The following is a 144,179-nucleotide window of genomic DNA, read 5'->3' on the forward strand; positions in this document are numbered from 1 at the left end:
AGGTCACATTTTTCCCTTAACTTCAATAGAAAATGCTCCAGACTATACAATCTCTATGTAAAGAATTAGTGAGGTCATTTATCAAACTAGTGTCAAGTAGAACTGGCTTAGTTGCCCATAGCAACCAATGAGATTCCACCTTTCATTTTTGACAGCTTCTTTGGAAAATGAAAGGTAGAAACTGGTTGCTATGGGCAACAAAGCCAGTTCTACTTTACACCGGTTTGATAAATTTTCCCCTAGATTTTACAAGCAGCATTGTAATAGGTGTATGGAAACACTTCTAAGATTTCCTCACTTCCTTAAAGGGAACCTATCACATTAAACATTCAATCTGCAGGGACTATCTTATTGAGCAGGAGGAGCTGAGAAGACATGGTCCATCTTCCATTTTTTACTCCCTGCCTTCCCGGAGCCATAACCATTTTTTATTTTTTCATTCACATAGTCATAGAAGGGATTTTTATTTTATATGACAAGTTGTATTTTATTACAGCCATTTAATATTGCATACAATGTAATGGGAAGCTGGAAAAAATGTATGGGTTTTGTTTTTACGGCGTTCAATATGCATTAAAACTGTCCTTCATTCTGTGGGTCAATATGATTTCAATGATCCCATGCATATAATTTTTCTTGCATTTTAATAGATAACAAAAATAAAAATGTTGGCAATAACTCTTATATTTACGTCTTACCAAGCTGTGTGCATGGCAGTCTATGAGAAATATTAAACAAAGGATAAACATTTCTTTACCACGGAGGTGTATTTTTTGTGTCAATGGAGTTTTATGAGTACGGTGAATGTTTGCACATTAATATAAACACTAGTTAATATCCCAAGTAACTGCAGTGTGCTGCTAGAATGTCTGGGAGTGACTCAATAAGGTCCTGGTAAGTTGTCAAAGGTATCTGGAGCCATACTGACTGCAGCTACTGGAGGGTGCATCCATAGAGCAAACGCTATGATCGAGGTGGTCCCATAGATGCTTAGTTGCATTCAAGTCTGGGGAATTAGGGGGCCAGGTTGGTAATTGCAAGTCTTGGTCATGGTCTTCCGTCCAACGTTGGACATTTGTAGATGTGTGACATCTCATTCTCTTGCTGGAGTATCCCATCCACCCCAGTGAAGGCATTGATTCATACCCAAATCGGTTGAAAGTGCCTTCCACATGGACGAGTGGGAAAAGAGAATGCCACTAAAACATTCCCCAGACCGTAACGCTGCCACCACAATCTTGTGTTCATCCAGCAGTAGTTGCACAGTGTTCTCTGATGTTTTTCATCTGACACACCGATATCCATCTGTTCACTGAAGCAGAAAACATGACTCCTCGGAGAAGGCAACCCTTTGCCAGCATATGTCCAATTCCGATATTGCAGCGGAAATATAAGCCTTTTCTGCCAATGCAAGTGACCATCCATCTTCTTCGGAGCCCTATATGCAGTAAGGTTTGCTTAACTGTTTTAGACACATGAAAGTGGTCATAATAATGTGACTCGATTATGTATTATACAAGGTTTTAAATAGGTAAATGGGAGCCACATGCTACATGGGAGCCATACATAGGTGAGTGTGGGGAACCTGTCACAGCTTCCACAGTATCCAGTCACTTGTATTCTCATGGGTTGGGCGTAGAGTGTACGTTATCTGTTTGGTTAGGCCATTCTCCCCCTACTGTGCTACAGAGGAAGTGACATTTCATGGGGCCGCTACTTTCCTATAAAAAAAAAAGGCAAGGCATATAAAAATAAATAGTGTTAAAACCCTAAATTTTGGGGGGGGGGGGGGGGGGGACAACAACAACACAAAACTGCTGCGCAAGTCAGGCTTTGGGATGTACCTTAAAATTGTATTTTTTCCCCTTATAGATCTCAGATCATGAAAAATCTAAATTTAAAAGGGAACCCGTCACGTTGAACATGGTGTCCGAGTTGTAGGAAGCATGTTATGGAGCAGGAGTAGCCGAGCAGATAGATCTGTAGTTTTATGGGAAAAAGAGTCAGTAAAACTTGCATTTTATTCATTTAAAGAAGCTCATTCTTTGACATCAAGGAAGTGGTCCTATCATTGACAGATTTCCCTGTATGATAGCCATCTCTGTATACACAGTCAGTCACTGATAGGACCTCCTCCTTGAATTTAAAATTAACGAAATACAAGTTATACCAAATATTTTCCTATAAAACTATGTAACATAGTACATAAGGCCGAAAAAAAGACATTTGTCCATCCAGTTCAGCCTGTTATCCTGCAAATTGATCCAGAGGTCAACCAGTCGTCTTTTTTCTAAAGTGAATAGCCCTAATTTTGATAATCTTTCAGGGTACTGTAGTTGCCCTCCTCTGGACCCTCTCCAGCTCTGCCTTGTTTACAGGAGCCCAGAACTGTACACCGTACTCCATGTGTGGTCTGTACGGGTGACTTGCATTATTCCTTCCCATGTGTATAACTTTACATTTGTCAGTGTTAAACCTCACCTGCCACTTATCTGCCCAATGTATATGTATCAATCTTTTCAGCTCCTCCTGCTCTATAACAAGCTGCCTGCAACTTACAAGGCATCCTTATGTTGACAGGTTCCCTTTAATAAAAAAAAAAGTATGTAAACACTAAGTGTGAACAGAAAAGATGAAGGGAATCCTGTAAAATGGTCTGTAATATCAAGAAGTTGAAGAGAAAGCAGAAATGTGGAATGAAGGAGAGAAGAATGATGTGTATTGCAATGCAGGGCTGGAACCAGTTGAGAAAGGAATTGCTAAAAATCAATGAGAATGTTAAGACCCCAAATACAAGAAATATTGGACCTTGTGTAGATCCTTCTATCATGTAGGTTTTCAATCTGAGTGTAATTAGTTCTCCTTTTTTACATACCGTATATTCCGGCGTATAAGACGACCCCCAACTTTTCCAGTTGAAATATAGGGTTTGGGCTATACTCGCCATATAAGACTACCCCTCCAACAACATTTACTTTGGCATCAAGATCTGCAGGTAATTGTTGTTCAATTTTCGTCTTTTGCCTCAGTACCATACTATGCCTTTCCAAGAATCTAGTACACCAGGATGCAGTGGCCTTAAATCTGTTGCTGTGATCTGGGTTAGATTTGGCCACAAAGTGAAGTGCAAACAAACGTATTTTATTTTGTGTCACTACATAACCGTTTTGGCGATGCTCATTCACCATGTCTGCTACATGTTTTTTCGAGTTCTGGCCTCTCCTTAATGCACACTTACCCCTTGGCATACTCTTTAATGCTTTTAATTTGCCTTCCAGTCGCAAACCATCTTTTCTGTTACTCCATATTGTCTTGCAGCAGCGCAGTTATTATGTTCCATGGCAAAGTTTACAACTTTAAGTTTGAAACTGGCTTCATATTTCTTTCTTCTTGCTGGTAGAGCCATGATGGGGTCTTGACTGTTAGCCATTTGTATACTGTACTGCATGTACTGGCGCTATACTGTATGAACCGATGCAGATACTGGTGCTGTACTGTATGTACAGGTACAGATACTGGTACTGTATGTACAGGTACAGATACTGGTGCTGTACTGTATGTACAGATACTGGTGCTGTACTGTATGTACAGGTACAGATACTGGTGCTGTACTGTGTTCACCACCACATGTATCTGCTCCCCAGATATCTGTGGTGAAAAAACAGTCTAAGATGCACACCAAACTTCATTAGAGATCCGCCAACATTAGAATTGGCTGAAGTGCAGATGCTCCTGCTCCCCCCCTGCCTTCCCTCAGAATCGCCAATCCAACCCAGTATACAACAACCAGCCAATCACAGCAAGCGATGTACCGGTATTTTCTGTGCACACTGCATACAAAGCCTGCTTGGATTGGGTGGGTCAGCTCTCCCTGTCTTCAAGACAATCTGAGCGGTAGTACGCAATGTGATACTGCCGGCATGAGAAAACCACTGAGAGCAGGAAGAGGGGTCTGCTTCAGGAGCGGCTGGCCGGGATGCAGCACACGGTGGCTCAGCTAGAGGGCGCCTGTCCCTGAAGCTGGAGAAGGACAGCTTCTCCAGTCTCGCTAGGAAGTAAGTTTAAGCACGCTGTATACCGGCATATGAGACGACACCCGGCGAATAAGACGACCCCCGACTTTTGAGAAGATTTTCATGTGTTAAAAAGTAGTCTTGTACGCAGGAATATACAGTACTTATTAGACTCAAGAACTGGATACTATAAGTAATATTATATGTAAGGAAATACAAAATATGAAAAGTAATGCAAAGACCAACAGGAAAAATAAACTTGGGGCTAGATGTTTAAATGAAAATTATTCTTAACAACCCTAAGGCATAAGGGTTTTAAATGTCATTTTATAGCCACGTCTGCAGCAGGGGCATCAGCTCTTTCTGCCTCTACCACAACAGGAAATACCAGCAGAGTTTAATGGACCAACTAGCAAATAAATTACATCAAGCTGAGAAGAAAAACTGAGCAGAGGGAACATGTTAATCATACTGCATATAGCTGTGGGCCAGAATTATTAATATGTATGAACCTCAATTTCGTGTTTTTTTTTTTTGTTTTTTTTAAAGTGAAATTTTTTGCAAGTAGATATCTCCAATTTCTTTCAGACTCGCCTTAAAAAGGCGAGGTTTACGCTGGGTTCAGACCTGAGCGGTCTGAAAGGAGCGCTCTGTATGCGTGATTGTACCGGTGTTTGCAATCGCTCATACAGAGACAAGCGAACGCCCATTGTCGCGCGTTCCCGAAAGTCTATGTACGGGAACGCGCGACAAGACGCCCCAAAGAAGCTCATGTACTTCTTGGGGCATCGGGCGTTTTATAGCGCGATCGTACGCGCTGTAAAACGCCCAGGTGAGAACCATGCCGATAGGGAAGCATTGGTATCTCCTTGTTGAGCGTTTTACAGCGCGTAGGAACGCGCTGTAAAACGCTCAGGTGTGAACCCAGCCTTCGTGAGAAGGGTTTCACTAATGATGCACCAACAATCTGAGCCAGTGCTAAATCTGGCACATTTTAAAACTGTCTGGTCCAAGTTTACCCTAACAGGCCACTATGCTTTTACTGTAACATTTTATTACAGCCCCTAAAAGCCTTTTTATTAAGTTATAGCTCGTTAAACCTTTGCCTAGCCATATGCTACTTACATTTTTTTTATATTGTTAAAATAACCAAAACACTGCATTATGGAAAACAAACAAACAAAAAAAAACTCTATACAGACTGCACAAACACATAGTACATGAATGTTTAGATTTTATTTTGCAGTTTTCTTTTTTCATGGTATAAAATAAAATATGCCTTTTTTATACACTCACTAATTAGAGATATATATATATATATATATATATATATATATCACAATTTCAAATTTGCTGCAAGTTAGATATTCTGCTACAATAATGTTCACAACATTTTCTTTATCTTTCAATAATATGCACTCAACAGCCCATATGTGCGTACACATATACAAATCTTAACATTTAGTTGTGAGCAGGATTCCCCTGAAAACACTATGCAGAATTTGTGCTGGTTCATGATCAGTGCAAGCTGCTTTATGGCACAATTTAACATACACTTTTATTTTATTTTTTTAAAACAGACTGACTGTTACAAGACAATGCACAAAAGGACAAAAGTGATATAGGCAAACTAAGTCAGTGTGCTCATTATTCAACAGCTAGCATCCAGTGACAAGGCTTAAAATATATGGGGCTTTGGATTTGTGTTTGTATGCTTAACAAACCTCAACATATAAAAGAAAACTCTAATATAAAATGCAATGTGCAGAGCCACAGCATTCTTTGTAGAAACTGAAATGGACAGACAACTGTGGCCCTCCAGCTGTTGTAAAACTACAACTCCCACAATGCCCTGCTGTAGCCTGATACCTGTAGGCTGTTCAGGCATGCAACAGCTGGAGGGCTGCAGTTTGAGGATGCCTGCTATAAACAGACCTACCCGATTACATATATTGTGATGCAACAACCTTAAAGTGTAGACATCAGAAGTAGAGCTGAGCGAATTTCCGCTTATGAAATTCGTTCACACTTTGCTTATTGGTTAAAGGTGAATTGGGTTATGGATTCCGTTACCACAGACCATAACGCAATTCTATGACGGAATGCCTTTAGAGGCATTCTGTCATAATAGAAGTCTATGGGCTGCAAAACAGATCCGTCCAGTTTCCATTATGCAGTGGGGGTCCGTGGTAACATAATCCGTAACGCAATTCAACTTTAACCAGCAAACGAAGTGTGAACAAATTTCATAAGCGGACATTCACTCATCTCTAATCAGAATGAAAATGCAGACATTTTAAAATGGTAAAGATGGCAACATAATAAGTACCACGGACAGGCTATGATTAAAAACAAAACAGCAGCATTTAAACATTAATATCATGCTGAAGATAAGCCTAAAATGGAAGACAGACCAGAAATGACAAAAATGGCAGTACTGATAAAACTTGCTCAAACTGAACATTTAAAGAGCTGTCTGTTAAGGCAACCTGCACACTGGTGCAGGTTTACGAACAAAAAAATCTGCATGAATTTCTGTGCATTTCAAGAACCAAAACTGCACCAAAAATTGCATATTTTAGGCTACTTTCACACTAGCGTTTTTTGCGAATCCGTCATGGATCTGCAAAAACGCTTCCATTACAATAATACAACCGCATGCATCCGTCATGAACGGATCCGGTTGTATTATTTCTTATTTAGCCATGACGGATCAGTCATGAACACCATTGAAAGGCAATGGGGGACGGATCAGTTTTCTTTTGTTTCAGAGAAAACGGATCCGTCCCCATTGACGTGCAGCGTTATTCTGTCTGCAGTGGGAGCGCAACAAAATGGAATGCATTTTGGTGCATTCCGTTTAGCTTTATCCCCATTGACAATGAATGGGGACAAAATTGAAGCGGTTTCATCCGCTATTGACATCCTATGAGGGATCTCAATAGTGGAATTGAAAATGCCAGTGTGAAAGTAGCCTTACTTGTGGCTTTTGGTGCAGATTTGTCACAGATATCACCCTTCCATTGAAAAGGGTGCTATTACGGTAGCAAAAAAATAAAATAAAAATGTAAAAAGAAGAGAAAATATAATTGACATGCTGCAGATTTCTACATCCACATGGCAGGTCAATTTCTGCACAGAACAAAATAAAAATAAAATACAAGCGTAATCCCCAACATGTGTAGGGTAGCCTAAGTGCTACATAGCATTTTTAAGAACCGTATCCCAACCACCCTCCCCTTAAAATGCTTTAAGCAATGTAGAACTATAGAAAATGATTTAATAAAAAATGGGAAGAGTGCCGCATGTATAAAATTGTCAGGGATGCAACCTTGGAAAGTGAACAACTGATATGTAACACATCACGACACATTGCTTTTGTAGCAATTACAACAAGTTTATTATTTTGTCACGCTTAGCAGAGCAACTAAAATATCAGAGCATCAAGCCCACTTCTAGACAAATCTCTCCTCCAACCATGGTGGAATGCTAAAAAGGAGGAAAAACAGAACATGGAAAGGCTAAACGCTTCAGTGTTACGATTAGCTTTCAGTCTAATAGGAAAATACCAAATCTTGTTCTACATACAAAACCGAGCTGCAATCATTTTTATACCATTGCAGTATATACTTTAAGTTGGGTTTTTCCAGGACTAACATATTGATGACCTATCCATAGGAGAGCAAATAGTGTGTAGAGCAGCACTTCTGTAGAACACCGGATCCACGGTGCTCCATAGGTAAATTTTCAAATAGAAGTTGATGGCAGCATTTTCGTCCAAAGATCCTTTATTAGTAGTTAGTCCATGAAAACATGTACAAAAAGATGCATAAAAAGCTGCAATGTTTCGACTACCACCTAGTCTTTATCATTCATAGTATGAAATGCTATCCCAAAACATTTATAGGGCATGCAATACCACCCACAATATAAACAGACCAATGATATCAAGTAGATTTCCATTACCCAACCTAGGCTTGAAAAGCCACCAATACATAAACACCACGGTGTATTTCTAGACCCAATTAACATATCGCTCATCATAATATGGAGAGCATTCAGCGATGGACCCCTCACCTCATGCATCTTCATCCAGCTTGGCGTCTCAGTGTTAAATGTGCATGCGTAAGAGAAATAAGCGATGTAACCCCATCGTCAGTTACTCAAATCATGTGATCGAAACCCGATCACATGATTATTCAACCACTCCTCCATCGGTCCGTCCAGCGCATTATTTTGCTAAACACTATGTCTCCACCCATTCATGATGTCATCTACAGCTGCAATGGCAGACCTGTGACGCCAAGCTGGATGAAGATGCATGAGGTGAGGGGTCTATCGCTGAATGCTCTCCATATTATGATGGAAATCCACTTGATATCATTGGTTTATTTATATTGTGGGTGGTATTGGATGCCCTATAAATGTTTTGGGATAGGATTTCATACTATGGTTAGTAGACTAGGTGGTAGTCGAAACATTGCAGCTTTTTATGCATCTTTTTGTACATGTTTTCATGGACTAACTGCTAATCAAGGATCTTTGGATGGAAATGCTGCCATCAACTTCTATTTGAAAATCTATCCATAGGAGAGGTCATCAATATGAGATTCATGGGAGTCCAACACCCAGAACCCCTAGCAATAAGGAGTTTGTGGCAGCTGCAGGTTCTAGAAGCAAACTGTGCGCTGTTCTCGGGTACTGCAGCTTGGCTCCCATTCACCTGAATAACAGCATCAGCTGTAGTACCCAAGAAAAGCTCTACACAGATATGTGCCCTGGCTCTATAACCTTACTCCCTCACCTGTGCCTCCTGTTAACAGCTGACCAGTAGGAGTGCTGGGTTTTCCAAACCTGCAATTTCCGCTAACAGCTGATCGGTAGGGGGTTGATGTTTTTCTTAGAAGCAAAATATGCGCCAAGGCCGGATGTTACATGTTGGCCAACAGGAAATTATTGAATGCTCTGCAGACAATAGGGGGGAATTTATCATTCTTCCCACACCACTTTTCCTCCCCACTTTCCCAAGAAGGTGCCATGGCGAGGGCGGGGCCAGATGGCCAGCATGTTTAACTTTTTTTCCTATTTATTTATTTATTTTTTTCAAATTTCAACATGCCCTGGGTGTTTTTTTTTTGTCATTTTCCCAATTTACTTCTCTATAGCAATAAAAAAAAATAAAAAATATATCAAAAACTAAAGTGTGGAAGCACCATAAAGCGTTCCATTATAAGTGGTTTCATATCCATTTAAATATATTTTAAGTTAAAATATTTAACTTTAAAATGTTATGAGCATCAGTAAATTACTGGGAAAACAAGTGCTTATGGTTATTAACGAATAACTGCACTTTCATATGTGCGTTAGCAGTTTAGGTATTACTGTATGCTTCAGAACCCATATCCAATGACCACCAGTTTTTAAACCATGGGCACCTATGGGTAACAAATGCCACTTGGTGGGGTCTCAGCAGTTACCCTTATTACTCTAGTATATTATATTAAATATTATAAACATACGTCCGTTTCCATCAGGAAATGGTCCTAATGACGATGTGATGAAGACACAAGGTGAAAAGCTCCTGGAATTTTTTGAAGGAAGTTTCGAGGTAGACTTTTCTGCAGGTTTTCCAGCCAAAGACAGATGCATTTGAAAAGGAATCTGAACTATAAAAAGGACTTCTACTTCTCCTTCCTGCCGAATCCACTTCTGGCTCCACTTTTGAGGCAAACATGCAGGAAAATTTGCCTCAAAACCCCCTCCAAAAAACTCTCTGTGAACCTACCCTTAGGGGCTGTTCACACAGCATTTTTTTTTTCTGACTAATTTTGACGTGTGAACGGCCCCTTATTCCGATATGTCAGAGACATGAAACAGCCCTTCGGCTACCTTGGAGAGGCGGGGTTAGCCAACAATTGGCTCATAGAAGGCCCTCTTCAGCTAAGGCTACTTTCACACATGTTTTAGATGGATCAGTCATGAACGCCATTGAAAAGTCAATGGGAGACTGATCTGTTTTCTATTGTGCCAGAGAAAACGGATCAGTCCCCATTGACTTGCATTGTGTGCCAGGATGGATCCGTTTGGCTCAGTGTTTTGGTGTCCACCTCCAGAGCAGAATGGAGACTGATCGGAGCCAAACGGATGCATTCTGAGCGGATCCTTATCCATTCAGAATGCATTAGGACAAAACTGATCCGTTTTGGACCGCTTGTGAGAGCCCTGAACGGATCTCACAAATGGAAAGCCAAAACACCAGTGTGAATGTAGCCTAACTCTGTCTCCAAGGGGATCATCGCCAAAAAGACACTGCACTTGCCTGCCCCTTCATTTTAGCACTTTGGGGGGGGGGGGGGGGGGGGGGGGGGGGGTCTCAGCAGTTACTTTTTAAAGTACATTTCAGCTGGAACCAAAGCTGAAGTTTTGCATAGCTGTGGTACTGATAATACAATAAAACAAGCACAAGTGCATCAACTACATCCGTGTTTCACAACTCCAATAAAGTCATATACTGAGAATTTCCTTAAAGGAAACCTGTAGATATTGATGATGACCTATTCTGAAGATAGATCATCAATATCAGATTGGTGGAGGTGAGACACCCCTGAAGATCCGATACTGATGACCTATTTTGAGGTAACCAATAACTACAGGCTTGAAACCCCATTTAAAGTAATACTAGAAGTAGAAATTGATAAAAGTAAATCATAAGAAAAACTTGCTTACATCATTTTGACTGATTATCTTATTGCAGGATGTTACAGAAGGTCTTATAGAAATCTACATAGGGGATCATTTCCTTTTGTTTTATCCCTTTTTTTGACTGATATATGGTTAAAGGAGAGGGGGCTAAGCCAAGGTGGTTAATATTCCTTTTATACTGCCAAAAGAATTTTAAGGAAAATTGTAGTCATCACAAAACAAGTGGCACAGACTAGTTTTTCCAGAGGGAGGATAGAGGTTTGCAAAAGGCTCAAAGGTTTGCAGAGGGATAAAATCCTATTAATAATGTCAGAATTGGGCATAGGACAAGTTATCTAGATCAGATAACCCCTTTAAGATGTATACATATCTCATCTCGTTTATGACTGGTTATTTGCCTCTACTTCTAGTTTTACCGCTGTGGGAGAAGCTTAGTCGTGTGTACCTGCCAACAGATATCAGTGTATGTAGGGGTAATTAACAAAAATTACGTCCATACCTTGCCTGGAAAAATCTAGTGCTGCCGAAGTTCTAGTTGTGTGATGCTACATACGCAGTATCCGAAAAATAACAGGGAAAACAAAGGGGGTCATTTATTAATCAGAAATAGGATTAGGCGCATTTCTGGCACATATTGCGGCGCAATAAAATAGTGGGAGTGGCACGGGTGGGACGTGGCCGGCGGACAAGTCTCATTTACTATTTTCTATGGCCGTTTTAGGCCTCATGCACACGACCGCTGTTTCATTCCATGTACGTTGTTCCGTTTTTCTGCAGACCCATTGACTTTCAATAGGTCCGTTGAAAACTCAGCTAATGCACCGTTCGTGTGCATGAGGCCTTAGGCGTAGAAAATGGTCTAACTGTAAAACAGCTCGGAAACTGTCTTACATTGAGCAGTGGCGGTGGATCTGGCAAAGTTATGAAGAGGCCGGTGCTTCTACTTAACTGCGGTGGCTCCACCACCAATGCAGGGCCTTATTAAAACCGGCATCTTAAAACGCCAGTCTTAATAAATGTGCCCCAAAGTCTTCACAACGTACCGAGGAGGTACACTATATCATAGCAATCTCTTTATTTTTGACTTGAATGTTCCTTTAACGAGTGACATGGCATCAGTTATTGTCACAGATGTCCTGTTAAAGGAAGATAATAGAAGCTGACTTATGCAGGGATTTCAAGTACTGGAGCCGAGAAACAAAATTCATTATGAAAATGGAAAGATGCGTTACTAGTGAACTGCAGCAGTTACATACATTAATGCTGTTCCGCACTTACTCAGCTTCATTACAGCATACGATTCTGAAGGCTTGGACAAGAAGCCGGTTGCTGAAGCACTGACACAAAAATGTGACTTGACTCGTACTCTCGAACCCTACCTTCTTTGGTACTCTACTACACAAGTGGAAGGGCAAGGTGCTAATAAAAATATGCTAATGTATTTACAAATGCAAAATTATAATACATATAAATCTGCTTAGTGGGTGTGACCTTTTCCCCATAAAGAATTATGCACATCTTGTGTGTACTTATTCCAGTCCTCTTCATACTCCATCATAACCCTACTTCTCTTCACAAAATGTATAATTGACTCACCCGGTACCTCGCTTAGCACTTACAGTATATATACCATGTAGATGTGGGCATCTTTGATAATTCATACTATTTCTTTTAATATTAAAAAAGCAACCTCACAAAAATAATACATTATGTACAGCTTTTATCTAGATATAAAAGGCTATGCAATTACTCCCATCCCAAATTATAATGCTCTGGTAGTGTAACCTACTATACGCATATATATATATATTTATTTAAATATAAGTAATGAGCCACATCTCACCATATCACCATTTTGACATACATTATATACAGCAACATTATTACATCAAGATGATGATGCATTTAGAAGTACAAGGGCTTGCTATTTTCCACATTTTGGTGAAGCGAGCGGCTTGTAATATTGCTGTAGCTTTGTGTGGTTTCCAGTAGAGGATATTTAAATAGGATTTTTGCCTTAGTAGTCAGATCAAACATAGGGTAGGATGCCGTACTGAAGGATGGCCATCACTCCTGCACTGAAGAGGCCAGCTACAGGTACTGTCACAAACCAAGCCAAGAAGATGTTCCTAAACAAACGCCAGTCCACTGCTTTCCGGGAGCGGATCCAGCCCACTGACACCACCGATCCAACCTTACATTTTCATAAGATGCGAAGAAAGAAGAAAAAAAGATAAAATCAGAAAGACAACATATGCAACAGATTAACTCTAGGTAAGTAGTACAATGATATTTTATTTTCTATGAATAGCTAACCGTTAGGCTCTACAGCTTTAATACCAATGGGTATGCAAATGAAAATCAAATTCTGAAATAAGGTGATGTTCAGAGTCTATTAGGCTACTGATTTCATGGGATGTTGAGAGCAGTGGTACTAACTAAACATGTGTCCTACAAGAAACATTTCAGATTAATACTAAGCAGATATTGTTAGATGTTAATCATGGAAAAGAGAAGGAGCGGTTACGGAATTTATTAGTGAGCAGTCTGAAGCATCAATAAAGCGATCTGAGGAGAACTAAACATCTGATCATGTTGACTTCAGTAATTTACATGACATGTAACGAGCATGCTCAGGAATTCAGATCTGGATCTGGATCCTGCTTGGAGGTAAAGTCGCACAACCACGGCAGCTGTGAGGCTAGCAAAGAGAAACTGGAAAATATATAATCCAGGGAAACTGTTAAGAGGACCTGTTGGAAAACCCCAGTATATGGCTAAAAATGCCGAGTTTATAAGCTGTTATTTCTGCAGGGTGACAGATTACTTGGCTGCATTGATGATGTGACGTATGCAACATAAGCCTGATGGGGAAGCACAAAACTGCAGTCCTTCAGAGAAGAGTATGGGGGTCATTTGCCAAACTGGTGTAAAGTAGAACTGGCTTAGTTGCCCATAGCAACCAGATTCCTCCTTTCATTTAGGAAAGCTCATTTGGAAAATGAAAGTTAGATTCTGATTGGTTGGCAACTAAGCCAGTTCTACTTTACACCAGTTTGACAAATGCGCCCCTATGTGACCATTTTGTTATTCTTTAGCATACACATGTCGAATAACACTTTGACAAAAGGACCCCCCCCCCCCCCCCCGCCCCCCAAATCAGCGCTTGTGACCATGATAAACTGATTACAGCTCTGGGTGGGGGCTGGGGACAGCAGCAAATACATAGAGCTTTTACCATCAGTAGTAGTGTGAATATGAACTTTTATTCTGCCAGGTGCTTCACTTGTTCTCTACATTGAGCTGCTTCACCATCCCCTCCCCTCCGAGTGACAGTTTTAGTACCCAATCAGAATACCATTACAGCTGTAAGAGAGGGGCTGTGAAGGAGCTCAATGTAGAGAACACGTTACAGTTAAATGGTTATTTGACATTATATACTTAAAGAATACCTGTTTCAGACAACCTTTAATCTGCAGTTATCCCTTTTATAGGCTCCATATCTAATAGTCAGTATTCCCTAAGCTAATTAGTGACTAGCTGCAATAATATCTCCAATACAAAGAGGAGGCGATGCGGCTCCCCTTTTTCTCTGTAGTACCCCCTTAGAAACAGCAGCAACCTAAGTATTAAGCAGCGTAGCTGTGAATCCAGGACTGGGGCGAGATAGAAAACTTACTATAGCCTTCAGAAGCCTCTATGTCTGTTTCTCTGTCTCTACAGCAGCTTCTCCCTTGTCTTCTACTTTCCATAGACGTCTATAGGCTGCAGCTGTAACGTGATCTCTCAGTGAGCTGCTAACATCTCTTCATGGAAGAAGGATTTTAGCAGTGAATTAAGAGTGAATGATCAGTGCAGGGGAATGGTGATGCAGGAAAGCAGCCTGATAATTGGAGAAAATGCATTTTCTGCAGCAAGATAGAAATTACAAAGATTCTCATCTTTGCACAAACTTTTGATTTATGAAATGGCAGCTACTCTGAGTAATGTAATGTGGGCGATACATTTATATCAATATAATTAAAGTAACAAAACTGAAGTCAAACACGATTAGCCTATTGCATGAAATTCTGATTATGACACAGAGAATTTTCTATTTTACCACTGCAAACCCAATACCTTGCAATGAGTGGAGCTTATGGGTATACCAACATTAGAGGCTATCAGTACAGTTAGCCCACACATTACTTCAATGCAAAATCCACTGTGGGGAAAAAAACAACAAGACAGTTTGATGGGTGAAAGATATTTGCTTGAAACCACATGCCGTGCGCAGAGGAGAGTGGATGGCAGATGACGGGATAGGATGAGGCTCTGCTGAGTAACCTGCTTTAGATCAATTTTTAGTGGCACAAGTGGAACTAACACAAGTAGGAAGGATGCAAGTATTATTTAAACCAGTTATTACAGGGCAAGAAAGCCATATTTTATCAACTTTAATGTCAAACAGGGTGGCCCGGAGTAATAAAATAGTGGTTCATAGGATTTCAGAATATGGATGTGTAGGATGCTCTCTGTGCCAGTAAATATTGATCTGAACCAAAAGGTAAAGTAAATGGATAGCCTTGACTACCCCGGCTGCAGTCACATGCAAAGGGCATACCTTGCAGTGTGTGGTGCTGACAGGGAGTCCAATATTGGAAGCTACCACAACTGTGAACGCTGAAGCCAACTCAATAGTGAATCCACTGTGGGAAGCATAAGAAAACACTTGATTGATAGTCACATTTTGTTTGCAATAATGTCACCCATTGGAGAAGGGCAACAAAAGAAAAAATCTTACCGGAATAGCCTTTAATGTCCGCTTCAGTGAACATAGAACAGCAGACAACATGCAATCAACACTTCATGAAATATAACAGTGAGAAACATCTATGCTTTTCAACAACACACACGCACAACAAAAAAAATAAAGATGACAAATAAAACAGGAGATATGAAACCACAGCCAAGGTAAATCATTAGGGCTCAACAATATATCGAAAAACCTATGTGCAGTATATGATGTCAGAAATACACTTTACTATTGGGGGCGTCTTATGGAGTAAATACTAATGAGCACTTTCACTATGTTGGTACATTAGTACAGTAGGACTGGCGAGCAGTAAATACATGGCTCCATGTGCGGGCACTGAACTCACTGCTTCCAGGTCTTCTCCTGCAGGGCTCCGCATGCTGTGCTGTGATCTGAGCACAGTGGGAGGATATAGGTGCGCTCTGTGACGTCAGATAACAGCACAGCGTGGCAGGAAAAGTAAGAGGAGCGGTGTTTGAAACAGGAGAGGAGAGGTCATTTATTTAGTCTGATCTGAGGTCTGATCTGAAGTCTTATAAACATTGGGGGTCTGAGCAGAGTTCTGATTAACCTTGGAGGTCTGGTTGGGGTTCAAAACTGAGGTTTGATCAACATTAGGGGGGGTCTGAGAGGAGGTCAAATAAAAAATATTTTATCTTATTTTCCTCCTCTAAAACTCATCTTATAGTGCGTCTTATAGGGCGGAAAATATGGTATACATCTTAATATAGACTTGTGCATCCTGGGCTTCTCATGCTTCATTCCTCCACTTTCCCTTAGGCTGGGTTCACACCAGAGCGTTTTACAGCGTGTTCCTACGCGCTGTAAAACGCTCAACAAGGAGAAACCAATGCTTCCCTAAGGGAATGGTTCTCACCTGGGCGTTTTACAGCGCGTACGATCGCGCTGTAAAACGCCCGACGCCCCAAGAAGTACATGAGCTTCTTTGGGGCGTCTTGTCGCGCGTTCCCGTACATAGACTTTCGGGAACGCGCGACAATGGGCGTTCGCTTGTCTCTGTATGCGCGATTGCAAACGCCGGTACAATCGCACATACAGAGCGCTCCTTTCAGATTGCTCAGGTGCGAACCCAGCGTTAAGGCTGGGTTCAGACCTGAGCGTTTTACAGCGCGTTCCTACGTGCTGTAAATCGCTCAACAGGCAAGAACCAATGATTCTCTATGGGAATGGTTCTCACCTGAGCGTTTTACAGTGCGTACGATCGCGCTGTAAAATGCCCGACGCCCCAAGAAGTACAGGAGCTTCTTTGGGGGCGTCTTGTCGCGCGTTCCCGTACATAGACTTCAGCGGGAACGCGCGACAAGGGGGCGTTCGCTTGTCTCTGTATGCGCGATTGCAAACGCCCGTACAATCGCGCATACAGAGCGTACGTTCAGTACGCTCAGGTCTGAACCCAGCGTAACTCAACTTCTTATTTCTATTAGCCCCCCTCTCTGTCTCCAGCCTCACACACAAAAGTCTATGGACAGGGGCCCCTGATTTATTACCCAACTACAGCCTTATCGTACTAGATATAGTAGAGTCAAAAGTGCTAAGCGTAGCAGAGCTAGTAAACTGCAGTTTGTGTCTTTTGACCAGCAGGCTCCTCTCCCCCTATTAGAAAAGAGCAAAGCAGCCAGATAAAAACATTTTTTCTTTAACATGACATATTACTATTCATTTATGGAAAGTTATGCTTTAAATATTGCTCATGTACTCTCAGGATTGGTCATTAAAAATCAGGTCCGCAGGGATCCGACTCCCAGAACCCTCTTCAATCATTTGTTGGAAGTGGCTGCACCCAGTCATATGGCCTTTCTGCAGCTCAGTCTCATTCAAGTAAATGGGACTGAGCTGCAATACCAAGCACAGCATCTATACAATATAATAATAATAATAATAAAATGTACAATGCTGTGCTTGGTATTATATGAAGAAGGTGCAGCGCTTGTACGAGTGCCATGTCCGTTCAGAACAGTTGACTGTGGGGGTGGCGGATAGGTCATCAACATTTGAGTTCTGGACAAATCCTTTAAGTAGGGTAAATGATTTGGAATAACTCAGTCTCTAAGGTTTTCCATAAAGGACAATGATCGCTTGTCCCCATAGAGAATCATTCCTCGGCAGCAGCAGATGGCTGTTTTTTTTGTTTTTTTTTTACCAGGAATATTGGGGAGTAAAAACCCAGACCATTCTGGTCTAGGGCAACTGTCTTGAGTCTATATTGTCCACTTCCCTTAGGCCGAGTTCACACGGGCGATTATTCCGCGCGGGTGCAATGCGGGAGGTGAGCACATTGCACCCGCACTGAATCTGTACCCATTCATTTCTTTGGGGCTGTGCACATGAGCGGCGATTTTCACGCATCACTTAGGCGTTGCGCGAAAATCGCAGCATGCTCTATATCGCGCATTTATCCACGCAGGCCCCATAGAAGGGACTGGGGCTGTGTGAAAATCGCAAGCATCCGCAAGCAAGTGCGGATGCGGGGCGATTTTCACGCACGGTTGCTAGGAGACGATAGGGATGGAGACCCGAATATTATTATTTTCCCTTATAACATGATTATAAGGGAAAATAATAGCATTCTTAATACAGAATGCATAGTACAATAGGGCTGGAGGGGTTAAAAAAAATAAAAATAAACTCGCCTTAATCCACTTGCTTGCGCAGCCCGGCATCTCTTCTGTCTTCTTTTTTGCTGTGTGCAGGAAAAGGACCTGTGGTGATGTCACTCCGGTCATCACATGGTCCGTCACATGATCAATCACCATGGTAAAAGATCATGTGACGGACCATGTGATGACCGGAGTGACATCACCACAGGTCCTTTTCCTGCACACAGCAAAAAAGACAGACAGAAGAGATGCCGGCTGCGCGAGCAAGTGGATTAAGGAAAGTTTAATTATTTATTTATTTTTTAACCCCTCCAGCCCTATTGTACTATGAATTCTGTATTCAGAATGCTATTATTTTCCCTTATAACCATGTTATAAGGGAAAATAATACAATCTACCCAGCACCTAACACAAACCCGAACTTTTGTGAAGTTGGGGTTTGAGTACCAAACATGCTGATTTTTCTCACGCGAGTGCAAAACGCATTACAGCGTTTTGCACTCGCGCGGAAAAATCACGAATGTTGCCGCACCTTTTCCCGCAATGCCCGTGTGAACTCAGCCATACTCAGGTTACACTGGAAGAGATATCCCAGGAAGAGGAGTGACTCCCTTGCCCACAAGGATACTGTGCAGCCTGATCCTTGGCATGAATCCACAGTCAGATGGATAACAAATGGTGTATCTTGGTAAATATAAACATTTTAAGAACTAGACATTTTATTACATTTTCTCATTCCTTCCATTTTTACTATAAATTTCATGTGATTAAGGATTTTTTTTTTGTGACGTATCTTGTAACGGTACCACTTAAGTTGACTATATCTGGCATTAAAAAGGAAAAAATTATTTGTTGAGTGAAAGTTAGGGAAAAAAAAATATAAAAAAATTCTTCCATTGTGCACTAAAAATTACAAGATAAACTTATTCTGTGGGTTAGTAAGATTACAGCGATAAAACAAACATTTCACCCATAATAGTTTTATATGTCAACCTACAGAGCTGTGCAAGGACTTATTTTTTGTGGGACAGGCAGTAGTTTTTACTGGGATATTTTTGGGGTACATATGACTGATCACTTTTTATTCAAATACTTTAGCTGGAGGCCAGGTGCCCAAAATGGCAAATAGTCATTTTTTTCTGTTTACAATATAGTTATGTTTTCTGTTCTGTTACAGTATTCATTGCAAATGAAATATTTTTATATCTTAATACTCTGGACATTTTCAGAGGTGGCAGTAGGAAATACTGGGAAAAGGGGTTATCCGAATGGCTCAGTACCATCAATAAACATTTAAGAATACTTAACAAGTACATTACCTAGATGGAGTAATTGGGGTTAGGTCTTTTCCCATCGTCTGGATTACTCGACGACCCCATACCCAAAGGCCAGCGCAGATACCGACTCCACCATACAAAAGCAACCACACTGGGGTTGCAGCTTCTTGCATGACTCCTCCTTGCTGGTAAATTAACCACAGAGCAACTAGGGGTCCAATGGCATTGCTGTGTGAGGGATAGACATCATTTTAGAACACTGTGGATTAACACTTTAGATACAAACATTGCAAAGCAGATAAGACCCATTAAAAGCATTTACCAGTAATGCTGGTCCCAGTTTTGTAGACCACAATGTGCAGAGAATATACATCTTATTGCTTGCGGTGTGTGGTCAGGTCCATCTGCTCTTCAGTAACTGACAGATTTCTCCACATTGCTTTGCATGGAGAGTCAATCAGTGGCTTGAATACAGCAGACTCTTCCCTGGCAGCACTGGCCATGAGCAGAGAAGACTGGCATGCCAGTTCTTTAAAACTAACCTTATCACACATAAGTCACAGACCTCTGAAATCAGAGTCAGTCACTACTTTGTTCATGGTGAAACACTTGATTCATATTGATATAACCTGACAGAGAGTCCGGGACCCAGCTACCCCACCTATCAAGAAAAACAGCTGGACATTTGGAAAAATGTGTTATTTTGTACATTTGAATTTCTCTGTGTTTAAGGCATAGGGGACGGATCAGTTTTCTGACAATAGAAAACTGACGGATCCGTCTTGGCCATGTTAAAGATAATACAACTTAATCCGTTCATAACGGATGCAGGCGGTTGTATTATCATTAATGGGGGCGTTTTTGCCGAGCCCTGCTGGATCCAGCAAAAAGTAGCCTTAAAAACACTGATGTGAAAGTAGCCTTATCCCGATATTTAAGTGCCATGGGCTGTGGTGCTTAGGAGTCATGTGGGCGGTCCTACTCAGCGGCGCACAGGTACAGCTGTATACACACTAATACAGGGAAGGAAGCAAATCACTGATAAAAGCCCACAGAGATTTAACTGTATGAATACTGTTTTTTTTTTTTACTATATAAATTTGCTTAGCTACTACTCCTCTGTAACCTGCTGCCTGCATGTTCTGCTCTCAGGTCATGTTAACCCCCAGGCCATAACCATCAGCACCACAAAAATGTTGTATCTGATGCGTCTTTTCCCCCAACTGTGAAAAATACATTGATGATGGGTGTATCACACTATAAAGTCATTAACCATGAGTGTATGTAAGAGTATGGCATTTTCCAATGTTTGTGCTGCCTATGGCCGAGCATAGGCATCTCCCATGGATACTTGAATATAATGTTGCTTAGTTACATCCCCAGAATGAAGACATGGTACAGCTTTGGAACACAATGTACATTTCTTATTACCATTATTTATATGTAGTAACAATTATTTGCTAACCTTGCAACCCATGTAAGTTACTTCAAGTATTTATTATGTACGCATCAAGTATTTATTATGTCTGGACCCAAAGAATCATGTACTGCAGCCTTAAAAGGAGGTTCCATCTGGATATTTATGGCATATTGATAGGATATGCCATAAAAGGTAAGATAGCAGCAGGTCCCAGAGATGAGAACCACATCTATCTCAAGAATGGGACTCCCATGAAATGGAGAGCAAGCAATGCACGATTTCTCCATTCACCAATATGGCGCTTGCACGGCTGTTTTTTGAAGTCCCACAAAGAGGGTGCCAGGCATGTGCAGCGTGCTCTCCATTATTAGCAAGGCCCCGTTCTTCAGAAGGTGCAGGTCCCAGATGTAGGACCCTGCACTTATAGGACATTTATGGCATATCCTATTAATATGCCACAGATGTCCAGACAGGACAACCCCTTTAATATTAAAAGGGTTTTTCAACACTAACTGATGACTTATCCTCTGGATAGATCATCAGTATCTGATTGTGGGCATCTGACACCCGGGACCCCCGCCAATCAGCTGTTTGAGCAGGCTGCACAGTGGCCTTCTCGCAGCTTACCCTAGGCCAGTGACATCACATTAATCGGTCACATAGCCTAGGTGCAGCTCAGTCCCATTGAAGTGAATAGGACTGAGCAGTGATACCAAGCACAGTCGATATACGATGTACAGAGCTGGTAACCTGCAAAAAAGGCTGCAATGCTCACAGGGGAGCCAATGCTTTCTCAAACAACTTATTGGCAGGGGTCCTAGGTGTCGGACCCCCACCTATAAGATACTGATGACCTATCCTCTGGATAGGTCATCAGTTAGAAAGAGTTGGAAAACCCCTTTAAGATATTACAAAAACAGAACACTTTTATAAAGACTGGTGACATTAACTTTAGCACAAGCTCAATATGTAGAAGATTCTACTTGACAAAAGGAGTGCCCTTTACCTGACATCATTTCCTCCATGAGCAAACGATCCAAAACAGGCAGTCAAAATCTGGAGGAAGTGGAAGAGTAAGTGGACATCTGACTTGTCTTTATCTTCTTTGTCCTCTTCTAAAGAATCATCCTGAGGAGGAATTGGATCGGCGAGTTCTGTGGCAAGCTTCATCTCTACGCCACCTTCCTCTGCCTCAATTTCAGCTTCTGCTACAGCATTGCAATAACTGGAGTAGCTATCATACCGTATACGTTTTTTTGAGTAAGACACAGAATCCCCAACTAACTTTTCGCTGTCCTCTGGAGTTGCAGTGTCAGATGCTTTGAACGTTGAGTGTACAGGCATGCCACAAATAGCAGCCGTATAGCACGTGTAGCTGTTGTTGCGCCTTAGCACCCTGTAATTGTTTTCATGAGAAGGACGATCATCGGTCACTCTATCTAGATGTATTTTGTGTAATAAGTCCTTGTACAGCCCTGAGTCCTTATGTACTGTATGATACACGTGAACATCACTTTTTATATTGTGGCCTTCAAAACTAAATGTGCCATTAGAAATTGGAGATCGTATGGAGCCATTTGTCATTGAAGCAGCTCTTCCTATAAGAGATAATGCACAACAATATAAACTGTGCACTGAAAAATACCTTTCAATCATATCAAGCATTAACAATGAAACATTGGAGCACGTTGGTGTATGATCAATTATACTTCTGGATTGCGTACAATGTGACTCATGACATCAGTTGAAGTGAATGAGAACAGCACAATAGTGTCTATTGTAAATGAGTACACAATGGATGAGGCTGTGCACTTCTGGTACCAGAGCGACAAGGTAACAGCTGATCAGAGGCGATGTGAGGTGCAAAACTGATAGTGGCAGCCTATCCCCAGGATAGCTCATCAATATAAAATACATTTTTAAGCTTATATAAAAAGAGTCAAAAAGTACCTATGTGTGTCTGAATGATCACTAGATAATGCCACCAACATTCAGAAGCAATTATTTAACATTTTCCATATCTTGCCCAGGTCTGTGATGAACCTTTGTTTTGATGCTGCTAGGGCTTGCTGTGAATGGCATTACAATGAAGGATGTTGCCATTTCTGTAAAGAATAAATCAAGGCAACTGGACTTACTGTAGATTTTTTTGAAAACATTTCACTCGTTCTTCCAACGAGCTTTCTCAATTCTGAGTGACTGTAAAAGAATTCTCTGGGAATAAATAAATTATTCCATCATCAAAAAATTAAAAAATCTACAGCAAGTCCAGTTGCCTTGATTTATTCTTTACAGATATACCATGACCTGGATAAATGAGAAACTTCACAGACGATGTTGCTATTATTTATAAGATGCCTGCATCTATTACAGTTTGTAAGGTAGTGCTGTAATAACTCCGTCTGCTGTGCTATTCTTCTGTTTACTGACTACATAATCTGCTGCCCAGCGTGTGAAACACAATCCCTCCAGAGACATTAAGGTGGGCAGGGAGCAGTGGAGATTAGAGGCATGTGACCTTGACAAAACAGAGGGGAGTGGGAGAAAACCATGTGTTAAGAGTACAGAAGGTCACAAGTACCAGGAGTATGGCATTCCTAATGCTTGAGAGACTGGCTTACAGAGGCATCTCAGCAGCATACAGAACACTAGTGAGTGACTCACCGTACTGCATTAAACCATTTGCACACAATTATTTAGGACCAGAAAACCCCCCTTTATATGGAGGAAAGGCACAAAGGGGACTGAATATTAAAGAGGACCTTTCATGGATTTTTTTTTTCGTTAAATGAAATACCTTTCCTTGCTGGCTGACGCTGTCACCCTGTCTGTTTTTTTTTTGTTTTTTTTATAATTGCTTGCTTGTTTTCCCACCCAGTATGTTAATACTGAGCATCGGTACAGGGAGGAGGAGACGGCAGGGCTTCTCAATGGGTGTCTCCTTCTCCCTGGCTGTGCCACTGTACAATCACAGCAGAGAGCATCACAGCAAGGGAGAAGGAGACACCCATTGAGAACCCCTGGCGTCTCCTTCTCCCTGTACCGATGCTCAGTATTAACATACTGGGCGGGAAAACAGCACGGGGCACAGCGGGGTGTGCGAGCAATTAAAATAAAAAAATAAATAAAAAAATGAATAAAAATGAATGCACGGTGGCAGCATCAGCAGGGGGTACCCGGCAAGGAAAGGCATTTCATTAAAATAAAATTCCATGAAAGCTCCTCTTTAAATGGAGCGTGGATACTTATTTAAATACAGCTTAATCATTTCAGGCAAATTAACATTCAAGATCGATTTCCTGCCATTTCAAAGGGAACCAGTCACAATGAACATGGTGTCAGAGCTGCTGCAGCAGCATGTTATAGAGGAGGAGAAACTGACAAGACTGATATATAGTTCTAAAGAAAAAGATTCAGTAAAACTTGTACTTCATTCATTTATATTCCTGCTCATTTCGGGCTTTGAAGTCCAGGAGGCGGCCCTATCAGCGATTGACAGCTCTCTCTGTATACACAGTCATAGAGAAGGCTGATAATCACTGATAGGACCGTCTCCTGGACTTCAAAGCCCAGAATAAGCAGGAATTTAAATGAATAAGTTACAAGTTTTTACTATATATGAATCTGCTCAGCTCCTCCTGCTCTATAACATGCTGCCTGCAGATTACCCTGCATGTTCATGGTGACAAGTTCCCTCTAAAGAGGTCTGCCTGTTGACAGTGAATGGAATCCTTTTTGTTTATAATCAGAGGCTGGTCTGACTGATCCTGGTCTCAGCAGTAGGTTTGCTACAATGCATCAGTTTAAGCAATCCTCAGAGCTTGAACACATCAGCACAAATCACTTCCCTGTGCCATGTCTAAACTTATTGGTCTTGCATACATTGCCAGAAAAACAAACCGACAGCTGAAATTGTACCCTCTAAATGCAAAAAGAAAATTTTAAAATCATTCACTGACATCAAGCACAGATCTTCATCCAAAGAAATGACATTTTTTTTTAAAAGACCTTCAGTTTTATTTTGTGGAGGCACTAATGAGGAAGCCTGCTTCCAAGCAACTGTGCTAGTATCTGAAGGTTAGAAAAAGGAATGGCATATCAGCAAGCTGATGAAAATTTAACTGTATACAAAAAACCGCCACTCTTCACTGTGTAGTACAAAGCTAAAGCTACAAAGTATAACGGCATACCATATGGTACCCTCGTGCTTCCATTGGCTACAGGCTCTGATCCAATCGCTGCTTCAGTAGTAGCACTAGTTAGAGGCACCACGCTTTCATCATTCCCCTTTGCACCAGGCAGCTCTTTAAAGACAGCATTCTCTTCATCTTGAATTTTATCAAGACTTTCTTCCGATATGTGCGACATTGCTTCTTTCTTTAATCGACCTACATAAACATCAAATACAAAATCCTTAATCTCACAGGAAATTTCACTCACAGCAATGTCTCTAGTCTTTAAGGTCGCTCATTTAGAAGTAGAAAAAAAAAGGCTACATTCACACGACCGTATGTATTTTGCAGTCCGCAAAAAATACAGACGACGTCTATGTGACAACCGCGTTGCATTATTTTTTTTTTGCGGATCCATTGTAACAATGCCTATCCTTGTCCACAAAATGGACAGGGATAGAACATGTTCTATATATGTCGTGGGGCTACAGAGTGGACATACAGATCCAGACAGCACACGGAAAGTTAACGGAGAGACAATAAGTTTGTGTGAATGTAGCCTTATTGTCCTGTATATATATTTAGCATTCTGCAACATGACGCAACACGTACATCACATGAACCAGCTTTATGCCTAAGAAAGTTGCCCACAAAAGGCTTATTAGACTCTTGCAAATTGGATGCAACAATGATAATTAAAGGGGTTCTGCAGTTTGTTTTAACTGATGATCTATCCTCTGGCCTCTGACCGGCGGGGATCCGACACCCGGGACCCCCACCGATCAGCTGTTTGAGAAGGCAGCGGCGCATCAGCAGCGCCGCAGCCTTCTCACTTGTTTACCGCTGGCCCAGTGACGTCATGACTAGTATCAACTGGCCTGGGCGGGGCTAAACATTCACTGGAGCTTAGCCCTGCCTAGGCCATTTATTACAAGTCGTGACATCACTGGGCCAGCGGTAAACAGTGAGAAGGCCGCGGCGCTCCAGCAGCACCACTGCCTTCTCAAACAGCTGATCGGCGGGGGTCGCGGGTGTCGGACCCTCGCTGGTCAGATGCTGATGATCTATCCAGAGGATAGATCATCAGTTAAAACAGACTGTAGAACCCCTTTAAGAATTTTAGGAGCAAGAAGCTACTTTTAAATACGACCTGTACTCAATGAGTTCAAATAAAATCCCCTTATCAGGAATGGTGCCAGTGAAGGCACATCTACGGCAATGAAACTAGCCTGACGGATTTAGCTGGATCTGGCATTGCTGGATTCTACAGTTCAATGCCAGATCCCATTTTACTATGATGGGGTCCGACGGTTATCCGGACGCTTTTGGGCATAAATGCTAGTTTTCGGCTAAACAAAAAAGATGCATGCATTTGTGCCAGATCAGGCATTCGGCAGATGCGAATGTACCCTAATGTGCACCATATTTGATGCACTTATTGAAGCCAAATTAGGAGTATAAAGAGGTATAATAGAGAGAGTGGGCTCAGCATGCACGTAGAACCTGCATTCCCTAAACTTAATGCTGCTGGTCAGTGGCACCCTTGGATGTAGCATTTAGTGTTGGTTCCTGTCCTAAAGAGATCACCTTGACGCTGGCGTACAGGCACACATAATTTTGTACAAAATATATTTACCAAGAATTTCACATTTATAACGTAGCATTAGCACTAGTAAAAAAAATGTTATGATGGCAATTGTGGCATTAGTGTATTTACTTTATTATGTGTTTGCAGAGTGCTGTTGCATTGTTTCTTTTTGCTTTTGTGGATTTAGATAAACAGGTAATATAGTATCTGTCATTTCTATTTTCTCTCCTCATATGATCCACACCTGATCTGGCTTCAAAAACTGCATTTGCTTGTTCACACACACGAGTATTATTTTTATTTATTGTTTTACTAACTGTGGGTCAGTAAAAATAAAAATCATGGAGACATGCACTACTTTAGTCTGTGATGTGGATTAAACACGCTCATTGAAGTCTTACGGGTCCTTAAAGGGAACCTGTCACCGGGATTTTGTGTATAGAGCTGAGGACATGGGTTGCTAGATGACCACTAGCACATCCTCAATACCCAGTCCCCATAGCTCTGGGTGCTTTTATTGTGTAAAAAAAACGATTTGATACATATGCAAATTAACCTGAAATGAGTCCTGTCCCTGACTCATCTCACCTACAGGACTCATCTCAGGTTAATTTGCATATGTATCAAATCGTTTTTTTTTTACACAATAGAAGCACACAGAGCTATGGGGACTGGGTATTGCGGATGTGCTAGCGGCCATCTAGCAACCCATGTCCTCAGCTCTATACACAAAATCCCGGTGACAGGTCCCCTTTAAAAGTCATGGACACAACAAGGATGACATCTGCGTTTGGTCTGTTTTTCAATGGCAACTGATGGGAGATGCTCTGGAAATTAATTTTTATCTGAGCGGTGGGTGTCTCAGGATAACACCAAGAGGGAAAAAATAAATAAAATGGACAAACTAAGCAAACAAGGATTGTTCACGAACATATTTTTTATGGACGTCAATTGGACATAAAAATGTGAATGAGGCCTTAGATGGTTTCTAAGGTAAAAGTGCTCCCCGAAGTCATAGTGGACTTAAGAAGTTATTTATGAGGATAAATGGGTGCGTTATATGACATAGGATGAAACCCACCCTACCCATGCTGACAATGAATACCGAGGAATTCAGGAATTTAAGGTGTAGACAATTTCATACATAAATAATATCTGGAATATTTATTGTACAAACATAACCAAGAAAAAAAAAAAATAAACATACTTGCTATTTTCCTTCTCATCCATGGGCAAACAAAAAACCATACTACCAGACCAAATAAAACGGCAACGCCTATTGATATTAACACTGTAGCCCACACAGGAAAAGAATCAAGTCCTAGAACTGAAGATAAAAAAGAAGAGAGTAAAATCAGACAGACTGATATAATAACACAGCTTGATTCATGCAAACATTTACACATTAGAGGTCAGAACAAGAAATTACACATTATCAGAATCTCACAAAGTGAATAAAAAATAAAATAAAACTATCATGTAATAATAGTCTATAGTTTAGAAGTTCTTATTGGAATCTATCCTCTCAAGGCCAGGTCTTGTGAAATTTATTGACACAAGAGCAAAATAGATTAAGTGACACCATAAACAAGTACGGTATATAGAAAATCATAAAAAAAAAATATATATTTACAAGGAAGGGACTAAACGTGCGTAAAGATGACTTGCCAGAATTCCTGATGGTATAAATAATATGTTAACCTTAGCGCTGAAGCACAAACGTATTTTTTGTCCGCATCTGATCTGCAAAAGATGCGGACAGCACACCGTGTGCTGTACGCATTCGTATGTCCGTTCCGTGGCAGCCACAAAAATATAGAACATGTCCTATTCTTGTCTGCATTACAGACAATGATAGGACTGTTCTATAGAGGGCAGGATGTTCCGTTCCGCAATTTGCAGACACAAAATGGCCGTGTGCATGAGCCCTTATTCTCTGGGTCATTAAAATAAATTTATATAAATTCTTTATTTTACACTACTTTTGCCTAACAAAAAAAAAAATATAACATTATATTGAAAATGACTTATTAGGTATTGCAGTACGAGAGACATAAAAGGGGTTTGGCACACAGTATTTTATGGGGGGGGTGCATCTATTGATATGACTGTTGTGCCATTTCTTTATTATTCCCACTAGAAGTTTACCAATAAGTTGCCAGCAATCTGCAGTAAAGATACTCCTGGGTGTTACCAGTAGAGGGTCTGACTCTGTCCAATCAGTGCTGCTGGTGTCAGACTGTGCAGGGACACATCTCCAACTGTTAACACCTATCTGTACCCTTACTGCAGACTGCTAACAATTCATTCATAACGTTTAGTAGAAATAATACAGGAATGGAACAACACAGAGCCATAAGAATAGATGCTCCAGAATTGTTATTACATAGGGAATGCATGAAGTTCCCACAACAGACATATCAGAAGAAGTGACAGGTCCTCTTTAACCCTAAGTTCAAACGCGCTGTAAAACGCTCAACACATGAAAAGCAATGCTTCCCTATGGGAATGGTTCTCACCTGGGCGTTTTACAGCGCGTACGATCGCGCTGTAAAACGCCCGACGCTCAAACAAGTACTTGAGCTTCTTTGGGGCGTTTTGACGCGCGTTTGTGGCCATCGGACACTGCAGTCAATGACACAAACGCGCGTCAAACGCGCGTTTACTATTACAAAAACGCGCGTCTGACGCGCGTTTGGGAAACGCTCAGGTGTGAAAGTAGGGTAATAGAAACAGCAGTTCTGTAAACACCAAAAGTATTAATTATAAAAACTAAACAAAAGCAAAAAAAAAACATTTTAAATGAAATCATTGTTGAAAGCATTTTACAAAAGGGTGAAAAAGTTTAGATTTTTTTTTTCAATATTCTTTACTGAACTTTTTTTTTTTTTTTTTCAGTCCCACTAGGAGACTTCAACTAGCAATGTGCAGAGTAATCAAAGCACAAAAATGTTCCTGATCCTCAGTTCGCATGGCAAGTCAATGACCACTCAGAATCAAAGTTTGGGGTGGCGCCTCCCACTGTTAAATGATTTAGATGCCACGCCAATGGAGAACACAGGATCTAAGAGGACAAAATAAATCAGGATCGGAGTCCTCTCAGATTCTGGCTGCCAACACCAACTGCTACATCTCCTGTACCATTACTGTGCTGTGATGGTGATATGCAGGAAGAACCCCATTTAGACTTAGAGGACCTTTCATTGTTTTTAACTAATTGAGATAAATACTTTTACTTGCAGGGAACCCCCCTATCCCCTGATGCTGCAACCCTGCCTAATTTTTTAAAATATTGCTCCTATGCCCCGCTCAGTATGCTAATACTGAGCATAGGTACAGGGAGGAGACGCCAGGGTTCCTCAATGGTCGTCTCCTTCTCCCTGGCTGTGCCGCGATCCAATCACAGCGGAGAGAGTCACAGCCATGGAGAATGTGAGCTTTTTTTTTCTCCCTGGCTGTGACGTTCTCGGCTGAGACTGGATCGCGGCACAGCCAGGGAGAAGGAGACGACCATTGAGAACCCCTGGCGTCTCCTCCTCTCTGTATCGATGCTCAGTATTAGCATACTGAGCGGGAAAACTACAGGGGGGCACAGGAGCGATATTTTAAAAAAATCAGGCAGGGTCGCAGCATCAGCAGGGGGTACCCCGCAAGTAAAAGTATTTATCTCATTAATTAAAAACCATGAGAGGTCCTCTTTAATTAGCCATTGCTATGTATGGATTAAATCTACAGCAGTTACTTACCTGGGGCACCAGTGTACAATATAGAAAATACATTAATAGCTATTGTAGCAGCATAAAATATTGGGAGTGCCCGTAGTCCACTGGGAACTGGATCCTCCTGAAAGACCCAAAAAAAAGACATTTCTTAGTGTAAATGAAATATTTTTATTTTTTTTTTTTATTTTTTTATCAAGGACAGGTAATGCAAATATCAGGTACAACTACATGATCAGCTTTTTTTCAGGTTTTCGGATGCAGTTTTGAAGCTATAACCAGTAGGGGATTGTACTGGGAGAGAAAGTATAATAGAGGACAGATACCACTACTTTTTTTTTTTTTTATTCCTCCTGATTAAAACCTGAACGTGTACAGTCAGCCGTAGGCTTAGTTCACACTTCAGTAAAGCAGGAGTGCAGGTCAAAAACACAGAACAGAAGACATCTTTCCAGTCTACCTTATGTCTGTGTAGGCTCAGTTCGGGTTTTGGCTCACAATTAAGGATGAGCGAAATTGTCTTTCAAGTTTGGCGTAAAAGGTTCGGGTTATCTAATAAGTTATCCTCTGTGGTAGCAGGATCCATAACAGAATTTTTAGATAACCCGAATCGTGTACGCCGAACTTGAAAGACAATTTCACTCATTGCTACTCGCAATCACTGATGGACATTACTGACCAAAACACTGATGTGTGACATAGAAACATAGAATGTGCCGGCAGGTAAGAACCATTTGGCCCATCTAGTCTGCCCAATATACTGAATACTATGGATAGCCCCTGGCCCTATCTTATATAAAGGATGGCCTTATGCCTATCCCATGCATGCCTAAACTCCTTCACTTTATTTGCAGCTACCACTTCTGCAGGAAGGCTATTCCATACTTCCTGACATTACTTTTAAACCTTTGCCCCTCTAATTTATGTCCTCTTGTAGCAGTTTTTCTTCTTTTAAATATTCTCTCCTCTTTTACCTTGTTGATTCCCTTTATGTAATTAAAAGTTTCTATCATATCCCCTCTGTCTCGTCTTTCTTCCAAGCTATACATATTAAGTTCCTTTAATCTTTCCTGGTAAGTTTTACCCTGCAATCCATGTACCAGTTTAGTAGCTCTTCTCTGAACTCTCTCCAAAGTATCAATATCCTCCTGGAGATATGGTCTCCAGTACTGAGCACAATACTCCAAATGAGGTCTTACTAGTGCTCTGTAGAGCGGCATGAGCACCTCCCTCTTTCTACTGGTAATTAATTTTATCCTTGTCCCTATTTGGGGCATCACATGTATATACAGCTACACCTACCACATATGAGCCTGCCAGTAAATACGTAGAGACCTGTCAAAGCGGAGATGGGCAGAGGAAAGCCGCCAGCAAACTCTTCTCCCTATGCCCAACTGTGTTGATTGTAATATCTGCCTGTGGTTCAGGCAGTCATGAAACAAAAGCCAGGCTCTCCACAGGACCAGACTTATCTGCATCTAGGCTTGGCTGTCTAAATCAGGCTCATGTTACACCATAAGACGCCATTATATGCACAGGAAGGATAAAAAGGCATCCAGTTGCCCCACAAGATTGAGGGGCACTTTTAGAGAGTCGGGCAAGAACAATTTCTAAAGCCTACTTCCAGCAGAGGTAATTTTCTCTATCTGCACCTTGTCCCTCTCGTTTTGGACCCACTTCTTGTTACGGACAAGGATAGGACTGTTCTATTAGGAGCCAGCTGTTCCATTCCGCAAAATATGGAATGCATACGGACGCCATCCGTATTTTTTTGCGGATCAGTGTTTTTGAAGACTGCAAAATACATATGGTCGTGTGCATGAGCCCTAAGGGGTATTCCTGCTGTTACAAGTTATCCCCTTTCCACAGGAGAGGGGATAACTATTAGATCCTACTACTGGGACCCCCACCGATCATAAGAACAAGAAACACATAAACCTCGGAGCCCATAAAAAGGAAAGGAGTGGCAGGTGCAGCGTGCACACTGCCCCTCTATTCATCTTTATGGGAGTTCAGGTCAGTACAGCACTCTATTTCCAAAACTACCATACAGATGAATGGAGTGGCAGTTTGCATACCAAACCTGCTGCCCCATTCATTTCAGGGGGCTCTGAGGGCTACGGGGTCCCGCTCTCGTGATCAGGAGTCCCAGAGGTAGGACCCCAACCAATCTAAGGCTACTTTCACACTTGCGTTTTGGTTTCCGTTTGCGAGATCCGTTAAGGGCTCTCACAAACGGTCCAAAACGGATCAGTTTTGCCCTAATGCATTCTGAATGGATAAGGATCCGCTCAGAATGCATCAGTTTGCCTCCGTTCCATCTCCATTCCGCTTTGGAAAACGGATCCATCCTCCATTGACTTTCAATGGTGTTCAATACGGATCTGTCTTGGATACGTTACAGATAATACAAATGGATCCGCTCTGAATGGATGCAGACGGTTGTATTATCTGAACGGATCCGTCTGTGCAGATCCATGACGGATACGCAGCAAACGAGAGTGTGAAAGTAGCCTAATAGTTATTCCCCTACCCTGTGGATAGCATATAACTTGTAACAACTGGAACACCCCTTTAACAGGTAAAATGCAAGGTAAAAAACATAACGTGTGGCATATAGCAGTGAGTTTTTTCCAGCTTTATTCATAGAGCAAAACTGATCTAATTATGATATGATTTACCTTATTCAAGATGAAAAACTTAATCAACATAAAAAGACCACCAGACATCAGACCGGAGAGCAGCGGAGAAATGAACCAAGAGGCAACTGCAATGAAGAATTGAAAGCAACCAGTTTAGAGGAGTGTCGCCAAGTTCCACGCGCTACACAAGGCGTCTTGTAGAAAAGAAAAAAAAAGAAAATAATAAAAAAAAAAATCAGTAAGACGAACCACAAGGAAAAAAACACTGGGGCATTCACAAGTGGGCGATCATAAGGTTAGTTAGATGGACACAAGCAGTATACAGGACATTCATATGCTGCTCACACTGCAGCGGATGAAATACTAATAATAATACCGTACGTCTGTATATAAAAGGATCACAATGATACAACTGTAAAAGAAAATCGCATTAATAGAAACAGTGTGATATCATACAAGCACATCTGCACATACATGATATGTAACACAGGTAACTCTAAAGAGGGGTTGCATGTGGTTACTCTACGACATTCTCAAAATCGCAGGTTAAGTTACAATGTTTCCGTTACTAGAGATTAAAGTGAATGACAGGATCCTGGAATAAAAACTGCTCAGAGTATAAATGGTGGGATAAAACCACAACCAAACAGCTCGTGCGCAAAGACATTTCAAATAACCCTCTTCTAATGCACTAAAAAACAAACAAGTGAATCAAAATGGAACAGAACATTATTAAAGGGGAATGTATAACTGCTATGATCAGACCTATCGTCAAATGCCCCGTAACTTGCTACATTAGCCACCCTACAAACGAGACATACAACCTAACATACAGGAAAAAGAGGAACAAGCACATGCGGAACACAGAAGTGACGTCAATCTGCAGAACACAAAGCAGAAATTACTTCTTTAACGACAAACCCTTTAATACTAATTATTTCTATATTTAAAGGGGTTTTCAGACACTTAAATATTGATGGTCTATCCTCTGGATAGGTCATAAGTATCTGGTGGGGGTCAGACACCCGCCAATTAGCTGTTTGAGAAGGCAGTGGCACTGGTAGTAGGCATGTGACACGGTCATTGGTTACGTAGCCTAAGCACAGCTCAGCCCCATGTAAGTGAATAGGGCTGAGTGCAATACCAAGCACAGACACTATACAATGTACGGCACTGTGCTTGGTGAGCACGGAGAAGGCTGAAACACCTGTGCCTTCTCAAACAGCTGATTGACAGGGGTCACGGGTGTCGGACCCCCACTGATCCGATACTCAGGATAGGATACGTCATTACCCTTTTATAAGACACCTGTCCACAGGTTTACATACCCTTTCTGTGCCCCGCTGGGTTGCTGTTATGAATAGGACTTTTCTGGATCTAAACCATCATCCATAAACACTGCTACTATTCCAGCCAAATAGGAAACGAACATTGTAGAAGCAGATTTGAATAAACAAAATTACTGGGACACAAGGGCAAACGAGCAGCAGGAATAGGACCTGTCATTTATAATACGTACCATACTCTAAATAGTCTTAAAGGGAATGTGTCACCAGCGACCTCCCTATCAAACTGTTTGCATAGTCACATAGCTGTGGTTCACCTGATTAAAGTTATTTTTTTTTTCTTTTGTGGATCCCAGGCTTTGTTCCCAAGTTGTACTTTTTCTTAAAGGGGTCTTCTGAGATATTGTTATCTAATTGATGGGGGTTCGACACCCAGGATCCCACCAATTAGCTGTTTGAGAAGGCACCAGTGCTCACAATAGGGCTGCTGCCTCCTTGCAAATTCAGCTCAGCCCCATTGAAGTGAAAGAGGCCGAGCTCTGATACCAAGCACAGCCGCTATACAGTGTACGGCGCTGTGCTTGGTGAACACCGGTGCCTTCTCAAACAGCCGATTGGCAGGGGTCCGGGTGTTGGACCCCCACGATCAGATACTGAGGACGTATCCTGAGGATAGGTCATCAGTTAAAATATCCCGGAAAACCTATAATATGCTAATTAGGCATTGGTGCAATGAGGCGTCACCATTGCTCTAGCTGCATCTAAGCTCTACTCCTTTCTGTGGTCAGCCCCTCCTTCGCTGCTTTGCCACTGCCTGGCCCAGTCAGGCCCCCTTCACACAACCGACTTTTTGCCTGGCCTCTGAATGGGGCTGCAAAAAAATGCGAACAGCACACCATGTTTTGTCCGCATCTGTATTTTCTTTAGGCCGCTCTACAAATAAATAAAAAAAATAGAACATGTCCTATTCTTGTCCATTTTGCAAAAACAAATTTTTTTTATAATAATATTATATATATATATATATATATATATATATATACACACACACACACACACACATACATACATACACATACATACACACTTTAGCAACACGGACATAACATATTTGTCTCGGATCCGCGTTCTGCAGACTGTTGTGTGAATGGGGCCTCAATCAAAGCAGTGAGGGAGGGGCTGGCCACAGACATGAGTGGTGCTTGGGTGCAAAAAGAGCAAGGTGATACCCCCATTGCACCAAGGGTCTAATTTGCATGTCAAAAAAACGTATAACTCAGGAACGGAGCCTCGGATCAACAAAAAAAAAAATGTTTTAAATCAGATGAACCACAGCTATGTGTCTATGCAAACAATTGGAGAGGAGGTCGCTGGTGACAGATTAGTACATAGTATATGGGCAAAAGAGGAAGCAAAAAGAATACAAACACGTATCCTGTAGTGTACTGCTTACCTGCAATGTGAGAAAAGGTACGTAGGTGTGCAAGTTTAAGTGAAACGATTTAAACATTGGTCCCTTCAACTATATGCTTGGAAAAAAGTAAGTCTACTATAGTTTGACCAGATATTTCTAAAAATGTTTTCCACATACCCTCACTCATAAAAGGAAATGTCAATTACCAATCTTGACAAGCTGCATCCACTGCACACCCTGTGTACCGATGGCAACAAGAGAGAAGCCGATTGTTGCTCCAACTATGCAATGCGTCCCGGAGACTGGGAGTTTCAAGAAGGATGCGATCAACTGCCAGGCGGCTGAGCCTGCAAAGAGGAGGACAATGTCAGACCGTCACATACATGTCAGGTTCAAGAGCACCAATATGAGAAGTCGCACATTCCTCGCCAAGCATATGATATTTCATAGAGGCCATGGTAGTGCTAATAGGCCAGCACTTTTTCCTATTATGTGCAAGTACGACCACCACTGCTGGATTGCAGGGTGGTCTTACCCCCTGGATAAGAGCAGCGTGTAATGTGATGGAAAAATGAATCCAGCCAGCAAAGGAGGCAATATGGATAATAACAATACATTAGTAAGTGCCTTGTATTAACTTTCTCTACATGGTAAATGTAATTTTCTGAAGTGAGACAACACATTTAAAAAGGGATGTATGGTGGCGCAGGCTCACATGCCGAGCTTATTCCATATGCAGTGGGTGCAGGCTGTATAATACAGCAGGCACCTGCCGGCAGTGACCAGGTGCGAAGAGAACTCCAATCCCGATCATTTAACCCATCAGATTTCATGTTTAGTGCACAGTGCAAACAAAACCAAAAAACCCATGGCGGAATAGCGTTTTTTTTTTATTATTGCACGCCAAAAAGATTTTTCCCGCTTCCAATACAAGCTATGGTAAATTAAATTGAGTTTAAAAAAGTAAAAACTTGTTCTACAAAAAGTAAGCCCTCATATGGCTATGAGAATGAAAAAATATAATAATAATAATAATAATAATAATAATAATAATAATAATAATATTATATATTTACACACAAATTTTTTTTCTTCCCCAAAAAATAATTCTCTACTTTTACTGATACACAATCCCCCTTCCCTGGTTTCATAAAGGGGTTGACCAACTTAGGCTACTTGCATGTTCAGCTAAGGCTACTTTCACACCTGCGTTCGATCGTATCCGTTCTGAACGGATCCGCTCATATAATGCAGACGGTGGCTCCGTTCAGAACGGATCCGTCTGCATTAAACTTAGAAAAATTTTCTAAATGTGAAAGTAGCCTGAGCGGATCCGTTCAGACTTTACATTGAAAGTCAATGGGGGACGGATCCGCTTGAAGATTGAAGATGACACCATATGGCTCAAGCGGATCCGTCCCCATTGACCCACATTGTAAGTCGGAACGGATCCGCTCGCCTCCGCACGGCCAGGCGGACAACCGAACGCTGCTTGCAGCGTTCAGGTGTCCGCTCACTGAGCGGAGCGGAGGCTGAGCGCTGGCAGGCGGATGCATTCTCAGTGGATCCGCCTCCACGAGAATGCATTAGGGCCAGACGGCTGCGTTCAGGGCCGCTTGTGAGCCCCTTCAAACGGAGCTCACGAGCGGACACCTGAACGCAGGTGTGAAAGGAGCCTAAGCAAGCGTATGGTGTATTAGGTAAGGATGGCAAGTATCTCACATCTATGGCCAGCACAGGGATCAGGTTCTCAGCAGACCACTCCAAATTTAGCCGAATCTGCTAACAGCATACAGACAGACATCACACATATGGCCAGCTTTAAAAACAGGGGACGTCATTTAAGGCTACTTTCATACTTGCGTTTGGTGCGGATCCATCATGGATCTGCACAAACGCTTCAGTTCAGATAATACAACCATCTGCATCCGTTCAGAACGGATCAGTTTGTATTATCTTTAACATAGCCAAGTCGGATCCGTCTTGAACACCATTGAAATTCAATGGAGGATGAATCAGTTTTCTATTGTGCCAGTGAAGACGGATCAGTCCCCATTGACTTACATTGTGTGTCAGGATGGATCCGTTTGGCTCCGGTTCGTCAGGTTAACAGCGTTTTGGTGTCAACCTCCAGAGCGTATTGGAGACTAAACTGATGCATTCTGAGCGGATCCTTTTCCTTTCAGTATGCATTACAATGCAAACGGATCCGTTTTGGACCGCTTGTGAGAGCCGTGAAACGGATCTCACAAACTGAGACCAAAACGCCAGTGTGAATGTAGCCTATTTTGTATTCGATAAATGGCCCACCCAAACTGTCAAGCATGGGACCTAAACACAGCATCAAGCACATTCTAAGACGTAAAAGTGGTCCCTCCTCTCAAGTAACCCTCATAGACATTGGACCACATTTACTAATGTGTTTCCACCTAGATTTTGGTGTAAATCCGGCATTTCAATGCATTTTTCTGACTGATCAGTCTTACAAATGCCATCAGTTGGCATACGTTTAGCCGCCAATGGAACTGGTTGCCGGATAACTCTGCCGCAAGTGTGAAAGTAGCCTTACTTGGAAATTCAGAATGTTGGTCATTTGAAATAGCTGAGCTGCAGCACAGATACGAGGTGGGCATGTAGCACATGTGGTACCTATATGTTCTCCTGGCCACAGGAGAGGCCAGCACTTTTTCTAATAGTGTGCAAGCACGACCACCGTTGCTGGATAATAGGGTGGTTGTAACCATGGAAATGAGAAGTGTGTAATGTGATGGATTACACATGGATAGTGCCAATTTCTGAAGTGAGACAACCCTTTAAGAAATTTCAATGGTGTTCATTTCCAGCTTGGCATGGGCTTCCTGCTCCTGTACAAAATTCTCAGCAGACAAATGGAGCTTGGCGATATGGGGGTCCCACATGTCCTTTAAGGGGTTAGCCCACGGAAAATATTCTCAGTTTTCAAACCAGCACCTCGATCTTTATACTTTTGTAATTGCATGCAATAAAATATCCATAGCGCCATCTGCTGTTTGTTTTCCCCCTCACCGAGATGGCCACATTAGGGGTGGGCGGTATAGGCGATATAAATTTGTGCCACAATATGGATTTTGTGCATATAGCCGGCGGCCATGGCGCACGAGAGCTATAAGCATTAGCAATGCGCCACACAGACAGAAGGAGCGCCCGGCGGCTACGGCGCACGCGAGTATAATGCTGCTCACTGACATACCATGGCAGCCAGGACTTCAGTAGCGTCTTGGCCTGCCATGGAAACCGATCGGAGCTGCTGCTGCCACCAATGATGTGGGGGGGGGGGGGGGCGCACTGCCCACTGCCCACTGCCACCAATGATTAATACTGGGGAAGGAGGGGGGTGGGTTTGAGTTACCAGAGGGGGCTGATAAGAGGGAGAGGCTGGGGGGCTGATCCTCTGATGGCTGGGGGGCACATCAGAGGCTGGCTGCCATGGTCAGCTCCCTGCTGTTGTGTGCACAAAGCACAGGGCAGCAGAGAGAGTGTAAAGTCCTATTAGGGTGAATATGACAAGGGTTCTAGCCCTTAAGGGGGCTAATAGTTATTTAAAAAAAAAAAAAAAAAAAAAAAGAAGAAGGTTTAAACCCCCCCATATAGAAAACAATATATCGCGATATATCGAGCATGCTTAAAATTATATCACAATATAGATTTTAGGCCATATCGCCCTCCCCTACCGCACATGCTCAGTTTCATCCTTCAACTGGCTCCTGAGCTGGGGTAGGCAGAGCATGGACACGCCCCCTTAGCTGCAGCAGAGAAGACGCTCCCTTTAAGCTGCCAGCTTGCTATCAATCTAGCAGAGCAATGAAAGGGGAGATCTCTGGATCCATGTGAGGTACAGGGCCGGTTCTAGCTTTGTTAGAAAGATATTATGTACTGTATGATGTCAGATTTAAATTTTTTACATTAATCATGGGATAACCCCTTTAACTAGTGTCCTGATCTCAGTGTTCTGCTGTTCGGTCATGATAGTTTTTCAAAAGACAGCCTTCTAAAATGGCAAAAAAAATAAATAAAAAAAAAATAAAAAAAAATAATATATATATATATATATATATATATATATATATATATATATATATATATAAAAAAGGTCAACTTTTATCTCATGTGTATGGCTTACGTTAGAGCAGCTCTGACGGATACACTGCAGAGCAGAAAGCAAGAGTCTGCAGATGCAGTGAAAAATCAAAGCTGTAGAGGAAAAACTGTTGAAAAAAGACCGACAGAAAAAAGGATTTTAGACCAAAATGAACATAAAGCAAGGATATAAAAATAATAAAAAATAAAATAAAAAAAAAGTCTTTTGTGCAGTCCATACAGAGATCTTTCCATAAAATGATTAAGAGGGTTATGTGACAAGGCAATTCACCACCATGTGAGGACCAGAAATCTGTATGCAAACGTTTACCATTTGTAGACGGATCAGTCTCTCAAATGCATTGCAATACCGGATCAGTCTATCTGGTTGTCATCCAGAAAACCGGATCCGGTATTTATCTTTTTCACATTTTTAGAAGGCCTGTGCATGCACAGACCGCAAAACAGGATCCGTTTTTTCCGGAACACTTGGGGCCGAATCCGGCATTAATGCATTTCAATGGAAAATAATGCTGGATCCGGCAAGTGTTGCGGTATTTTCTCCGTCCAAAAACCATACAGTGACTGAACTGAAGACATCCTGATGCATCCTGAACGGATTGCTCTCCATTCAGAATGCATTAGGATAAAACTAATCAGTCTTTTCCGGTATTTAGCCCCTAGGACAGAACTCTATGCCAGAAAAGTTTAACGTGTGAAAGTACCCTAAAATTCAGACAGACATTCTCTCTCTCTACGCCTCACCTCTAAGTTCATTCAACTTAGCAACATGTCTCCTGAACGCCCACTCAGTTTTTGTAGAATTTTTTCATACAGACCTTTTTCCACTCCAGTTTTCTAATAAGGGAACACCTTGAAAAACTTTAAGGCAGGCTTGATTCTGAACAATTAAACAGTGGTTTACATTGCTGAAAAGAATATATGTTTGCAACTAAACTCTAAAAAAGGTAAGGATATAGGTTACACTTGGAAGCCTTTTGTGACTATTAGAGGCCATGGATATCAAGAAAAACTTCGATATTTCAGATAAAATACAGTAATCAAGACCAAGTTCACATTATGCACAATGCTAATGGCTGGGACGTGACCTAGCAACTTTCCTAAATACTTTTTTTGAAATTAGCTTGCATGAGTATTATTTTGCATGTGTAAACTAGGTAAAAATGAAAAGGGTTGTACAGGATTAGAAAAGCATGGTTAAGCCTCATTATAAATTAAGCACATCCCCCAGCAGTACAGGGGAGGCGTAGCACATGCCGGTCTAGATAACTCTCCCCCATATTAATATACCCTTTCACATGACATGATTAGTGGCAATTATCTATCTATCTATCTATCTTTCTTTGCACCCTGGAATAAAAGCAACAGATGTGAGGAGGACCTCAAGGCTGAGTGACCTGTAGATATTGAATAATACACCACCTAAAATCCAAACAATGGAATTCGGGGAAAGAAGAACAGAAGGGTGGCAATACTATCTCTGGGGAAAGGTGAAACTGGGAAGAGACTTTCTTTTTTTAACCAAAAGGAATCAGGAGAAATCCCTACCCTTCAAGATTACCAAGTAGGGCTGGTTAATGGAGAGCACAGCAAATGTAATGGCCAAGAGGACCACAAGCTTAAAAGGGAACCCGTCATCAATTTTATGCTGACCTCACTAAGGGCCACATAAAATAGTGACAGACATGTTGGTGTGTCACTCATGAACTAAAAAGTGGTTGCCGAGAACCAGAATCATATTCATTGGAGCACAGGCCTTGAAGAGTCAAATCTACTTTAGAAGAGTCCTGGTTATTCATAATCTACTGCTCTCCCACCCATCTGCTGACGAATGGCAGTTCTCTCCTAGAGAGAAAGGGAGAAAACTTGGTAGGTGGGCAGGGAGAATCATGTAGATTTGACAGTTTTCCAGGCCCAGTCTGCAATGCTTGTGATGTTCGTTCTCGGCAACCACTTGCTTTTAACTTAGACATGACAGACCGTTGAAATCAATTCACTTGTCTACTTTATGCTGCCCATACTAACGACAGCATAAAGTTGATGACATGCTCTCCCTTAAAGGGAACCTCTTTGGTGAAATAGTACTGATAGGCTCAAAAGGTTCTGGAGTGTGAGCTGAAAGAACAAAGTTTAAATCCCAGGGAGGCACCCTATTTTTACAGGCCGGGGATAACTTCGACACTGCAGTCACAAATCTCTTAATCCAAGGATATTCTGCTAACTTAAACTCAAACAAGGCATTTAACACAAAAATCTGCACCTTCAAAAAAAATCTAATACAAGTGGAATGTCCGGAACATCTAGTACATCCAGTGGTCTATTGGCAAATCTGTAAAAAGCCCTCCAAACTCTCAGATTGATATCAGAAGGGACCTTCTTACGACTTGCCAACAGAGTGGAAATATCCTCAGAAAGCCCTCTCTTCCTCAAAATCTCAATTTCAACAACTAAGCAGTCAGGTGAAGGGTTTTCACTTCTGGGTGAAAGATTGGCCCCTGAGCCAGAAGTTCACGGGACTCGGGAAGAACCCAAGGGATGGCTATCGACATCCTACGGAGCCAGGAAACCATACCCTCCTTGGCCAAAAGGGAGCCATTACTATCACCGTGGCACGTTCCTCCCTGATGGACCCCCGGTAACAGCTTTAAAGAGGAAAAAGCATATAGAAGGCCCTGCTCCCAGGATTGAGCAAATGTTTCCACTGCTTTTGGATGCTCCTTCAGGGAAAGAACAGAAAACTTCTACCTTTTTGTTTGACCTGGTGGCAAAAAGAGCTATCTCCGGGACACCCCATAAGGCTGTAATCTGAATACTCCCTGGTCTAGGGACCATTCCCCCAGGCACAGATGATGACAGCTGAGGAATCCGCTTTCACATTGTCTGTTTCTCTTAGATGTACTGCAGAAAGAGATAGAGAAGTTTCTGCCAGACTGAAAATCTGATGACTGAGGGACCGGAGCCCTGTTACCTCCCTGTCAGTTGATATAGGCCACTGCTGTCATATTGCCTGAGTAACCCCTCACGTTTCTGCCCCTGATAATTGGGAGACTCTGCATCAAGGCTAACCAGATTGCATTCAGCTCCTTGAAATTGTGAGACTGAGACAGAGAGCTGTTGTCCCAGAAGCTGTAACAGAAGCGACCCCATGTGGGCTCCCCATCCGGATGGATTGTCATCCGTGGTCAAGGTGAGAACCGTCTCCCTGAACCAAGGAACACCTCTGTGTAGATTTTGCAGATCCATCCACCATCCCAAAGAACTTAAGAGTCTGGTGTGATAGAGAGATCCCATCTGTCCCAAGTTTCCAGAATCTGAAGCCTTGAATGATACTGGGCCCACTCTACCCCCGGAATAGCGGCAGTCATGAGACCCAGCATAGAAATGGCATCCCTCAAGGAAACAGACTGATGTGAGAGAAGGCATTGAACCCTTGACTTGGTCAGAAAAGCCTTCTGCACGGGCAACAGGCATCTCTGGTTTCTGGAATCTAGGATCACCCCGAAGAAGCTGGATCTCCGATTTGGACAAACTGGACTTTTCCAGGTTTATATCCCACCCTAGTCTGTCGAGAACTTTGCTTAACCAAGCAATCTGTCCCTGAAGGATCCGATTTTACCGGGTGACAAGAAAAGAGTCTAGGTAGGAAATGATAACCATCTCCTTCTCCCTCACGTGGGCCATCATCTCTGCAATAATCTCTGTAAAGACCCTAGGAGCCTGGGATAGCCCAAAGGGAAGGGCCCGAAACTGAAAATGCAGAACCTACTCTTTTAGCTGGACTGTTACTCTCAGAAACATCTGGTGGCTGGGATGGATTAGGGACATGATAGTACGCATCCCTCAGATCTACTGAGGCCATATAACAGTCCGGAAAGGGATTGTTCAAAGCCGACCTGATGGATTCCATCTGAAATCTCTCGTACACCAGATAACCGTTCAAACATTTTAAGTTTATTATTGTTCGAAACAAACCATTTGGTTTTTTGACAAGAAAAAGGGTAGAGTAAAGACCTCTTGCCACTTCCTATCTTGGAACTTCTACCAGCACTTTTCTTTAATAGGGAGAAAACTTCTGATATGATGGCCGACTGTCTTAGAGGATCTGATCGATAATCTGTTATCACAAATCTTTCTATTGGTAAACTCTGAAACCTTAGCCTTAGGGTCCATTCACACGTCCGTAGTGTATTCCGGACCCACAATGCACCCTGGCCAGCACCACCTACTGGAGGCCTGGCGTCATTGGGGTTGCTTTTTAGAGGCATCTGACCCGGAAAAAAGAAACCCCTTAGACTTTCTAGCAGCTCCCACAAACTGTTTAGCTCTTTCCTTCCCCTTGAAATTTTCTCTATTAAGCCTGGGACGGAAGGACCTCCTAGGGGGCTGCTGACTGATAGGAAGAAAAATGCTTTTCCTCTATCTGAAGCCTTCTCCAGTTAATCGTCATGGACTGGCCCAAATAAGTATTCACCTTAACAAGGAATGGCACAAAGTTTAGCCTTAAAACTAGCATCCCCATTCTAGCTCTACGGGCATAGTAAGATAAGGCGGAAGCTCTAGCAGATAACCTTAATGAGTCAGCGGAAGCATTGGCCAAAAATCCCAAAGCATTATTTATAGTAGGGAAAGAGGAAATTAACTGTTTCCTAGGGGTACCTCCTTTAATGTGAGCTTCCAACGCCCTCATCCACACTTTCAGGGATCTACTGACGGAAGTGGTGGCAATAGCAGGTTTAAAGGCCACCGCAGAGGCTTCCCAATTATTTTTTAAATAAATCTCTGCTCTCTTGTCCATTTTGTTTTTAAAGAGAACCCATATCTTCAAACGGAAGCGCTGATTTCTTGGACATCTTGGCTACCGGGGCATCAAGCTTTGGGGCCCTATTCCATGAGTAACACACTGTAGAAATATAGCCGGGTACAACCCCTCTTACCCCACGTGGTACCGGCGTATTAGTGGTTTCAGCATGCTGAGTCTGCTCCATGTTCAAGCAGCAATAACCCAGCCAGAATGGAGGAACTGCTAGCCTCTTCCACGCTGGCATGGCAGTGAGCTGGCTGGGGTTTTCTCCCTGGGCGCGCATGCCGGCTCCCCCACTTCGTATACAGTGTCAGCTTCCTTCCACTGATGCAACCCGGAAGTGCTATATCCCACACGCCGGACATGCAAACACGGCCGCAGACAACCAAAAAGGAGAACGGAGTGGGGTAGGAGGGAGAAGGAAGCCCAGTATTTTGCAGCGGCTCCTAGAGGAGTCTTAGGCCGCACGGGATATCCCTCCTAATACTATTCAAAGTCGGGGCTCCCGCAGCTCCATCTTTTTTCTTCTTTAGCAATTCTGATCCCACCTGTCCCTTAGGACAGGAAACAGAACTGGGGATAGAGGGGGTGGACCCTCTCAAAGGGGTTCTAAATCCTGTCCTGAGGAGGTGGTCTCTCCAGAGGTGCTGTCATAGGCGAATGGGAAAATTGAATAATTATCTTCATAAAATTCCCCACTATATGTTTGATTTGATTACTTTAGAGCAAACATTGGAACCTTTAACACCCCTCTGCTTTCAAAAGGTCTCCCAACCAAAAAAAAAAAATAAAAAAAATGAGAAATTAAGAAAGGAGGCGGTGTCCATCAAACACTATGGGTGACATTTATCAAACTGGTGTAAAGTAGAACTGGCTTAGTTGCCCATAGCAACCAGATTCTACCTTTCATTTTTCAAATCTCCTTTTGAAAATAAAAGGTTGGGCAACTAAGTCAGTTCGATAAATCTTCCCCTATATAACTTTAGGTACAGATTCAGAAACTGCACCCTGGAGTGTTACCACAGAGCCTGCACAATCAATACAGGTTTGTCACCAAGTGCAGAGCAGCCAAGGTAATGATGCATCCTCATCCATTAGCATGTAGTGAAACTCCTCCTTCCACAGTCTTCAGTAGCCTGTGGGACAAGAAAAAGACTGCCACGGCCTACAAGACAAGAAGCTGCCAGGCGAAACTCGAGTTGGGCTAATACACACATGGACTGCGGATGCCATGTGATTGTTAGTGTAGCAGTAGTGTTGCGGCACCATACCACTGGAGGTCATGGTTGTCTTTTTCTTTTTTCACAAGCTACCGATGATGGTGGAAATCTCTAATGGAGGAGCTTCACTACGTGCTACTGGATGTGGATGCAGCAATTTTAATTTTGTTTGGTGAAGACCTTCAGCTAAGTGTCTGATTGCGCCAATATTTTTTTACCATTAAAGGGACTCTGTCACCAGTTTCTAACCCCCCCTTTTAAAACTATTGTTCTCTCCATGGTGCCCTTGTCATTACAAAGCTATTGTTATAAGATAAATCCGCCGTGTAGTTTTGATAAAAATCGCTTTTATCTAACCTGTCAATCTTCTGGATAAGGTGCCCAGGGCGTTTCTGAAGGTCTGAATCTGCCGCTCTCCGCCGTTGGTGCCCAGCTCCTCCCATGATCCTTTCAGCGCCACCTCGATGTAATGAAATCCGCCTCCGGCTCTCCTCAGTGCCCCCTCCTCCTTTTCAAAGATCCCGCGCGTGCGCAAAGGCCTGTGCCTGATGCGCCCGTGCGGACTTTTAGATTCTGCCTCGTTGAAGCGCATGTTCGCGCGCGTGCATGCGCACTTCGCTCAACGAGGCAGAATCTAAAAGTCCGCACGGGCGCATCAGGCACAGGCCTGTGCGCACGCGCGGGATCTTTGAAAAGGAGGAGGGGGCACTGAGGAGAGCCGGAGGCGGATTTCATTACATCGAGGTGGCGCTGAAAGGATCATGGGAGGAGCTGGGCACCAACGGCGGCGGCGGAGAGCGGCAGATTCAGACCTTCAGAAACGCCCTGGGCACCTTATCCAGAAGATTGACAGGTTAGATAAAAGCGATTTTTATCAAAACTACACGGCGGATTTATCTTATAACAGCTTTGTAATGACAAGGGCACCATGGAGAGAACAATAGTTTTAAAAGGGGGGGGGGGGGGGTTAGAAACTGGTGACAGAGTCCCTTTAATTACTTTAGGTAGATACTGCCTTTAACCCTTTGGCTCTTTTTTTTCATCCTTGCATTGCAGGAGCCAGAGCTTGATCATTCCACATAACAGCTTGTTTTTTGTTTTGCAGGAAGAGTTACAAATACGAATATAGAGGTTTCAAGAGAACAAATATTTTTCAGGATTTCCTATATGTAATGCTGTTGATGAAAAGCCTGTTTACAACTCCAGTTTCTTACAAAAAAATCTTATTGCATTTACCTTTGGTATCAGCTACTCTCGGGCATTGACACAGCTGCTTCCAGCCAGGCGGATTGACTGACGAGGCTCTCCTCACAGGGCTCATCCCAAATGTCCTCTCCTGCTGAAGGCCATTGCCTTTCCAAGTGGTCAAGTCAATACCCCCAACCCTTTTGTAAAACCATATCATAAAAAACTAATAATAAAAATAAAAAAAACACTTTGCAGCAATTACTGATCAGGAACAGTAAGTGAATGTTCTGCGCAAGCACAGAAGATCATCCACCCAGGAGCAACAAAGACAAGTGGTGACATTTCAGAACCAGTCAATTGTCCAATAGCCTGCCTGCCACTGAGTAAGTGCCTGCACCAGAGACTATGTTTCAAAGAAAAACAAAAACTCCAAAAAGGATCCGGCGAGTGCCGCATTTATTATTATTTTCTCACAAGACAAGAGCCATAACTTTTTTACTTTTCCGTTCAGTCATGTGAGATTTGGGTCCTGATTTGCACAGAATTTACTTTCCCCTCAAAAATAACACATGGGGCCAGATTTATCATGACTCTGACAGCTCACTCCACTTTCACATATGGCTAAAGTCAGTTTTAGCCAAGTCAGATTTATTATCGCCCCTTTAAGACTGTAATAAATGTGGTTTGACGGTAGCAGTTTATCCGTCAGTAAGCAGCTTTACAAAAGTCGCACATCTTTACGAAAAAGTCGCACGTCTTTATGAAAAAGTCGCATGTTCTATTAAAAAGTCTCATAAGATAAGCATGGTCCTCACTGGAGTGAAATTGCGACTTTTTTGCGACTTTTTAAATAGTCCCAATAGTAAATCTGTCTAGAGATTCATTTACATAAGAAAACACGCCCACTTTCAGAAAACTGGCGAGCATAGTGCAGAGCAGAAAAAAGTCGCAAATTTGTGCGCAGTTTTAGCGTTTGGGACTTTTTTGGGACTTTTTCACTCCATTAGGCTGAGTTCACACGAGCGTGACAGATTTGGTCCGGATGCGTTCAGGGTGCGTTCAGTTAAACTCGCACCATTTTGCAAGCAAGTTCAGTCAGTTTTGGCTGCAATTGCGTTTAGTTGTTCAGTTTTTTCCACGCGGGTGCAGTGCGTTTTGATGCGTTTTTCACGCGCATGATAAAAAACTGAAGGTTTACAAACAACGTCTCCTAGCAACCATCAGTGAAAAACGCATTGCATCCGCACTTGCTTGCAGATGCAATGCGTTATTAACGCAGCCCCATTCACTTCTATGGAGCCAGGGCTGCGTGAAAAACGCAGAATATAGAACATGCTGCGATTTTAAAGCATTGCAGAAGTGATGCATGAAAAAAAACGCTCATGTACACAGCCCCATTGAAATGAATGGGTCAGGATTCAGTGCAGGTGCAATGCGTTCACCTCCTGCATTGCACCCGCGCGGAAATCTCACCCGTGTGAACTCAGCCTTAGGCCTCTTTCACACTACAGTATGTTGCATTCAGTGTTTTGCGTTCCGTTTTTCACGGATCCGTTGTTCCGTTTTTTGCTTCCGTTGTGGTTCCGTTTCCGTTCCGTTGTTCCGTTCCGTTTTTCCGTATGGCAAATACAGTATACAGTAATTTCATATTAAAAATTGGGCTGGGCATAACATTTTCAATTGATGGTTCCGCAAAAAACGGAACGGATACGGAAGACATACGGATGCATTTCCGTATGTGTTCCGTTTTTTTTGCGGCCCCATTGACTTGAATGGAGCCACGGACTGTGATTCTCGGCCAAATATAGGACATGTTCTATCTTTTCAACGGAACGGAAAAACGGAAATACGGAAACGGAATGCATACGGAACACATTCCGTTTTTTTGCGGAACCATTGAAATGAATGGTTCCGTATACGGACCGTATACGGAACGCAAAAAACGGACCGTATACGGAACGCAAAAAACTGTAGTGTGAAAGAGGCCTTATTCTGACCTGAGCTAATGATAAATCTGGCCCCATGACTTTATTCTGCAGGTCAGTATGATTACCGCTATGCCATATTTATATAATTTTAATTATGTTTTACTACTTAAAAAAAGAAAATCCAGTTTATTTTTTGCATCGCTATATTTGGACAGGCATAACTTCTATATTTCCATCTTCAGAGCTGTTTGAGGGTGTGTCTCCTTGAGAAACAAGCTGTAGTTTTTTAATGGTACCATTTTGGAGTAGATATGACTTTTTGATCAAATGCAGGGACAATACTTTTATATTTTAATAGTTCAGACATTTCCAGCCGCAGAGATACCAATTATGTTGTTTTACTGTCTCCATTCTGATTTACCTCCGAGATGCTATATTCATTACTGAGAGCAGCATCTAAGGATCCCGGTCATTGCGAGCAGGTACCAGCTGCATTAGGCCTTGTTCATATCTGCGTTATGAGATCCTGGACACAGCAGCCTGCTGTATCCCCACTGACTGCAATGAGGTATGGCGGAGATCCAGCCGATTTCCAGCATTCAACGTTTTTTTGTCCGGTCAACAGCCGGCATTTGCACCAGATCTCCGAAATGGAGATGTGAACACAGCCTTAGGGTACTTTCACACGGGCGTTGCCGAACTGCCTGAAAGATCCGGAAATCTGTATGCAAACGGATATAATTTGTTTCCGGATCCGTCTGACAAATGCATTCAAATACCGGATCCGGTATTTATTTTTTTCACATTTTTTAAGTTCTGTGCATGGGCAGACCGGAAAACCGGATCTGTCAATGCAGCAATTTCATGAACACTTGGTGACGGATCCGGCAATTATAAATTTCAATGGAAATAGCAAGTGTTCCAGAATTTTGGCCAGAGAAAATACTGCAGCATGCCAAATACCATAAAAGGAACGGAACGGAAGACCTAATGATGCATACTGAACAGATTGCTTTCCATTCAGAATGCATAAAACGTTTTTTCCCCCCGTTATTGAGCTCCTATGACAGAACTCAATACCGGAAAACTTTAACGATACTGTGAAAGTACCCTTACACAACCAACACTCACTGCATATGGAGCAGGATGCATATACACCTTGCACATCTTGGACATACAGTTACATCAAGGTGCGCAAAGGAATTAAGACTCTAAGTCACACCTCCAAATCTAAGGCTAGTTTTATTTTAGCGGCAGGGGAATCCAGCAGGCTGTTCTGGCGGGTGAACAGCCTGTCGGATCCATCCTGCCGCTAGTTCACGTGTGCCCCCGGACTGCCGCTGCGTCCCTATTGACTATAATTTGGGGGGGGGCTGGCTCTTTTTGCCGTGCTGCCGCCAGAACTCCGCCCCCGCCCCCATTATAGTCAATGGGGACGGAGCGGCAGTCCGGGGGCACACGTGAACTAGCAGCAGGATGGATCCGAAAGGCTGTTCACCCGCCGGAACAGCCTGCCGGATTCCCCTACTGCTAATGTGAAAGTACCCTAAACCTTTTAAAACTACCAAATGAGGTGCTAGAAAGGTCTGCACACTCAACAAATCCAGCAAAAGCCCATTTAGTTCAGAAGAAACACAAACTACTTACCAACCATAGCGCTAACCTCTCCCGCCATCAGTAGGCTCACAGTGTTGTTATAAAGGTTTACATCGATAATACCCTTCCGGATGGTTTCTCCAACTTTAGCTCCCAGCAATACCGAGCCAGCAGTTTCAAAAATTGATGCCAGTATGCAAGCCTGCCGTAAAGTCACCACTCCAGAACCCACCGCAGTGCCAAACGAATTGGCCACATCATTTGCACCAACAGAAAAGGCCAAGATGAAAGCTATGATGAAGCCCAATATAACCATCCACAGATACTCGTCAAGAACCATGTTGGCGGTTTCGTTTTCTTGCTCTTACTCCAGGTAAAATAAAAAAGGGAAAATTAGAAATCGGGGGCGGTAGCAAAAACAGGAGTATGAAAACCTGTTGAGCAGAGCTGTGTAACTGGGATCAGCTCTGCTGGAAAGTGCTAGTGTTCAAGAGAATGGAGAAAATGCTAACTGAGGGTAATAAAAATACTGGCAGGAAAGTTCCTCTGGGTGCGCTCAGTCAGTGAAACACATTCCATAATTTGCTCTTGAATAAGTTCTCTTTATTTTCTTGTCCTATGGAAAAAAAAAAAAAGAAATTGATCATTTCATGGTAGATAGAATAATATGATCTTTGGCAGAAAGAGAGAAAGGGGGGAGGGGAGAATAAATCTGCTGGCTGGATCTCAGCTTCAGCATGTGACATTTCAACCAAAAACACAAAGAAATAAGATTATTATAAGACTCTACAAGCTTTAGTTACATAAGCATGCCAGAAATGCAACGCTTAGTGCCACACAAAGCTGTAGGAAAGGACAGTTCAAAGGGATGGAAACGAGCGCCCTGGAAAAACGGAGAGAAGTGTGGAGACCACTCAGCTCTCAGATGAACCCGACACCCGGTTTCAACTGTGCTCCACTTATAGGACTCTGTGTACCTGTGCTGGGCTGGTGTTTAAAACGTCTTCCTCACATAACAAGGTCAAACAACGCACAGAAAGGGTTAAACTACTAGTGGGTGGGTGCTGTGCAGCTCCCTGAAGAGAAGCTTGGCATCCTGTGCCCGACAACCAGCTGAAAAGGACATTTTGGAGGTGCAATGTGAGGGAAGCCGATGTCAGGTGCTTTCAGGCAAGGACATCGCTGAAAACCCTCCTGGCTGGAAGCCAGTGACTGACAAGGCTCTCCTCACAGTGCTCATCCCAAACGTCCCATCCTGCTGGACACCATTGACTTTCCAAGTGGTCAATGCCCCCACCCCCTTTTGTAAAATCTATATATACTAGCAGAAGGACCCGGCTTTGCACGAGTATATTTCATTTAATGTTTCTGTGTGTCGTTAAAAGATATCGACAGTATCCCCCATAACAGTGACCTTTTGTCATACCAATGTCACGCAACAATTTTTATAATGATAAGCTATGCTGTCGCACTTGCTGCGACAGTCCCAAAAAGTCCATCCAAGATGGATGCATGTAGCAGCGTAGTTGTTCCCCATGTGTCGTGCGATTTATTGTCATCATGTAGCCCTGGCCTAAAGCTGACCTACAGCAGTGAAGAAAAATGGCTGGGTTGTTATGGAAACCTGGAGTAAAAACTGTCTGCGAGCTTCTATTGGCTGATAAGGGACATGTGACAGTGTGTATGGCAGTTAGGAGAGCAAGACTTGCAGGTTTGGATTGGCTAATGCAGGTAATTTTTTGGGGAATTTCGCAGGAACGGTATGTCCTAGAGAGCTGAGACCCGGTCTAAAACCTTCCCGGACACCCGATATACCCTCGTGTCAAAGTTGGTGAAGATCAGTCCAGTCGTTTGGTCGCGCATAAAGAACAGAGACAAAAACTAATTTTTCATAATATAAGAGATAGATATAAATAAATAAACCTTATCATACTTAAAAAAAACATTTTTACAGGCCAGGTCTAAAGTAAAGGGAATTACCAAAACTGGTGTAAAGGAAAGATGGCTTAGTTGCCCATGACAACCAATCAGGACCCACCTTTCATTTTTCACAGCTCCTTTGGAAATGAAAGGTGGAATCTGATTGGTTGCTCTGGACAACTAAGCCAGTTCTACGTTACCCCAGTTAGATAAATGTCCCGAGCTGCACATCACACGCTCCATCTTTACACATGGCTGACACCAAAAAGAAGTCAGCAATTGTTAGGGTGCCTGCACACATAAGCTTGTAGTGGAGTTTTCTGCACTTTTGTGGGTTTTTTTTTTACAACTCCGCTTTTTTTGCCAGCTCCAGATATTAGATCAAGGTCTATGGGAAATATGAAACCGGGGACACCAGCATTTTTTGCTCTCTTATTATTAGGTGGGCTATTTGTCGGTCTACCGGTAACTTTTCAGAAAAGCTGCATGCTGGAGGAATTCAGTCTAACCATATACTTGGAAGACAGTACTCGGCATATACAAGAATAATGCCACTTAAAGTGGGCAATTATTTTTATACCAAGAAGTAAGCGTCAGACTTGGCTTGGGGTTGCTTTACAGTAGCTTGTAATTTTACACTGAAAAATGCCCCGTGCCACCATATCTACACTATGCCTCCGTGCCCAGTATCTGATGTATATCCATCATATGCCTCCGTGCCCAGTATCTGATGTATATCTATCATATGCCAAATATTCATGCTATGCCTCAAGGCCATGTCCTTTTCCTATATCCACGTTATGGCTCCACGCCACCTCCCGGCCATCCATCTATCCACGTTATGGCACCACGCCACCTCCCGGCCATCCATCCATCCACGTTATGCCTCCACGCCACCTCCCGGCCATCCATCCATGTTATGCCTCCACGCCACCTCCCGGCCATCCATCCATGTTATGCCTCCACGCCACCTCCCGGCCATCCATCCATGTTATGCCTCCACGCCACCTCCCGGCCATCCATCCATGTTATGCCTCCACGCCACCTCCCGGCCATCCATCCATGCTATGCCTTCATGCAACCTCCCGGGCACATATCCATGCTATGCCTCCTTTCCATGTCCTTTGGCATACATAAGTGCCATGAGCAGCTGGAAGCGGTATACGACTGCATGGATCCGTCACAGCTATATCATTAAACTAGTTTGACGTCCCATGACCCAATCCTTATATTCTCTGACCCATCCACATGTGACGCTGACATCGGAGGTGCCCACTCAACTTTCACCCATAAAGAATAAAAAGGAAGGGGGGGGGGGGGACAGCTTTCATAAACTGAACTGTGACAACTCATCAGCCACCATCGCGTCACACACCAGCGACCCTGCCATCTATACAGTGTGCCATACAGCAAGACACCCTACAACCCTATCCTGTCATTAGAATAAAAGAGGGAGCGTATGCCAAATTTATCAACTGAGTTTTATAAAAGCCAGAAAAAGTATAGTCTAAAGACGCACCAAATAAAGTGATACATTTGGTGAAAGTAATGGGAATGCCAACTCCGGAGAAACCCACTTCCCTTCATAAGTTCCCAGGCAGACCACTGCCTTGGCTTCTAGGCGACTTCAGCATACACATAGCCTGTGGGCCGGACCTGCCCTTCATGAGTGCCATATCCATGTTATGCCTCCATGCCACCTCCCGGTCATATATCCATGTTATGCCTCCATGCCACCTCCCGGTCATACATCCATGTTATGCCTCCATGCCACCTCCCGGTCATATATCCATGTTATGCCTCCATGCCACCTCCCGGTCATATATCCATGTTATGCCTCCATGCCACCTCCCAGTCATATATCCATGTTATGCCTCCATGCCACCTCCCGGTCATATATCCATGTTATGCCTCCATGCCACCTCCCAGTCATATATCCATGTTATGCCTCCATGCCACCTCCCAGTCATATATCCATGTTATGCCTCCATGCCACCTCCCAGTCATATATCCATGTTATGCCTCCATGCCACCTCCCAGTCATATATCCATGTTATGCCTCCATGCCACCTCCCGGTCATATATCCATGTTATGCCTCCATGCCACCTCCCGGTCATATATCCATGCCATCCACACAGCGTGCAGCCACATGCTCAGCATGACAGGCCTCCCAGATCCACAGGCCGCCGGCTGCTCGCATCTCCTACCGGGAGCCCTGCTGCCACCTGCCGGCTGTAGGCATCACCTCTCAGGAGGCAACTACTGAGGCTGGTAAGCCGGGTACTCGGAGGTTACAAGTAGGGAAGCCGAGGGGGCATCTGTGGAGCACATGCCTATAACCGGGCACCCCGTATAGGACCTTCCGGTCGTGCACTGTTCTGGGAAGACAAACACATGTCCTGCCAGTATCTGGCATCGCCTGGCACACAGCATGAGCGCCCCGATCGCGTCCCTCTCCATTCTCCTTCTGACAGGCAGCCGCCCGCCTCACATCTCCACAATAGGGAGAGCGGTGCTGGGGGGGAAAGCGCCCTTCTGTGAGCCGAGGTGTCACCCACCATGCTCCCGCACTCCGCATCCTGCGCACACGGCGGGGACCTGTCACTGTGACAGCGGGGAGCCGCGGCCGTGCGGCGGGTTCACAGGGCTGGTCACTCACCTGGACTAAGCAATGGGACTGAGCGCCGCTCTCAACTGCTCTGAAGTCGCTGCTGGTCTTACAGCACAAGCGGTAAGCGGGAGGAGAGGGGCGGGGCTCTGGCATGGCTCCGCCCGGCGTGAAAGACGTCAGCGCGCGCTGAACCGCCAGAAAAAAAAAAAAAAAAAAATCGCGCCCTCAGTCCGAGTGCACAGCGTCTGTGAGGAGAGAGCGGGAAAGGCGCGCTCAGGTATTGCCATATACAGTATGGAGGAGAGACGAGACTTGTATGCGCCCTGGAGCTGAGGAACCGGACTGGCCCGGTGTAGTCAGCCATGGTGGGCAGACTGTGCGCCCTCGTGTATCTTCATGGGCTGGTGTTTCTAGTCTTACGTTTTTTACCTTCCCAAAAGCCATGATATGTTTAGTTTTCCCATGTGAGCAGGGGCAAAGGGAGAAAGAGATCTTAAGGGGGCGCCACGCAAGTCTTCCTCAGCGGAATGGCCTGTGTATACCCGCCGTGCAGTCTCTGGTTCCTCAGCTCCACAACAGACCGGCTGACAGTGTACCCTACACAGGGTTTGGGGCAATGCTTATGCAGTGTTAAAGGGGATTTCCGAGACTTTAAATCCTTTGGAGCGGTCAAAAGTGACTAATTAGTCTGGGCCAGTGACACACGTTCATCAGTCACATGGCCTAGGCACAACTCGGCCCCATAGACGTGAATGGGGCTGAGCGCGATACCACAACACCGCACATCGTATAGCCGGCCGTGCTTGGCAGGCCGCAGTTTTCATGGGAGCTAGTACCTTCTAAAACATCTGGCGGGGGTCCCGGGTGTCAGACTCCCACCGATCAGATCAGTGGTGTAGTTAGAAATGACTGGGCCCTACAGCAACTTTTTTGCAATCCCCTCTTCCTGTGCAGCCTCTGTTCCTATGGCTAGTCTAGATCGCTCTCAGACCAGGCACTGGAGCTGCTCCGTCTGTTTCCTACACGTTCAGTATATACTGTATGAAATGTAAGTGTATAATACTGGGGTCCTGATAATAAAATCTTCTAGTGCTCCACCTGGGTGGGCCCCTTCTGAATTCGGTTCCCATATAGGTATGCCCCTGGATCAGATACCGATCTATCCAGAGAATAGGTCATCAATATTTCATTTCAGAAGACCCTCTTAAGTGCGTGTCTAATGAAAAAGGAGTATGGTTTGTTTTCCTTGAACGTTTCACTCCTCCCCTGTATCTGTCCCTACATATTAGAAAAAAAAAAATGTTGCAGTTACACTTAAACTTTTTTTCTAGTTTCCCCTACATCACATGCAACATTAAAAGGTGCCATTATAAAGTATAACTTTTCTCACATAAAAACTTGATATGGGTATTTGAATGTAAAAATAATAAAGTTATGGCTCTGGGAAGGCGGGGAGTAAAAGAAAAAAAGGAAAAAGGCTTGGTGCTGAAGGAGTAAAAAACAAACAAAAAAAACATGCCCTTTCATCTCAACAAGTCACGTACAATGTAAAATAAAAATAGACATGTAAGGTATTACCACATTCATTACGACTGGTTCAAATAAAATATCCCGTGGCCAGATGAATGCTGTGTTCACCTCTTCAATATCAAGAAATTAAAATGTATCTACCCCAAAATGGTACCAACGAAAAAATCGCCTCATCCCCAAAAAAATGAGCTCCCACACAAGATTGCCAGAAAAATAAAAAATATGCTTTCAGAAAATGGCTATGAAAAAGTGGTGAAATGTAAAAAAAATAAAAAAAACTATATAAAATCGGTATCTGTGTAATCGAACTGACCAGCAGAATAAAGATAACTTGTAGTTTTTTCCACAATGTGTACGACGCAATGGCAGAGGTGCTGTATTCATCTTGCTTCTCAGATATGAATATTTGTCCGGCCAAATCTCCGCCATTCCCCATTAGAGTTAATCATCTGTCCTATGTCTCGATCACTCATTTGCACCTCCACATCCTGACCTTACCTTCTAGGATACTACCATGAGGCTCAGCATAGTAACCGAGGAAAGGCTCGCAGTGAGGTAAGAATCTTTTCACGTAATACCGCATTTACTTTTATGAACATTCTCTTGCATGCTGATTCCTTTTTTCTTTCCACAGATTCCTTTCTACCGGAAACTCTTTTGCATCGCGGCATTTCGAGTTCTTATAGGGGATCTCAGCAGTTTCTGGGATCGTCTGTCCAACTTGTAAAGTCATCTGCAGCAACTCAGAGAAGCAGTGTTGCCACAACCCAAGGCGGAAGATTGGCTTCGTACTGCCAAGGGATTCTATCGATCTAAAACAGTTTCCAGACTGCATCGGGCCCCTGGATAGCAAACATGTTGGGCTACTTTCACACTGGCGTTTGGTGCGGAATCCGTCTTGTATCTGCAGAGATGGATCCGCACGAATAATGCAAATGCTTTTTAGTGACCGTCTAAAAAACGCCACGGACACCAAACTAAGCCAAAGTATTGCATTCTGAACAGATCCTTATCCATTCAGAATGCATTGGGGCTGAACTGATCCGTTTTGGGCCGCTCGTGAGAGCCCTGAAACCGATCTCACAAGCGGACCCAGAAACGCCAGTGGGAAAGTAGCCTTAAGAAGCAACCTCACTGAGGTCCAGTTACAAACAATATTTTTTGGTGGCACTATTAGCCTTGGCTTACAGTAACTACAGGTTTGTAATTGCTGATATCGCGGCCTATGGAAGCTCTAGAATGGGTGAGGGGTTTTGCGCCAGTCACCTAGCCCTGCCAGAGCCCAGAATACTTTCCGGATCATTGAGTCTACTGGTATTTAGCAGACAAAGGTTTGCATTGTTACCTCATATGATACGACCCTTCCCATGATGAGGATGTGCTAACAGTCGCCCAAATCGCAACTACTGGTTTACTAGTGCCCATCGGTATGTTGAATGTGCTTGAATACTATCCACAAAATGGTGTTCATGTTGTCCTTACAGATGGATCCAAACAATGCCACCCTGGTGATTCAAGCTTGTGTAGTTCTACACAGTTTAATAAGAATCCATGATGTGATCTCAGATGCTGACCTGGGCCAAAATCTGAAGACTATTATCTGTCATTTCTAGACCAGACCCGCCATGGACTAATCTGTGTGGACTACTTCAGTAACCCTGAGTGTGCATTGTCGTGGCAAGTGGATGCTATTCGTGGCAGTTGTTGCTTTTAGCTGGTCTCTTAATTTATTCAAAAATTATTTTTTAGTGTAGGGACTTGCAAGAGAATAAGGACCCTTGACGTGGGTTTGCAGGCTGGGGTATTTTATTAACCAAGTTCCACATTCAATCTTAATTTAAGGATTAATTGTGAGGAAGTGATATTATTTAGTTTACAATGCCATAGTAAGCAGAATTACTGCATGCACTATGTGCCCTCCGTTTATTTCCCCGCTCCGTTCTCATTGTAGGTGCGGGTCCCTAATGATATGCCCCCATTTATATGATTTATGTTTCTAATGAAGAAATATAAAGGTTCACTGGTTGATGTAATGAAAAGGTGTCTTTTTGTCCCATTTTATTATGTACCTAATTTTCAGAGATAACAAGTTTTTTCAGGGAGGGTGTTGCTATTACATGTAAAGGATCAACTGACAAGCCCTCAGGTGTGATTATATGGGAGTATTTTTAAAAGATTGTAAGAAGCAGTAGGGAATTAGAGTACTTCAAGATGCTACACGGGATTCACATATACTGTATGCTTGTGTAGTCACGTATCAAGTGATGTGCACTCCTTCATTTTAGACGTCTCCCATTCCCTTCCAAGAATTGTGTGGGTGAACTCCTCCCATGGCCGATCGTTGTGGATTTGGTCGTGGTAAAGGTCACTGTGGGTATCCCACGGTTCTGGTCTTTCTTGGATAAGAACAATTAAATGTCCTACGTCAACTTTTTTCAGGTAAAGAATTGCAAAGACCTTTGTCTGGTATGCCAAGTAGTTTGCCCATTGGCGCAGGAGACTGAGCCTTCCGTTTCACAGCAACGGATGCACAAAAAAAGGATGGTATACAGATGGTCTCCGTCTGCCATACGCATATTTTGCACACCCATTGACTTGAATGAGGACAGGGGCCAATTTTTGCTTGCCTAAATAGTTTTTTGTTTTTTTCGGAATGGAAATGAACACACAGATGCGAACAGCATACTAAATTGCTATTTACATTTTTTTAAGGCCCCATTGAATTAAATGGGTCCACAGCCAATCCTCAAAAAATGTGGATTAGATGTGAAAAAAAATCATACATTCATGTGAATGGACCCTAATGCAGAGGACTAGTCCTGTGCAGTGCATCCATATGAGAACTGGATAGGACTAAACATGGGGTCTGTCTTGTGCCCCCCACATGACATGATCCTAGCATTCAGTAACCACTGTTCAGGTACTTATCGGGTGCTAGGGCTCTTTCACACTTGCGTTGTCCGGATCCGGCGTGTACTCCACTTGCCGGAATTACACGCCGGATCCGGAAAAACGCAAGTGAACTGAAAGCATTTGAAGACTGATCCGTCTTCAAAATGCGTTCAGGTTACTATGGCAGCCAGGACGCTATTAAAGTCCTGGTTGCCGTAGTAGGGGGGAGCAGTATACTTACAGTCCGTGCGACTCCCGGGGCGCTCCGGAATGACGTCGGAGCGCCCCATGCGCATGGATGACGTGCCATGTGATCACGTCATCCATGCGCGTGGGGCGCCCTGATGTCACTCTGGAGCGCCCAGGGAGCCGCACGGACGGTAAGTATACTGCTCCCCACTACACTTTACCATGGCTGCCAGGACTTTAGCGTCTTGGCAGCCATGGTAACCATTCAGAAAAAGCTAAACGTCGGATCCGGCAATGCGCCGAAACGACGTTTAGCTTAAGGCCGGATCCGGATTAATGCCTTTCAATGGGCATTAATTCCGGATCCGGCCTTGCGGCAAGTGTTCAGTTTTTTTGGCCGGAGCAAAAAGCGCAGCATGCTGCGGTATTTTCTCTGGCCAAAAAACGTTCCGATCCTGAACTGAAGACATCCTGATGCATCCTGAACGGATTTCTCTCCATTCAGAATGCATTAGGATAAAACTGATCAGGATTCTTCCGGCATAGAGCCCCGACGACGGAACTGTATGCCGGAAGAAAAGAACGCAAGTGTGAAAGAGCCCTTAGGTAGTTTATTGAAGAATTACTGCACAGAGTATCGGCTTATCATGAATGTCAGTCTAAATATAGAGCATCTTCTTAGTTCGTCTGTCCAAAAGCATCTCTTACATTCTTCTCCATGTGCCTCCTGCGTGTGTTTTTAACAGTTTACCTTCTCAACAACAACGTCACCTAGATACCTAGATATTCTGTATCACCTAGAGACATGCAACGCTGCTATGCAAGTAAAGACGCTGTATGGTGGATGTAGTTCTAATGACCAGAAAATAAACTGTTGGTTTATTAGTTCTATAAATCTTCTCTTGGATGTCCTGTTACCCTGTTGGTTACTCATTGGCAGATACCAGTGAGTTCAGGTTAGCCGAGCCACAGTTGGACCAGGGCCATATTCCCCAGATTGCACACGCTGGTGTGAAAGTGGCCTTATGCAGACAGCTTGCTTGTGATCCCAGACAATGAGAGAAATGGGTTTAGTGACTTTTATTGCCATAGTGACTACATGCTGCTTTAACCTCTTCCGGACATAGGGCGCCCTGTATATTTTCGATCCTCGGCGGGCGGCCGTCGGAACCCCGTGCCTGCTCAAATCATGTGACCCCCCCCCCCCATGTATGCGGTTGCAGAAACCCGCAGGTCAATTCAGACCTGCGGTTTTCTTCGTTTCCGGGTTATTCGGGTCTCTGAAGATAACCCAGAACAGGATGGTGATGGTGGTGTGATTTCACCCCACCAATCACCATCCAGCGATCCTGAGAGGTGATGGTGACATCTCCTCTGATTGGTCTGTGGGCGGGACAGACGAGATTCAAATGATGCAAGCGCTCCTCTCCTCCTCCTTTTGTGTTCCGGAGGAGAGAGGAGCTGCCTGCACGTCGTCCATCGCTGCCAGCATCACCCCATATGTGCCCCCAGGACCCGATCGGTGCCCCAGCACCCCCATCTATCCAACAGGTACTTAAGGAAAGTTTGGGTTAGGCAGGGAAAATAAAGGGAAAGTTTGGTAAACTTTGATTGCATCACCCTAAGTTAGGGTGTCTGGGGTCCACAGCACAGCTGTGCCGGCACTTTTAGCGTCCGGCCACTGTTGGCGCATCGCACACCCCACTGCTGATCAACTTCGGACGGTTGATCAGTGGTTTTGATTTTTTTTTCACATTTTTTGCACTTTTTTTAGTTAATAATTTTTTTTTTTTCTGTTTTAGGGTGAGTTTGTGAACACCCGTGCCCCCCCACACACACACACACACGCACACCAAATAAAGATTTACACACACGCACATACACACTCCCGCCGGACGTTCTCGGCCGAGGAGACATACGCCCAGCTTGCCCCTGACTCCGAGAGTCCCAGTGAGGACGACCCCACATTCCTGTTGTCATCCGCGTCCTCCTCATCATCTAGTGATGCTGATGAGCCCCCAAGGCGGCGCTAGGGGACCGCCATGTTAGGGACCCTGTGGCCCAGCCTAGTACGAGCAGCTCTGGGGCTCGTACTGGTTTCCTGGCCCACCAGTTAAATCCACCGGAGCACCCTGCCGGTGAACTAGTCTGGTGTAGCCAAGGTGATCCTGCCCATGACCGTCTGTATAAGATACGGCCGGTCATCGATCACTTTGGGGCCTAATTCATGGAGGCCTATGTACCTGGAAGGGAGGTCGCGGTTGATTAATCTCTCATTGCGTTAAAGGGAAGACTTATTTTCCTGCCAGTATGTGCCCTCCAAGCAGGCGAGGTATGGCGTAAAGCTATACAAAATTTGTGAGAGTACCTCAGGGTACACTTACAAATTTCATGTATACGAGGGGTGAGATTCCCGGATTCAACCCCCAGAATGTCCCCCCACTCTGGGTGTTACCGGAAAACTTGTGTGGGACCTTATGTACCCACTGCTGGATAAGGGTTACCACCTGTACGTGGATAACTTTTATACCAGTATCCCCTTGTTCCAGTCCCTTGCCGCCAGATCCACGTCCGCTTGTGGGACCGTGCGGAAAAATCAATGCGGCCTCCCTGCCCACCCCCTCCAGGTACCTATCCCCAGGGGTGAGACCCGTGCCCTTACCACTGGAAACCTGTTGCTGGTCAGGTATAAGGACAAGAGGGATGTCCTTATGCTGTCCACAATTCATGGTAACGGCATCACCCCTGTCCCTGTGCGAGGTACCGCGGCAACGGTACTCAAGCCCGATTGTATCGTCGACTACAATCGGTATATGGGAGGAGTTGTTCTCTCTGATCAAGTCCTCAAGCCATATAATGCCATGCGCAAAACCTGGGCATGGTACAAAAAAGTTGCGGTCTACTTGGTACAGGTTGCCAAGTACAACTTTTGTGCTGTCCCGGAGCGCTGGCAACACAGGGACATTTCTCCAGTTCTATGAGGCAGTCCTCAAGGCCCTGATCTTTTCGAACTGGGAAAGAGCAGGCCGGAGTACCTCGGGAACTGTAGGCGCCCGGATCGTCCCTGGCCAACACTTTCCAGGTGTGGTCCCCCATACTGGAAAGAAGGGACAACCCCCAAAAAAGTGCAGAGTGTGTATCGCAGGTGGGGGATACGGAAGGACACCACTATTCAGTGCGAGACGTGCCCCGATCATCCGGGCCTCTGCATTGACTGTTGCTTCAGGGAGTATCACACTTCCATGGAGTACTAAATTTATATCCCAATTTAGCACTGACATCGGATAAAAAAAAATGGTTCTCAGACTTGAGACACCCCAAAAAACTAAAATAATTTATTAAAAGTAGACATATTAGGGTACTTTCACACTTGCGTTTTTCTTTTCCTGCATAGAGTTCCGTCCTAGGGGCTCTATATCGGAAAAGAACTGATCAGGCATATCCCCATGCATTCTGAATGGAGAGTAATCCGTTCAGTTTGCATCAGGATGTCTTCAGTTCAGTCGTTTTGACTGATCAGGCAAAAGAGAAAACCGTAGCATTCAACGGTTTTATCTCCGGCAAAAAAAACTGAAGACTTGCCTGAATGCTGCATCCGGCATTTTTTTCCATAGGAATGTATTAGTGCCGGATCCGGCATTCAAAATGCCGGATCCGTCCTTCCGGTCTGCGCATGCGCAGACCTTTGAAAATGAAAAAAAAAGAAAAACGGATCTGTTTTGCCTGATGACACAAGAAAAACGGATCCAGTATTGCAATGCATTTTTCTGACTGATCAGGCATTTTTCAGGCTGATCAGGATCCTGATCAGTCAGAAAAAATGACATCCGTTTGCCGGAATCAAACAACGCAAGTGTGAAAGTACCCTTGGGTATCGCCGCGTCGGTAATAATCTCCTCTATAAAAATAACCCATGACCTAACCCCACAGATTAACACGGTCCAGGGAAAAAAAAAGGTGCAGAAAAAGATTTTTTTGTCATCTTACATAACAAAAAGTTTAATAGCAAGCGATCAAAAAGTCATATAGCCCCTAAAATAGTGCCAATAAAACCGTCCGCTCATCCCGCGAAAAATCTGCCCCCACATAAGATAATCAGATAAAAAAAATTGACAATTAGACTTTATTAGGTGTTGCCGCGTCCGTAAGAAAAATATAGAAACATAGAATGTGTCGGCAGATAAGAACCATTTGGCCCATCTAGTCTGCCCAATATACTGAATACTATGGATAGCCCCTGGCCCTATCTTATATAAAGGATGGCCTTATGCCTATCCCATGCATGCTTAAACTCCTTCACTGTATTTGCAGCTACCACTTCTGCAGGAAGGCTATTCCATGCATCCACTACTCTCTCAGTAAAGTAATACTTCCTGATATTACTTTTAAACCTTTGCCCAGCTAATTTAAAACTATGTCCTCTTGTAGCAGTGTTTCTTCTTTTAAATATTCTTTCCTCTTTTACCTTGTTGATTCCCTTTATGTATTTAAAAGTTTCTATCACATCCCCTCTGTCTCGTCTTTCTTCCAAGCTATACATGTTAAGGTGCTTTAATCTTTCCTGGTAAGTTTTATCCTGCAATCCATGTACCAGTTTAGTAGCTCTTCTCTGAACTCTCTCCAAAGTATCAATATCCTTCTGGAGATATGGTCTCCAGTACTGAGCACAATACTCCAAATGAGGTCTCACTAGTGCTCTGTAGAGCAGCATGAGCACCTCCCTCTTTCTACTGGTAATTCCTCTCCCTATACACCCAAGCATTCTGCTAGCATTTCCTGCTGCTCTATGACATTGTCTGCCTACCTTTAAGTCTTCTGAAATAATGACCCCTAAATCCCTTTCCTCAGATACTGAGGTTAGGACTGTATCACTGATTTTATATTCTGCTCTTGGGTTTTTACGCCCCAGGTGCATTATTTTGCACTTATCCACATTAAATTTTAGTTGCCAGATTTTTGACCATTCCTCTAGTTTTCCTAAATCCTTTTCCATTAGGTGTATCCCTCCAGGAACATCAACCCTGTTACAAATCTTTGTGTCATCAGCAGAAAGACACACCTTACCATCGAGGCCTTCTGCAATTTCGCTGATAAAGATAATAAACAATATGGGTCCCAGAACAGATCCCTGAGGTACCCCACTGGTAACAAGACCTTGGTCTGAATATACTCCATTGACTACAACCCTCTGTTGCCTGTCCCTCAGCCACTGCCTAATCCATTCAACAGTATGGGAGCCCAAGCCCAAAGACTGCAATTTATTGACCTAACCCCCCAGATTAACACGGTCAAAAAAAAAAAAACTGTGCCAAAACCGCTATTTTAGGCACTTTTCCATTTCCATCCGTTTCTTCCGGTAACAAAACAAGGGTTAACAACCAAAGTTAATATTTATTACCCTGATACTGCAGTTTACAGAAATGTCATAGTTGTGGTCGTAAACTGCTGTATCAGTAAAAGGGAGGCCGCAAAAGGAAAGGACCGATATGGTTTCTGGAAGGCCGATTTTTATGGCCTTTTTTATTGACACCATGTCACTTTTGAAGCCCCCCTAGAGTAAAAACTCCCTAAAAGTGACCCCATCTAAGAAACTACACCCCTCAAGGTATACAAACTTTATTAACCCTTTAGGTGTTCCTCAACAGTTAATGGCAAATGGAGATGAAATTTCAGATTTTCAATTTTTGGTAACCTTGCCTCACAAAAATGTAATATAGAGCAACCAAAAATCATACGTACCCTAAAAATTGTCACCCAAAAAATGCCACCTTATCCCGTAGTTTCCAAAATGGGGTCACTTTTAGGGAGTTTCTATCATTGCCGATAACTTTTGTGCAACACCTAAAGGGTTAACAATGTATGTAAAATCAGTTTTAAATACCTTGAGGGGTGTAGTTTCTTAGATGGGGTCACTTTTAGGGAGTTTCTACTCCAGGGGTGCCTCAGGGGGGTTTCAAATGGGACATGGTGTAAATAAACCAGTCCAGCAAAATCTGCCTTCCAAAAACCAAACGGCGCACCTTTCACTCTACGCCCCGCTGTGTGGCCGTACAGTAGTGTACGGCCACATATGGGGTGTTACTGTAAATGGCATAGTCAGGGCAATAAAGATACAGTCTTATTTGGCTGTTAACCCTTGCTTTGTTAGTGGAAAAAATGGGTTAAAATTGAAAATTAGGCAAAAAAAATGAAATTCTCAAATTTCATCTCCATTTGCCAATAACTCTTGTGCAACACCTAAAGGGTTAACGACGTACGTATGTAAAATCGGTTTTGAATACCTTGAGGGGTGTAGTTTCTTGGATGGGGTCACTTTTTTGGAGTTTCTACTCTAGGGGTGCATCAGGGGGGCTTCAAATGGGACATGGTGTAAATAAACCAGTCCAGCAAAATCTGCCTTCCAAAAACCAAACGGCGCACCTTTCACTCTACGCCCCGCTGTGTGGCCGTACAGTAGTTTACGGCCACATATTGGGTGTTTCTGTAAACGGCTGAGTCAGGGCAATAAAGATAGTCTTGTTTGGCTGTTAACCCTTGCTTTGTTAGTGGAAAAAAATTGTTAAAATGGAAAATTAGACAAAAAAAATTAAATTCTCAAATTTCATCCCCATTTGCCAATAACTTGTGCAACACCTAAAGGGTTAAAAACGTATGTAAAATCAGTTTTGAATACCTTGAGGGGTGTAGTTTCTTAGATGGGGTCCTTTTTGGGCGGTTTCTATTTAATGTAAGCCTCACAAAGTGACTTCAGACCTGTAGTGGTCCCTAAAAATTGGGTTTTTGTAAATTTCTGAAAAATTTAAAAATTTGCTTCTAAACTTCTAAGCCTTGTAACATCCCCCAAAAATAAAATATCATTCCCAAAATAATTTAAACATGAAGTAGACATATGGGGAATGTAAAGTCATCACAATTTTTGGGGGTATTACTATGTATTACAGAAGAAGAGAAATTTAAACTTGGAAATTTGCAAATTTTTGGTAAATTAGGTATTTCTTATGCAAAAAAATATATTTTTTTTAACTTCATTTTACGAGTGTCATGAAGTACAATATGTGATGAAAAAACATTCTCAGAATGGCCTGGATAAGTCGAAGCTTTTTAAAGTTATCACCACTTAAAGTGACACTGGTCAGATTTGCAAAAAATGGCCTGGTCCTTAAGGGGTTAATACCTGTTATCCTTCCACCACTACACAACTAGAACATTTGTATTGTGATAGATACAGATAAGTTTTGGGCAATGGCAACTTATTTATCAAGGCTGGTGTATGCTATGCAGAACCTGTGCTGCCAGAGATGGGATGTAATTTCTGACAAGGTGCACCAGAATGTAATCTACGGCAACTCGGAGCTGCTATATATTTTGGCCATTATTTCCGCCATAAATAATAATGAACTAGCCAGGGGCCCCTCCCAGTGTAAAATGCAGATTGCAACTAGAAAAAGTCAAATGCAGTTATAAAGGTGGTTGACACAATGATGTGTGTGCTTGGTGTATGAGGGAGAGGCTGGGGCGGTGATGCGACAATAAAAATTGTGGAGCTAGGTAGGAGTGGGCGGTATAGGCGATATGCAATATAAATTTGTGCCACGATATGGATTTTGTGCATATAGCCGTACTGCGATATGACCACGGAGCGGCAGTTCCGATTGGAGTCCCAGCAGTGTAATGCTGTGTCTCCGATCGGTTACCATGGCAGCCAGGACGCTACTGAAATCCTGGCTGCCATGGTATGTCAGTGAGCAGCATTATACTCACGTGCGCCGTGGCTGCCGGGCGCTCCTCCTTCTGTCTGTGCGGCACATTGCTAATGCTTATAGCTCACGTGCGCCGTGGCAGCTTGTTTTTTTGCTGAATTAGTTGTACTTTCTAATGGCACCATTTACGGTTGTATATAATGTAGAGGGAAGCGGGGGGAAAATTCCAAATGGGGTGAAATTCTAAAAAAAAACGATTCCGTCACCGTTTTATGGGTATTGTTTCCTGAGCAGTAAACCTGTTACTTTCATTCTCCGGGTCAATACGATTACAACAGTACCACATAAGTAAATTTTTATTTTGTTTTAACACCTTAAGGACCCTGCCATTTTTCTCCTTAAGGACCAGGCCATTTTAAGCAAATCTGTCATGTCACTTTATGTGGTAATAACTTTAAAACACTTTTACTTATCCAGGCCATTCTGAGGTTTTCTCGGCACATATTGTACTTCATGACTGGTAAAATTGAGTCAATTTTGGGGGACGTTAGAAGGCTTAGAAGTTTAGAAGCAAATCTTGAAAGTTTTCTGAAAATTTCCAAAACCCACTTTTTAAGGACCAGTTCAGTTATGAAGTCACTTTGTGAGGCTTACATAATAGAAACCACACAAAAATGACCCCATTTTAGAAACTACACCCCTCAAGGTATTCAAACCTTACAAACTTTGTTAACCCTTTAGGTGTTCCACAAGAATTAATGGAAAATGGAGATGACATTTCAGAATTTCACTTTTTGGGCAGATTTTTTATTTTAATCCATTTTTTCCAGTAACAAAGCAAGGGTTAACAGCCAAACAAAATTCAATATTTATTGCACTGATTCTGTAGTTTACAGAAACACCCTAAATGTGGTTGTAAACTGCTGTACGGGCACACGGCAGGGCACAGAAAGAAAGTAACACCATGTGGTTTTTGGAAGGCAGATTTCACTGGGATAATTTTAAGCTGCCATGTCACATTTGAAGACACCCTGATGCACCCCTAGAGTAGAAACTCGAATAAAAATGACCCTATTTTGGAAACTACGGGATAAGGTGGCAGTTTTGTTGGTACTATTTTAGGGTACATATGATTTTGGTTGCTCTAGATTACACTTTTTGTGAGGCAAGGTAACAAAAAAAATTTGTAAATAACTGTGCAAAAACCGCAATGTTCATCTGACAGGTTAGATCATATGGTATTCTTATAGAGCAGGTTGTTACGGATGTGACAATACCAAATATGACTGATTTTTTTGGTTGTTTTTAGTTTTACATAATAAAGCATTTTTGGAAAAGAAAATTTTTTGTGTCTCCATATTAGGGATCGACCGATTATCGGATTTACCGATATTATCGGCCGATATTCAGGATTTTGAACACTATCGGTATCGGCATCTATTTTGCCGATATTCCGATAGTGTATGGGGAACACAGATCGCGCTGCTGACAGCGCTCTCCGTGTTCCCCTTAGCAGCACAGGGGAGAAGGAGCAGTGTCTCCTCCCCCTGTGCTGCTCCTGCCGCTGCCGCCAATGTAAGGACAGGAGGAGGGGAGGAGCTATGGCCACTGCTCCACCAATGAAGATTAATCTATCATTCATTCATATACAGGAGGCGGGAGCTGCAGAATCACATAGCCAGCTCCCGACCTCTATGAGCTGTAGCTGCGATCTGCGGTAGTTAACTCCTCAGGTGCCGCGGATCGCAGCTACTGCTCATAGAGGTCGGGAGCCGGCTATGTGATCCTGCAGCCAGCTCCCGCCTCCTGTATATGAATAAATGCGAGATTAAGCTTCATTGGTGGCGCAGTGCGCCCCCCCAAGCCCCCCAGTATCAGACATTGGTGGCGCAGTGCGCCCCCCCCCCCCAGTATTAAGCATTGGTGGCGCAGTGCGCCCCCCCTCCCCCCAGTATTAAGCAGTGGTGGCGCATAGGGCCCCCCCACCCCAGTCGCAGTGCGCCTCCCCCCACAGGATCCCCTCTCCCTTGCTCCTCCGATCGGAGCCCCAGCAGTGTAATGCTGGGGCTCCGATCCGTTACCATGGCAGCCAGGACGCTATTGAAGCCCTGGCTGCCATGATAAGCTCCATGCTGCTGTGTGCACAAAGCACACAGCAGCAGGGACAGTGTGAGCTCCTATTCACCCTGATAGATCTCTATCAGGGTGAATAGGACAAGGGTTCTAGTCCCTAAGGGGGCTAAAAGTTAGTTAAAAAAAAAAAGTTACCAAAAAAATAATAAAAACACCAAAATATTAAATATAAATGAAAAAGAAAGATTTACAAAAAAAAAATACACATTAACAATAAACATTAATTTTCAGCAGATTTGTGGGAATTTTTATTTTTTTTTCAAAAATGAAAATTCCCAGAATATCGGTATAAATTATCGGCTATCGGCCTGAAAGTTCACAAATTATCGGTATCGGCCCTAAAAAATCAATATCGGTCGATCCCTACTCCATATTCTGAAAGCCATAGTTTATTTTTATTTTTTGGGCGACTGTCTTATGTAGGGGCTCATTTTTTTTCAGGATGAGATGACTGTTTGATTTGTACTATTTTAGGGTGTATATGACTTTGTGATCGCTTGGTATTAAACTTTTTGTGATGTAAGGTGACAAATGTTTTTTGTACTATTTATTTTAAAAAAAAAATTTTTTACGGTGTTTATCTGAGGGGTAAGGTCATGTGATATTTCTATAGAGCCGGTCGTTACCGACGTGGCGATACCTAATATGTATACTTTTATTTATTTAAGTTTTACACAATATAATTTTTTCAAAAAATAAAAAACACTTTTCACTTTTTATTACTTTTTATACTTGTCCCACTGTAGGACTTCACCTTTTCAGGGTTTGTTCCCTGTTTAAATTCACTACAATGCATTCTGTATTGTACTGAATTTAACTGTCAGCGACTTAGGCTACTTTCACACTAGCATTCGGGGCTCTGCTTGTGAGTTCCGTTTGAAGGATCCCACAAGCGGCCCCGAACGGATCCGTACTGCCCTAATGCATTCTGAGTGGATGCGGATCCGCTCAGAATGCATCAGTCTGGCACCGTTTGTCCTCCGCTCAGCAGGCGGACACCCGAACGCTACTTGCAGCGTTCGGGTGTCCGCCTGGCCGTGCGGAAGCAAACGGATCCGTCCAGACTTACAATGTAAGTCAATGGGGACAGATCCGTTTGAAGTTGACACAATATGGCTCAATTTTCAAACAGATCCGTCCCCATTGACTTTCAATGTAAAGTCAAAACGGATCCCTTTGCATTATCATGAACATGTTTGCATGTTCATGGTAATGCAAACGGATCCGTTCTGAACGGATCTAAGCGTTTGCATTATAGGTGCGGATCCGTCTGTGCAGATACCAGACGGATCCGCACCTAAACGCAGGTGTGAAAGTAGCCTTACACAGTAAGACACTGACAGATGCCTAGGAGACTCAGCCTGGATCTCCTGGGCTTTCGTAGCTGGCAGGCTCCGATGCCTGTGTAAGGCATTGGGGCTGCCATGGCTACCATCGGGTCCCCGCCACCACAGCGCGGGGACCCGATGGCTAAGGAGAGGCAGCGCAAACCTCCCATATGCTGAACTGCGGCATATGAGCGGGTAATCCACCGGCATCAGTGTTATCAGTGGATGCAGCGGGGATCCGGCTGTCAGTAACAGTCGGAACAGTGCTGCTGATCGTGGCACCGCAACATGAGGGTGAGGACAGACCGAAGGATGAGAATGCTCTTCCTGGGGCACAAAATACCGGCTATTTAGGACGAGCATTCTCGTCCTGGGTCCTTAAAGAGGACCTTTCACTACTCTACAAACTAAAAACTAACTATACCTGTGGGCAGAGCGGCGCCCAGGGGTCCCCCTGCACTTACTAGTATGCCTGGGCACCGCTCCGTTCGCCCGGTATAGGCTCCGGTGTCTGCGCTCCCTCTGACTGATTTCTTGTAGGAGGCGTGTCCCTTGCTGCATTGCTGGCCAATCGCAGCGCACAGCTCATAGCCAGGCTATGAGCTGTGCGCTGTGATTGGCCAGCAGTGCAGCAAGGGACACGCCTCCTACAAGAAATCAGTCAGAGGGAGCGCAGACACCGGAGCCTATACCGGGCGAACGGAGCGGCGCCCAGGCATACTAGTAAGTGCAGGGGGACCCCTGGGCGCCGCTCTGCCCACAGGTATAGTTAGTTTTTAGTTTGTAGAGTAAAGAAAGGTCCTCTTTAAGGTGATAATTCTGAAAAAAAAAAAAAAGTGGAGCAATCGGTATTTTTCATTAATATTCTGGGGTGTGTATGACTTTTTGATCACTTTTTATTCATTTTTTTGAGGGAGTTGAAGTGACCAAAAATGTCGAATTGGCCATTTTTTCTTTTTTTCCTGTTTGCTATATGGGATACATTTTTTTGTATCTCAATAGTGCAGAAATTTTCGCATATATTTATATTTTTTTATTTTATGTATTTTAATTTTGGTGAAAGGGAGGGGTGATTTCAATTTTTATATATATATATATATAATTTTTTGTTACACTTTATGGTTCCCATAGGTAACTGTACCAAGCAATCATTAGATTGCTTCTCTCAAAGACATCAATGCATTAGCATGAGGATTACATTATGTTTCTATGGAGTCCTGCCAAAGGCAAGGGGTTCCATAGGAACTTGTGTGTGACAGCCTCGGATCATTCAGAAGGACTGAGGCTGCCACACACACCATCCGGATCCTTGCTAGGGGTAGCCGGTGCAAGGCTCCGGGTTTCTGAGCTTCCAGATGCCGTGGTCACATTTAACCGCATTTAACAGCATCTGATGGGTTAAATGTGTAAGATCTATGTTATTGTCAATTACATACAGTACATTAGCCCCGGGTGACTGCTGTTTAAAACTGCATGCACCTGATGTCTATGGCTCTGGCTGTGCTCGATAGCGGGCGCCACTTTTAAATACCCACCAATGTAAATTTACGTGAGGCAGTCGGGATGGGGTTAAAGGGAACCTGTCACCGGGATTTTGTGTATAGAGCTGAGGACATGGGTTGCTGGATGGCCACTAGCACAACCACAATACCTAGTCCCCATAGCTCTGTGTGCTTTTATTGTTTTAAAAAACCTATTTGATACATATGCAAATTAACCTGAGATGAGTCCTGTATGTGAGATGAGTCAGGGACAGGACTCATCTCAGGGTAATTTGCATATGTATCAAATCGTTTTTTTTCCACAATAAAAGCACACAGAGCTATGGGGATTGGGGATTGTGGATGTGCTAGCGGCCATCTAGCAACCCATGTCCTCGGGTCTATACACAAAATCCCGGTGACAGGTCCCCTTTAAATGTCATCCAGCTGCTACTGTAAAATACTGCAAATTTTCTACCGTTCCATGATGCAAAATCTACCCTTACAGTATGTTCACATGCAGCAGAAATTCCCCCATTCAGAGTTAATGCCCTGATTATTCATCTAAATATATTTTGCAACCAAACCTCTGTGCGTGAACATATGCCCATAGTTACTGAAAGCAGTGGCTACGTACCTCAACCTACAGTAGAAAAGCTCTTCTAGTGTGTGAGAGACTTCTGAAAGAACACTGTTTTCCAATCTCAGTGAGAGCTGCTGAAGCTAAAATGCTGCATAAAAGGCTACAGATGTAATAGCTAGCAGTAAACGGTGCACTGAAAAAGCTTCTGTCTGGATGAATGGCGTGCTAGAAAACTTCTTTGACAAGTTTTTCTATCAGTCATCTATTTTTGTGTCGACATCATTCATCCTTTCAGCTTCTATTTCTGTGCTGAAACTGTAATACATTTCAAAAGATGAGGAATGAAATTAGAACTCAACTGATTAAAATAAATGGAGCCTGCCAATGGGTTTTTTTGGCAGACATTTTGTGTTTTTTATGGCAACTAAGTCATAAATACATACAGTAATTGTAGTTAGTCGGTATTCCTAGCAAGCATTTACTGAAGAATTGTCTCCAGCTCTCTCCTCACTAGACAAAAGGCTGTATTTTTTCTTATCCAAGTGTTTTTGAATAAAGCCATTGCTGTAATATCTACTATAATTAGTGATTGAACAAATGCAGGAAAGCAACACACGTATTGGAAGATATTGATGAGCCCACTGCATTGGCCATCTTGTAACTGTTCTGCCCCAAGCGATACAGGATGAGTTCAGGGTAAATCCTGATGGTTTTGGACATGTGATTGCAGTCAGTTTTTATCCGCATGGATGCAACCAGTTCTTTATACATGTGAAATGAGACTCGACCTCTTAGCGACCATCACTGAAAAACGCATTGCATCCAGAAGCTGTCCGTTTTTCACACAACTATGGTGCCAGGGCTGCATGAAAGCACACAATCTAGAGAATGCTGTGATTTCTCCTGGACACATTGAAATGAATGGTTCAGAATTCAGTCCAGATTCTATCGGTTCACAACACGCCTTGCATTCAGATGGACTGACACAAGTGAGTTTTCCGTACGGAGGTGATGCACATCTGCACTGAATCCTGAATTTCAATGGGTATGTGTACATGAGTACTGTTTATCACCGATCATCTCTGCATTCAGGAAAACTGCAGCATGTTCTACATTGTGTGTTTTTTACGCAGGCCTGACCCAATAGAAATGAATAGAACATGCGTGAAAAATGGAAGGCATCCGAATACGATGCGTCTTTCACTGATTGTTGTTAGATGTTGTGTTATTCAGTCTTTCTTCACACGCAGCATAGTTTTTTAATGCATCATCTGTACATTAAGGAAAAAAAATCTCAGCATGTTCTATATTGTGCATTTTTCACATAGCTCTGGCTCCACAGAAGTGAATAGGGCTTTCTGGAGAAACGGAAGGCATCCAGTTGTAATGAGGGTTACTAGGAGATCCTGAGGGTTGTTCAGAATGCGTTAGGAGAAAACTGATCAGTTTTTTTCGTGCATTGAGCTCCTGTGACGGAACTCAACACCGGAAAACAAAAACTCTCGTGTGAAAGTGCCCTAAGAACTGCCGGCTATTAGTGTTTTCAGACATACGGTATCTATTGCACCAAAATGATGTTTACCATGACAAGTAAAACTACTGCCGCCCTGTTTCCCTACTGCTATTGAAATTCGCTGCCATGAAGCCAACAGCTGGAAAAGAGCCAAGATGTTATATTTCAGTAGAGGGCTCCCTTTCTTGCCAGGCGATTATGCACACAAGTAAAGCAGTGCTTTGTGCACTTTAGATGTTGAACTTCAGATAACCCAGAATAAGTTTTGAAGTACAAGCAGGTCGTAGTATTCCGCAGTACTATTTATACCGTCTGTTCAGAAGTGTGCTGATGGCTGTTGCCACTCATCTTAATTTAGGCAAAAGGTCACAGTTCAGCTGAGCAGTTGAAGGGCCGCCAATGTCTTTTTTTTTTTTTTTTTTTTAAATAGTTCACAAAGTTCTTTTTTTAACTACAGAATGTGACAGTCCAGAGCCAAGAAATACAAGAAGATCAAAGGATATTGTAAGAGATTGTTTTGGGATTCATAACATTGCCTCTCAAGCAAAAATCAAATGCCTTTGTCTTTAGTCCTCATATGGATGCCATAACATGGTGTTTTAATTGAACTGTGTTTTCAGATCTATTTCATATTAGAGTTCAGCATGTAGCTTAGGCAGGGTGTTGAATCTCCTTAGAGAGGCCAGTCCTGTGTGGAGACTCACTGGAAGTACTCCATTTTATGAAGACTTATTGGCAATGCTCCATGGGAAATGAATATGCAAAGAGGTATTCCCTAAGAAAGGGAACTATCTTGCCAGCACCACCTATTGGGGGTTGCTCCCGGAGTCAAAATCAGACTTTCCAACAAGTCTTGGGATTTAACAAGTACTGGTCTTGCTATATTCCCTTGTCAAATCCCAAGGCTTGTTGGAAAGTCGGATTTTGACTCACAGGAAGCGACTTCCAATAGGTGGAGCTGGTGAGATGGTTCTCTGTCTTAGGAGGTACCTCTTCGCAAGTTCAGCATGTGCAAAGCACTTGCTTTGACCATTTCCAGACTGGGCAATTAAACCCATACCCCAACCAAGCCCAGTTTTGCAAATCTGACGTCACTTTATGTCGTGATAACTTTTGAATGCTTTTATTCTGAGATTTCTTTTTTTTGAGACCCATTGTACTTCACGTTAGTGGTAAATCTGGATCAGTATGTTTTATCTTTATTTTTTTTATCCCAAAGTTACAAACAGTTTTGCAAAATTAGCATTTTTCTAAATTTGAATTTCTCTACTTTTAAGACCAATAGTGATACCACACAAAATAGTTGACATTCACCATATGACTACTTTATGTTGCCATCATTTTGTAAATGTCATTTTATTTTTTTAAACGTTAGAAGGCTTAGAATTTTAGAAGCAATTCTTAAAAAGTTGAAGAAAATTCAAGGGTTAACAGCCAAACAAAACTCTATTACCATGATGCTGCAGTTTTCATAAACGCTCCACATGTGGTGGTAAACTTCTCTATGGGCACACAGCAGGGCGCAGAAGAAAAGGAGCGCCATATGCAGGGCTCCAGGTGGCGACCAAAATTGTTGCCAATGTGACTTAGAATTGCTAAATGGCGACAAGACTTTGTAGTCTTGTCGCCATTTGTGCCTAGAGCCTCCGCAGCTCTGCCTCTCGCAGGAGGAACTGACATGGGACGCGCTGCGCATGCCATGTTCTCAACAGCACAGGGGAGGCTGCCACCAATGGGCTGATAAGGAGGAGGTGGGGAGGGACTGTGGCCACTGCACCACCAATGAATATAGTTTATGCCTGAATACAAACGCAGGCTGCTCTGCGGGTGCCGGCCATATCCTATACCCGGCACCCAGCCTCTATGACTGCGCGCTGTGATCCGCCGCTATTAACCCCTCAGGTGCGGCACCTGAAGGGTTTAATAGTGGCAGTCCGCAGTGCGCAGTCATAGAGGCTGGTTGCCGGGTATGGGATATGGCCGTCACCTGCAGCGCAGCCTGCGTTTGTATTAAGCATAAACTATATTCATTGGTGGCACAGTCCACCGAACCCCCCCCCCAAGTATTATAATCATTGGTGGCAGTGGCAGCTCCGATCGGAGCCCCAGCAGTGTAAGACTGGGGCTCAGATCGGTTATCCTGGCACCCAGGGCACTACTAAAGCCCTGGCTGCCATAGTCGGCTCCCTGCTGCTGTGTGCACAGAGTAGCAGGGAGAGTGTAAAGTCCTATTCACCCTGATAGAGATCTATCAGGGTGAATAGGACAAGGGATGAAAGATCCCAGGTTCTAGCCCCTAAGGCCCCTTTCACACGGGCAAGTTTTCCTTGCGGGTGCAATGCGTGAGGTGAACGCATTGCACCCGCACTGAATCCGGACCCATTCATTTCTATGGGGCTATGCACATGAGCGGTGATTTTCACGCATCACTTGTGTGTTGCTTGAAAATCGCAGCAAGCTCTATTTTGTGCGTTTTTCACGCAATGCAGGTCCCATAGAAGTGAATGGGGCTGCGTGAAAATCGCAAGCATCCACAAGCAAGTGCGGATGCGGTGCGATTTTCACGCACGGTTGCTAGGAGACGATCGGGATGGGGACCCAATGATTATTATTTTCCCTTATAACATGGTTATAAGGGAAAATAATAGCATTCTGAATACAGAATGCTAAGTAAAATAGGGCTGGAGGGGTTAAAAATAAAAAATAATTTAACTCACCTTAATCCACTTGTTCGCGCAGCCGGCATCACTTCTATCTTCATCTGTGAGGAAAAGGACCTTTGATGATGTCACTACGCTCATCACATGATCCATCACCATGGTAAAAGATCATGTGATGGACCATGTGATGAGTGCAGTGACGTCATCAAAGGTCCTTTTCCTCACAGATGAAGACAGAAGAGATGCCGGCTGCGCGAACAAGTGGAATGAGCGCCTAACGCAGAATCGCGGTCCGGAGGCGGCTGTCCCAGGCACAGCGACGCATATACGCGTCATCTCGCGAGACGCGAGATTTCCTGTGAACGTGCGCACACAGGATCGGGAGGTAAGCGAGAGGATCTACAGCCTGCCAGCGGCGATCGTTCGCTGGCAGGCTGTAGATGCGATTTTTTTAACCCCTTACAGGTATATTAGACGCTGTTTTGATAACAGCGTCTAATATACCTGTTCCTCTGGTGGTCCCTTTTGCTTGGATCGACCACCAGAGGACACAGGCAGCTCAGTAAAGTAGCACCAAGCACCACACCACACTACACTACACCCCCCCCCCGTCACTTATTAACCCCTGATCACCCCCCTGTCATTGATCACCCCCCTGTAAGGCTCCATTCAGACGCCTGTATGTGTTTTACGGATCCACGCATCCATGGATCGGATCCGCAAAACACATACGGACGACTGAATGGAGCCTTACAGGGGGGTGATCAATGACAGGGGGGTGATCACCCCATATAGACTCCCTGATCACCCCCCTGTAAGGCTCCATTTAGATATTTTTGGGCACAAGTTAGCGGAAATTCATTATTTTTTTTTTTTTTCTTACAAAGTCTCATATTCCACTAACTTGTGTCACCATACCCCTCACGGAATCCAAATGCGTAAAATTTTTTAGACATTTATATTCCAGACTTCTTCTCACGCTTTAGGGCCCCTAAAAAATCTTCTATGAACTCGCCATGCCCCTCATTGAATACCTTGAGGTGTCTTCTTTCCAAAATGGGGTCACATGTGGGGTATTTATACTGCCCTGGCATTTTAGAGGGGCCCTAAAGCGTGAGAAGTCTGGAATCCAAATGTCTAAAAATGCCCTCCTAAAAGGAATTTGGGCCCCTTTGCGCATGTAGGCTGCAAAAAAGTGTCACACATGTGGTATCGCCGTACTCAGGAGAAGTTGGGGAATGTGTTTTGGGGTGTCTTTTTACATATACCCATGCTGGGTGAGATAAATATCTTGGTCAAATGCCAACTTTGTATAAAAAAAAAATGGGAAAAGTTGTCTTTCGCCGAGATATTTCTCTCACCCAGCATGGGTATATGTAAAATGACACCCCAAAACACATTGCCCAACTTCTCCTGAGTACGGCGATACCAGATGTGTGACACTTTTTTGCAGCCTAGGTGGGCAAAAGGGCCCACATTCCAAAGAGCACCTTTAGGATTTCACAGGGCTTTTTTTTACACATTTTGATTTCAAACTACTTCTCACGCATTATGGCCCCTAAAAAGCCAGGCCAGTATAACTACCCCACAAGTGACCCCATTTTGGAAAGAAGACACCCCAAGGTATTCCGTGAGGGGCATGGCGAGTTCCTAGAATTTTTTATTTTTTGTCACAAGTTAGCGGAAAATGATGATTATTTTTTTTCTTTTTTTTCTTACAAAGTCTCGTGTGAAAGACGCCTAATGGTTATTAAATAAAAAGTAAAAATAAAAATAACACCAAAATTGTAAGTTTAAATCACCCTTTTGCCCCATTTTACATATAAAATATATAAACAATAAAAAAATTACAAATCGCCACGCCTGAAAAAGTGCGAACTATTAAAATATGTAAAAAGATCTCCTATGCAGTGAACACCGTAACAGAAAAAAAATAATAATAAATTGCAATTTGCCATTTTTTTACTCACCTCGTCCCGACAAAAATTAGGTTAGGACAGTTTTTTTTATGGTCCAGACGTTCCATAAAATCTGGAATGCAAGCGGCTTCTTTAGGTGTTTTTATTTTTATTTTATTTTTTATTATACCGTAATTATATGTGTTTTAACTTTGGTGATTAAAAATTTAAATTTGGCTCTTAAATTTCTCAGGTTAGGAGTAGAGTTGAGCGAACACCTGGATGTTCGGGTTCGAGAAGTTCGGCCGAACTTCCCGGAAATGTTCGGGTTCGGGATCCGAACCCGATCCGAACTTCGTCCCGAACCCGAACCCCATTGAAGTCAATGGGGACCCAAACTTTTCGGCACTAAAACGGCTGTAAAACAGCCCAGGAAAGGGCTAGAGGGCTGCAAAAGGCAGCAACATGTAGGTAAATCCCCTGCAAACAAATGTGGATAGGGAAATGAATTAAAATAAAAATTAAATAAATAAAAATTAACCAAAATCAATTGGAGAGAGGTCCCATAGCAGAGAATCTGGCTTCCCGTCACCCACCACTGGAACAGTCCATTCTCAGATATTTAGGCCCCGGCACCCAGGCAGAGGAGAGAGGTCCCGTAACAGAGAATCTGGCTTCATGTCAGCAGAGAATCAGTCTTCATATCATAGCAGAGAATCAGGCTTCACGTCACCCACCACTGCAACAGTCCATTTTCATAAATTTAGGCCCAGCACCCAGGCAGAGGAGAGAGGTCCCGTAACAGAGGATCTGGCTTCATGTCAGCAGAGAATCAGTCTGCATGTCATAGCAGAGAATCAGGCTTCACGTCAGCCACCACTGCAACAGTCCATTGGCATATATTTAGGCCCAGCACCCAGGCAGAGGAGAGAGGTCCCGTAACAGACAATCTGGCTTCATGTCAGCAGAGAATCAGTCTGCATGTCATAGCAGAGAATGAGGCTTCACGTCACCCACCACTGCAACAGTCCATTTTCATAAATTTAGTCCCAGCACCCAGGCAGAGGAGAGAGGTCCCGTAACAGACAATCTGGCTTCATGTCAGCAGAGAATTAGTCTGCATGTCATAGCAGAGAATGAGGCTTCACGTCAGCCACCACTGCAACAGTCCATTGGCATATATTTAGGCCCTGGCACCCAGACAGAGGAGAGGTTCATTCAACTTTGGGTAGCCTCGCAATATAATGGTAAAATGAAAATAAAAATAGGATTGAATGAGGAAGTGCCCTGGAGTCCAATAATATATGGTTAAGGGGAGGTAGTTAATGTCTAATCTGGACAAGGGACGGACAGGTCCTGTGGGATCCATGCCTGGTTCATTTTTATGAACGTCAGCTTGTCCACATTGGCTGCAGACAGGCGGCTGCGTTTGTCTGTAATGACGCCCCCTGCCGTGCTGAATACACGTTCAGACAAAACGCTGGCTGCCGGGCAGGCCAGCACCTCCAAGGCATAAAAGGCTAGCTCTGGCCACGTGGACAATTTAGAGACCCAGAAGTTGAATGGGGCCGAACCATCAGTCAGTACGTGGAGGGGTGTGCACACGTACTGTTCCACCATGTTAGTGAAATGTTGCCTCCTGCTAACACGTTGCGTATCAGGTGGTGGTGCAGTTAGCTGTGGCGTGTTGACAAAAGTTTTCCACATCTCTGCCATGCTAACCCTGCCCTCAGAGGAGCTGGCCGTGACACAGCTGCCTTGGCGACCTCTTGCTCCTCCTCTGCCTTGGCCTTGGGCTTCCACTTGTTCCCCTGTGACATTTGGGAATGCTCTCAGTAGCGCGTCTACCAACGTGCGCTTGTACTCGCGCATCTTCCTATCACGCTCCAGTGCAGGAAGTAAGGTGGGCACATTGTCTTTGTAGCGTGGATCCAGCAGGGTGGCAACCCAGTAGTCCGCACAGGTTAAAATGTGGGTAACTCTGCTGTCGTTGCGCAGGCACTGCAGCATGTAGTCGCTCATGTGTGCCAGGCTGCCCAGGGGTAAGGACAAGCTGTCCTCTGTGGGAGGCGTATCGTCATCGTCCTGCCTTTCCCCCCAGCCACGCACCAGTGATGGACCCGAGCTGCGTTGGGTGCCACCCCGCTGTGACCATGCTTCATCCTCATCCTCCTCCACCTCATCCTCGTCCTCCAGTAGTGGGCCCTGGCTGGCCACATTTGTACCTGGCCTCTGCTGTTGCCAAAAACCTCCCTCTGAGTCACTTCGAAGAGACTGGCCTGAAAGTGCTAAAAATTACCCCTCTTCCTGCTCCTCCTCCTCCTCCTCCTGGGCCACCTCCTCTTCCATCATCGCCCTAAGTGTTTTCTCAAGGAGACATAGAAGTGGTATTGTAACGCTGATAACGGTGTCATCGCCACTGGCCATGTTGGTGGAGTACTCGAAACAGCGCAAACAGGGCACACAGGTCTCGCATGGAGGCCCAGTCATTGGTGGTGAAGTGGTGCTGTTCTGTAGTGCGACTGACCCGTGCGTGCTGCAGCTGAAACTCCACTATGGCCTGCTGCTGCTCGCACAGTCTGTCCAGCATGTGCAAGGTGGAGTTCCACCTGGTGGGCACGTCGCATATGAGGCGGTGAGCGGGAAGGCCGAAGTTACGCTGTAGCGCAGACAGGCGAGCAGCAGCAGGATGTGAACGCCGGAAGCGCGAACAGACGGCCCGCACTTTATGCAGCAGCTCTGACATGTCGGGGTAGTTGTGAATGAACTTCTGCACCACCAAATTCAGCACATGCGCCAAGCAAGGGATGTGCGTCAAATTGGCTAGTCCCAGAGCTGCAACGAGATTTCGCCCATTATCACACACCACCAGGCCGGGCTTGAGGCTCACCGGCAGCAACCACTCGTCGGTCTGTTGTTCAATACCCCGCCACAACTCCTGTGCGGTGTGGGGCCTGTCCCCCAAACATGAGTTTCAGAATGGCCTGCTGACGTTTACCCCGGGCTGTGCTGAAGTTGGTGGTGAAGGTGTGTGGCTGACTGGATGAGCAGGTGGAAGAAGAGGAGGAGGAAGCCGAGAAGGAGGAGGTGGCAACAGGAGGCAAAGAATGTTGCCCTGCGATCCTTGGCGGCGGAAGGACGTGCGCCAAACAGCTCTCCGCCTGGGGCCCAGCTGCCACTACATTTACCCAGTGTGCAGTTAGGGAGATATAGCGTCCCTGGCCGTGCTTACTGGTCCACGTATCTGTGGTTAGGTGGACCTTGCCACAGATGGCGTTGCGCAGTGCACACTTGATTTTATCGGATACTTGGTTGGGCAGGGAAGGCACGGCTCTCTTGGAGAAGTAGTGGCGGCTGGGAACAACATACTGTGGGACAGCAAGCGACATGAGCTGTTTGAAGCTGTCTGTGTCCACCAGCCTAAATGACAGCATTTCATAGGCCAGTAGTTTAGAAATGCTGGCATTCAGGGCCAGGGATCGAGGGTGGCTAGGTGGGAATTTACGCTTTCTCTCAAATGTTTGTGAGATGGAGAGCTGAACGCTGCCGTGTGACATGGTTGAGACGCTTGGTGACGGAGGTGGTGGTGGTGGTGGTGTTGGTGGTACATCCCCTGTTTGCTGGGCGGCAGGTGCCAACGTTCCTCCAGAGGCGGAGGAAGAGGCCGAGGCGGCAGCAGCAGAAGAGGTAGCAGGGGGAGCCTGAGTGACTTCCTTGGTTTTAAGGTGTTTACTCCACTGCAGTTCATGCTTTGCATGCAGGTGCCTGGTCATGCAGGTTGTGCTCAGGTTCAGAACGTTAATGCCTCGCTTAAGGCTCTGATGGCACAGCGTGCAAACCACTCGGGTCTTGTCGTCAGCACATTGTTTGAAGAAGTGCCATGCCAGGGAACTCCTTGAAGCTGCCTTTGGGGTGCTCGGTCCCAGATGGCGGCGGGCAGTAGCAGGCGGAGTCTCTTGGCGGCGGGTGTTCTGCTTTTGCCCACTGCTCCCTCTTTTGCTACGCTGTTGGCTCGGTCTCACCACTGCCTCTTCCTCCGAACTGTGAAAGTCAGTGGCACGACCTTCATTCCATGTGGGGTCTAGGACCTCATCATCCCCTGCATCGTCTTCCACCCAGTCTTGATCCCTGACCTCCTGTTCAGTCTGCACACTGCAGAAAGACGCAGCAGTTGGCACCTGTGTTTCGTCATCATCAGAGACATGCTGAGGTGGTATTCCCATGTCCTCATCATCAGGAAACATAAGTGGTTGTGCATCAGTGCATTCTATATCTTTCACCGCTGGGGAAGGGCTAGGTGGATGCCCTTGGGAAACCCTGCCAGCGGAGTCTTCAAACAGCATAAGAGACTGCTGCATAACTTGAGGCTGAGACAGTTTCCCTGGTATGCATGGGGGTGATGTGACAGACTGATGGGGTTGGTTTTCAGGCGCCATCTGTGCGCTTTCTGCAGAAGACTGGGTGGGAGATAATGTGAACGTGCTGGATCCACTGTCGGCCACCCAATTGACTAATGCCTGTACCTGCTCAGGCCTTACCATCCTTAGAACGGCATTGGGCCCCACCATATATTGCTGTAAATTCTGGCGGCTACTGGGACCTGAGGTAGTTGGTACACTAGGACGTGTGGATGTGGCAGAACGGCCACGTCCTCTCCCAGCACCAGAGGGTCCACTAACACCACCACGACCATGTCCACATCCGCGTCCCTTACTAGATGTTTTTCTCATTGTTACAACAACAAAAATATTATTTGGCCCAATGTATTGTATTCAAATTCAGCGGGATATAAATTTGAGGCCTAGTATTTAGGCGCTGGGTGACCGGTATGGATTTACTAACAGAATTAGACTTGGAAATGCACAGTAGCGTGTGTGTGAAGTTATTCTGAATGACCCTATGTGCACCTTGAATATTATATACCCTTTTAGGGATAGATTTCAAATAGCTCTGATATAGCAGGAACCACTAAATTATGAAATTGCTAAATTGGGAATTGTACTTCAACCCAGAACAAAAAATGTGCTTTGACGGACACTAAATAACTTTCCCAGCCACAACAGTACAGCGGTAACGAGAGATTTAGCGGGATATAAATTTGAGGCCTAGTATTTAGGCGCTGGGTGACCGGTATGGATTTAGCGACAGAATTAGACTTGGAAATGCACAGTAGCGTGTGTGTGAAGTTATTCTGAATGACCCTATGTGCACCTTGAATATTATATACCCTTTTAGGGATAGATTTCAAATAGCTCTGATATAGCAGGAACCACTAAATTATGAAATTGCTAAATTGGGAATTGTACTTCAACCCAGAACAAAAAATGTGCTTTGACGGACACTAAATAACTTTCCCAGCCACAACAGTACAGCGGTAACGAGAGATTTAGCGGGATATAAATTTGAGGCCTAGTATTTAGGCGCTGGGTGACCGGTATGGATTTAGCGACAGAATTAGACTTGGAAATGCACAGTAGCGTGTGTGTGAAGTTATTCTGAATGACCCTATGTGCACCTTGAATATTATATACCCTTTTAGGGATAGATTTCAAATAGCTCTGATATAGCAGGAACCACTAAATTATGAAATTGCTAAATTGGGAATTGTACTTCAACCCAGAACAAAAAATGTGCTTTGACAGACACTAAATAACTTTCCCAGCCACAACAGTACAGCGGTAACGAGAGATTTAGCGGGATATAAATTTGAGGCCTAGTATTTAGGCGCTGGGTGACCGGTATGGATTTAGCGACAGAATTAGACTTGGAAATGCACAGTAGCGTGTGTGTGAAGTTATTCTGAATGACCCTATGTGCACCTTGAATATTATATACCCTTTTAGGGATAGATTTCAAATAGCTCTGATATAGCAGGAACCACTAAATTATGAAATTGCTAAATTGGGAATTGTACTTCAACCCAGAACAAAAAATGTGCTTTGACGGACACTAAATAACTTTCCCAGCCACAACAGGACAGCGGTAACGAGAGATTTAGCGGGATATAAATTTGAGGCCTAGTATTTAGGCGCTGGGTGACCGGTATGGATTTAGTGACAGAATTAGACTTGGAAATGCACAGTAGCGTGTGTGTGAAGTTATTCTGAATGACCCTATGTGCACCTTGAATATTATATACCCTTTTAGGGATAGATTTCAAATAGCTCTGATATAGCAGGAACCACTAAATTATGAAATTGCTAAATTGGGAATTGTACTTCAACCCAGAACAAAAAATGTGCTTTGACGGACACTAAATAACTTTCCCAGCCACAACAGGACAGCGGTAACGAGAGATTTAGCGGGATATAAATTTTAGGCCTAGTATTTAGGCGCTGGGTGACCGGTATGGATTTAGTGACAGAATTAGACTGGGATATGGCCAAAAAATAACCACACTATTGCTGGTTAAATGCACTTGGTGACGGGCGCAGCTTGCCCCTGATGTAGTATATGGCCAAAAAATGAACAGACTATTGCTGGTTAAATGTACTTGGTGTCACAGCTTGACGAACCACACTACTGAGGGTTAAATGCACTTGGTGACGGGCGCAGCTTGCCCCTGATGTAGTATATGGCCAAAAAATGAACAGACTATTGCTGGTTAAATGCACTTGGTGACGGGCGCAGCTTGCCCCTGATTTAGTATATGGCCAAAAAATGAACAGACTATTGCTGGTTAAATGCACTTGGTGTGATAGCTTGACCAACCACACTACTGAGGGTTAAATGCACTTGGTGACGGGCGCAGCTTGCCCCTGATGTAGTATATGGCCAAAAAATGAACAGACTATTGCTGGTTAAATGCACTTGGTGACGGGCGCAGCTTGCCCCTGATTTAGTATATGGCCAAAAAATGAACAGACTATTGCTGGTTAAATGCACTTGGTGTGATAGCTTGACCAACCACACTACTGAGGGTTAAATGCACTTGGTGACGGGCGCAGCTTGCCCCTGATGTAGTATATGGCCAAAAAATGAACAGACTATTGCTGGTTAAATGCACTTGGTGTCACAGCTTGACGAACCACACTACTGAGGGTTAAATGCACTTGGTGACGGGCGCAGCTTGCCCCTGATGTAGTATATGGCCAAAAAATGAACAGACTATTGCTGGTTAAATGCACTTGGTGTGACAGCTTCACCCTGATGTAGGCTTTAGCCAAAAAACAACCACACCATTGAGGGTTAAATGCACTTGGTGACAGGCGCAGCTTGCCCCTGATTTAGTATATGGCCAAAAAATGAACAGACTATTGCTGGTTAAATGCACTTGGTGTGACAGCTTCACCCTGATGTAGGCTTTAGCCAAAAAACAACCACACCATTGAGGGTTAAATGCACTTGGTCGCAGCTTGGATGCACTTGGTCGCAGCACCGCACAAGACACAAAATGGCCGCCGATCACCCCAGAAAAAAGTGACTGACAAACGGTCTGGGCAGCCTAAAAACAGTGAGTGAGCATTTGAATTTCAGCAGCTCAATGATGCACAGCTGCAGATCGATCGATTAATCAAGTGAAGTCCTTTGGAGGAGTTAATCTGCCTAATCTCGCCCTACTGTCGCATCCGCAACCTCTCCCTACGCTAATCAGAGCAGAGTGACGGGCGGCGCTATGTGACTCCAGCTTAAATAGAGGCTGGGTCACATGGTGCTCTGGCCAATCACAGCCATGCCAATAGTAGGCATGGCTGTGACGGCCTCTTGGGGCAAGTAGTATGACGCTTGTTGATTGGCTGCTTTGCAGCCTTTCAAAAAGCGCCAAGAAAGCGTCACAAAAGCGCCAAGAAAGCGACGAACACCGAACCCGGACTTTTACGAAAATGTCCGGGTTCGGGTCCGTGTCACGGACACCCCAAAATTCGGTACGAACCCGAACTACACAGTTCGAGTTCGCTCATCCCTAGTTAGGAGCCAATGGCTCATTGATATTCTTGGAGCCCTGGTATGGCCCCATTAGAATCAAATTTTAAAACAAATTACAAAACTGACTTTTTAAAGGGCTAATTCAGTTGAAGTGCCTTTGAGGGATTTACATAATATAAACCACCCATAAATGACCCCATTTTAGAAAGTACACCCCTCAAATTATTCAAAACTGTGGTACCCCCTACAGTGGGAACCCCCCCCCCAAAAAAAAAAAGTGACCCATTTTTGTAAACTACACAACCCAAGGAATTTTTTAAGGGGTGTAGTGAGCACTTTGACCCAACAGACAGTTAACATTTTTGAAACACTTGGCTGTGAAAATTAAATTTTTCATTTCTTCCAATAACATGTTGTTTTAGCCCAAGATTTTTCATTTTTACAAGTGTAAGGCCTCATTTTTTCACGGTCCGCAAAAACGGGGTCCGTGGGTCCGTGATCCGTGACCGTTGTTTCGTCCGTGGGTCTTCCTTGATTTTTGGAGGATCCACGGACATGAAAAAAAAGTCGTTTTGGCGTCCGCCTGGCCATGCGGAGCCAAACGGATCCGTCCTGAATTACAATGCAAGTCAATGGGGACGGATCCGTTTGAAAATTGAGCCACAGTGTGTCATCTTCAAACGGATCCGTCCTCATTGACTTACATTATAAGTCTGGACGGATCCGCTTGCCTCCGCACGGCCAGGCGGACACCCGAACATAACTTGAAGCGTCCCCATCACCATGGGAACGCCTCTACGTTAGAATATACTGTCGGATATGAGCTACATCGTGAAACTCATTTCCGACAGTATATTCTAACACAGAGGCGTTCCCATGGTGATGGGGACGCTTCAGGTTAGAATACACTGCAAACTTGGTACAAGACTGCCCCCTGCTGCCTGGCACCACCCGATCTCTTACAGGGGGATATGATAGCACAATTAACCCCTTCAGGTGCGGCAACTAAAGGGGTTAATTGTACTATCATATTCTCCTGTAAGAGATCAGGGCTGTCAGGCAGCAGGGGGCAGACCCCCCCCTCCCCAGTTTGAATATCGTTGGTGGCACAGTGTGCGCCCACCATCGCCCCCCCTTCCTCCCTCTATAGTTAAAAATCGTTGGTGGCACAGTGTGTGCCCACCATCGCCCCCCCCTTCCTCCCTCTATAGTTAAAAATTGTTGGTGGCACAGTGTGTGCCCACCATCGGGCCCCCCCTTCCTCCCTCTATTGTTATAAATCGTTGGTGGCACAGTGTGCGCCAACCATCGGCCCCCCCTCTCTCTATAGTAGTAACAACCATTGGTGGCAGTGTGCGGCCTCCCATTCCCCCCCCCCCCCATCATTGGTGGCAGCGGAGTTCCGATCGGAGTCCCAGTTTAATCGCTGGGGCTCCGATCGGTAACCATGGCAACCAGGAAGCTACTGCATCCCTGGTTGCCATGGTTACTTAGCAATAGTACAATTGTAGAAGATTCATACTTACCTGCTTGCTGCTGCGATGTCTGTGACCGGCTCCACCTACTGGTAAGTGAAAGGTCTGTGCGGTGCATTGCTAAAGAACTGTCACTTACCAGTAGGAGGAGCTCCTGGCCGGTCACAGACATCGCAGCAGCAAGCAGGTAAGTATGAATCTTCTACTATTGTACTATTGCTAAGTAACCATGGCAACCAGGGCTGCAGTAGCTTCCTGGTTGCCATGGTTACCGATCGGAGCCCCAGCGATTAAACTGGGACTCCGATCGGAACTCCGCTGCCACCAATGATGGGGGGGGGGGGAGATGGGAGGCCCCGCACACTGCCACCAATGGTTGTTACTACTATAGAGAGAGGGGGGGGCCGATGGTGGGCGCACACTGTGCCACCAACGATTTTTAACTATAGAGGGAGGAAGGGGGGGGGGCGATGGTGGGCGCACACTGTGCCACCTGACGATTTTTAACTATAGAGGGAGGAAGGGGGGGCGATGGTGGGCGCACACTGTGCCACCAACGATATTCAAACTGGGGGGGGGGGTCTGCCCCCTGCTGCCTGGCAGCCCTGATCTCTTACAGGAGAATATGATAGTACAATTAACCCCTTTAGGTGCCGCACCTGAAGGGGTTAATTGTGCTATCATATCCCCCTGTAAGAGATCGGGTGGTGCCAGGCAGCAGGGGGCAGTCTTGTACCAAGTTTGCAGTGTATTCTAACTAGAAGCGTCCCCATCACCATGGGAACGCTTCTGTGTTAGAATATACTGTCGGAAATGAGTTTTAACGAAGTGAAAACTTAGATCAGAAAAAGCTTTTATGCAGACGGATCTTCGGATCCGTCTGTATGAAAGCAACCTACGGCCACGGATCACGGACACGGATGCCAATCTTGTGTGCATCCGTGTTCTTTCACGGACCCATTGACTTGAATGGGTCCGTGAACCGTTGTCCGTCAAAAAAATAGGACAGGTCATATTTTTTTGACGGACAGGATACACGGATCACGGCCTCGGCTGCAAAACGGTGCATTTACCGATTTTTCCACGGACCCATTGAAAGTCAATGGGTCCGCGAAAAAAAACGGAAAACGGCACAACGGCCACGGATGCACACAACGGTCGTGTGCATGAGGCCTTAATAGGAGAAAAAGAACCCCATATTGTGTTAGATGATATTTTTATTTTTGGACACACTGCATGTTTGAGAGAAGGAGCACCATTTGCATTCAAGACCTAGTTTGGTACCGTATTTTTCGCCCTATAAGACACACTCCCCCCCCCCCCCAAAGTGGGGGGGAAATAGCAGTGCGTCTTATGGGGCGAATGTTGCATTTTGCCCAATTTTCAATGATACGCCGTGCCAGCAGGTGTATCAGCTGAGACGGAGGAGGGGCTGGGGGCCGGCGTCTGCTTTTATAATGACAGCGGGGTCCATGCAGTGACTACACGGGCCCCGCTCACTGTATATAATCGTATCTGTAATTGTAGGCATTGTTAATGTATACAAATTCTGTGTATCAGCGCCTGTATTACGGTACTTACAAGGGCTCGGTAGCAGAGAGGAGGGAGGAGGCAGGCCGGGAGGACGGGCGCTGGCAGCGTGAGTCACTACGTCACGCGCCTGCGCCGCCCACTTTATGAATGAAGCAGGCGGCGTGGGCGTATGACGTAGTGACCCGTCCTCCCGGCCTGCCTCCTCCCTCCTCTCTGCTACCGAGCGCTTGTAAGTACCGTACTTTGTATAGAATTTGTATACATTAACAATGCCTACAATTACAGATACGATTATATACAGTGAGCGGGGCCTGTGTAGTAGAATAAAGTCACTGCACGGGCCCCGCTGTCATAAAACCAGATGCGACCCCCACCCCCTGTATTGGGGGTCATTCACACTACAGGGACACTGTTATGGAGGGTATCTGTGGATGACACATAGCATAAGATGCTATATACGTGTCATCCACAGATCCCCCCCCCATAACAGTGTCACCCACAGATCCCCCCCCATAACAGTGTCACCCACAGATCCCCCCCCCATAACAGTGTCACCCACAGATCCCCCCCCATAACAGTGTCACCCACAGATCCCCCCCATAACAGTGTCACCCACAGATCCCCCCCATAACAGTGTCACCCACAGATCCCCCCCATAACAGTGTCACCCACAGATCCCCCCCATAACAGTGTCACCCACAGATCCCCCCCATAACAGTGTCACCCACAGATCCCCCCCATAACAGTGTCACCCACAGATCCCCCCATAACAGTGTCACCCACAGGCCACCATTAGTTCAAAACCCACCAAAAGCACACCTTTTGGTTCAAAATATTTTTTTTCTTACTTTCCTCCTCAAAAACCTAGGTGCGTCTTATAGGGCGAAAAATACGGTAATTTATACATCATTGGCCAACAACTGTAGAGACTCTGCGATGAAGTAAAAAATCTCAGTTTAGAAACCATACTCGTCACTGAATTCACCAAGGGGTGTGGTGAACATTGTTACCCAGTGCCCAAAACATTGTGCCCACAGTGTGCTAGTGTGAAAAGTTAGCCCTCTTATTATTATGCTGTTTGGTGGTTTCAGAAACACCCTACATGTGGGCCTAATCTTGTGTGGACATACAACAGGGCTCCTTCAAGACTGGACGTATTTCTGGAGTGTAATAATATTACAGGCTATAGCTACTAGAGAGGGGTCGTTGATCCAGGGAGTTATTCTGATTGCCTGATTGGAGTCGGGAAGGAATTTTTTATTCCCCTAAAGTGGAGAAAATTGGCTTCTACCTCACAGGGTTTTTTTTATTTTTTTTTTGCCTTCCTCTGGATCAACTTGCAGGATAACAGGCCGAACTGGATGGACAAATGTCTTTTTTCGGCCTTATGTACTATGTTACTATGTTACTGTTGGAAGACCATTTCAGGTGACTACCTCTTGAAGCCCATAAAGAGAATGCCAAGAGTGTGCAAAGCAGTAATCAAAGCAAAAGGTGGCTACTTTGAAGAACCTAGACTATGACATTTTCAGTTGTTTCACACTTTTTTGTTATGTATATAATTCCACATGTGTTAATTCATAGTTTTGATGCCTTCAGTGTGAATCTACAATTTTCCTAGTCATGAAAATAAAGAAAACTCTTTGAATGAGAAGGTGTCCAAACTTTTGGTCTGTACTGTATATATATGTAAAAACTTAAATCACCCCACCCTTCCCCCAAAATAAAAAAAAATAAAAAAAAAAATGCCACGTGCGAAAAACTGATTATTTATCCCCCCCCCCCCAAATTTTTATTACTTTCAGTATCAAAATGCAAAAAAAAAACACTATACACACAAGGTATCGTCTGATTCGTACTGACCTGTAGACTGAAATAATTGGTCAGTTTTTTCGCACATCGAACATTGTGTATAATAAATCTGTAAAACTGTTGCTGATTCGTTTTTTTCCAATTCTACCCCATTTGGAATTATTTTCTGCTTCCCACTACATCATATTCAATATTAAATGGTGGCGTTGGAAAGTACAACTTGTCCCGCAACAAACAAGCCCTCAAACGGCTATGCGAATGAAAAAATAAAAGGTATGGTTCTGGGAACACAGGGAGCGCAAAACGAAAAAACCTCTAGCGTAGAAAGGGTTAAACAAATGTTAATGTAAACAATATAAGTAACAGTTTACAAGGTAAACAAATACATTTTTTATAAAGTAACAGAATGTAGTCAATGGCATTCATTGTATAGTAAAAAGCTTATCATACAAGTATATTTTGGGGCATTGCCAAATCCTTTAAATAAGGTTTGGTGGAAAAGTCAGCAAACGTGATTAGTGCAAGAGGAGACAGAAATTGTGCTGTTCATAAAAGCTGTTGGTGATCATGAAAGAAAAACAATTAGCTGCTTCATGTGACTGGTTCAAGTTATGTAATACATTGTTATTCTGCCTTGTACAGGCTGAGAGCCGGGATACTGGGATTAATGGCACATTATGAGCTTTAGCAGAGCAAACAGTTAACTCCTGATTGCTTTCCAACTGAAAATACAAATCTTTTTTCCTCATGAATTAGTGTACCAACCTGCAATAGAAGTACTGGATCCTATACTACTAGCATAAGGAATATGTTAAAGGCCGGGTCACACTTGACGAATTAGCTGTGGATTTGCTGTCATGGAATTTGAGTCATACGGTACCAGCAAAGTGGAGAAAATGCTGCAGAAAAGGTGCGGCACGGCAGTACAGATTTGAAATCTGCAGCATGTCAATATACAGGTGAAACTCGAAAAATTTGAATATCGTACAAAGTTCATTTATTTCAGTAATACAACTTAAAGGTGAAACTAACATATGAGACTAGACGCATTACAGGCAAAGCAAGATATTTCCAGCCTTTATTTGTTATATTTGGATGATTATGGCTTACCGCTTATAGAACCCCAAAGTCACAATTTGAAGTCCCCTTTGCTCAGGGGGTATGGACTAATTATCTGACTAGTGTGTGACACTTTGAGCCTAGAATATTGAATCCTTTCACAAAATTCTCATTTTAAGCTGCATTAATGCAATTCCTTTTAATTTGCATTACTGACATAAATGGACTTTTGCACGATATTCAAATTTTTCGAGTTTCACCTGTATTCAGGGGATTTCTCCTGCGGATTTCACTCTTTCCAATAGTTTTTCTGCAGGTGGTCTTTGCTGGGGAAGTCACTTGTGAACCCAGCCTAAAGGGATTAAATATGTTTATCTGTTAGAGCATACAAAATATAATTTTTTTAAATGGAATATTTTTAATTTAAAATGCTCCAGTGTCTAGATCTTGCTGTTGCTTCTTTGTTAGGGTGCTCTTTGATGTTCATTTGATAACCTTTTTACAATGTCCATCTAATGTGTCCAGTGCTGGTAAGAATAGCCACTTCTAATGCACGTATTCTTATTTGCTTTCCTGACAATACCACAAATTAGTAAACTGTCCTTGTACAATGCTGGACATAATGGGCAGGATTATTTATCTCCATACGCCAGACATCTGGTTTTAAAGAGTCGCGAACCCTGGTTTGAAACTTTTAAAACGCTATTTGTGCAAACCAAAAATAAATAAATACGGATCTGGACTTCTTATCTGCAGTACTACTTATGTATTACTGCACGTAATAGTCCAAGATCATGGTTACTGATTCAATTTAAACCTTATAGAGGTATATTTAGGACAGGCACTCTGCATTTGAAAGATTTGAATCACCATTTAATATTATACATTTTTATCCAAAGTAAATATACACATCTATCCATAAACTTAATAGTAAAAGTACTTTTACTATTAAGTTTATGGATAGATGTGTATATTTACTTTGGATAAAGTTGTATAATATTAAATGGTGATTCAAATCCATATATTCTATGGATGGTTTCAAATGCAGAGTGTCTGTCCTAAATATACCTCTATACACTACATTGACAGGGTGAGTCAACTAGACACGAGCACCACGTCTGTAGTAACAGGGGGGTGAGCCCCTATAATTTCTTCCTAAACCTTTTAAACCTTATTTTGAAAATGTACTTACTCGATGACACTAAGCATACAATGTTATTTTCAAGAAAACCTACATCAAGACAATTATGCCACCCTTATACTTAACCTAACTACCTTTTTACAAAAAAAAAGTGTACATAGAGTTTGGACTTTAATTAGCGCGTGAAAGACTGAAATGAGTAGAATAGTTAATGAGTACTGAATTATTGATCGGCTAGGAACTGTTCAGGTCATCCTGATCCTTTTTAGCTACCCTTCACCTAATAACTTTAGTTCTTTTAAGTTTAGCATTTTTTTAATAATCAAAATAGATACGAGTAAAATGTGTAGATAACTGAACAAGAAATCTGCAGTCTAAAAGTAACATCTGTGATTCAGCTCAGTGCCTCTTGCTTTAATATATATATTCATCTCCCACCTTTGTGCTTGTCCTGTTTTGTTGGATTGATTTCAATTTGGATTTTATGTAATTGATATCACAAAATAGTTTTTGCAGTGAAACGAAAACCTATGTTAAAAGAATAAAATGAAAAAGTTGTGAGGGCATCTGTATTCACCTTTGCTATAAAAAACCCAAATAAGGTCTGGTCTAACCAATTATGAGTCCTCAGAACGAGCTGAATAAGGTCCCTGGCGTGAAATCAAAGTGTCACATGATGTGAGTATAAATACACCTGTTCTGAAGCTCCTGATTCATGAAGGGGTTCTGCAGCTTTTTCTTACTAATATCCTCTGGATAGATCATCATCATTTGATCGGTGGGAATCCAACACCCGGGACCCCCGTCAATCAGCTATTTGGAGAAGGCAACATGAAGACCATGGAGCTCTCCAAACAGATAAGAGCTTTGGAGAAGTATAGATACAAGTTGGGTTGAAAAAAAAAATATCCCAAACTTTGAACCTCCAACAGAGCACCATTAAATATATTATAACAAAATGAAAGTAATATGGCACAACTGCAAATCTGACAAGAGAAGGCCACCTACCAATACTCACAGACCGGGCAAGGAGAAAGGAAGGCATTAATGAGAGATTCACCAAAGACACCAAGGATAACCCTTGAAGAGGCTCCAAAGATCCACAGCAGATATGGAAGTATCTGTTCATGGGATCATTACTCTGTACACTCTACAGGTTGGGGCTTTATGGATGAGTGGCCAGAAAAAGCAATTACTCGCCTTAATGCAAAAATGATGTAACTGCATTATTTGTGTGTAAGGGCTGAGCCTGCTCTATATGGGGTGGGTGTTGGATGAGCAATACAGCTGACACCTGGCCGCAGGATCGAAGATGACTCTGACCCCAGTTATTTAAACCCTCAGATGCCTCTGTCAATATTGACTGTGGCATCTGAGGGGTTAGACAACGAGGGGTGCTCTCTATCCACTGTGCAGGGGAATTTTAGGAGGGCACATATGTACTCTCATCATGCTCCGCTCCGATATTAGTCTACTGGAAGCCTGTGATATCATTGAGCTGTCACTCATTTTTATGTCAACCACCCATAAATGCAGGAAGGAACCTCTAAATGAGAAATGTTTAGAATATTTTGTGACACGGAGCTGATCATTTTAGGTCTCTGTCTTTTCAGGAGGATATGTCAGCCCAATATTTTTAATGGCAGAACACTAGGCAGCATGATCTGCCATTAAACAGGATCACATAAGGTGTTGTGCCAAGTTTAAAGCTGATTTTGTTAATGACAGACTTCCAGTTATCTAGCTTTATATAAAAAAAAATGCTCAACCCCGTAATGACTGTCAATACTCCTTTTTACAGCTGTCATTAATGGGCTTTATTCTACAGTAGAGCATGTTATTTTCCAGCAAGGCTTTAGAGTAGGATCGCAGTGCTGAAGTCACCAGGCTCAAGCAGTCTGCTTACAGTTAGGGACCTGGAGATTATAATGGGTACTAATCTGATTGGTCCCCAAAGCTGTGATTGCAGTGAGAAATCAATCAAAGCAGTCACAGCCTGCCAAAACATAGGGCTCAGCTTTCCTCTGGTCTCTGCCTCTACTCTCAGTGTGGTTTTGTAAGAAGCCATGAAAATTGATACAGTGTGTGTAACAATTGCATTACTGTGAAAGAAAAAAAACCATAGATAACTTATATAACCCTAAATAGGTGTATATTAGGCTAGGGTCAGGGCTTGTATCAAACCCTCCCTATTCATACACACTAAAACAACTAAACAAAAAAATCCCCCAAAAATGTATACAATATTTGAATGTGCTTTAGGGAGGTTTATTCTTATGCTTTTGCACTTTGAGCAACAAAGTAACACCAGGCAATATCCTGGTTTTAAAAATGTAATTTCCTTTTTAAATATAAAATATGACAATGTATTTTAGAACATATACCAGTCTAAAAAATAGCATGTAATCAGAACAGATACAGAAATAGTTAGATTTTAGATTGTTAGTAAAATTAAAAAACAAAACTAATGAATGCAGATAATAATATATACCAATAAATGAAAGCCATGTTTGTCCTGAAAAAAATAAAATAAATAGCAAACTCATAGGATACATAAAAGTGCTAATTTTGCTTTTGTCATTAAGGCCCAGAATACATACAGGGGGAAGTGATAAAATGTTATGAAGACCTTTGAGACGGAAACATTATTATTCCATTTTTTTTTAATCTATCTTGAGTAAGAAAGTTACACTAAGTTTGAGTCTGCAATCTTCATTCATTAATTTCCAGCCATTTTCATGTGGCTGTATACCTCCCAGTTATTCTAAGAACTCCAGTCCAAGACTGCACAACTGGACTTTAGCTAAAGCATCTTTCCTGGCTAATAATGGTGTCCCCGGTACCTAGACTGGATTGTTGCAACAATAATATTATGAAGTGGGCATCAAGCTGGCAGGCAAAAAATATACAGAAATAAACTCTTAGTTAGATGAGAAGAACTAAATTAGGATGACAAACGGATGATGGAGATGCCAGTTAGGCACTGGAGCAGATGAAACATAGTACATAAGGCCGAAAAAATACCTTTGTCCATCCAGTTCGGCCTGTCATCCTGCAAGTTGATCCAGAGGAAGGCAAAAAAAAAAAAAACTGAGGTAGAAGCCAATTTTCCCCACTTTATGGGAATGAAAAATTCCTTCCCGACTCCAATCAGGCAATCAGAATAACTCCCTGGATCAACGACCCCTCTCTAGAAGTTATAGCCTGTAATATTACTAGGGCTGTAACGATTAATCAAATTTATCGATAATATTCGAAAACTGGATTTGTTGTCGACGAATCCGGTTATCGAATAATTGCCGATTTGTTGCTATGCGGGCGGTTTACTTTAAATCAGCGCATATTTTACCTTACAATGAAGCTACAGTAAGTTAACAGGCAGAGCGGATGGCGGCGTAACGTCACTTACTCACGTGACGCGCCTGCTCCGCCTCCTTCATTCATAAAGTAGACGGAGCAGGTGCGTCACGTGAGTGAGTGACGTTACGCCGCCGCCCACTCCTGCCTGTTACCTGGGCTTCATTGTAAGGTAATAAAGATGCGCTGAGTAAAATTTACTGCCAGAATAGTCTTCTGTGAGCAGCGGGGCCGGGGCTGTTATGGGGAGGGGGATCTGTGTATGGCACTGCTATGGGGAAGGGGATCTGTGTATGGCACTGTTATGGGGAGGGGGATCTGTGTATGGCACTGTTATGGGGAAGGGGATCTTGGCACTGTTATGGGGAGGGGGATCTGTGGATGACACATATAGCATAAGATGCTATATAGCAGTGATGGCGAACCTTTTAGAGACCGAGTGCCCAAACCGCAATCCCAAAACCCTCTTATTTATCGCAAAGTGCCAACGTGGCAAGTTAACCTGAATCCTACAGTCCAATATAGTATATCTTTCATGTACTTTATCATGTAGTAGCTATAATAGCCTGTCTACATTCAGTGCGCTGCCTGTGCTGTTCATGGTGCGTCCTGCGCTGATGAATGGCAGGAAAGGTCTAAGGCATATTGGTACACTCAGACTTTTTCCAGGGTGTGGGTGCCCACAGAGAGGGCTCCGAGTGCCGCCTATGGCACCCATGCCATAGGTTCGCCACCACTGCTATATAGTGTCATCCACAGATCCCCCCCCCTACCCATAACAGTGCCGTGCACAGATCCCCCTACCCATAACAGTGCCATCCACAGATCCCCCTCCCCATAACAGTGCACAAATCCCCCTCCCCATAAGTGCCATCCACAGATCCCCTCCATAACAGCGCCATCCACAATTTGTTTTAATATGGCCTTTGAACATAATTTTTCAAGCAGAATCATATAAACCTTTGTTTTGTAATTTTGGTGTTTTTCCCAATTAATCGATTAAATTATCGACAACTAATCGATTATTCAAATAATCGTTAGCTGCAGCCCTAATTATTACACTCCAGAAAAACATCCAGGCCCCTCTTGAATTCCTTTATTGTACTAACCATTACCACCTCTTCAAGCAGAGAGTTCCATAGTCTCACTGCTCTTACTGTAAAGAATCCTCTTCTATGTTTGTGTACAAAGCTTCTTTCCTCCAGACGCAGAGGAAGTTCCCCTCGTCACAGACCTGGGGGAAAATAGATGATGGGATAGATCTCTGTACTGACCCCTGCTATATTTATACATAGTAATTAGATCTCCCTCAGTCTTTTCTAAAGTGAATAACCCTAATTTTGATAATCTTTCAGGGTACTGTAGTTGCCCCATTCCAGTTATTACTTTAGTTGCCCTCCTCTGGACCCTCTCCAGCTCTGCTATGTCTGCCTTGTTCACAGGAGCCCAGAATTGTACACAGTACTTCATGTGTGGTCTGACTAGCGATTTGTAAAGTGGAAGGACTTTACAAGATATTGATGGTGTACATACAGAGAGCGGATGAATGATAGTGAATAGAAACAGACACTAGTCTGCAATACTATCACAGGGAGAATTTAGGACCCACAGAGCCTGGATCTGGAGAAGAGTCAAACATTGCCAGAGAAGAGTCCAGTTTATTCATAAGGGTCCTCCTCTTTCCACCCACAAATGAATGACCGTTCTTTCCTTAGTTTTTTCTCTGGGAGAAAACTGCCAATCATTGGCAGAGTGTGGGGAAAACATGAATACGCTGTACCCCTCTCTACCATGTGCGCTGCCAGCATCACACAGTAAGTTTTCAGCACATGTGCTACTGTGGCACACGATTGACAGAGCGCTGCTTTGAGTATGCCTGTCACTTACATTATGGAGCTCTCAGTGAGGACAGCATATAGGAGGTGACAGGTTCCTTTTAACTTTGCAGTTAGGAAGCAGATGAACAGTAAAACAAACAAAAAAGATGCAAATGATAGGAAAAAAACGGACGCGGAAGTGCGGATGACAATCTTGTGTGCCTCCCCTTTTTTTAGCGGTCGTTTGACTTGAATGGGTCCGCGAACCGATTTCCGCTGAAATAATAGGACAGGTTATATTTTTTTGAGTGACTGGAACCACTGATCACGGACGCGGATGGCAAACGATGCACTATCCGCATTTTCAACGGCTCCATAGAAATTAATGGGTCTGCACCTAAAACGCTAAGATCAGCGGAACGGATGCGGAAGCAAACAACGGTCGTGTGCATGAGGCCTTATAGGTCGATTTTTAGTGTAAAAAAGAAGCGCACTCCTTTTACACTATCATCAGCTGATTCCACATAGATGTGTACAGAACATGTTTTATTAAACGCTTATACAAGTAGAGCCCCCCTGACAGAGTGGAGAGGGTGTCAACAGTAAGTTTGTGCTGACATCACTGATTATTTTGCCCTTCCTCTGATCCGTCAAAACAATAATCCCCAAAAAACGGATCTTGTCTGTTGAGCATCCGCCTTCACTTTGTCAGCGATCCATCAATATTGCTAAGTAAAAAAAAAAACGGGATTAGATCCAACAGAGATGATATGTGAATGGAATATTTACATGTCTTCTGTGTTTTGTACCCACTCCTGCTTTTGGCTACCAAATCATAAGCCAATTCTGATGCAAAATAGGGACCATGTCATACAGGCCTTACAGCTGTTACAAAGACAGGATTCGTTGCGCGTCTCATTTTGCCTTCCTTCTGACAGATCAGAAGGGTCAAATAAATTATGTCAACCAGGCCAAAAAGGCAAAATAGTGGCCCAGTCATGGAGTGGAGAGGGTGGAACAGCATAAGCAGTCTACAGAGTGGCCCAATGACATAGTGTTGATGTAGCAGAATCATGAGGAGACCACAGAGTAGTAAAGTGGCAGCAGCATGAGGAGTCCACAGAGTGGGGAGGTGGGGGCAATACCAGTACCAGCTGAAGATGCTGGCTGGTAGTAGAAGCACCTGGTAGCAGGTGTGGCATCAGGCTGGTGGCAGCATCAGAATAGTAGCTGAAGCAGGTAGCCAGAACAAACAGGTCTCTTTTATAAAAGTGTTGGTGTGGCACCATGGATGATCTAGTCTGATGCATCAGGCACTGGTGTTTAAAAATCCTGGCCGTTCTACGCCTGATTCATCTTCACAAAGGTCAGTTTCTCCACATTTTGGGTGGACAAGCAAGTTCTCCTTGGGGTAACTATGGCCCCCACCGCACTAAACACACGCTCTGATGCCACACTGCTGGCCGGATAGGAAAGCTTGTCCAGGGCAAACTCTACCAGTTGTGGCCACAAATTGAGTTTGGCTGCCCAGTAGTCCAGGGGATCTTCCATGTGGGATGGCACGGTGCACTCCAAGTATGCCACAACCTGCTGGTTCAGGTCCTGCTTTGTCTAGCTGCTGGTGAGTAGTTTCCTTAGTAGTTGTCACGGCCTATGGTGTGCGTAGTGACATTTTACTTCACTTGGTTGCCCGTGACTACGTTTGGTGTTGTATGCATGTGGTGGCAGTGTCTCGGCCTTCTGGCTGATCACCAGGACATGGTTGCCACGCATGCCGTTGCCCGCGGCAACAGGTGAAGTGTGTGTTTATGTGTGTACTTCCCCTTTAAGTGGCCGTCTTCCCTTGCCTTGTGTTGGAAGGGTTAACTTCCTTCCTAGTGTGTGTGCACTGGGTGTGTCTGTGTGTGGCTACATGGGCTATAAAGCCTCAGTTAAGATCAGTAGTCTGAGGGGTACTTCAGCCATGGCTAGCTAGAGTCATCCTCCTGTGTTATACCATCTGCCAGTGGGGGCCACCCTTGTGGTCATAGGTTTATGTTACATGATGTTATGAAGATGTTTGTTTGGTCTTTATTCTTTGCAGCTTATGGTCCTCGGTTCCTGTGTGATGTGTGGTGTGTGCTGTGTCCGTTTGTGTTGTTGTGGACAGCAGCACTTGCACATGGGTTCCAGGCTTTGTGTCTGTGGCAGGTAGGTGTTGTACTTGTTACATTTACCTGCCATTGCCATAAGTTGTTCATGTCTCCATTTTCTATGTAGCTTGGCCACTTTAGACTCCTGTTTCTCCGCGTCCAGGAGGAACAGGTTGTCTACCCAGCTCCTAGTCCAGGGCCACCCTGAGGGCTAGCAGGGACTATTAGGTTGAGCCCTCCTACCATCAGGGTTGGCTCATACGGTTAGGAGTCAGGGTCAGATTAGGGACGCAATAGGAGGTGACCTGCTCCCTAATTCTGTTGTTCTGGCCGAGCACCCAGTAACATCTTTTGGCATTGCACGGCTGAGGGTTTTCCCAATCCTCACAGTAGTCAGGTGAAGGAAACTGCTCATCAGCGATTCTAGACTTAAGTTGCTGCTAATGGAGCTGATACTACTCCTGCTTCCCCTTCCCCATCCTCCCCAGCAGCCATGGCAGTGGAACATGAGCGAAGAGGGTCCCCCCGGTCAGACATGCGTGAGGATGGGCAATGGCGCATATAGGCAGTGGCCAACTGAATACATAGGATGGTCTGATAGTAGTTTGTCCTCCCTCTCAGTCAGTGTAAAAAAGGCCCCCATTTTGGACCAGTAGCGAAGAGGCAGTAGTCATCCCTCTGCCGAATGGTGACAATTCGGCTGTCACTACTCAAACAAGTGAGCATGCATCGGGCCATTTACGCAAGTGACTCGAAGGGACTCCCTGCCTCCATCACCACTGTATACTGCCACGGTGTGTCTGGGTCCTCTGCCTCGTCTTCCTCATCGCCCTGTAGCCCCTCTGGCTGATCCAGCTCCTCCTCCTCCTGTCACCTGTGTAGAAAAACCCATTTCTCTACACTTGCTTGTGCTCGAATGTCCTCCACCTCATCTAGTTCAGCCCCCTCCGGGCTCGTGTGGCCGTAAGATGTAGTTTCCATGTCTCCTTTCACCTGGCCAGCCAGATTTAGCAGCATCTGTTCCAGGACATGAATCAGTGGAATGACGTTCATCCCGTAGTCCTGGCGACTGACAAAGTGACTGCCTCAAAGGGCCCGAGCAAATGGCAGGTGTCATGCATGAGCTGCCCCTGGCTAACATCAAAGTTACATAGGGAAGTTCCTCTGTCCGTATCATCAAGAAATCGTTTATGGCCTTTCTCTGTTCATATAATCGGTCCAACATATGGAGGGTGGAATTCCAACGGGTGGAAACGTCGCATATCAGCCTATGTTGGGAGTGCCGTTCTGCCAATGCAAAGTGGGTGTGCTTTGCGGTGTACGAGTGGCTAAAGTGCATGCAAAATTTCCTGGCTATTTTCAGGATGTCTTGCAGATAGGGTGAAGACTTCAGAAACTGCTTTACAACCAGATTGAACACATGCACCATGCAGGGCGCATGGCTCAGCCATCCTTGACGCAGCGCTGACACCTGTTCTTGTTGTTCACATGTTCTTGTTGTCGGTCACCATGGTTCCAATTTTGAGTTGTAGAGGAGAAAGCCAGGATTCGATTTCTTAATGAAGGACGCAGAGCAGTTCCTCCACTGTGTGGCTCTGTTTGCCCAGGCAAACGAAGTGCAGAATAGCGTGACACCACCGTGCCCTGCACATGTGGTATGGTGGAGGGGCACTGTGAATTGTCCCTGTAGTGGAAGCTGAAGACATGGTGGAGGATGGGGAGGCAGACATTGTCACAGGACCAACAGCGTGAGAAAGTGGAGGCGGAAGCGGCATCACCTGGCCAAGTTGCTGGTGTGGCTGGCCTGGAACCACATTTACCCAGTGGGCTGTAAAGGACATATATTGTCCTTGACCGTAGTTACAGCTCCACACGTCGGCGCTGCTGTGCACTTTAGCAGACACCGATAGGCTCAAGGACTGTCCCACCTTCTGTTCTACATATGTGTGCAGGGCTGGTACTGCCTTTTTCACAAAGAAATGACGGCTTGGGACTCTCCACCTTGTCTTGGCACAAGCCATCAGTTCTCTAAAATGTGCAGAGTCCACCACTTGGAAAGGGAGGGACTGCAGCACCAGCAACTTGGCCAGGAGCACGTTCAGCTTCTGCGTAATTGGATGAGTGCACGCATACTGTTAAGAAAAAGGCGGTCAGTCAGCACATCCCATTGCGCAGGAGCACGTTGCTATGGCTGAGAACAACACTGTAAAACAAAACATGCAATGCAACAGCTCTCTGCAAACCAAATAAAGTGCAAAATTGCATAATAATTGCAAGTGCTATACTTATAAATTAGAGATGCTTGGCAAATCCTTTTTTTCAAAATTATTTGAGCCCGTCTGCCGCACGTCAAGGCGATCTCTGTAAGACGGGTTCCTAACACTAAATTCTACCTGTTATGTGCCATGACGGCTACCATACACATTGGGATGTGCTGACTGACCACCCTTTTCTTTGCAGTTTGTACTGGAGGTGTGGCTGACACCTTAGTCATGCACTCCTGACCAGCTCATCTGCCCCATAGGCTGATTTTAATTAGTGTGAGTATATAGCTCCCCCTCACTCACTGGAAGCCATTTGGCACCAGGAGAGATATAGTTGTGGACTCTCATTGCATTCTTTGGCGGCCATTTGGCACCAGGGGTGGTGTGGAGTGGGCCTGGCCTGCATGTTGGTACCTGCATTCCTTGGATATAATGGAGGCGATTTTGGCACCAAAAATGACAGAAATTAAAGCAGGCCCAGCATGCATGTGGAACCTACACTCCCTGAATTGTATGGTAGCCGTCAGGGCACATAACAGGTAGAATTTAGTGTTAGGAACCCGTCTTACAGAGATCGCCTTGACGTGCGGCAGACGGGCTCAAATAATTTTGTGCAAAAGGATTTGCCAAGCATCTCTAATTTATAAGTATAGCACTTGCAATTATTATGCAATTTTGTACTTTATTTGGTTTGCAGAGAGCTGTTGCATTGCATGTTTTGTTTTACATGCATACTGTTGTCTCTTGGCAATCACTTCAATGATCGATTGCTGATGGAATGACTGATGAGAAGTAGGAGGAGCAGGAGCATCAGGATCAGCAGATGATAGGAAGGACAGACAGCTCCCTTCGGCTGAGGTGGTGGAGTCTTGACTGCATGAAATTGAGTGCGTGCCACTGGGTGATGTAGCAGTTGCATCTGCTCCCATGTGACTCTCATCATCACTACATGGCCGCCTAGTGGAGGAAGCGGCGGATGTATCCTCCAGATCTTTGGATGTGCAGTAGCTGCTGACTGTCCTCTAATAGCTACTCCTTGCTGAAAAGTGGAGCTGAGCCTACGGCATATAATACTTCTTGCGCTGACGGAACAGAAAATGACAAAGGAAGGTTCAGGACAAGCGTTGTCAGAGGAACCCACCGACTCTTGGCTTAGGGTGTCTGATGTCACTTGCAATAAAGTCGAAGACCGATTCAACCATAAAAGCATCTCTGGGTTGCTTTGCAAGACACGACAGCTAGATGACACCGGGAGTTCAGGCCTCTCGCTGCGACTCCTGCTGCCACCCCCACTTCTGACAGACAGCCTGTCAGAATGCTATAGACTGCAATAGCATTCTATGTCAGCCAATCATTGACCGCAGTGATTGGCTGCAGCAGTCACATGTCCTATACATGCATGTTATATGACATGCAGATGTACGGCATGCCACCACTATAGCTAATCACTGTCCTCAGCTATAAACTGCTGAGGATAGTTATTGGTTGGCAGCCACAGTGGTCATGTGCTGTGTACCAGCACGTCACCGCCACTGCAGTTTGAAAGCATGCAGCGGCATGGGGGCTAGATCGACAGAGCAGAAAAAGAGGTGAATTTTCCAAAACGCCAATAATGCAAGTAAAACAAGTCAGTGTGGGTCTTTACAGAAGATGTGTTTGGTATTACATCTCATCCCATTCAAGTAAATGGAAATAACATAAATGAGCATTCAGAATGTTCCATAAAGATCTCAGATGGGAAAAGCATTTGCATCTCTCAAAGCTGTTTTTCAGCTTGGCCCTGTAACCACTATATAGAATATAAGAGAAACTGTCATTCATCTTATGATTTCATATATTTCAGAGGTAAATACTTAGACTAAAAAACATATATCATTAAGATACACTACATTCTAGAACAGAATAAAGGCTCAGACATTAGTGATTGTCAGCCGCACACAAGGTATAAAAATTCCCTTCCATATAGACTTCAAAGCCAGTTAAACTGGTGTATTTACTGCACAGCACAACACGATTATCGTGATTAAGAGAATAAAGATTGTAAATAAGGAATCAGATTAAAACCACACAAATAGAGTACTATAGTTTTGATATGTCTACACACTAGTGGTAAGAGAAACAATGTGGAAAGAGTACAGTGTTTGTTTTAGCTGGGTGTACGTGGTTTACATGAATGTGATTATTGTAATTATTAATCTCTGCCTTGTGACTTCTGTGATACCATGAATAGCTATAAGTTTTAACCTTAACCCCTTGTACCGCGAACCAGTTTTCACCCTCCTGCCCAGGCCATTTTTTTTTTATTTTGTTTGCAAATTTGACGTGTCACTTAATGTGGTAATAACTTTTAAACACTTTTACTTATCCAAGCCATTCTGAGACTGTGTTTTCTTGTGACACATTGTACTTCATGACAGTCATAAATTTGAGTCAATATTAGAGTTGAGCGGACACCTGGATGTTCGGGTTCGGCCGAACTTCAGAAAAAAAGTTCGAGTTCTAGACCCAAACTTGAACCCGAACCCCATTGCATGTCATTTTGAGCACTAAAATGGCTGTAAAAATGTCATGGAAAGGGCTAGAGGGCTGCAAATGGCATCAAAATATGGTTAAGAGCATGGCAAGTGCTCTGCAAACAAATGTGGATAGGGAAATGACTTTAAATAACATAAAATACATAAAAATAAAACATAATCTTGATCTAGGAGGACGAGCTCCAAATGGAGTAGGAGGTTGAGGAGGCGGTGGATGTGGCGGTGTAGGTGGAAGCGGAGGAGGAGGAGGTAGCCTGCACTGCTTTTTGGTTTTAAATTTATTTTTATTTTTTTAAATTAGGGTAGCATTGGGAAATATAACCTGTGATAACCCCCTCCAGTCGTGCTAAACACATGTTCAGACAATGCACTGGCTGCAGGGCAGGCCACCACCTCCAAGGGGTAAAGGGCAAGCTCAGGCCATGTGCCCAATTTGGAGACCCAGAAGTTGCAGGGGCTGACCCCTGTCAGTCAGTTCGTGTAGGCGTGTGCACACTTACTGCCCCACCATGTCACATGTCCCCGTGATGTTCACGATCCAATTTGATATCTGCTCTATCAATTTTAGATTGTTCTTTGATGCGCCTATCATGGTTGGCAGGGAATCAGGGTTCCACGCTGGAGAGGGAGCGTGAGAAAGAGAGACCACATCCAAGGGAGGATTCATTTTTTCAAATTTAAAATTATAGAGCGGAATTATGGGACAAATTATTAAAGCATAAAAGTGGGACAACTTTTTAAAGTTTAAGCATTGAATGAAAGAATGTGGCAGTGTGTTAATTAATGAAGAATTTATTAAATTGTATTCCCTGTCAACTATGCAGAGCAGGGGTTTCTATCCGGCAAAATTTGAAAAATGTCACCTGACAATGTAATTGACGATTTTTTTAAATTTATGTTCCTGTCACCTATGTAGAGGTGCCCCAGTGGCATCCACCATCCATTTGGATATCTGAGCCTACCATGTTGATCATGGTTATCGGTGAATCAGGGTTCCACGCCGGAGAGGGAGCGTAAGAAAAACAAAAACAAATTTAAGGGCGATACATTTCTAAAAAAAAATTGGGATCGAGCGGAAATGTGGGAAAAGCTATTGAGGCGCAAATGTAGGAAAAATTACAGAAGCCCAAATGTGGGCGAAAAGAGTAAAGTGGAAATGTGGGAAAAGGTATTGAGGCGCAAATGTAGGAAAAATTACAGAAGCCCAAATGTGGGCGAAAAGAGTAAAGTGGAAATGTGGGAAAAGGTATTGAGGCGCAAATTTGATACAACTTGTTAAAGTTTAAGCATTGAATCAAAGGAGGTGGTGCGCATCAATTAAAGAAGCATTTCAGAAATCTTATTCCCTGTCACCTATGCAGAGCAGGGGTTTATTCACGTCTAAAATTGTATAATGTCAACCAAAGAATGTAACAGAAAAATTACAGAAATGTATTAACCTGTCTACTTGGTAGAGCAGGGGCCTATGACAGAAAACTATTGTTTATTGTCACCCTAAAATGTAAAATAAAAATAATTGAAATTTATTAAGCTGTCAACTAGGTAGAGGAGTGGTACATCATTTTTTTAACTTTTTTTTTTTTTTTTACACCGTTCTTCTAGGTATAGCAGTGGTACTTCACACCCAAAAATTGTTTAATTTCAACTGAAAGTGTAACTGACAAATTTCTTTATATTTTTTTTTACCCAACTACTAGGTATAGCAGTGGTTCATCGCACCCAAAAATTGGTAAATTTCAACAGAAAATATAACTGACAATTTTTATTTATTTTTTTAACCTGTCTACTAGGTATAGCAGTGGTACTTCACACCTAAAAATTGTTGAATTTCAACTGAAAATGTAACTGACAAAGTGAAATGACATAAAATAAAATACGTACAATTAAAAATTAAATTTTTTTATTTATGAGGAGGAGTTCCATATGGAGTAGGAGTTTGAGGAGGCGGTGGATGTAGCGGTGTAGGTGGAAGCGGTGGTGGAGGAGGACGAGTTAGCCAACACAGGTTTTTGGTTTTAATTTTATTTTTTTTAAATTAGGGTACACTCCAAAAGAGTGTGAAATATCCAAAATACAAGAATGAGCAATTGCGCTGCAGTATAACAATGGCTGGTTAGTGCCGGTATACATTCTTCACAAGGTACGGACAAGTCCTGTGGGATCCATGCCTGGTTGATTTTAATGAACGTGAGCTTGTCCACGCAGCTGCGCTTGTCTGTGATGACGCCCCCTGCTGTGCTAAACACATGTTCAGATAATACACATTTTGGCCATGCTAACCCTGCCTTCTGAGATGCTGGCGGTGCCCCAGCTGCTTTGGCGACCTCTTCCTCCTCCTCTGCCTTAGCCTTGTGCTTCCACTGTGCCCCCGCTGTCAGGTGGGAATGCCATCAGCAGCGCGTCTACCAGCATGCGCTTGTACTTGCGCATCTTGCGATCACGCTCCAGTGACGGAATTAAGGACAGTACGTTGTCATTGTAACGGGGATCCAGTAGCTTGGCCACCCAGTAATCAGCACAAGTTAAAATATGGGCAACTCGGCGGTCGTTGCGTAGACACTGCAGCATGTAATCGCTCATGTGTGCCAGGCTGCCCAGAGGCAACGAAAAGCTGTCCTCTGTGGGAGGTGTATCATCTGTGTCCTCTGTATCCCCCCCAGCCACACACCAGTGATGGCCATGAGCTGGTCTGGGTGCCACCCTGCTGTGAACATGGTTCCTCCTCCTCGTCATCCTCCAAAACTGTGCCCTGACTGGAAAATTGTGTACCTGGCGTTTGTGGGTGAAGGAACCCACCCTCGGAGCCACTTGGGAATGACTGTCCGGAAACCCTACGAAATTATTCCTCCTCCTGTGCCACATCCTCTTCCATCATCGCCAGCAGCGTTTTTTCAAGGAGGCATAGAAGTGGGATAGTTACGCTGAGAACAGCGTTATCGGCACTGGCCATGTTGGTGGAGTACTCGAAACAGCGCAACACGGAACACAGGTCTCGCATGGAGGCCCAGTCATTGGTGGTGAAGTGGTGCTGTTTCGCAGAGCGACTCAACCATGCGTGCTGCAGCTGACACTCCACTATCGCCTGCTGCTGCTCGCACAGTCTGGCCAGCATGTGCAAGGTGGAGTTCCACCTTGTGGGCACGTCGCATATGAGGTGGTGAGCTGGAAGGCCGAAGTTACGCTACAGCGCTGACAGATGAGCAGCAGAAGGGTGAGAACGCAGAAAGCGCGCACAGACGGCCCGCACTTTATGCAGCAGCTCTGACATATCGGGGTAATTTTTAAGGAATCTCTACACCACCAAATTCAGCACATACGCCAGGCAAGGTATGTGTGTCAAACCGGCTAGTCCCAGAGCCGCTTCGAGATTTTGCCCATTATTGGACACTACCAGGCCGGGCTTGAGGCTGACTGGCACAAACCACTCATCGGTCTGTTGTTCAAGGCCCATCCACAGCTCCCGCACGGTGTGGGGTTTGTTCCCCAAACAGATAAGTTTTAAAACTGCCTGCTGTAGTTTACCCCTGGCTGTGCTGAAGTCGGTGGTGAAGGTTTTTACGCTGACCGGATGAGGAGCTGGTAGAGGATGAGGAAGCAGAGTAGGAGGAGGAAGCAACAGGAGGCAAACTGAAGCACCCTGCAATCCTCAGTGGTGGAAGGACATGCGCCAAACTGCTATCCACCTCAGGCCCAGCCGCTACTTCATTTACCCAGTGTGCTGTTATGGAGTTATAACGTCCATGACCATGCTTACTGGTCCACGTATCCATAGTGAGGTGCACCTTGCCACAGATGGCGTTGCGCATTGCACACCTGATTTTGTTCCCTACTTGGTTCTGCAGGGAAGGGATGGCTCACCTGGAAAAGTAGTGGCAGCTGGGCACGACGTACTGTGGGACAGCCACCGCCATAAGGCCTTTGAAACTATCCGTCTCCACCAGATGGAATGACAGCATTTCAAAGGCCAATAATTTAGAAATGCTTGCATTCAGGGCTAGTGATCGCGGGTGGGTAGGGGGGTACTTCCTCTTCCTTTCCAGCGTTTGGGAGATGGAGAGCTGAACGCTTTCGTGGGACATTGTGAAGATGCTTGGTGACCCAGGTGGTGGTGTTGCTGGAAGATCCTCTGTTTGTGGGGTGGCAGGTGGCACTGTCACTCCAGAGGTGGATAAAGAGGCCGAGACTGCAGCAGAAGAGGAAGCAGGAGGAGCCAGAGACCTTTCTTGGTTTTTGAGGCGTCTACTCCACTGCAGCTCGTGCTGTGCACTTAAATGCCTGGTCATGCAGGTTGTGCTCAGGTTGAGAACGTTTATGCCTCGCTTCAGGCTCTGATTGCACAGCGTGCAAACCACTCATATCTTGTCGTCAGCACATTGTCTGAAGAACTGCCATGCCAGGGAACTCCTTGGAGCTGGCTTTGGTGTGCTCGATTCCTTGCTGCGGTGGGCAGTAGCAGGCGTACTGTCTAGAGCATGGCCGCTCCGCTTTTGCACCCTGCTCCCTCTTCTGCTGTGCTGATGGCTCTGTGCGACCACCGCCTCTTCCTCCGAACTACATAGGTCATTCGCATGACCTTGATTCCATGTGGGGTCGAGGACCTCATATTCCTCCACATCATCTTCCACCCAGTCTTCACCCCTGCCCTCCTTGTTGGTCTGCACACTTTTGGAAGCCCCAGCAGTTAGCACCTGTGTTTCGTCATCATCCGAGACGTGCTGCGATGGTCCTCCCATGTACTCATCTTGAAAGATAAGTGGTTGGGCTTCGGTGCACTCAATCTCTTCCACTTCTGGGGCATGACTAGTTGGATGGCTCTGGGAAACCCTGCTAACAGAGTCATCAAAAAGCAGAAGAGACTGCTGAATGACTTGGGGCTCAGACTGCTTGGCTGATTTGCAAGGGGGTGAGGTGAAAGACTGATGGACATTGGTTGCAGGTGTCAACTGTGGTCTTTCAGCATGAGACTGGGTGGAAGACAATGTGAAGGAACTGCAGCCACTGTCAGCAACCCAATCTACTATCGCCTATATTTGTTCAGGCTTCACCATTCGTAAAGCCGCATTAGGTCCGAACAAATACCGCTGCAGGTTCTCTCGCCTACTCGCACCTGAGGAAGGGGTTTCACTTGTGCGTGTAGCTGGCACAGATCGACCATGTCCTCTCCCTGCAACAGGAGCTCCACCAGCAGCACCACGACCTGGGCCACGTCCCTTATTTGACACTCTCCTCATATTTCTCGAATTTGCCCTCAATTGGTGTTTAATTAATAGTAGAATAGAACGACAGTATGTACAGGGTGTATCTCCCACGCCCTGAACCAGGCTAGCCCTCAATTAAAGATTTGTGCACAAAATGGCGGTAGTTAAAATACCTGAAAATAAACCCTGTATATAAAGAATGTATCTCACACGCCCTGATCCAAAATAGGTCTCAATTAAAGATTTGTGCACAAAATGGCTGTATTTCAATTAACTAAATATAACCCAATTATAGAAAGGGTGTATCTCACAATGACATCTGCAGCAAATACTGCCAAATTTTTTCTTTTTTTTTTTTTGCCCAAACGGGTGTTTGTTTAATAACTGAATATGACAGCAGTATATAACCCTGGAATTTCAACTGTCTTGATGCTGAAAGGGCGCAACAATTGTTAATTTTGCCCCAAAAACATTTTTTATTAATAAAAGAATATAACCACTGCATATACAGGGTGTATCTCACACGCAATGAACCAAACTAGGCCGCAATTAAAGATTTGTGCACTAAATGGCTGTATTTCAAATACCTGAATAGAACCCCTATATTTAAAGGGTGTATCTCACACGCCCTGACCCACGCTAGTCCGCAATTAAAGATTTGTGCACAAAATGGCGGTATTTCAAATATCTGAATATAACCCAAATATATAAGGGGTGTATCTCACAATGACATATGCAGCAAAGGCTGCCAAATAAACTTTTTTTGCCCTAACGGGTGTTTGTTTAATAACTGAATATGACAGCAGTATATAACCCCCTGAATTTCACACGTGCTGATGCTGCAAGGGCTGTAAAATGGTATATTTTGGCCAAAAAGTGTTTTTTTTAAACCCAGAAAATTAGGGCTGTATTTCTAGCTTAAATTGCACACTGACTAATCCAGATGTATATTACCAAAAATGTGTTTTCTTTAATAACAGAATATGAAAGTTGTATATAACATTGGAATTTCACACGTCCAGATGCAGCTAGGGATGTAAACTTGTGTATTTTGCACAAAAAGGGTGTTTTAAAAAACCCAGAAAATGATGCCTGTATTTCTAGCTAAAATTGCACACTGACTAATCCTGCAAATGCACCAGATGTTGTATATTGCCAAAAAAGGGTGATTTTTTTTTTTACAACCAGATTATTAGTGCAGTTTTTCAAGCTTGGATTAGAATGTCACAAAAGCTCAGATGCAGTGCTGGTGCACTGAGCTTGCATAAAATGGCCGCTGCCGCCCACCTAACTAACAGACGGATAAAAGTTCAATAGGCTCAGGGCAGGGTAAAAAGATTGTGCCCTGCACCCACACAACTAATTGTATGTAGATCGCTGAGTTAGATTCTCTCTTATTCTCTCCCTGAAATCACCAGTCCAGCAGCATCCTCTCCCTAAACTTGTAACAGCAGATTGACGTGCAGCGCTACGTGACTCAAGCTTATATAGAGCCTGGGTCACATGCTGCACTGGCCAATCACAGCCATGCCATTAGTGATGGCTTCTAAGGTCACACAGTTAAACGCTTGTTGATTGGCTGCTCTGCAGCCTTTCAAAGAGCGCTAAGAAATCTCCGAACAACGAACCCAAACTTTTACTGAAATGTTCGGGTCCGGGGTCCAAAAATCCTTTACAGTTTGGGTTCGCTCAACCCTAGTCAATATATTTCATCTTTATTTATGAAAAAAACCAAATTTACCCCAAATTTGGAAAAAATTGCAATTTTCTAAATTTCTATTTCTCTGCTTTTAAAACAGAAATTGATACCTCATAAAATATTTATTACTTAACAATCCCCATATGCCTACTTTATGTTGGCATCATTTTGTAAATGTAATTTATTAATTTTTTTAAACGTTAGAAGGCTTAGAATTTTTGAAGCAATTCTTACAATTTTTAAGAAAATTTCTAAAACCCACTCTTTAAGGACCAGTTCAGTTCTGAAGTCACTTTGTGGGGCTTACATAGTAGAAACCACCCATTAATTATCCTATTTTAGAAACTACACCCCTCAAGTTATTCACAACAGATTTTTATGAACTTTGTGAACCCTTTAGGGTTAAATTAAGATAAAATTTTGAAATTTCACTTTTTTGGCAGAGTTTTCATTTTGATCATGTTTTCCCTGTAACACATCAAGGTAGAGTTGTTGCGATACCAAATTTTTTATTCTATTTCGATACCATAAAAAAGTATTGCGATACTTGATACCAATTCAATACCACACGAAAAAATAAACAAAAAAAGCCACGTACATTCCGCATTTAAAAAAATCGTGCAGTTTTATTTTTTTTTTTCTGTTCCGGCGTTCACCGCATAGATTTTTTAAAATATTTTAATAGTTTGGACTTTTCTGACGTGGCGATATGTTTATTTATTTATTGTTTATATATTTAATATGTGAAATTGGGAATGGGGGTGATTTATACTTAACATATTCCCCCCCCCCCCCCTTAGGAGCTATAACCTGGGATCTTTTAATCCCTTGTCCTATTCACCCTTATAGAGCTCTTTTAGGGTGAATAGGATCTTACACTCTCCCTGCTGCCCTGTGCATAGTGCACACACCCGACTATGGCAGCCAAGGCTTCAGTAGCGTCCTGGCTGCCATGGTAACCTATCGGAGCCCAAGGATTACACTGCTGGGGCTCCGATCAGAAGCTGCCACTGCCACTAATGAAGAGGAGGGGAGGGGACCCTGTGGCCACTGCCACCAATGAAAAGGGGAGGGGACCCTGTCACCAATGATTTTAATACTGGGGGGTTGAGAGGGGTGGGCGCACTGTGCCACCAATGATTTTAATGGGGTGGTGGGGGGAGCACTGCGCCACCAATGATAATTAACCCTTAATGCAGGAGGCGGATACTGGCAGCAGATTAGCGGCAGTTAACCCCTCAGGTGCCGCACCTGAGGGTTTAACTGCTCCTGATTGCAGCTCCCTGTCAGAGGCACGGTGCCGGCTATGCGATTCTGCTGCCGGCACCTGCCTCCTGTATTATGTGTTAAAGTTGACCTTATATGGTTCTAGACTTTAAGTAGCAGGCCACACAGAGCAGCACCCAGAGATGTCCCAGCACTTACTATTATTCCTGGGCGCCACTCAGTTTGCCCGCTGTGCCCCATTACTGTCTCCTGCTCCATATGCTAATTACTATCGGAGCAATGGGGAGAAGACATCAGCTTCTTTAGTAGGCGTTCCTTCTCCCTGGCTGTAGCGCTGTCCAATCGCAGCGCAGGGAGAAGGAACGCCCACTAGAATAACTGGGACATCTCTGGGCGCCGCTCTGTGTAGCCTGCTACTTAAAGTCTGGACCCAGGAAAAGTACTATCTTTGGTGGCGCAGTGTGCCCGCCCCTCCTCTGCCCCTCTGTGCTCTCATTGGTGGCAGCGGCAAAAGCGGCACAGGGGGGAGGGAGAGACTGCTTCCTTCTCCCCTGTGCTGCTGAGAAAACATGAGCGCGCTGACAGCAGCACGCTCATGTTCTGTAATACTAGTCTGCGCAGTAGCACAGCCCAGTATTGAAAAAATTGAAATCTCGGTATCGCATTGATACCGGGACAAAAGTATAGATTGGGTATTGAAATTTCGATACCTGCAACAACCCTACATCAAAGGTTAACACCCAAACAAAACTTGATATCTATTACCATGATTCTGCATTTTTCAGAAACACCCCACATGTGGTGGTAAACTGCTGTATGGGCACACAGGAGGGCACAGAAGAAAAGGAGAACTGTATGGTTTTTGGAAGGCAGATTTTGCTGGACTGATTTTTAGACACCATGTCCCATTTGAAGCCAACCCAATGCACCCTACAGTAGAAACTCCCAAAAAGTGACCCCATTTTGGAAACTATGGAGTAAGGTGACAGTTTTATTTGTATTATTTTGGGGTACATATGATTTTTGATCACTCTGGATTATATTTTTTTATGAGGCAAGGTAACCAAAAAATGGCTGTTCTGGCACAGTTTTCATTTTTTGTTTATCTTACAATATTCATCTTACAGGTTAGATCATGTGATATTTTTATAGAGTAGGCTGTTACGGACACGATGTTTTCAAATACATTACTTTGTTTCCGTTTTACATAATAAAGCATTTTTCAAAATAATTGTTTTTGTGTCTCCATTTTCTGAACGATCGTCTTGTGCAGGGGCTCATTTTTTGCAGTTGAGGAGATGAAGAGTTTACGTTTTTATTGGTACCATTTTTGAGTACATATGATTTTTTGATCATTCATTATTACAATTTATGGGGCAAGGTGACCAAAAAAATTGCTTTTTTTGGCACAGTTTTTTGGGGTCCTCAACTTTTTGGGGTCTGATCCCCTCTGCAATGTGTTACATCGTATTGTAACGCATTTCTTGTTAGTGTATTACACCTAGTAGGTGGAATCTGATTGGTTGCAGAACAACTGCATGTAATCTGTACTGTGTGCAGGTACTCTAAACCTGATTGCTCCATGTAGGATATTATACGTTAGGGGAAATTTAGATTTTGTAGGTAGTGTTGATCAAGCACCAAAGTGCTTGGGTGCTCGAGTAGAACACCTCGGGATGCTCGGTAGATGGAAGTCAATGGGAGAACCTGAGCATTAAACCAGGCACCCCCTGCTCTGAAGAGGGGAGGGCGTCTGGTTCACATGAAAAGGTAAGAAATTGATGAAAACATCACTGAAATGGTTCGGGGACAGCATGGGGAGGATGTATGGATGAATCTTGGACTCCCAGGTCGCTGCTGGGAACGATGTTGTCCGAGTAGTATGCCAATTTTACAGACTGACAATAATAACACAAAACCGAAGATGAAATCGATTTTAGAGAAAAAATTGTTAGGAAACATTCTTTCCTGTATATTTACTTGTATATAAAGTGCTAGTGCTGTAAAAAATTACAAGGAAGAGGCACTCCAATACAACCTGTATATCACATAATGGAGGGCCTCATTCACATTGTGGTACAATTGTTTAGGTAGTGGGACTCCTACACTCATAAAGCCTATGCACTAAGTGAAAGGGCTGCCAAAAATTGCAAGGAACCAACACTCCAATACACCCTTTATTACACATAAAAGAGGACATCATACACACCCTTAAAAAATTATGATTTTTGGAGCAACTTTTTGGTATTTTGCTAGTCCTTTCCACCACAGGAATGAGACATGAGAAGTTCTCTTTGTAGCCAGGGTTGAGAAGGGTGAACAACCAGTAATCGTTGGTCAAAATGTGTATAATGCGAGGGTAGCGGGAAAGGCTGCATAACATAAAGTCTGCCATGTGTGCCAGAGTCCCAACAGACAAGACTTTGCTGTCCACATCAGGAGGATGACTCTCAATCTCCTCATCCTCTTCGGCTCATCCACCACAACAGATGGAATAAACCTGCTGTGGGTGCTACCCCCGTAGCGGAGGCAACCATCTCCTGCTCCTCCTCATCATCTAATTCGCTCTGAGAAGATGAACGGAGGGTGGTATGACTATCACCCTGTGTACTGTCTTCCCCCATTTCCAACTCTTCCACATTTAAAGCGTTCTCCTTCATTGTGAGCAGCGAGCATTTCAGTAGACACAGAAGTGGGTTACGCTGATAATAGCGGCATTGCCACTCACCATCTGTGTTGATTCCTCACAGTTGTGTAAAACCTCACAGAGGTCAGTACACTCGTCGCTTGTGAAGAGTGGAAGCTGACTGGAAAGGCGTTGACCATGTTGCAGCTGGTATTTCACTAATGCCCTCTGCTGCTCACAAAGCCTGGCCAACATGTGGAACGCAGAGTTCCAGTGCGTGCTCACATCGCAGAACAGTCGGTGATCTGGCCATTGCAAGCGCTGCTGCAGCATTGCCAGACCGGCGGCAGCGCTTGCAATGACGCTTTCCGGCCAGCCAATCACTGTAATGCCAGTAACCAACATTGCTATGGCATTACAGTGAGTTGCAGTACTTACCTGCACGTTTATTGGCTGCGTAGCAGGCAAAAAGCAAGCGGGGAGGAGACTCGAGCAGATGCTCGCGATGCTCGAGCCGATTCAGTGTTCGACCGAGCATGCTCGATCATTACTATTGGTAGGCAATTTATAGTCTATATACATATATCACGAAAGGTGCCTAAAGGGCTTCTGTCACCCCACTAAAGTCATATAATTTTTTTTGGGCTACTTAAATTCCTTATACTGCAATATATCAATATATAATGCTCTTACTCATTTTGGTTCAGCAGTTTCTTCAAAAAACTGACTTTTATAATATGTAAATGAGCTCTCTACCAGCAAGTAGGGCGGCTACTTGCTGGTAGCAGCCGCATCCTCCTTTCATAAAGACGCCCCCTCCTCATGTTGATTGACAGGGCCAGCGAACGCGCTCGTCCTCTGGCTGGCCCTGTTTGCGTTCAAAATCTGGCAACTGCGCCGTACCTGTCTTCAGTCTGTGCAGGCACACTGAGAGGAGGACGCTCGCTCGGCCGCTCCATCCTCAATGCGCCTGCGCCGATGACGTCACATCTACACCCGGCACTGGCGCACTGAGGAAGGAGCGGCCGAGCGAGCGTCCTCCTCTCAGTGCGCCTGCGCCGACTGAAGACAGGTATGGCGCAGGCGCCAAATTTTGAACGCAGACAGGGCCAGCCAGAGGACGAGCGCGTTCGCTGGCCCTGTCAATCAACATGAGAAGGAGGATGCGGCTGCTACCAGCAAGTAGCCGCCCTACTTGCTGGTAGAGAGCTCATTTACATATTATAAAAGTCAGTTTTTTTAAGAAACTGCTGAACCAAAATGAGTAAGAGCATTATATATTGATATATCGCAGTATAAGGAATTTAAGTAGCCCAAAAAATATATATATTACTTTAGTGGGGTGACAGAAGCTCTTTAAAATGCTAAAAGGGGCGTATATCCACAGTTATTTATGAGACAGATGTTTGACTGAGTCAAATTGGGGTGTGAGAATCCAGTAAGTTACTAGTGATTAGCGGCAGGGGCAATATTATATTCTTGATTGCAAAAGTCACATATGCTACATTTTTCTAGCTGGTATAAGTTTTCAGAACATTAGAATATCTTTATATGCAAATAGAGGGCTCCAATATATTTGCGCTTGCGAATTTTCGGCAATTAATGATGCTCATATTTTTTCACGATACGTGCAACTTGTGACATCACAGCACTATGCCTGTAGCATGTATGTATGGACAGTCTAATGTAATACAACAGAGCACAGCAATGACACTGCTGTCTCTTTCATAACTGCATCAAACTTTAGAAAATAGCTGCTGGGGAGGTTCTTATATAGTAAGGGGTAGGCAACTTTTCTATTGGTTACTATGGATGTTGCTAAGCTGTGACAAAGCCTTCTCATTGGCCCACAAGCACGAAGAAGGGAGGGATGATCACCTGATGTGTACTGTGTTAAAAAAGAAATTGATTTTACAAATATATATAGCGCCATATTCTAAATATTTGCAAATTCTTGAAGTGCCGATATTCACGATTAAAGTTCGCTATTCAAATATTCGCGCTCAACACTATAAGTTACCATATATTTGCTTAAATTCAGAGTTCAGTTCCTAGTTTTGTTAGAGCAGCCGACATGAAAGGGCTTTGAAAAGTTAGTTTGGGTTAACATGCATAATGCATATTTGGTCTAGCTACTAAAGCAGCAGAAATATTCCAGCATGCACTACATATGACCTTACAAAAGTCCTGTTAGCAAGCCGTGTGTTCAGAGGTACTGTTCAGTTCCCCAAAAATGTTTTTATTGTCTTTTGGTATTTAATATAGCAGTGCATGCATGTTCATGACTGCAGTTTTTATAAGCAGGTTATATGCCAATGCAAATATTTATTTCCTGCTATAAAGATAACGATTGCTGGATACATATGTAAAGGCTGAGAAGAAGATAATCTAAGCAAAGACTGAAACTATGACAAGCTTTCTCATTCCGATACACCCTGCTCTTTTGTACAGGGATACAACAATGCATTGCCATGGCCTGGTTATAATTAAACAGAAAGACATAAACATTACATAACACAAAAAGCTATGTAGCCAGAAAAGTTTTGGGATGCAAAAGGTACTGTGATTCAGTTTGACCCTGAAACAGTTGACATCTTTGTTTTAGGGTATCTAAAGTCCACAATTATCAGCACCCCAAGATGTATCGTGCATCAGCTGAATACACAAAAGTAGATATGATTACCTGTATGACACTTAAACGAAGGACTGCTGATGGGACGGCTGCAAAGTCACACACTGGTTTATTCCGGTTGCACTTCTATGGCAGCTGTTATAATTCCATGCTGAGGCATCCCAGAAGAGCACCATAAATAACATAATCGTATGGGGGTGGGAGCTGTAGGCAGATCATTTTGACGGTTACTCTCTCCTAGGGAAAGAAAAAAAACCTTCTCTACACCCTCTGCCTGTCAATCAAAGACATAACAGCTTCTAGAAGCAGTACAACACCGCAATGGTATACGTAGTAGGTTACAAGACTGCAGGACTGCGAAGGTAACAGGGCAGTGATTTGTAACCAAGTATACCCTATTGCTGCCGCACTGACTTCTGCTGGATGTTTCCCAGTTTCTGCAAAACTGCCCTGACAAGTGATCATGAGCAAAACAGCTCATCTGTTGAATTTGGCTTAGCAAATGGCAGTTTACATTAGTATAGTAAAAACTGTTTTGCTTTCTTTTTCTTTTTGAAGGGAATATATCGTGAGAAAATGACCTATTTAAAAAAATATTTAAAATATATTTTTTGCGTCTTGGTGGCGTCTTTCATGTGAATATCCATATGAAAAAGTAAACAGACATAATAAGCTCACAATCCTTGTTTTTCCAGCTTTGGTGTGTAGCCTGGGACAGAGTCAGCAGAAGACAGGGAATTTAGAGAGGGTTTATATTGAGGGTGTGTCCTTGGCATAAGCCATCAAAATACTATCGGCAGCTATTTTTTTGCAGCCTTGGTGCTGGAACTCAGCAGTTCCTTCCGCTGTGTACTCCAGCACTATTCCCATTCACTTCAGTGGAAGCAGTGCTGCAGTAACCAGCTGTGGAGCTGTGTAGTTCCAATGCCAGAGCTACCGAATAACAGATGATTGGTAGGGGGCGCCAAGATTTGGACCTGTGGCAATCAATTATTGATAAGCCAAATATCCTAGGGATAGGCAATCGGATATCCTGTGGATAGGCCATTAATATAAAAGTCCTGGATAACCCTATTGGCAATTGTATTGTTGGAACCCTAGGTAAAGGCTGTATTACACACAGGGCCGGTGCAAGGATTTTTGCCAACACAAGCAAAGCTACATTTTGGCGCCCCCCCCCCCCCCTTGCAGCTCACCTGGCCCTGGTCCTGTCTGCAGCAGCTGGCTTCTCCTCTGTGTGGTCCTGGTATCTTCTCTCTGCTTCAGACAATCGCTGGTTTGAGGACTGAAATGTTTTGCCCTATAAGACCTAGGTTTTATATTTTCCATTACACCTCAGGTCAGACCAGCAATCAGACCCCCAATGTTAATCAGATCTCATCTCACAGCCCCAATCAGACCCCCAATCTTAATCAGACCCCCATGTCAGACATCAGCCCCCAATGTCAGCCATTAGCCCCCATCCATCATGCCCCCATGTAAGCCATCATGCCCCCATGTAAGCCATCATGCCCCCATGTCAGCCATCAGCCCCCCATGTCAGCCATCAGCCCCCCATGTCAGCCATCAGCCCCCCATGTCACATTTCTCCCCCTCCATGTCAAATCACCCCCTATGTCACATCAGCCCTCCATGTCACATTTTTCCGCCCTCCCCCAGTGTGCGCCCTAAGGCAGCCGCTTGGTCTGCCTTATGGTAGCACCGGCCCTGATTACACAGCCCGATTCTGCAGATGATTGTCGGGAAGGAAGCATTCCTTCCTTGCAATTACCTGCTTTCTAGCGGAGATGACCACTGCTATTACATGCAGCGATCGCCTCTACAGTAGGGGGAGGAGCGATCGTTATACCATCGCTCGTTCCCATGCTGTCTAGTTGTTTGCTGGTGGCAGATCGTGCTGTGTAATCATGGTCTGCTTATAAATCACAATTGCTCCTTCATCGGGCAATCGGCAGCAGTAATACAACGAGTATTCCTCCCAGGCGTCTGGTAGTATCCTATTACCGGCTCAGTATGCATGTGTATGAGGGAGTTAGAAGTAATAGCTGTCTGCTGAAGCAGTGTTTGTCCAATAGCAATATTTAATGTCCATCTGTGACATTTTTCTGTCAATTGAGTCCCATTAATTGCAAATGCCATAAAGCATGCACACCCTGCTGCTCTGATGATAGAGGAAGAAAGTGTGTATTTCTGAGATGGCAGCCCCAATGGAAGTTTTCAAAAATAAATGATTGAAACATCTACACATTATTCCTCTTCTACAGACGTACACCTCATTAATGAAACTAACGTTAGGGCGAGTTCACATCAACGTTATTTTTCCGTTCTTCTGATCTATCAGAAGAACATAAAAATAAAGGAAAAATTGATTCTGTAAAAAAAAATTATCCTGTGCATCAGTTATGGACATTTGGCAACAGTTTAAACCACTTACACCTGAGATCCGTATTTTTTGCATGCAGGACTTTTTTTTTTCTTCGTCTAAAATAACTGATCTCAGACGGAAATGTGTCAAACGGATGCCAAATCTGCATAACTGATACACAGGACCAATTTTTTTTCTGTTCTTCTGACAGATCAGAAGAACGGAAAAATAACAGTGGTGTGAACTCTCCCTTAAATGCATGAGACATTTCTTTTAACTGCCTAAAGGAATATAGCTTATGGGTCAGAGATGCAAGCCAAAAATTTTTGAAGGAGCATACTAAGGCGAAAATTAATATCTATTTTGGAGGCTTTGGTAGAAGCCATTGTCTTTGACAAGAAAAAAAATGCTTCATGGCACTCAATGCAACAAGTTACCACCTTTGTCCGTTAGAGACAGATATTAGCAGCATATGTTTTATATCTACTTTCCCACTGGCGTTTCTGGGTCCGCTTATGAGATCCGTTTCAGGGCTCTCACAAACGGCCCAAAATGGATCAGTTCAGCCCCAATGCATTCTGAATGGATAAGGATCCATTCAGAATGCATCAGTTTGGCTGCGTTTGGTCTCCGTTGCGTTTTTTAGACTGTCACTAAAATGCAGCTTGCAGAATTTTGGTGACCGTCTGAGTATGCGGAGCCAAACGGATCCGTCCTGACTTACAATATGAGTCAATGGTGACAGATCCGTTTTTCACTGACACAATATGGTGCAATTGTAAACTGATACTTAAGCTGAGCAATTGAATGTTTCTCAGTATGAAAGTGGTGTGGAATTGGCAATAAAATATTCTTCTTACGTATAGTATATACAGTACGTAAGAAGAATATGTTATTGCCGATTCCACACCACTTTTATACTGAGAAGCATTCAATTGCTCAGCTTAAGTATCAGGTAATACAAACCGGATTCCAAAAAAGTTGGGACACTATACAAATCGTGAATAAAAACTGAATGCAATGATGTGGAGGTGCCAACTTCTAATATTATATTCAGAATAGAACATAAATCACGGAACAAAAGTTTAAACTGAGAAAATGTACCATTTTAAGGGAAAAATATGTTGAATCAGAATTTCATGGTGTCAACAAATCCCCAAAAAGTTGGGACAAGGCCATTTTCACCACTGTGTGGCATCTCCCCTTCTTCTTACAACACTCAACAGACGTCTGGGGACCGAGGAGACCAGTTTCTCAAGTTTAGAAATAGGAATGCTCTCTAATTCTTGTCTAATACAGGCCTCTAACTGGTCAATCGTCTTGGGCCTTCTTTGTTGCACCTTCCTCTTTATGATGCGCCAAATGTTCTCTATAGGTGAAAGATCTGGACTGCAGACTGGCCATTTCAGTACCCGGCTCCTTCTCCTACGCAGCCATGATGTTGTGATTGATGCAGAATGTGGTCTGGCATTATCTTGTTGAAAAATGCAGGGTCTTCCCTGAAAGAGATGACGTCTGGATGGGAGCATATGTTGTTCTAGAACCTGAATATATTTTTCTGCATTGATGGTGCCTTTCCAGACATGCAAGCTGCCCATGCCACACGCACTCATACAACCCCATACCATCAGAGATGCAGGCTTCTGACCTGAGCGTTGATAACAACTTGGGTTGTCCTTGTCCTCTTTGGTCCGGATGACATGGCGTCCCAGATTTCCAAAAAGAACTTCGAATTGTGACTCGTCTGACCACAGAACAGTCTTCCATTTTGCCACACTCCATTTTAAATGATCCCTGGCCCAGTGAAAACGCCTGAGCTTGTGGATCTTGCTTAGAAATGGCTTCTTCTTTGCACTGTAGAGTTTCAGCTGGCAACGGCGGATGGCACGGTGGATTGTGTTCACTGACAATGGTTTCTGGAAGTATTCCTGAGCCCATTCTGTGATTTCCTTTACAGTAACATTCCAGTTTGTGGTGCAGTGTCGTTTAAGGGCACGGAGATCACGGGCATCCAGTATGGTTTTACGACCTTGACCCTTACGCACAGAGATTGTTCCAGATTCTCTGAATCTTCAGATGATGTTATGCACAGTTGATGATGATAGATGCAAAGTCTTTGCAATTTTTCGCTGGGTAACACCTTTCTGATATTGCTCCACTATCTTTCTGAGCAACATTGTGGGAATTGATGATCCTCTACCCATCTTGGCTTCTGAGAGACACTGCCACTCTGAGAAGCTCTTTTTATACCCAATCATGTTGCCAATTGACCTAATTAGTGTTAATTGGTCTTCCAGCTCTTCGTTATGCTCAAATTTACTTTTTCCAGCCTCTTATTGCTACTTGTCCCAACTTTTTGGGGGATTTGTTGACACCGTGAAAATTTGAATCAACATATTTTTCCTTTAAAATGATACATTTACTCAGATTAAACGTTTGATCTGTCATCTACGTTCTATTACAAATAAAATATTGACATTTGCCATCTCCACATCATTGCATTCAGTTTTTATTCACAATTTGTTTAGTGTCCCAACTTTTTGGGAATCCGGTTTGTAGAATGGGTACATCAACCAAGAAGCCGGGGTGATCTAAAAAAGTTGCTGCTCAAGCGAGAGGCCTTCTAGATTCACACCTTGGATACTTTGTATCCAAGAGGTCTGAACAAGGACTACGAGGTTACCGTATGTCATTTTAATATGTTTTTGATCTGGATGCATTTTCTTTTAGACCACGGTACCAAGAACCTGATATGGGAGAATCCTATTTTCCTTCGGATGGACTGGGTCATAGTAGGATAAATGCATCCATTGATATATTTAAAGGATTACATGTGTGTGCTATCATGATTGTCTATGTAATGATGAAATAATTTGTGACGCGTTTCAACTCATATCAGGAGCCTTTCTCAAACGTGTAGATAGGATGTTATATACAACATAGTAAACACACGGCATTTAAATAGACCGCCAAGGCGGAAGTGACATCACATAACCATGGTGATAGAATAAACAAAACAATTAGAATCAGGAAACAACTGAAGAAAGGATCCCAGCCGCAATAATAGCCCAAATAATTATATATTTAAATACTGCATGTTTCTTTGTAACAGTGGCAAAGCTAAATAATGTTGCACAATTATAATGATGCCGCTGGGATGTCTTCAGGTTTTCTAAAGGCAAAAAGAAAAAAATATTAATTTACAGAAAATGGTACATGCTTTTGTATACAAAAGAAAAACAATTATAACTAGTGTACAAAATATATTGGAGTCTGGAGATTTACAAGAAACTATGGAGATCGTACTCCCGGTTCAAGCCTTTGGGCTCCAATGTTTGTAAAGCGTGAATCCAATATGATTCATGCTTCTTCAACATCTTAACCCTATCGCTTTCCAGTTAAACCCACATTCTGCTTAGTTCCAAATATCCACAAGAACCCCACAAAACCTTTGAGGCATGCTACTGTCTCAGAGATTGTGGGGTTATGTAACAACATCTGCAGGTTTGTGGACTTTTACCTACAACAGGGCATTCAAACTTTACCATCCTTTGTGAAGGACACACAGCAGATATGCTTAGATACCTTAATGGTTTCCATCTTGATGAGAACATGTTTATGGTTACATGCATTTCGGAGTCTATACTCCTATATTGGAGGGAATACACCTATCATAGAAGATAATTTTTGGAGATTATTATTATTATTTATTATTAAAGTGCCATTTATTCCATAGCGCTGTACATATGAAAAGGGGTATACATACATAATACAGACAATTACACTAAGCATAAACAAAACGAGTTAAAAACTGGTACAGAAGGAGAGAGGGCCCTGCCCGTAAGGGCTTACATGGTATGGGAGAAGGACACAGTAGGTGAGGGTGAAGTTGGTCATGGCAGTATAGAGGCAGCAGGGTCATTGGTTGTAGGCTTGTCTGTAGAGGTGTTTTTTTTTTTTGTTTTTTTTAAGGATTTCACTGTAAGTAAGAGTCTGATATGTTGAGGTAGCAGGTGGGGGATGCACGGGAGAAATCTTGGAAGCGATTGTGTGAAGAGGCAATAAAACGAGAGGAGAGAACGAGGTCTTGTGAGGATCGTAGATTGCGTGTGGGGATGTTTTAGGAAAGTAGCTCAGAGATGTAGGGAGGGGACAGGTTGTGGACAGCCTTGTATGTATTTGTTAGTATTTTGAACTGAATTCACTGGGCAATGGAGAGCCAGTGAAGGGATTGGCAGAGGGGAGAGGCAGAGAAGTAACAGGGTGAGAGGTGGATTAGTCGGGCTGCAGAGTTGAGGATAGATCGGAGGGGTGCGAGAGTGCTAGATGAAAGGCTACAGAGGAGAATGTTGCAGTAGTCTAGGCGGGAGAGGATGAGGGCATGTACAAGCATTTTCGCAGATTCAAAGTTAAGGAAAACGCGAATGTGGGAGTTGTTTTTGAGTTGGAGGCGGCAGGTGGTGGAAAGGGCTTGGATGTGCGGTTGGAAGGAGAGGGCAGAATTCAAGGTCACATAAAGGCAGCGGACTTGGTTGACCATATTTGGTTGACCATCTAGACGAGAAGTTTCACAGAGAGAAGTCACCGTCCTGAGACTTGAAAAAGGGGTCTTTTGAACCCCGAAATGCGTTGTCCTACAATAAATCTGATTGTACCTAAACATCTGGTTGTGATATGAGCCCCCGCTTAAGGTGTTGTCTCGGACACAGTCGGCGGCACCAACCAGTTACTTGCTGTTTTTCCCAGTGTGCCTTCATTGTAGTTGCACCCTATCCAGTGCAACCCAAACAGGGTAGCAGAATTTACTCACCTTAATTTAGAGGACACTGTCTTGCCTCTACATACTCGCCCTTTGAGCGACTTCTCTTCCTCTGGCCATTTCTTACCAAAAGTTTAAAAAGAGAAGAGCAGGGGTCCTAGGACAGAGCCTTTCGGGACACCAACAGAGAGGGAATGAGACGAGGAGGTGGTGTGAGAGTGGCAGACGCTGTCCGGTCTGTGAGGTATGACGTGATCCAGGAGAAGAAGTGATATGGGGTGATAACTGGACAAAGAAGATGTGTCAAGTGAAGGCTTTTTGAGGATGGGTGTAATGGTAGAATGTTTAAAAGCAGAGGGGAATACACCAGAGGTTAGTGATAGGTTGAAGAGATGAGTTAGGGCTGGGATTAACACGGTGGTGAGGTTAGGGATGAGGTGGGATGGGATTGGGTCAAGTGCACAGGTGGTGATATGTGATCTGGAGAGTAGAGTGGAGAGTTTTTCTTCTGTAATGGTGAGTCCTCAGCTGAGATGAGAGGAGAGGGTGGGGGCGCTGGGGGACAGAGAAGGGAGTTAAAAGTGTTGAAAAGTTGTTTAGGGCTGTGGGACAGGGAAGATATGAGGGATGAGAAGTAGGCCTGTTTTGCGTCAGCGAGTGAGGATTTGAATATGAGGAGGTATTACTTGTATGCTGTGAATTGAACTTTAGAATGGGATTTCTTCCATCGCCGCATAGCAGCCCTGGAAGCTTGTCTGAGTTTTTTGGTCAGGTTGGTGTGCCTCGGTTGTCTGTTGATATTTTGGGGGTTTTTTTGTGTGTGAGGGGGGCAACAGTGTCCAGAGCTGTATTTATTGTGGTGTTATATAGGGTGGTGGCAGCATCTGGGTCTTTGAGGGAACAGATGGTAGAGAGTGGGAGAAGAGAGTCAGAAAGCAAGCAAAAGTTGAGATGTTTAAGGTTCCTGCGGGGGTGTGCTAGTGTGTGGACTGGGGGAGCAACCAATGCAGAGAAGGTGAGTAGGTTGTGGTCGGATAGGGGGAGAGGCAAATTAGAAAGGTTAAATAGGGAGCAGAGGCGGGTAAAGATAAGATCCAGAGTGTGACCATCTCTGTGGGTGGGAGCTGAAGACCGCTGTGAGAGACCGAAGGAGGGAGAGAGTGATAGGAGTTTAGAGGCGGCTGTGTGGCAGGTTTCAATAGGGATGTTGAAGTCACCCATGATAGTGGGGATGTCGGCAGAAAGAAAGTGTAGTATCCAGGTGTTTAGGTGGTCAGGAAAGATGGTAGTAAATGACAGCTACTTGAAGGTTGGTGGGAGAGTAGAGGCGAACAGAGTGTACTTCAAATGAGGTGAGCGTAATGGAGGGTGGCAGTGGAGTTGAGCTGTAGAAGCAGGTGTCTGATAGGAGAAGACCAACTCCTCCACCATGTTTGCAGCAGGGGCGAGGAGTGTGAGTGAAATGAAATCCACTATATAAGAGTTTAGCAGGGGAGGAGGTGTCACAGGGTCTCAGCCATGTTTCTGTGAGACCCAGAAAGGAAAGTTTTTGAGAGATGAAAAGATCCTGAATGTAGGATAGTTTGTTACAGACAGAGCGTGCATTCCATAGTGCTCCTGCAAGAGGAATCAAAGGAGCAGGGGTCAGAGGAATGGTTATTAGTTTTAAGGGGTTGCAGAAATTTGTAGAAGGAGATTTGTACTGTGACGTGGAGCTGATAGTGGGCATTTTCTGAGGGGGGCCTGGATTTGGAGAGATATCACCAGCAGTAAGAAGAAGCAGATAAAGTGTTAAGAGATGAGAATAAAAGAGGGCATGAGGTATCTGTGTTTGGAAAGGAAGTGTTTTACGTTTCCAAACAGGTTTGTGCAAGGGGTCAGATGAGAAGGTAAGATGGAGGTAGAGATTAATAGTTTCTTGCTGGGTGAATGGATGTGGGGGTATTTCAGGAAGTTGTGGAAAAGTGGGAAGAGTAAGATGAAAAATTTAAACATTGTTTGCAGTAACTATGTCTGTAATCACCTGTGGTCCCCTTCTGGTCCAATTCTGGTATAATTCGGTATGTGCACTTAAAGAGTTGCACTTGAAAGATGTTGCATTGACAAGACCAAGGTCTAAAAGACCTAAGGATTTAGATTTATACCACTCAGTGTTCAATCAGGTGTGACCAAGAAGGGTGGGGGCTACATGTGGCCTAATCAAGGGAGGACCAGATACAGGGTGAAAAAGTCAATGTAAGGGTCCATTCACACGTCCGTTTTTTCTTTCCTGATCTGTTCCGTTTTTTGCGGAACAGATCAGGACCAGATCAGGACCCATTCATTTTCAATGGGTCCTGGAAAAAATCGGACAGCACAATGTGTGCTGTCCGTTTCCGTTGTTCCGTTCCGCATGTCCGTTTAAATATAAAACATGTCCTATTATGTTCCTGAAAAATCGGATCCTGGTACAATGCAAAGTCAATGGTTCCGCAAAAAACGGAAGACATTCGGATGTCATTCCGTATGTCTTCCGTTTTTTGCGGAATCCGTTCCTGGAAACACATAGCAAATTATTTTATTTTTTTTCAAAGAAATCCAGACAACTTTATTTGATTATTGAAATGTATACATGTTTCCGTTTTTTGCGGATCCGCAAAAAACGGATGACATACGGAAACATTTTCAGGAACAACGGATCTGCAAAAAACGGACCGAAATTCGGATTATAGAAAAATACTGACGTGTGAATGTAGCCTAAACAAATAATCAATAAATCCAGCAGGGAAAGAGACATTAAAGTTCAATGTAGACATACCAGGGATGAGAAGGAAAGATGAGGGGTGTGGACAGTATCAGACTCTGGAAAAGCTGGGTGCAGCAGTTAGCTTCAATGTAGACATACCTGGAGAGGAGAGAATTGGGTGATGGTCAGTAGGAAGTGATTACAAAGTGGATTCCATATCCATATTAATTACATTCTGGTATAATTCGGTATGTGCACTTAAAGAGTTGCACTTGAAAGATGTTGCATTGAAAAGAGATGAACCAATCTGGACACTGATCTTATTGCATTTATTTGAACTTTGCTGGAATATGCTCTAACAATTTTTTTTTTTTTTTTAAGTATTGCCTCTTCCTGTAGCTCCAGGGCAGAGCTGTGGAGGTGAGTGATGTGGCCTTATATGATAGCCTGTTCCAATACAGAGAAAAAAAAATAAACACAGAAAGGAAGGTAAAAATTATGTTATTTCACCCACATTAGTATTGACTCCCCATCTTATATGAGGATGACATTTTAAATGAAGTATTAAAAAGTGGTTGTAGGGTAGTATCAAGACGATTACGAACATTAGCTAACACTCTTTCCTTTTTATTTTTATGTGACCAAAACCACAGCCAACATTTAATTGAAATACATGGGCTTTTAAAGATGTGGAAGTCATCATGTAAAACATGTAAATATACTGTGACTGTCAAAAGCTTTCATGATTCAAAACATAGCTTGGAGTTTCCAATTAAAAGTTACATCAATTGTAATACAGTGTGGGTATAGTTTATATTATACGGTGTGCTGACTGCGATTTTATGTACGTAGGCAGTTCTTCTAGGAAGAACATATTAATTGCATAACTAATCCTTCCTGCCTAGGTACATCAAACACAGCCAAACACTTTATATCCTCACATGACCGCAGTTTGAAAAGCTTCTAAACATTTGCAATAGAAAAAGTGGTGACCACCCACTAGAGATGGAGGTATTAAAAAAATGACTCTACAGAGAGAGGCATTCTGGATTTTTAGACTGAACACCAGATCTCCAATGGGATTAAACATGAGAAAAGAGCTTATGTACAGTTGTATTAAAATGTATTAATCATAGTATATATGTAGAAGAATATATATATAGATTTATATATTATTATTTTTTTTTACTTTTCTCATGTTTCCCTTGTGCAAACACAAAGCGAATTCCACTATATGTTGTCAAAAGAGTATTAATAATTTTTATTATTTTAATTTTGACAATGTAAACTAAGGAAATTAATTATACAATTTTTCCTTTTTATTTTATTCACTTTGTGCCTTTTTTCATATTGTGGACCACATTTTGCGAATGCCATTTTATTTTTTGGGTATGTTAGAAAGCTTATAAATAGAGATGGCCTTGCGGTTCGCCCAGCGGTCGGTTCGCGGTGAACTTTGCTCGTTCGCGGTTCGCCAAACATGCGAACATATGGCGATATTCGCACCCGCCATATTCTTTTACATTGTGAAGAACTTGGACCCATGACACATCCACCAGGTGGTACAGGACAGCCAATTTAGACATTTCAGCACATGGACATACCCCCTACCTTATAAATAGACCTGATCTGGCTGCCATTTTACATTCTGTCTTTTCTCAGTATAGGGAGAGGTTGCTGTGTGGAGCAGGGACAGACTGTTAGTAAAACCAAACGCTAGCTAATAGTTCCACAAAAGTCTTTTTAAGGACTGGTATAGGTGTACTATTGTTTGGTGTGCAGTATATAGGGGTATAATACACTTATAATATACTTTCTAATATAGAAAGCATACAGGGAGTGCAGAATTATTAGACAAGTTGTATTTTTGAGGATTAATTTTATTATTGAACAACAACCATGTTCTCAATGAACCCAAAAAACTCATTAATATCAAAGCTGAATATTTTTGGAAGTAGTTTTTAGTTTGTTTTTAGTTTTAGCTATTTTAGGGGGATATCTGTGTGTGCAGGTGACTATTACTGTGCATAATTATTAGGCAACTTAACAAAAAACAAATATATACCCATTTCAATTATTTATTTTTACCAGTGAAACCAATATAACATCTCAACATTCACAAATATACATTTCTGACAAACAAAACAAAAACAAATCAGTGACCAATATAGCCACCTTTCTTTGCAAGGACACTCAAAAGCCTGCCATCCATGGATTCTGTCAGTGTCACGACCCTTGGTCATGGTCGTGACTCCTTGGGTGCCGCATGCTGTTGCCCGCGGTTTTCCGTTGTCAACCGCAGCTGGGAGCACTTCGTTGTTGCCTCAGGTGCGGTTGCCGCGGACAATAGGCATGCGTGTGGTTGCCCTTGACAACGTGTTTTTGTGTGCACTCCCTTTGTCTGTTTGTTGTGCACGAGGTGGTGTTTGTATGCACTTGGACTCCTCCCTTCACCTGCGGTTGTCCGCGGCAACGTCTGGTGATGTTTGCATGCTGTGGAAGTGTCTCGGCCCGTTGGCTGTTCTTGAGGACACGGTTGCCACGCATGCCGTTGCCGTCAGAGACAGGTGAGTGAGTTTGTGTGCTTTCCCCTTTATGTGTGTTTTCCCTTCTGTGGTGTAGGAAGGGTTAACTCCCTTCCCAGTGTGTCTGTGAGTCACTGGGTGTGTCTGACCGTGGGTGTGGCCACCTGGCCTATAAAGCCTCAGTCCCTGGCTTGGTTCAGTAGGTTGCTCTCAGCCATGCTGGCTGGAGCAGCCTCCTGTCTCCTCCATCTGCTTGGTGGGGACCATCCTTCTGTTCATACTGTCACGGCTGGCGGTGGGGGAAACCCCCAGCCGTGCGGTGCCAGGAGATGATAGGGTTACCCCTTGGCCGGGACCACAGAGTTAGGGAGCAGGTCACCTCCTATTGCGTCCCTAACGCTGACCCTGTCTCACTTACCTGTCATTTCCATATGTCTGTTGATGTTCCCCCTGTGTTGCTTGGCCGTTGAGACTCCTGCTCCTCCGTGCCTAGGAGGAGTAGGGCGTCTGACTATGTCCCCTAGTTCAGGGCCGACTTGAGGGCTCGTAGGGACTTTTAGGTTCCGGCGTATGAGCCCTCCTACCACCAAGGTCGGCTCATACTGACAGGAGACAGGGTCAGCGTTAGGGACGCAATAGGAGGTGACCTGCTCCATAACTCTGTGGTCCCGGCCAAGGGGTAACCCTATCATCTCCTGGCACCGCACGGCTGGGGGTTTCCCCCACCGCCAGCCGTGACAGTCAGTGTTTTGATCTGTTCACCATCAACATTGCGTGCATCAGCAACCACAGCCTCCCAGACACTGTTCAGAGAGGTGTACTGTTTTCCCTCCTTGTAAATCTCACATTTGATGATGGACCACAGGTTTTCAATGGGGTTCAGATCAGGTGAACAAGGAGGCCATGTCATTAGATTTTCTTCTTTTATACCCTTTCTTGCCAGCCACGCTGTGGAGTACTTGGACGCGTGTGATGGAGCATTGTCCTGCATGAAAATCATGTTTTTCTTGAAGGATGCAGACTTCTTCCTGTACCACTGCTTGAAGAAGGTGTCTTCCAGAAACTGGCAGTAGGACTTGGAGTTGAGCTTGACTCCATCCTCAACCCGAAAAGGCCCCACAAGCTCATCTTTGATGATACCAGCCCAAACCAGTACTCCACCTCCACCTTGCTGGCTTCTGAGTCGGACTGGAGCTCTCTGCCCTTTACCAATCCAGCCACGGGCCCATCCATCTGGCCCATCAAGACTCACTCTCATTTCATCAGTCCATAAAACCTTAGAAAAATCAGTCTTGAGATATTTCTTGGCCCAATCTTGACGTTTCAGCTTGTGTGTCTTGTTCAGTGGTAGTCGTTTTTCAGCCTTTCTTACCTTGGCCATGTCTCTGAGTATTGCACACCTTGTGCTTTTGGGCACTCCAGTGATGTTGCAGCTCTGAAATATGGCCAAACTGGTGGCAAGTGGCATCTTGGCAGCTGCACGCTTGACTTTTCTCAGTTCATGGGCAGTTATTTTGCGCCTTGGTTTTTCCACACGCTTCTTGTGACCCTGTTGACTATTTTGAATGAAACGCTTGACTGTTCGATGATCACGCTTCAGAAGCTTTGCAATTTTAAGAGTGCTGCATCCCTCTGCAAGATATCTCACTATTTTTGACTTTTCTGAGCCTGTCAAGTCCTTCTTTTGACCCATTTTGCCAAAGGAAAGGAAGTTGCCTAATAATTATGTACACCTGATATAGGGTGTTGATGTCATTAGACCACACCCCTTCTCATTACAGAGATGCACATCACCTAATATGCTTAATTGGTAGTAGGCTTTCGAGCCTATACAGCTTGGAGTAAGACAACATGCATAAAGAGGATGATGTGGTCAAAATACTCATTTGCCTAATAATTCTGCACTCCCTGTATTATAGTGGATTTGTATTGTGCAGCATTGTCACTGGTGAGCGGTTCTGCAGCAATACTAAAACTCCAAAGAGTGACAAACGCAATTAGAAAAAAGTATTATAACTGGTGTGATAGACCACTGGCCCCCAAAAACGACAGATTGAAGCGGGGTGTTCTATAACAACATACTTTTATAATAGTGTATTTGGGTACTGCAGAATTTTTTTTTCTGTTTTGCTGCGTTCCCTCTGCTACACACAGTGACAAATGTTACTGGAAAAAAAGTATTATAACTGGTATAATAGACCAGTGCCTCCCCAAAATGACATAATGAATGTTATATAACAATATACTTTCATAATAGTGTATTTGGGTACTGCAGAAAATTAGCCTCTTTCGCACCGCTGCTACACACAGTGACAAACGTTACAGGAAAAAAAGTATTATAACTGGTGTGATAGACCAGTGGCCCCCAAAAACGACAGATTGAAGCGGGGTGTTATATAACAATATGCTTTCATAATAGTGTATTTGGGTACTGCAGAAATTTAGCCTCTTTCGCTGTGTTACCTCTGCTACACACAGTGACAAACGTTACTGGAAAAAAAGTATTATAACTGGTGTGATAGACCAGTGGCCCCCCAAAACAACAGATTGAAGAGGGGTGTTATATACCTTCTTCCACATACACCTCGCTTCTCTAGAGACTTTTGTCACAGGGTCATTTAAAAAATGACAGGCAGAGGAGGCCCTTCCGCAGGGGTGGTAGGGGTAGGGCAGGAGCACCAGGCCGGAGCCAAAGTGGGAAGTTGCAGAAGGTGCGATTGATTACGTCAAAGGACGCACCAGACTTGGTTGAGTGGCTCACTCAGCCTTCCGGTTCTGCATCCTCCTCATCCTCTCTATCTGCACCCTCTTCACTCTTTGCTGTGTGCACCCCCAAAGAGAGTAGTGCTCCCTCCGCTTGAGTCACAGGAATTATTTTACGATCCATCACAAGACATTTCAGATGCGCAGCCATTCTTGGCATCGGATCAGGAAGAGGAGGTAGCAACGGCCGCCACTCAGCAGTCTGACGACCCAGATCAGCCCCGCTGTTGCTGCCTACTACGAGATCTCTAATGTTAGTGGTGGGGAAGGTGACGTCGATGATGACGTGTCTATGGACGTCACGTGGGTGCCAACAAGAGAGGAAGAGGAGGGGAGTTCAGAGGGAGAGATGGACCAGCAGATAGGGAGGAGAAGCAGGCAGAACGTACATTGCACAGGAGGGACAAACCAGACTGCTAATGTATCAGGAGCGAGCCATCAACCATGTACGGTCACATCTGGCGCTCCCAGGACGCCGGCACATGGCTCCGCAGTGTGGGCTTTTTTTAACGTTTCCGCTGCGGACAATAGTGTTGCCATCTGCAGCCTTTGCAGTCAACGCATGAGTCGCGGTAAGCCCAACACTCACCTAGGGACGACCGCCTTAAGAAGGCACCTGGCCTCCCATCACTGAGCCCAGTGGGAGCAATGCCGTCCGAACCCACAAAGCCACACTCCAGGCTCTCACCGTCCAGCCTCTTCTCCCCTCTCCTCGCAATTGTCCTCCACTCCACCTTCCATCATGCCGTCCTCATGTTTTTCTGGAAAAGGCAGGCTTCCATGGCCCAAATGTTTGAGCGTAAAAAAATTATGACACCGGATAACCCTCTTGCCCAACGGTTGACAGCTGGCTTGTCGGAACTGATAGCCCACCAACTACTGCCATATAAAGTGGTGGAGTCGGAGGCCTTTCAAAAATTTGTGGCCATTGGCACACCGCAATGGAAGGACCCAGGAAGGAAATATTTCTCCCACAAGGGCAGCCCAGAGCTATATGGCCAAGTTCAGCGGCAAGTGAATGTATCTCTGGCACACAGTGTCAGTGCCAAGATACATGTGACCACAGGTACGTGGTCTAGCAAACACAGGCAGGGAAGGTATATAACTTTTACTGCCCACTGGGTGAACCTTCTGACGGCCGTCAAGCATGTAACCCGTGGCACCCGTGTAGATTTGGTTTTACCGCCATGGATAGCATGCAGACCTCCCTCTTCTTCTCCTCTTCCTACTCCATCCTCCCTCTCCCCCTCGGCTGACTCCTCCTTTTCCACTGCTACCGTCTCTTCCACTGCGCCGCCCAAGATCCCCAGAACCTATTCGACATGCCAGGTGAGACTTCATGCTGTGCTGCTCATGTGCGACGCATGCAGACTTCTGCGGCCATCTGATGAGATCACCAAACTGGTCAGTCGCAGCCAGGGCGCCATCAGTGACATCGTACCTTACGCCTTCTTTCTGGAGCGTGCATTGCGTCGTGTCATTGATCAAGCCGTCGAAGAGCGGGAAGATGAGGAAGTTGCAATGCTGAATGAATTCCCAGGGGAAGCTACTCCATCTGAGACAAGTCAACAACAGGAGTCTGAAGAGGAGTCAGAGGAGGATGGTGCCGGGGCAGATGAGGAGGAGCAAGAAGAGCATGCTTTAAACCTTTCTGGGATCCCTGGTGTTATCCGTGGATAGGGGGAGGAGAACGAGGACGACATTATCCTGGATGATGAGCAGGAGCCAGGCCACTACAGTCATGGCCAAAAGTTTTGAGAATGACACAAATATTAGTTTTCACAAAGTTTGCTGCTAAACTGCTTTTAGATCTTTGTTTCTGTTGTTTCTGTGATGTAGTGAAATATAATTATATGCACTTCATACGTTTCAAAGGCTTTTATCGACAATTACATGACATTTATGTAAAAGTCAGTATTTGCAGTGTTGGCCCTTCTTTTTCAGGACCTCTGCAATTCGACTGAGCATGCTCTCAATCAACTTCTGGGCCAATTCCTGACTGATAGCAACCCATTCTTTCATAATCCTTTCTTGGAGTTTGTCAGAATCAGTGGGTTTTTGTTTGTCCACCCGCCTCCTGAGGATTGACCACAAGTTCTCAATGGGATTAAGATCTGGGGAGTTTCCAGGCCATGGACCCAAAATGTCAACGTTTTGGTCCCCGAGCCACTTAGTTATCACTTTTGCCTTATGGCACGGTGCTCCACTGTGCTGGAAAATGCATTGTTCTTCACCAAACTGTTGTTGGATTGTTGGAAGAAGTTGCTGTTGGAAGGTGTTTTGGTACCATTCTTTATTCATGGCTGTGTTTTTGGGCAAAATTGTGAGTGAGCCCACTCCCTTGGATGAGAAGCAACCCCACACATGAATGGTCTCAGGATGCTTTACTGTTGGCATGACACAGGACTGATGGTAGCGCTCACCTTTTCTTCTCTGGACAAGCCCTTTTCCTGATGCCTCAAACAATCGGAAAGATGCTTCATCGGAGAATATGATTTTGCCCCAGTCCTCAGCAGTCCATTCACCATATTTTCTGCAGAAGATCAATCTGTCCCTGATGTTGTTTTTTTTTGGAGAGAAGTGGCTTCTTTGCTGCCCTTCTTGACACCAGGCCATCTTCCAAAAGTCTTCGCCTCACTGCGCGTGCAGATGCGCTCACACCTGCCTGCTGCCATTCCTGAGCAAGCTCTGTACTGGTGGCACTCCGATCCCACAGCTGAATCCTCTTTAGGAGACGATCCTGGCTCTTGCTGGACTTTCTTGGATGCCCTGAAGCCTTCTTAACAAGAATTGAACCTCTTTCCTTGAAGTTCTTGATGATTCTATAAATTGTTGATTGAGGTGCAATCTTAGTAGCCACAATATTCTTGCCTGTGAAGCCATTTTTATGCAACGCAATGATGGCTGCATGCGTTTCTTTGCAGGTCACCATGGTTAACAATGGAAGAACAATGATTTCAAGCATCACCCTCCTTTTAACAGGTCAAGTCTGCCATTTTAACCCAATCAGCCTGACATAATGATCTTCAGCCTTGTGCTCGTCAACATTCTCACCTGAGTTAACAAGACGATTACTGAAATGATCTCAGCAGGTCCTTTAATGACAGCAATGAAATGCAGTGGAAAGGTTTTTTTGGGATTAAGTTAATTTTCATGGCAAAGAAGGACTATGCAATTCATCTGATCACTCTTCATAACATTCTGGAGTATATGCAAATTGCTATTATAAAAACTTAAGCAGCAACTTTTCCAATTCCCAATATTTATGTAACTCTCAAAACTTTTGGCCACGACCATGTTACATGTTATGGATACATAATCATATTGCTATGTGCACATATTTACCCTCCTGGCGGGGGCTGGTAATTGCCTCCTCTCCCTCCAAGTTCTGAGATGGGGCGGTGCTGGAGATTCCAGCACTTTCCACCTCCACCTCCTTCACTTCTCCCACATCTGGTGGGGGTGGCTCAATAGGCTGGGAGGGTCCGTCCTCCTCTTCCTCCTCAACCTCCACAACCTCTGCCGATCGCCTTCTCCAAATGGAGGAAATAGGAACTTCTGTGATCACAGAATGTTCAGATTTTAGATAAACAACTCAGAAATCTTAACAACATTAGATATAAAGAAATTCCAATATGGAGGGATATATATATAATTGCAGTGGCTGCGAGCTTTATGACTCATAACTCAATATAAAATTAACAGCATGCAAAAAGACATCCCCTCCACAGTGGAGGATTATCTCCCGAGTGTATCATAGGATTATCTACTACTCTACACCAGAGTCGGCTACTTATTAATCCCATCACTAACACAATAGAGCAAAGGGACAAATAAACTAACACATTCATTGGGAGTCTCAGAGCAGAGTTAACCCTTATTACTTTTATGGATTCACACCATGCAACTTTAATGGGGAATAGGAAAGATGTGGCCTATAAACTCAACCAAAAAAATCATGGTTTATAGTTCCCTCTAACCCAAATAGGGCAGAATGGGGGTCTCCATAGTCTTGGGTCAATAGCCCGTAGGAAGGAGGCTAGTCCTCAGGCTTCTACTGCAGACACAGTGATGGTTCAGTCCGTCACTTGTCTGGCACAAAGCCAACACATCACATCACCCAAAGAACACCATCTGCACAATGAAACATGGTGGTGGCAGCATCATGCTGTGGGGATGTTTTTCATCAGCCGGGACTGGGAAACTGGTCAGAGTTGAGGGAAAGATGGATGGTGCGAAATGCAGGGATATTCTTGAGCAAAACCTGTCCCACTCTGTGCGTGATTTGAGGCTAGGATGGAGGTTCTAATTCCAGTCGGACAATGCCCCCAAACACACTGCTAAACAACACTTGAGTGGTTTAAGGAGAAACATGTAAATGTGTTGGAATGGCCTAGTCAAAGCCCAGATCTCAATCCAATAGAAAATCTGTGGTCAGACTTAAAGATTGCTGTTCACAAGCACAGACCATCCAATTGGAAGGAGCTGAATCAGTTTTGCAAGGAGGAATAGGCAAAAATCCCAGTGGTAAGATGTGGCAACTGGTCATAGAGACTTATCCAAAGCGACTTGAAGCTGTGATTGATGCAAAAGTTGGCTTTACAAAGTATTGACTTTAGGGGGTGAATAGTTATGCACATTCACCTTTTCTATTATTTAGTCCTATTTGTTGTATGCTTTACAATTAACCAATTTAAAAAAGTGGTCTAAGTTGTGGGCATGTTCTACAAATTAAATGATGCAAATCCTCAAACAATCCATGTTAATTCCAGGTGGTGAGGCAACAAAAAAAGAACGAAGTCAAGGGGGGTAAATTCTTTTACTTAGCACTGTATACATTACAGAGTGTTGGCAAAACATACAAAAGTTATTTACGCATAAATGGGCATTTTTCGTCCCGGATTCTTTTTATAAACCGGGGGTGTCTTCGCTTCATGTCTGACCATTTTTTTATGATGGCCAGACGGCGGTGTTTGAGACCCGTTTGGCGCCAGATCTCAAAGGCCAGCTCCCGCACAATTTGCTGCTTCTCGGCGTGGGAATGGGTGCGGTCATATCCCCGCCCCAACATCCGCTGCAAGATAAAAATGCAAGCATATAATCCCAATTTTTAACAATAATAGTATTGCAAATAATTTACTGCAAAAAGTATTTAATGCTTTGAAGTGGAAATATTAGATTTTGGCCGCCTGTACATGGGCATGTTTTTTTCACAACTACGGACCGTACAAACTTTGCCTGCTGTCCTGCAGAGTGGACAAGCGCACGGCGTCATTGGTTGCTATGATGACGTGCGCTTCCGGCCACCACCGCTGTACTGTGATACACTTGTAAGATCTATACAAGTGTATTACTATACAGTGGTGGCGGCAAGAAGCGCATGGCCTCATAGTGAGTTAGCAACCAATGATGCCATGCGCTCGTCCACTCTGCAGGACATCAGCCTGGATTTTTGCGGTCCATAGTTGTGAAAAAACACGCCCGTGTGCTTTACTGTTACAGTTAGAAGGTTGTATTACGACTGTATGTGGGTGGGGTCTGAGCTATCGGATATTGTCCAGCTAAGCAGAGATGTACCTGTCTAGTGAAGTGACGGTACTGTATGGGGTGTATAGCTGGTTCGCCTCACCGGGATGCACCCTGGGTAACTCTAAAAGAGCCAGCAATACTGGGGGTCTGACAAAGAAAGCTTCTCCTAAGTCATGACCAACAGGATACAACAGGATACAAACTATAATCTATAGACTCTGTGTGTGCGTGCGGTATATAGTGTGTGTGCGGTATATAGTGTGTGTGTGCGGCATGACAATGGATGTGCAATGTGCATGTGAAATATATTTCTATGCTTTCCATACATTCGCTTAATACTTATGGTATGTCAGTGTCCATGTTGTGGGACTATGTGTGCACATATAGTAAGTATTTGTGGCTGCAAATATGACCTGGAGGTTTTTCAGGTTCGCGAACCATCCCAGCAGATGTTCGTCGATTACTACTTATTTAAGTTTAGAAGGAAATTCAAAAAACCACTTTTTAAGGACCATTTCAGGTCTAAAGTCACTTTGTGAGGTTTACATAATAGAAACCACCCAAAAATGACCCCATTTTAGAAACTACACCCCTCAAGGTATTAAAAACTGATTTTACAAATGTTGTTAACCCTTTAGGTGTTCCACAAGAATTAAAGGGAGTCTGTCACCAAAATTTGCCAATATAAACTGCTTACATGGCGCTCTACCACAACTACACAAGATTCCAATGGTACCTTTGTTGTATTCTTCTGACTTTCACCAGCTGAAAAAACATAGTTTTAATTATATGCAAATGAGGGCTCGCAAGTGCCCAGGTGCAGGGTTCTTGTTGTAGGTGCCCAGGCTGCTCTGCCTTCTTTTCATATTACCCTCCCCAGCCTCTTGCTGGTCCCGCCCTTTAAGACTGTTTCATCATCCCAAGTACCGGCCGAGATCTGGCATGTCCGCCGTCCCGGGCATGTGCACTGCACTGTGGATATACTTGCCTTTCTCTTGCTCGGCCTACCTCCAGTCTCCCTGCTTGCTTCCACTCCCTGTGGTTGTAAACTGCTGTATGGCCACACGGCAGGGCACAGAAGGAACGGAATGCCATATGGTTTTTGGAAGGCAGATTTTGATGGACTGGTTTTTTGACACCATATCCAATTTAAAGCTACCCTGATGCACCCCTAGAGTAGAAACTCCAAAAAAGTGACCCCATTTTAGAAATTACACCCCTCAAGGTATTCAAAGCTGATTTTCCAAACTTTGTTAACGCTTTAGGTGTTCCAGAAGAATTAATTGAAAATGGATATGACATTTCAGAATTTCACTTTTTTGGGGGCAGATATTCCATTTTAATCATTTTTTTCCGCTAACAAAGCAAGGATTAACTAAACTTAATATTTATTGCCCTGATTCTGTAGTTTACAGAAACACCCCATATGTGGTCATAAACTGCTGTAGGGGCACACGGCAGGTCGCAGAAGGAAAGGAACGCCATATGGTTTTTGAAGGGCAGATTTCACTGGGATAATTTTAACCTGCCATGTCACATTTGAAGACCCCCTCATGCACCCCTAGAGTAGAAACTACAAAAAAGTTACCGCATTTTGGAAACTACGGGATAAGGTGGCAGTTTTATTGGTACTATTTTAGGGTACAGATGATTTTTGGTTGCTCTATATTACACTTTTTGTGAGGCAAGGTAACAATAAAATAGCAGTTTTTTCACTGTTTATGTTTTGTTATTTACAACGTTCATCTGACAGGTTAGATCATGAGCTATTTTTATAGAGCAGGTTGTTACGGACGCGACAATACCAAATATGACCTTTTTGGGGTTGTTTGTTTTAGTTTTACATAATAAAGCATTTTTCCCCAAAAATATTTTTTTAGTGCCTCCATATTCTGAAAGCCATAGTTTTTTTTTTCTTTTTTTGGGCGACTGTCTTATGTAGGGGCTAATTTTTTTCAGTATGAGATGACGGTTTGATTGGTACAATTTTGGGGTGCAAATGACTTTTTGATCGCTTGCTATTACACTTTTTGTGATGTAAGGTGACAAAATGGTTTTTTGACATTGTTTTTATTTTTTACGGTGTTCACCTGAGGGGTTAAATCATGTCATATTTTTATAGAGAAGGTTGTTACAGACATGGTGATACCTAATATGTATACTTTTTTTATTTACGTTCTATACACTAATATCTTTTAAACAAAAGAAAATCATGTTTTATTGTCACTATAGTCTGAGAGCCATAGTTTTTTTTTCTTTTTTGGGTGATTCTCTTAGGTAGGGTATTATTTTTGTGGGATGAGTTGACAGTTTGATTGGTACAATTTTGGGGTGCATATGACTTTTTGATCGCTTGCTAAGGGGCCCACATTCCAAAGAGCACCTTTCAGATTTCACAGGCCATTTTTTACAGATTTTGATTTCAAACTACTTCTCACGCATCTGGGCCCCTAAAATTCCAGGGCAGTATAACTACCCCACAAGTGACCCCATTTTGAAAATAAGACACCCTAAGGTATTCCGTGAGGGGCATGGCAAGTTCCTAGAATTATTTTTTTTTTTGTCACAAGTTAGCGGAAAATGATGATTTTATTTTTTTTTCTTACAAAGTCTCATATTCCACTAACTTGTGACAAAAAATAAAAAAACCATGAACTCACTAAGCCCATCACAAAATACCTTGGGGTGTCTTCTTTCCAAAATGGGGTCACTTGTGGGGTAGTTATACTGCCCTGGAATTTTAGGGGCCCAAATGCATGCAAAGTAGTTTGAAATCAAAATCTGTAAAAAATGGCCTGTGAAATCAGAAAGGTGCTCTTTGGAATGTGGGCCCCTTTGCCCACCTAGGCTGCAAAAAAGTGTCACACATGTGGTATCGCCGTACTCAGGAGAAGTTGGGGAATGTGTTTTGCGGTGTCATTTTACATATATCCATGCTGGGTGAGAGAAATATCTCGACAAAAGACAACTTTTCCCATTTTTTTATACAAAGTTGGCATTTGACCAAGATATTTATCTCACCAAAAGGTGAGCTCCATCTCAGTGGTTCACCTCAAGGGTGTATTAAACCAAGAAGCAGACTTCCTCAGTCGCCACAGGCTAGACCAGACAGAATAGTCCCTGAACGAAGACGTGTTCCAGATGATGGTGGACAAATGGGGAAATCCCGAAGTAGATCTCTTCGCCTCAAGGGCAAAATTGAAGGTGGAAATATTTTGCTCCCTAAACCCCAGAGACAACCTGTTACGCCTTCCCTCCACTACCATTGATTCTAAAGGTAATTCAGAAATTGCATCAGAACAGAACCACATTAATCTTAATAGCCCCGTTCTGGCCAAAAAGAGACTGGTGTTCTTCTCTCAAGAAGCTCTCCATCCGGGAACCTTGGCTTCTTCCCATCAGGAAGGACTTCTGCATCAGGGTCCAGTCCTATACCCTAATCCACAGTTCCTGAAACTGTTTGCCTGGATCCTGAGACCCAGCTCCTGAAAAGACAGGGATTGTCGGACAAGATAATAAATACACTGAAAGCCTCTAGGAAGAAGGTGACCTCAGCAATCTATTTAAAGATATGGAAGAAGTTCTGTTCCTGGTCGGGGGATGCTGCTCCAAGTTTTAAAAGACCTAACATTCAGAAAATTATGGACTTTTTACAACAGGGGCTTGATTTAGGATTGAGACCTTCCACCCTCAAAGTCCAAGTATCTGCTCTTGGCTGTTTTTTTTAAATCAAGGTATTGCAGGACACCGCTGGATTAAAAGGTTTATGAGAGCAGCCTCTAGACTTCGTCCAACTAGGTCATGAGTTCCCTCCTGGGATCTAAACATTGTACTCTCAGGACTGATGCTACCCCCTTTGAGCCTATAGCTGACTGCTCAATTAAACATACGGCCTTCCTGATTGCCATAACATCCGCCCATAGACTAGGGGAAATACAAGTGCTATCCCTCAGAGAACCCTATCTACGTATCTTAGACGACAGGATAATTCTCAGATTAAATCCAGGTTTCCTCCCCAAAGTTGTATGCAACTTCCATCGTAGCCAAGAGATCATCCTACCTTTTTTCTGTCAAAACCCCTCGAATAGCAAAGAGTTAATCTTCAACTCCTTAGATGTTAGACGCTCCGTATTAAATTATATCGAGGCTACCAAGGAGACCAGAAAACGTCTAAATCCTCTCTGGA

General features: G+C 43.8%; 1 protein-coding gene and 1 long non-coding RNA gene across 3 annotated transcripts; one reads left to right on the forward strand and one right to left on the reverse strand.

The window, feature by feature from the left end:
* Positions 1–10,844: 10,844 nt before the first annotated feature.
* On the reverse strand, positions 10,845–119,501 carry SLC20A2 (solute carrier family 20 member 2). 2 transcript variants are annotated; one of them, XM_044304906.1, is made up of 11 exons: positions 119,379–119,501; positions 50,568–51,132; positions 35,853–35,993; positions 32,986–33,071; positions 30,332–30,428; positions 27,793–27,912; positions 25,016–25,213; positions 21,832–22,423; positions 19,448–19,633; positions 15,319–15,403; positions 10,845–12,909 (listed from the first exon to the last, which is right to left on the reverse strand). In XM_044304906.1, exons 2-11 carry the CDS (start codon positions 50,854–50,856, stop codon positions 12,745–12,747), a joined length of 1,959 nt encoding a protein of 652 aa, XP_044160841.1. In that variant the 5' UTR covers positions 50,857–51,132; positions 119,379–119,501; the 3' UTR covers positions 10,845–12,744. The 2 variants fall into 2 exon arrangements, with proteins under 2 accessions (XP_044160841.1, XP_044160834.1); XM_044304899.1 differs by lacking the exon at positions 119,379–119,501 and adding an exon at positions 55,097–55,201.
* LOC122945744 lies at positions 55,270–58,593 on the forward strand. Its single transcript, XR_006391142.1, has 3 exons — positions 55,270–55,325; positions 57,084–57,133; positions 57,213–58,593. It is a non-coding gene; the product is annotated as an uncharacterized LOC122945744 (long non-coding RNA).
* Positions 119,502–144,179: the final 24,678 nt, after the last annotated feature.

This window comes from Bufo gargarizans, chromosome 1, assembly GCF_014858855.1.
Source record: "Bufo gargarizans isolate SCDJY-AF-19 chromosome 1, ASM1485885v1, whole genome shotgun sequence".
Taxonomy (NCBI): domain Eukaryota; kingdom Metazoa; phylum Chordata; class Amphibia; order Anura; family Bufonidae; genus Bufo; species Bufo gargarizans.

Bases quoted from the DNA above. Each gene is read 5' to 3' on its own strand.
- SLC20A2 (XM_044304906.1), bottom strand. From the start codon at position 50,856: ATGGTTCTTGACGAGTATCTGTGGATGGTTATATTGGGCTTCATCATA. The intron at 35,994-50,567 runs GTAAGTAGTTTG...TCCTCTTTGCAG, and splicing joins AGAGGTTAGCGCTATGGTTG to GCTCAGCCGCCTGGCAGTTG. The intron at 33,072-35,852 runs GTAATTGACATT...TCTTCATTGCAG, and splicing joins GATGCAGCTTGTCAAGATTG to TTGCCTCTTGGTTCATTTCT.